Source organism: Clarias gariepinus, chromosome 24 (genome assembly GCF_024256425.1).
Source record: "Clarias gariepinus isolate MV-2021 ecotype Netherlands chromosome 24, CGAR_prim_01v2, whole genome shotgun sequence".
Classification (NCBI taxonomy): Eukaryota; Metazoa; Chordata; class Actinopteri; order Siluriformes; family Clariidae; genus Clarias; species Clarias gariepinus.
The window spans coordinates 17942094-18059672 of NC_071123.1; the positions used below are offsets into that span (position 1 = coordinate 17942094).

A 117579-nucleotide genomic window follows, 5' to 3' on the forward strand; every position below is an offset into this window, starting at 1 on the left:
ATCCCACGGCGTCTCCAAACGAAAAGGTCTTCCCGTGCATATTATAAGCACTCTCCCAACTCCTGTTCATTGACCCCCCCCCCCCAAAGCCCTGCGTTAGGGATCTTATTAATATTATAACATCTCATGGCGCGACTCTCCAGACCATGCAACGTAATATAACTGTAATCTGATGACAGTCTTGCTAACATGTTAGGAAATCTCAATGAGGTACAAAACACCATTAATTCCTAGCTGCAATTACTAGCTGTACACCTCCATTGTGGTGGACACTGCACCAACATCATAACCCAAAAGACTTTCACTCCCTTTGCTGTGATAGAGGTGTCATGGATAAAGTTAATCAGTTTTGACTTCTGTGCAGCTATTCAGCAGATTTTTTTAAAAGACATTCCTCACTTATGCTGTGTGTAAAAGCAATTACATCAGTTATTGGTTAATGTAAAAAAAGTGTTGCAAAATGTTTAAACATAGTAACAAATATACATCCGGGTAATATTTTATCTATATACTGTAATAAAATAGCCAGTGTTTCAAACAAACTTGTAAGTCCTTATGTGCAGCCTGGTGAATTAATTGGCATTACACCCACACACACACACACACACACGTGTATTAGTACATTCTCATGTACTTATATACATTATCTAGTTTCACTTGGAAAATATGTTTATTTATTATTGTATATATTTTAGACTTCTGTTTTCAGGATGTGATAATGGCCTGATTTGGTTTGGTGATTGTGAACTCCTTAGTTAATTATATTCTGCATACACTGGTTGTTTAAATTTTATTTTCCATATTTATTTGTTTATTTATTTATTTGTTGATTTTTTTGTTTGTTTGTTTCTTTTTTATTTTACTATAGGGACAGTGTAATAAAAATAGTAAAGACTGTTACAATGTAAAGACTATTAGAGTTCACAGCACTCCCATGCTTCATACAGCATATTAACTAATAATACTTACAGAAAAATCCCATCCTTGTCAGATTATTATTTGTTTACATGTGATTATAAAGAACACATGTAAAAGTTTAAAATGGTAATTGCTCATTTAAAATTAAAATTGTTATTTGGTTCGTTTGTCCTTGTTCTATATGTGAGGTATCTTTTGACTCTATATAATGTTGAAACTTGCACCTAACGTGACATGGGCATGACAATATTCACTTGTATCTAGTCCAATCCAGTCCTTTGACATTCATAGTCCATGTTTCTGTTTGTCCTTTGTCCTTTGTCTTGTGTCTGGTTTGTTTGCTGTTAGCTTCTCTGTTTAGTTTACTGCTGTTAATGTTATCTGTTGTTAATGCCACCGTGTTCATAGTAAGGTTTGTATCTCAAATATAATAACTATCTTTTTTGCCGCTAATGACTAAAAGTAAATCATGTTTTCATCATTACTCTTACCTGGGCATCTGTAGCTGGGTTTCATTTTATTTGTTCTTTCTAGCATGGGTTCAATGTTGATTGAGTGATTGTTTTAAATGTTCTAAAATCCCATTTCTTCTTCTTTTTTTATTATTATTATTTAGCACTACAACATTGCACTACCGATGCAGCACGTCCTTTGCTTTGCTTATTGATCTGTTTTTGGTTTGTCTGGTCTCAAATAATTCTGTGTTGCTTTACAGTACAGTATGTCGCACCATGGTCCTGGGGAATAATGTTTCATTTCACTGTTTTACTCTACCAGAAGTATATGATATAAAATTACAATAATAACCACTTTAACGGAACTTTGGTTGCAACAAGAATAAAATACAAGGTGGCATGGAATTGTTTTTTTCTCATACAACTATGATAAACTTTAATAGAATTCAAATCTTATATGATTAATATGAGTGTTTAAAATCCACATTATACAGTATATGAATCATAAGCAGTCACAAGCTTATTGAAGTTAACAATAAAGAAATGCCAAATATGTAATTTTCCGAAACCTATCCTTTGCATGATTTCCCAAAAAAACTTGACCATTACACAGTGCCGATACTTAACTACCATACATGTTATAGACAGAATATCACAAAAATCAGAACTGATAATCAGTGCTACTTATAGACCTATTAGGTCTATAGTACTTTAGCACTGATTTAGGAACATTAAAGAAGGATAATTATGCTTTCAAAGCCTGGTATTAATAACACAGTACATGTCATAGCTGCAAATTTTCCAGGATCAACGTAAAACATTTACAAACAGTTATGTTAATGTCAGCTTCTCCAGTCAATATCTAATCAAGAAAATTATATACTGTATGTTATTTTATAGTGCGTGAGTATATATGTGTTTGTGGGCATGTGCGTGTGTGTACAGTCAGAAAAGTTGTAAAGAGATCAATCACACCGGACCTAGCTTGTAGCATCCTGTAATTTAAATTGTTCACTTAATCATAAGTTTATACTAATTTAGGCATGGCAAAAATAGGATATGTGTAGTAAAGCATGCATTATTATAGATAAGACTTCATTGTAAATGCAGGTATTTAGCATTGCAAAAAAAAAAAAAAAAAAAAAAAATCTTGCTGTTCCTTAATCAGATTGAATGTTTTTTTTCTTTATACTGTATTTTATCTTTTTATCTTCCTCTTCATGTGGTCTTTTACATGTCGTCTGCCCCTCCTCCTGTCTGCTGAACTTTTCATGCATCTTCACATTTGATTCCAAGATATTTTTCCATATTTCAGGCAAAATGATTTTCATTATGTTTCTTTCTTCCTCCGTCCTAGCAATGTGTACATTTTCTTTCATTTCCATTTTTTGCTGTAACTCTTCTGGTAGGTCAAGTTTCCTCATTTTTTCCTTGCTGTCTCTTTTTATTTGGTCTTTACATTTCTCTAATTTCTCTCTTATACTTTTCAAAAGCGTTCTTACCTGAACCAATGTATGTTTATAAATATCACTGCTATAGATTTTCTCTCCTCTTCTGTTCACCATCTTCTCTATCTTCTCCAGCAAATCTGCGACCTGAGAACATTCTCCACTCTCTTTAATGTTGAGACAGAAAACCTCCTTTCCACTTTTCTGAATCTCCTGGTCTCCTGATTGGTTATTTCTTTGATGTTTATCAGAAACAATGAAAATAATCATTGTATTTTGCCAACAGCTTGCTCCCAAAGTCTCCACCATTTCCTCAATGAATGATTTCTTCTCTCCTGTAGGCTGATTTGCATGTAAGACCAGGAGAAAGGCATGAGGCCCTGGAGAATGCAGCAATGAATCCACATTCTCTAGTTTCTCTAGTCTTTCCTCCAGACAGATTCCAGGAGAGAACCAGTCAGGAGTGTCCATCACAATCACCTTCCTCCCGGCCACCTCTCCCTGTGTGTTCTCACTCTGCTGGGTGGATGTAGGTGTAACAGCCTGATTCCTATCCTCTCTGCCCAGAATGATGTTTTTTACTGCAGTCTGAACAGATCTACTCCCCAGCAGCATCAACCTTAGTTCTGGTATAAAAACAGATAAACATAAAAAAAAAAGATTTCCATGGTTCTATTTAAATAGGGGAGTGTGGGGGGGCTTACATGGAGGTATTCAAATTAAGACACATTATATTTGACACATTGTATTGAGGTCTTTCATTCAATATTATCCCAACTTCAACACTGGTCCTACATAACATTATCACAGTAATTAAAATGTTCAAAAACTAATACCAACGGTGCTGTGTGATTTTGTACTGTAGTAGAGGTACTGTATACCTCAGCGGTTTTATGTAGTGTACAAGCAAAGCCTAGTATTTTTTGGTTACTTAATTTAAAGAAAGTTCACTAGTCTAATTAACAGAAGTTATTGTATATTGTATTGTTTACAATAATATAAATAATACTTGTATAGTTTAAAAGTCAAACATAATTTTTCTTAGCTACAATTCAGAAAGTTTTTAACATGGTGAAGTTTTTGTCATTGAGGTATTATAAACATAAGACAACCTAAATGTGCTGAGGCCTCAAATTAGGACAATTATATTTGAGTAAGAACATTAATATACAGTAGATTTATAAAAGAGATAATACTAGGATTTAAGAAAATGCAGTGAAATATTATGAAATATAATTTAGTTTGAAAATCAGCCATAAAATATTCTAAATATCTAAAAGCAATATAACACTCAAAAGAAACTTTTCTATTCTATCTCCAACCAGAACACATACCTCCAGATTTCCTGTATGTTAGACCTTTGTGCTTCCATTTTTCATGACCACATAGTTTTTTCTATTAAAAGTGAAAAAAAAAACTACTTTTAATCTAAATCTGAACAAAAGAAACAAATCTCTTAAATACCATTTCAAATCTTTTACTTGTTAGTAAGTGGAGGTCAAAAGTTACAATTATACAAAAGTTAGCATTATCACCATTTCCATTACTGTAGATTTAAATAATAAAATTAAATAATTGCAAATGATTAGAAATATCATTATTTTTAATAACTGCTTACATAATTGTGAGGCAGTGCTTTTGTTTAATGCCTACAAAACACTTTTAAAATGTCTTCCTTAATTACTGTCTGGTCAAGCCAAACTGGGTCTTGTCATCTTAGAAGCAGAAGAGATCCAGACGCATGCTGTTAGTCATGCTGGTAAGTAATGTGTCGCCTATTACCGCATAGACCTGCTAATGTATTAGGTGGCATGAATTGCGTGGTAAGAAAAAGTTTAAAACTGTTATTATAAGCATGGAACAGTGTGATATGATGAAATTTCTCTTTAATGAGGGCATAAAACCGATTGACATTTACACAAAACATCAAGCACAGTACAGTGATGAGACTCTTAGCAACAGTAAAAATATGAGTGCTGCAAGCATATTAAAGAAGCCTGTATGTCAGGAGTTCCTGGGAGGCCAGCATTTCAGCATTGATAAAGCAGGAAGTCGGATCAGATCTCCAGTTTGCTGAGAAAACTTTCTATCTTGATGGTATCCAAGCACTAGTGAAATGCTGGGATGTGTGCATTAGTGTACCAGGAGATTATTATATAGAGAAATAAAGGGAGTTTTTACTCCCATAACTGTGTTCTGTTATTCTGCAGAATCAAAAGTCCCAGTTTGACTTGTACATGTGAAGGCGGTAAATTTAACTAGGACAATTTATGTAATCCTTAAAGAACAGTAAGATATACTGTTACGTTTGATACGTCTTATGTCTGATTTCTATAAATAACAGTGACTTTACCTTCAAACATCAAAATGTTTATAGATTATTAGATAAATAATTTTGTTTCTTAAATATTTCCTAATACATTTTATTATTGCAATATTGAATTTAAATTTGTATTACCTCAGCAGCTGAAGCTGGCTGACCCGAACATATCATAACGTAGTCTGGAAAGATTACATTAAACAATAATATAAATAAATTAAACAGAATAAAATAAATGAAAACATTAACAGTACATTTGTAATTGTATCCACTAATTGATGAAATTCATAAAACTTTATCAATTAATTAGAAAAACATTATTTATGTTTCCAACTTACTGCCATAACTGTGTTTTACCATCTTTAACCTTATTATTATTGTTAATAATATTATTAATTTGGAGCCACTCTCGTGCACAGCTTTTCAATCCATTTGAATATTTTTTGTTTTTAAATTAATGTACCATTATTTAGTTTGCCCTAAAATAAATGGGGAGATTGGTACAATTGTACAGTGCAACACTTTACTCAGGTTTTTCAATCACACCTCACATTTTCTTGCTAAAATGCACCTCCTGTATCATACCAACTTGCTTTCTACTGTAACAAGCATGACACCTGATGTTAATCAACTTTTAATTAAGCCTGTATGAGATCTGTATGAAATCTGTAGGAGTGTTTTTTTTTTTTTACAATTCATGTAATAAATTATTTGTGAAATTTATACATTTAAACCATATAAAGAAAGAGAGAGATTATACAGAAGAATCCATCACTATTGTTGTAAATAAATATTGTATTGTTACTGTGTACCACAGCACAGTTTATTTGTTAGTGTAATAGCATGGTCTAGTATTTGTAATACTAAGTGTTAGTAACATGTTTGGTTACTTAAATTGAAAATTTTTTGTCATTCGTGTTCTATACAACTGTAGATGTTTGGCGTAACACTCAAACATAATATAAGTTATGATTCAAAGATTTTTAACTTGGTGAGGTTTTTGTCATTGAGGTATTATAAGACTATTGTAGGCTGTATTATAAGACAGCCTAAATGTGCTGAGCCCTCAAATTAATAAAATTATATTTGAGTAGTAACATTAATATTGATTTATATATATATATATTTTTAACTAGATTTTAAGAAAAAATTATGTAGTTTGAAAAAAGCGCTCTTAAAATATTAAACCAAAAATCAATGTAACACAGTTTACAACCAGAATACATACCTTCAGATCGACTTTTTGTTTGACCTTGTTCATTCCCCTCTTCATTGTCACAGAGGTTTTTTTCCTATTAAAAGTGTGAAAAACTAGTTTTAATATAAACTTATACATCATTATTTTTCTCACTTTTTAGTGTCAACCATTGCTTAAAGAATTTTGAGCCAGTGCTTTTGTTTAATGCCTACCAAACACTTTTAAAATGTTCTCCTTAAATATTGTCTCGTTTAATTAAAATGATAATGTTCCAATTCAAACCGGGTCTTGTTGTTTTGTGTGTAGTAGAGAAGATTCGAGCGAATACTGTCAGTCATGCTGGTAAGTGACTTATTACCACATGGAGGAGCTAAGGTGTCAGGTGGCATGTGTGGTAAGCAAGTGGTGTGAAATTGTATTACTGCAAGCATGGAACAGCCTGGTGAAATGAAATTTCTCATAAATTATGGCATATAACCGATTGACATTTACAAAAGACAATCAAGTACAGTATGGTGACTCAAAAATTATCTTAGTTCTTTAGTGATTTCCTTAGCAACATTGAATTAAAATAGCATTACCTCGATGGCTGAAGATAAAAAAGGGCACCACATTGAAACTGATGCTGGAAAAGTAAAATTAAAAGTAAAAAAGTAAAAGTGATTAAATTAATCAAAATGAATCAATAAACTTAAAAGTATTTATATTTTCAATGTGACTGACAGATCTGAAGTCTACCATCTTTAAACTTATTATTATTGATAAAAATATTAATTTGGTGCTGTACAAAGCTTTACAATCTATTCTTTTTTTTAATTCATGTTCCATTATTTACATTTCCTTAAAATGATTAAGGGAAATGATAATAAAGGGAAAAATTGTAGAAAATGACTCTTTAATCATGTTTTGTATTCACACATTACATTTTCTTTTTGATTTGTTATTTTGGTCCATCATAACAAATTGTTTTCTAACATGCATGATACCTGACGTTAATAAACTTTTGAGCTTAAATAAGATTTCAAATTTTAAATATCCTCGCCATGAACCTGACATGTGTCAATAATTATATAGTTATATTTTATTAATAACATAAATACATATTTACACTAGATTTCAGAAAATTGCATTCAGCAGATTAAGTTTAAAAAATAATTGCATTAAAATAAACCATTTAGTTTAAAAAGCACACACAAAATATTATATCTGAAGGCAATGTAACACTCACAAGAAAAACTTTTACATTTCCAACAAGAATACATACCTTCAGATCCACTTTCTGTTTGATCTTTGTCCGTCCCTTCTTCATTTTCACATTTAGTTTTTTCCTATTCAAAGTGTAAAAATCTAGTTTTAATCTAACCTGTCCAAGAGGAGGAAATCTCTCAAACACTATACAATATGTTTAATATGATACTGTAATTGTTATTGAGAGAAGGTCAAATATTAAAACTATATGAAAGGTAACATTATAACTACCAAAGTAGTTACATCATGCTTATTAATCAACCCCAGATGTAATAAATATAAAAATACAAACAGTAACAAACCAAGCTGTTAGCCCACCCACTCTCACTTTTAAGCTGCTGCTAATGCACCAAACATATACATCAAGAACTGTATTATTATTATATATTCCATTGTGTATATTGTTATAAATATATTTTAGTGCAATTATTTAGAGCCCAAGCACTACATCAGCCCTACTGTATGTTGTCATAGTGTGTGAGGGCCCTCTTGTTATTTTAAGAGCTAAGAGCTACCAAACAATTTTCATTGTATCACTAAAATGACGATACAGTCTCTTTATATTTTCTCCCTTTTAGTGTTCACCATTGCTTAAATAATTGACAGGCAGTGCGTTTGTTTAGTGCTTACTAAACTGCCCACCATTTTTAATGCCTACCAAAATCTTTTTCCTTCAATATTGACTGCTTTAATTAAAATGAGAATGTTCCTGAACTACAGTATGAGGGGAGTTCAAGTCAAAGTGGCCTTGTCATCTAAAAAAGACAGCTGAGCAAATCTGAGAGCATATTGTTAGTCTTGCTGGAAAGCTCTATTTCTCCTATTACTGCATGGTGGCACTTACTGTTTGTGTCTGTACTACCAGAATTCCTAGGAGGCCTGCATTTCAGCACTGGCAAGAAGCAGGCATTCAATTTAGCAGGTGGAATTAATATAATCCTTAATGCACAGGCTGATGTCTGTAAAATGTAGTGAATTTACCCTCACATGACAATGTCTACAGTATAGATTCTTAGCTTAATGATTCTAGTTATTTAGTAGTTTGATTAATTTCCCAATAAATTTTATAATTTCAAAATGTAAAATAAAATGTATTACCTTAGGGGCTGGACCTGGCCAAAACCACCATGTTGAAGCCTGTCCTGAACAGGTTAGATTAAAACATAATATTAACAAATAAAATAATAAAAACAAATAAAAACATTTTAACAGTATATTCTTCATTGTATTTACCGACTGCAATCAAATTGATCAAGCTGAATTAGACTTTGAGATTGATACATATACAATATTTTCCCAAACAAACTGATTCTATCTCATGTCACGCATCCTTTAGTGTTGTAATGTTACCTCTGTTTCGTATTCTTTCAGAGATATTACAGTCCAGTGCATCTTAGCTCCCAGATTACCGTACTTTAATATGGTGTTTGCACAATGTCTAAACTGCTTTATGGCCTCTTGCACAAAACAAATCTCAGACTTAAAGCAAATTTGGCTGCTTTCTATTTAAATCATTTGAGAAACTGCAGTTGTTCAGTATTTTTGATGTGGAGGAGATGCAGTATTTTGTTACACTCCTTGTTTGACAAATATAGCGTATGTGCATATACTCTTAGCAGCATGTTCCTCAGGAACATTTACAGTACCACAGGGTCTTACAGAGTCCTGCTCAGGCTTAGACCTCCTATCAGCGGGTCAGCTTTACATGGATGTATGTCAGTTAAAAGATGAAAATAAATCTTAGAAGTAATAAATCTTAGAATATTGTTTCAAGTCATTTTGCCCATATGTGTTGAGGTTATTCATTGCATATTATTCCAACTTCAGCACTGATACAGTGGCATTTTATAAAAGTAATTATTTAAAAAAAACAGCCTATTATTAACAATCCTGTGTTGTTTTGTAATGAAGTTATACTGTATACATACCTTTTTTTTATATATATATTAGCAAACCCTAGTATTTACAGTATTGAGTTTCAATAACTTTTTTGTTTACCTAATTTAAAAAAGTTTAGTCATTCACTTTTCTTTTTGGACAGAAGTTGACTTTTAACAGTCAAAAATATCATTCTTAGTTATGATGCAGAAAGTTTTTAACTTAAAAGTTTTTGCCATTGTGTGATTATAACTAACAACTTAAATGTGCTAAGGCCTCACTTAAGAAAATACAAGATTTCAAGAACCTGGTTTGAGAATATTATGAAATATTTTTTAGTTTGAAAAGCACACATACCATAATTGATCTAAAGGCAATGTAACACCCACCAGAAAACCCATTACATTTCCAACCAGAATACATACCTTCAGATCCACTTTCTGTTTGACTTTTATCCATCCCTTCTTCATGTTCACATTGAGTTTTTTCCTATTCAAAGTGTGAAAATCTAGTTTTAATCTAAACCTGTTCAAGAGGACCAAATCTCTCAAACACTATACAGTATGTTTAATATAATATTGTAATTATTAAGGGGTCAAATATTAAAACTATACTTTGGCAATAATGTTAACTTTCGTAGTTATATCATGCTTATTAATTACCCCAGATGTAATAAATATAAAAATACAAACAGTAACAAACCAAGCTGTTAGCCCACCCACTCTCACTTTTAAGTTGCTGCTAATGCACCAAACATATACATCAAGAACTGTATTATTATTATATATTCCATTGTGTATATTGTTATAAATATATTTTAGTGCAATTATTTGGGCCCAAGCACTACGACATCAGCCCTATGTCGTCATAGTGTGTGAGGACCCTCTTGTTATTGTAAGGATTAATATATTATTTTTTTTCCCACTATCCGGGGCTTTTTGGAGGGTCTTAACATGCTCAAAAAGTCAAGAAAATTGGCAGACAGGTTGGAATCCACTGCCATTAGGATGCCAGAAAGTCTCACACAAGATTTTGCTGCATTGCTCAAACATACTTGCACATATGTTCATGAAATCCGGTACACAATTAGAGCTCATTGAGCTGAACTATTTTCACGTTGCATGTCATCGGCTGTACTCAACAGGAAGTCAGTTATTTTGGGTTGTTTGCAATCACACCCAAAGGATTTTGATACACTCTACCTAGGGAATTTATATAATCACCACTAAACTGGGCCTTTGTGATCTCAAGACACTAAGGATGCAAAATTAGCGCAGGGTGCTTGGGCTTGCTCATCTTTGCTTGCAACTATATTCTTTTGATTATTCTTTCATTTTCTTTATTGCTGCTTGTCTCTGAGAGCTACCAAACAAATTTCATTGTATCACTACAATGACGATAAAGTTAAACATTTGCATGGTGCAAACGCTTTAAAGAAGTCTGTACTACCAGAGTTCCTAGGGGACCTGCGTTTCAGCACTGACAATGACAAGAAGCAGGCAGTCCCATGAGGGCTCCAGCTTACTTTCTACCTTGATGGCATCCAAGCACTAGCGAAATGCTGATAAGTACATTAGTGTAGCAGGAGATTATATAGAGAAATAAAGGATATTTTACTCGCATAACTGTTCTTTAATTCTGCACAATCAAAAGTCCCAGTTTGTCTTGAATGTCCCTCAAACAGGTGGAGGCTGTAAATTTAGCAGGTGGAATTAATATAATCCTTAATGCACAGTAAAATATACTATTTTACTAAATTTGGTGTGTCTGATGTCTGTAAAATGTAGTGAATTTACCCTCACATCACTATGTCTATAGATTCTTAGCTTAATGATTCTAGTTATTTAGTAGTTTACTTAATTTCCCAATAAATTTTATAATTTCAAAATGTAAAATAAAATGTATTACCTTAGGGGCTGGACCTGGCCAAAACCACCATGTTGAAGCCTGTCCTGAACAGGTTAGATTAAAACATAATATTAACAAATAAAATAATAAAAACAAATGAAAACATTTTAACAGTATATTCTTAATTGTATTTACCGACTGCGATCAAATTGATCAAACTGAATTAGACTTTAAGATTGTTACATATACAATATTTTCCCAAACAAACTGATTCTATCTCATGTCACGCATCCTTTAGTGTTGTAATGTTACCTCTGTTTCGTTTTCTTTCAGAGATATTACAGTCAAGTGCATCTTAGCTCCCAGATTACCGTACTTTAATATGGTGTTTGCACAATGTCCAAACTGCTTTATGGCCTCTTGCACAAAACAAATCTCAGACTTAAAGCAGATTTGGCTGCTTTCTATTTAAATCATTAGGGAAACTGCAGTTGTCCAGTATTTTTGATGTGGAGGAGATGCTGTATTTTGTTACACTCCTTGTTTGACAAATATAGCGTATGTGCATATACTCTTAGCAGCATGTTCCTCAGGAACATTTACAGTACCACAGGGTCTTACAGAGTCCTGCTCAGGCTTAGACCTCCTATCAGCGGTTTTGTTTCAAGTCATTTTGCCCATATGTGTTGAGGTCATTTATTGAATATTATCCCAACTTCAGCACTGGTACAGTGGCATTTTATGAAAGTAATTCTTAAAAAAAAAAAAAAAAAGCCTATTATCAACAATCCTGTGTTGTTTTGTTATGAAGTTACTATATACATACCTCAGCTTTTTTAAGACAGGGGTAGCTGCAGATCGAAATAATGGGCGTGTCGAAAGGTAGGGGCATGTCGAAAGGTTGGGGCGTGCCGAAAGGTTTTTATAATTGGTCGCGCAAGTTGCCTGTTTCACATAATGGCTAATATTGAACGCTATTGTTCTTTCTAACGCGTTTATGTAATGCAGCCAACATAATCATCTATATTAAAATTCCATTATTTTCCTGTAAAATATCGATATTACAAATATTACTTTCTGAACATTCTACTGCATTGCCATGGGTTACTGACGTCATCCTCGCACGTTTAAGTCATGATCGTGGCTAGAAGGGATATATAGCTCCGACCGGAAACTAACAATAAAATGAATTTGTCAGAAGGGGCGTGGTGTCCGTTCGTTCGCAGAGGTGAATCCAGGCGCAGGTGCAGGAACGAGGCGTTGACTGTTCTTAGATGAATGAGTGCCGGGGAGTCGGGAAGCCGGGAAGTACGCTGGCGCTGGGAACGTGCCGCGAGCGTGGAGCTGGGTCGTAGTCGAGGAGAGAGTGCGTTGGGTCGTGAGCCGGGAAATCCGTCAGCGTGGTGTCTGTGCGGAGACATGAAGATAAGCCATGGTCGAGAGAGCGCGCGTTGGGTCGAGAGCTGGGAAATCCGTCAGCGTGGTGTCTGTGCCGAGACGTGAAGATAAGCCGTGGCCGAGAGAGCGCACTTTGGGTCGAGAGCCAGAAAATCCGTCAGCGTGGTGTCTGTGCCGAGACGTGAAGATAAGCCGTGGTCGGGAGAGCGCGCGTTGGGTCGAGAGCTGGGAAATCCGTCAGCGTGGTGTCTGTGCCGAAACGTGAAGATAAGCCGTGGTCGAGAGAGCACACATCTGGCAAAGACATGACAAAGACTTAATGGACAACTTACGTGGGGTGGATCTGTCACATGGACGAGGGAAGTAGAAGTCGGACTGCGCACGGGTTGATCATCCTGGTTATCGTAAAAGGTCTGACGAAACGGGGGGAGAGCTTGCGTGAAAGCGTTTTCAAGGGGATGTCCTTCGTGGTGAGCATGACTCAATCTCCTACACAGTATTTGGGAGCTTTGGAGTGGTGGCGGTCCACCTGTTTCTTATAAGAGGAGATGGCTCGTAGCAGAGTTCGCCTAGCGCGTAGCCACGTTTGCCTGCAACGACGGACAAAGTGTTGGGCTGACGGGGTCTCCACCTCTAGTTCTTGGACTGGGAAGAGTGGAGGTTGGTAGCCCAATCAGCACTGGAATGGGGACAACCCTGTCGACGCGGAAGGCAGAGAATTGTGGGCATATTCGACCCAAGGGAGAAACTTGCTCCAGGTGGTAGAGGGCCCCTGTCCTCATGCAGAGGAGGGAGACCTCTAGTGCTTGGTTTATACGCTCAGTCTGTCCATTGGACTGGGAATGGAAACCTGATGATAGGTTGGGAGTGGCCCCGACAAGCCTGCAGAACGCGCCCCAAAAATGAGAGGTGAACTGAGGGCCCTGGTCTGACACAATGTCCGTGGGGAGGCCATGGAGCCGAAATACATGGAGAACTATGCATCAACAAACTGATGAGATGGGTCAGGGATAGTGAGGATGAGAGCAAAGGTTAATCTTTGCTTAAGGTTAGCGAAGGCTTGGTCGACTTCCTTATCCTAGCAGAAACGGGTCTTGGCGGAGGTTAGCGAGGTCAGGGGGGCGGTGATGGAGCTGTACCCTCGTATGAAGCAGCAGTAAAAGTCAAAACCCAGGAACCATTGGAGGTCTCGCCGCGAGGCTGGTATGGGCAAGCTAGTGACGGCCTGGACCTTGGCAGGTTCCATCTTCAGCATGAACGGGGAGACGACAAAACCCAGGAAGGTGGTGGAGGGTGTGTGAAACTCACATTTCTCCGCTTTGACATAGAGGTTTTTCTCCAAGAGTCTCTGAAGAACCTGACAAACATGGTGACGGTGTTCCCCCAATCCTTGAGGGAAAATTAGAATGTCGTCCAGGTAAACGAATACAAATGGATTGAGAAAGTCGCGGAGAACATTATTAATGAGGGCTTGGAAGACGGCAGGAGCGTTGGTGAGGCCAAAGGGAACCACCAAATATTCATAATGTCCCGTAGGGGTGTTAAAGGCCGTCTTCCACTCGTCTTCCTCACGGATACGGACAAGCTGATAGGCATTCCATAGGTCGAGTTTCGTAAACGTGTCGTTGAGGCCCCTGAAATCAATACATGGCCAAAGGGACCTGTCCTTTTTTTCTCGAAGAAAAAGCCTGTCCCGGCAGGGGAGGAGGATGGGCGGATGATTCGGGCGGGCAAGGGCCTCTGTAATGTACGTGTTCATGGATTCTCTCTCTACTGGCGAGACAAGGAGTACAGTTGGCCTTTGGGCGGGAAGGTGCCCGGGAGCAGGTCGATGGGGCAGTCGTAAGGGCGATGAAGAGAAAGCGACATGGCTCGGGTTTTGCTGAAAACCTGCTGGAGATCGTGATAATGAGCAGAAACGTTGGAGATATCTGGGGTGTATCTTGGCTGTAGTAGGGAGTGTAGGGAGTGCAGAGCGAAGGCATGACGTGGCGCAAGAGGGGCTCCAACCCGCTGGATGTTTGATCCAGTCAATCTGGGGACCATGAAGAGCTAACCATGGAAGACTGAGGCGTTGACTGTTCTTAGATGAATGAGTGTGTGCGTATCGAGCCGGGAAGTCCGCTGGCACTGGAAACGTGCCGCGAGCGTGGAGCTGGGTCGTAGTCGAGGAGAGAGTGCGTTGGGCTGTGAGCCGTGAAATCCGTCAGCGTGGTGTCTGTGCCGAGACGTGAAGATAAGCCGTGGCCAAGAGAGCGCGCGTTGGGTCGAGAGCCATGAAATCCGTCAGTGTGGTGTCTGTGCCGAGACGTGAAGATAAGCCGTAGTCGAGAAAGCGCGCGTTGGGTAGTTAGCCGTGAAATCCATCAGCGTGGCAATCAAAAAGGTGAGGAGAAGAGAAACGAGAATCGGGAAAAAAACTTAGCAACGTGGAGGCTATCAAAATAAATGCGAAAGTATTGGTTCGAGATACACAAAAATCTGGCAAAGACATGGTGCACTGCGCTTCCTTATAAGCTCAGGAAAATCAGCGCTGAATGAGAAACCAGTGTGCAGGCGGGGCAGACCGGGGGCGTGGGAAGTGACATGACAGCGTGGGAAAACAAGGGTGCGTGATGAAGAGCATGACAGCGTGGGAACGGAAATGTCAAATGACAAGTGCGGTCTTGGATCAGCGCAAAACGTTGAGAGCGTGACAGAATTGTTATACCTATTGGGTCGTTTTTCACATCTAAACCTAATCCTTTCTGTAATACAAAAAGTTTTATTGTTGTACAGTGAGAGAAAAATATTGTTAGATTGATGTGCGCATATCCAATAGCTAGAGCTGGATTCCTCTTTGCCTTAACTGTGTTAAACCCATAATCAAAATCTAATTACAATTATTTAAAAGAATATAGTACCACAAGCTGTTCATAAATTTTTTTATGTAATTTTAATATTTTTGCAATACTATTTACTTTGTATTGGTTAAACAAGACCAAAACAAAGTTACAGAATTAGTCATTTAGAATGTTTTGAACTGACAGTTGTTTTTCTGTAGTTTTACTAAAAGTGCATGAAAACTAAAAACACATCGCCTGATAAGGACAAATATGGTTCATAAAACACCACAATAAGGAGGAGGAAAAGTACAGTTTAGTAACCTTTGAAGTGGCACTAATTTAGTAAACAGACACAATTTTAGCCAATAAAACATTTATTTAGTTCCAAATGTGGAGGCAGAGCTGCACTGTTTAAGAGCTAAAGAAAAAAATAATAACCCCTCCACCCAATCTGGTCATTCATTCATGCTGTTGTAACAGTCCATAGAACAGAATCCGCCAAACTCTCTGTCAAAATAAAATGCTGTGAACACTCTTTTCTGTCCGATGCCACAGTAATATGTGTCTGTCAACAACAATTAAACGAACAATTAAATGACAAAAATAAAGAAAAAAATTATTTATATTGACTAACCACACCGGGCCTTACCGCCGCCATGTTCTTCCACGCTAAACTAAAGGTACCTACATATAAATAGGATTACCGCTAATTGGCCAACGCAAAAGCTCCTTTCACCAGTGAGAACCCTTTCGACACGCCCCCTACCGTTCGGCACGCCCCCGACCTTTCGGCACGCCTTTTGCTCTAGCCCCTAATTTTAAAAAGTTTAGTCATTCACTTGTCTTTTGACCAGAAGTTGACTTTTAATAGTTAAACATACCATTTCTTAGTTATGATGCAGGAAGTTTTTTACTTGAAAGTTTTTGCCATTGTGTGATTATAGCCAACAATTTAAATGTGCTAAGGTCTCACTTTAGCACAATTATATTTAATTGATGATGTTAATACACATTAATAAAAAAAATACAAGATTTCAAGAACCTGGTTTGAAAATAATATGAAATATTATTTAGTTTGAAAAGCACACATACCATAATAGATCTAAAGGCAATGTGTCACCAGAAAACCCATTGCATTTCCAACCAGAATACATACCTTCAGATCCACTTTCTGTTTGACTTTTATCCGTCCCTTCTTCATTTCCACATTGAGGTTTTTCCTATTCAAAGTGTGAAAATCTAGTTTTAATCTAAACCTGTCCAAGAGGAGCAAATCTCTCAAACACTATACAGTATGTTTAATATATAATTGTAATTATTAAGAGAAGGTCAAATATTAAAACTATACTTTGGCAATAATGTTAACTTTCGTAGTTATATCATTCTTATTAATCACCCCAGATGTAATAAATATAAAAATACAAACAGTAACAAACCAAGCTGTTAGCCCACCCACTCTCACTTTTAAGTTGCTGCTAATGCACCAAACATATACATCAAGAACTGTATTATTATTATATATTCCATTGTGTATATTGGTATAAATATATTTTAGTGCATTTATTTAGAGCCCAAGCACTACATCAGCCCTATGTCGTCATAGTGTGTGAGGACCCTCTTGTTATTGTAAGGATTAATTTTTTTTTTTTTAACACTATCCGGGGCTTTTTTGGGGGTCTTAACATGCTCAAAAAGTAAAAAAAAAAAAAAAAAAATGGCAGACAGGATGAAATCTATACAATCGCCACTAAACTGGGCCTATTTCAGCACTGACAATGAAAAGAAGCAGGAAGTCCCATAAGGGCTCCAGCTTACTTCCTACCTTGATGGCATCCAAGCACTAGCGAAATGCTGATAGGTACATTAGTGTAGCAGGAGATTATATAGAGAAATAAAGGATATTTTACTCGCATAACTGTTCTTTTATTCTGCACAATCAAAAGTACCAGTTTGTCTTTAATGTCCCTCAAACAGGTGGAGGCTGTAAATTTAGCAGGTGAAATTAATATAATCCTTATTCTTATATATCCTAAATATACTATTTTACTAAATTTGGTGTGTCTGATGTCTGTAAAATGTAATGAATTTACCCTCACATCACAATGTCTATAGATTCCTAGCTTAATAATTCTAGTTATTTAGTACTTTCCTTAATTTTTCAATATATTTTTTTATTTTAAAATGTAAATTAAAATGTATTACCTTAGGGGCTGAACCTGAAAACCACCATCCTGAACAGGTTAGATTAAAACATAATATAAACAAATAAACCATAATGAAAAATAAATCCAAGCATATTAACAATATAATTATAATTAGATTCATCAATTTTTAAAATAATTTACTGTAAATAAATAAATTACAAAAACACTATCTTTTTTCACAAAAATACAGTGAATATATTGTTTTACATAATCAACAATAATAAAGAGTAAACAAGATAAGGTACCTAGCCATGAGCTTGATGCCTAAAGAGTAAAGTAATAATATTCATTAGTGCACAATCACTTTTACAGTTTTTACAGACTTTACAGTTCTTTAATGTTTTAACCAAAAATATCTGCAATGTTTGCATTCACTTTTAAAATGGATTGAAACTAAAAAGCTATACTAATTATAAGCAGTGGTTGAATTGTAAAAAACATTTCAAGGGGGATGGTGTGGTCAAGTATTTATTATTATTATTATTATTATTATTATTATTTTCTTTGGGGGTTAAAATATTATTGCTAAATATGTCACATTTTAGGAATAGTTTTTTAAACAAATTATATTATAATCCAGCTTGGAGCCATCAAAACAAAACACATGCATTTAAACATGCAATTGTCAAAACTATCATTTGATTCTTTCAGTGGCTTTCATCTGGGGAGAATTCTAGGAGTAGAAAAAAAATCTACATAAACATTAGTAATAAGATTAATTTTATAGTCTGTAGTTTTGTATGACTACACACTAGTCTCTCTCTCTCTCTCTCTCTCTCTCTCTCTCACACACACACACACACACACACACACACACACACAGACAAATAATCAAATTACTATTATGGCATTTAAAAATAAATTATTGTCCCGTCTTCCCTGAGAGAATTTGTGCTGGTATATGTATCATACCTTCAGTTCTCTGAAGATGAGAGAGGCCTGTGATTTTTTAATTTGTGATTTCTCGTTATCAGTATAAAAGACACCTGTCCACAACCTCAAACATTCACACTCCAAACTCCACTATGGCCAAGACTAAATAACTGTCAAAGGACACCAGAAACAAAGTTGTAGACCTGCACCAGGCTGGGAAGACTGAATCTGCAATAGGTACAGTAAGCAGCTTGTTGTGAAGAAATCAACTGGAGGAGCAATTATTAGAAAATGGAAGACATACAAGACCACTGATAATCTCCCTCGATCTGGGACTCCACGCAAAATCTCACCCGTAGGGTCAAAATCATCACAAGAACTGTGAGCAAAAATCCCAGAACCACATGGGGAGACCTAGTGAATGACCTGTAGAGAGCTGGGACCAAAGTAACAAAGTCTACCATCAGTAACACACTGCGCCGCCAGGGACTCAAATCCTGCAGTGCCAGGCGTGTCCCCCTGCTTAAGCCAGTACATGTCCAGGCCCGTCTGAAGTTTTGGATGATCCAAAAGAGAATTGGGAGGAAGTCATATGGTCAGATAAAACCAAAATAGAACTTTTTGGAAAAAACTCAACTTGCCGTGTTTGGAGAAGGAATGTTGAGTTGCATCCAAAGAACACCATACCTACTGTGAAGCATGGGGGTGAAAACATCATGCTTTGGGGCTGTTTTTTTGCAAAGGGACCAGGACGACTGATCCGTGTAAAGAAAAGAATGAATGGGGCCGTGTATCGTGAGATTTCAAGTGAAAACCTCCTTTCATCAGCAAGGCATAAAAGATAAAACATGGCTGGGTCTTTTATCATGACAATGATCCCCAAAACATCACTGCTCTAGAGGAGATCCGCATGGAGGAATGGGCCAAAATACTAGCAACAGTGTGTGAAAACCGTGTGAAGACTTACAGAAAACGTTTGACCTCTGTCATTGACAACAAAGGGTATATAACAAAGTATTGAGGTAAAAAATTTTTATTGACCAAATACTTATTTTTCACCATAATTTGCTAATTTATTCTTTAAAAATCCTACAATGTGATTTTCTTTTTTTTTTTTTTTTTTCATGCTTTTCAAGTGGGAGAACTTGCACAATTAGTGTCTGACTAAATACTTTTTTGCCCCCCTGCAAGTCAAAAGTTGTGCTTGAACTGTTCTTCTGGCCGTTGTGAAAATGCGAACAGCATAAAAAATGATGCAAACTTGTGTGGGCTTGTAAACAGCGCATTACAATATTGAATTCTGATTGGCTAATCGCCGTTATTAGTTCAAAAATGATCATACATATAAATTTTTAATATTTCATTTTTATGACAAATTTTACATAATACACAACATTATTAATCTAAAAGGGATGGTAAGGGGGATTGTGGTTTTAGAGAGGGGATGGTTTTTGTTATTTGTTTTGCCCCACATCCCCCCTCAAATCGAGCACTGACTATAGGCTACTAAAAAAATAAAAAGCTAACCACTGTAAAGACACGGGTCTCACAAAAGGGCATAAATACACTGCTACCCCGCAGAGTTCTGAACAAGCAGAGGCGTGGCAGTTGCCAGGTCCTGATACCTTAGGTGGCAATCATTAGGTAGCACCAGTAAGGTATCAGGGCCAAAGACAAAGACCCAGCCTCTGTTTTCTTAAGATGCTGGCGAGAGAGAGAGAAAGAGAGAGAGAGAGACGCACACTGTCCTTTAAGCATGGTTAAGTATAAAAGCACAATTTTTATTTTTAGTTTCCAGAGCCTCATCTGGTCTCATGTGTGTATTGTAAGCACTCTCTCAACCTCCTGTTTCATTGACACCCTCTGAAGCCCTGCATAAGGGCTCTTATATACATTATCTCATGGTGCAGCTCTCCATACCGCACTACATAACAACTACAGATTCCAATTAAATAACCAAATTGTTAAGTGGAGGAAACGTGCTAACCAATACACGTCAATGGGAGAAGAAGACACCTCCCTATCTTAACATTTACTTCATAGGGTGTAAGTCATGTTTTCCGTGTCAATTTCCATACTGAAATTTTATACTTTACATGCTGCGAAGCTATGAGTTTTTACTGCTGTGTTGTTAAAATGTGTATAATTCTTTTCAAAACTAAAATATGGTAGAAATAAAAGGTACCTGGGATTGTATCATTTCTGTAATTCTGGTCAGTGATTCATAATTCTTATGACACTGCAGTAATCCCTTATCTTCATGAAACAGACAGTCGACTGTGACTGTATTCTCTCTGTGTACAGCTCTGCTGCTGTTTGGTACAACACACTCTGGATCAAAGGTGTGATGGAGCACCACCAGAACTGCAGGTTTGGTTCCTAGGAAAAAATAATGGGATTATTTCAGAAAATGCAATGCATTAAAAAAAAAAAAAAAAAAAAAATCCTGACAGTGGCCTCCGAGTGGCGCAGTGGCCTATCATTCAGAGATCGCTGGTTCGGTTCCCGGGTGATGCGGTAACCTCTTGCAGCCAGAGGCCTAGAGAGAGCTGATTGGCCGAACTCTTTCAGAGGGGAGGGATGAGAGGTACTTAGTGCTCCCACATTAACCATGGCTCTACAGCCAATCGATAGCGCTGTCCTCTGAGTGTGTTACGCCGCCCCCAACAGTGCGTGAGCGAGCAGTTCGAAAAGATGCGGTTGGCTGGCGTCACATGGTTCAGATGAAACACGTGATAGTCTTCGGCCCTCCAGACTAAGTGGTAGTAGTAGCCTTAATGTGGGAGCCCCCTAGTGACGGGGAGATATTAGATACGACTAAATTAGGGAGAAAATCGGGAAAAAAATCCAAACAAATGAAAAATAAATAAATAAATCCTGACAGATAAGTGTTTCCGTTTATGCACGCAGGCGCTGTGTGTATGTGTGTAAAGCTAAAGTAAGTAAGTGTGTGTGTGTGTGTGTGTGTGTGTGTGTGTGTGTGTGTTTGTTTTACACACACTAAAGGTGGGAGAGAGAGAGTGTGTGTGAACTGGCACGGTGTCAAATTACGCACGTGCACATACATAACGACAGGAAGGGGAAATTACCCACAATTTCGCAGCGCAAGAGAGAGATAAACTGTAGGCTCAGTTGTGATTACGTGACGCTCTGCGTCAAAACAAAAAGCGCATGCGTGATACATAATAGACTCGCAAACCGTGTTACTCGCAATCCGAGGTTTCACTGTACTTTATAACATACTATTACAATGATTAGTCTCTGTGCTGTCTTGGCAGCATTACACAATTACTCAATTATTCTTTTCCTAAAACAATATGCCCTTTTCAGTTTTATTCATCACCATATTTTAATACCTGAGGAACTGTGAAGTTTTTGCACTGCTGCTTCAATGTCAGTTCCTGCTCGTGACACAACAGGGCAGAAGACCAGAATGAAATCACAATCATCCACTGTAGACACGTTCTGAAGGTCAGATGTTTGTCTTGTAAGATGATCTATGATGGCCTTGTGCACGTTCAGTGTATTTCCAGACAGAAGAACAAAAAACCTTTTTCCTGACAATACATTTGTTATATTTTCTGCAAGTAAAAGTAATAATTTTTAATTAGTCATTATTACTAAAAACAAACTACTACCCATAAACCCAGTGTAATATGCTATTAATTAGTTCATGTAGTTGATCAAGTGTGCACATTTGATTACAATATAGATTTCTGTACCCTGACATTATAACAATTCATTTTAAATACTTACCTTAAAATAATTAGGAAGAGATTTATTGAAACGAGTTTGTAAAGAAATTGTGTAAACAGAACGTTAAGTCTGTGCTGACAAATGCTAGTAATTGTACAGTGTTCATGCCTTTGTACTGTAACATTTTGGCCCAGTGTTTTCTCCTGCATGTCAAAATATGAAAGGTAACTATAAAGTAATTATTTTACACACGTACCATGATTTTTCTGTTTTGTTGTTTGATTTTCCTCTTTGCTTCCTGGTCCTTCTGCTTTCTTGCAGACATTATCACATTGTTCTAGTTTTTCAACCATTCTGTTTATCTTTTGTCCTTCTTAAATAAATATTGCAAAAAAGGACATAATTCGAACACCCATGCAAACACTGTATAAGGTATAAGGTTTAAGTTTTTTAAATAACAATAATAATAAACATTTTTGAACACCTACCTGAAGATTTTAGTTCTTTTTCACCATCGCCATTTCTGTTCATCTCCATCTGAGTGTCAACAGTTTCACTTTCAGCAGTAATGTGTGTCTCTGACTGGTCGACCATTTCAAAGTCATCTTTTGTGCCTGATGGCTAGCAAAAATATGTTTGTTTACAATATAAAATAAAAAACAAAAAAGGCAAATGGACTTTGGCAACATAGTTTACAGCTTACAGTTTACTGACATCGTTTCCAGAATGTCTTACCTCTTCCATAACTTCTTTAGTCTGTTTTGGTAAGAGATTAGAACAAATCAGACTGTTCGGCGTCAAACTGGTCTTTGCTCGGGTTAATAGCTTCACTCTGTTTGCTGTAGAAGTAGAGCGGAAAGGCGAAGGGAAGAAAAACAAACAAAGACACGGTTAAGGTGATAAAGTGACACACACGCATGCGCAAATAAAAACACATTAACATCGTATACACACATTTTAGTATATATAAAAAAACAGGTATAACCTCATTACTATGTAAACAGCACTTCAGGAGCATTTACTCGCCGACTGCTATCTACAGAGTGACTGCACAAAAACCCCGTCACCTTTCACTTTCGTTATCAAGCGACTCTGATTTTCTTCGTTTTTAACCCTTTAACACCACCGGGACTCGGAAACTCTATATTTTCTTTATTATTATTATTATTATTATTATTTCACTGCAACCCTTTATAATACCGACAGTCTCAGTTTTTCAGGATTTTACCGCTAAATGTCTCTAAGATCGCCTGCCTTACGCATAGTTGATAAGCAAACTTCTACAGCATATATAAATAAATAATCAGTTGCGTTTGAAGTTGAACAACATCCTATGCTATGTGTTTTCTGCCACCTACTGGTTGAAGTGTACTATAAAAAAATAAAATAATAAGAATAATAAAAAAAAAACTATTTGCTTTGTTGTTGTTGGTGTTGTTTTGGTTGTAAAACTCAGGTTCTTATTAAAGTCATAATAAGAAAAACAAAAAAGGACTTTATTATGCAGTCTATAAAAATTTTAGCAACAAGCTATTGCACTATTAAATGGGCAAATACCATAAAAATACCAAGAGTTCAGACAGTACTCATTTAATGATTTTCTGTATGAATTTAATTATTTGTTAAAAATATGCAGTCACGTTAAGTCTGGCTGCTGCAACTTCCTCCCAAAATGTTTGGACATTTAACTGTTTACTGGTTTAGCCACTTCCTGAGAGTTTTATTCCACTGACGACAGCAATTGGTCATGTTTAGCTAACAGGAGTTTTCTCCATTCTTAAATTATGCAATTTGATGGGGTCTTTGTTGCCATATTTTAACCTTCATAATGCACCACACATTTTTACTTGGACCAAGCAGGTAAGTCTAGCATCCGTACTTTTAGCAGCCATGTATCTGTAATTCCAGCAAAATGCAGTCTGCTATTATAAAATACAAGGACATCCCTGAAAAAGACGGTATGCGGATGGCGGCATATGTCGCTCCGATTTTTTTTTTTTCTGTATTAATAGTGTCCTCACACATGTGCTACTTACCCATGTCACAGGCACTGGCACACTCTCATACCATGACTAGTGATAGTTGTTGAACTTGATTCTAATAACTTGTATGGTCCATTTTCCTCTTTGACTTGTTTTCAACAACTACAGGAACTTACAAAAAATTTACAAACCATTTGAGTTACGAATTTCTGCAAATACAATAGGAACAGACCGCAGTTCTACTAATTTTCGTAAATGTAAACAAATCAAAGATCCGCATCACGAGATGTATTAATATTAATAAGAGCTTATACACAAGGCTTCTGGGGAGGTAAATGAGATAGGTGGCTTTGAGAGTACTTATGAGACATGCATGAAAAGACCTCTCCATTTGGAGATAGTGTGGGATAATTATTTTAGAAACTAAAGAAAACTAAAAACAAAACACTAAGAGAGCTCCGCCATCTTCTCAAAATCACTATGCAGATTTAGCCAAGTAGATTGGTACAGTATGGTGTACATTGTATATTCTTGACTTACTCTGTCAGACTTTAGAACAAATTAGACTTCTGGAACCGGACTATTGTTCATAATGTTGAAAAAAGTCAAAATGTTGACTTATCTGACCACAAAACATGTTTTCAGTGTGCCACTTTCCAACTTAGATGAAACAGAGGCAAGAGAAGTCTGACATCTGTGCTATTTTCTATTGCCAATGTCTATAAGGTCTAAACCTTTTTGAAATTGAGGTTGTAGCTTATTCATGTACAGAATGGCAATGTTCAGTTTCTGCAAAAGTCAATCTTAGTGTGATAGGCCTACTTAAAAAAAAAAAAAAAAAAATATATATATATATATATATATATATATATATATATATATATATATATATATATATACAGTGGTTTAGTTAGCTTGGCTACAAACGGCAGCATTACTTATACTTACCCATCTCCTTCTTGCTTTTCACACTGTTCTTTCTCCTGTATAAACAATGAAACACAAATTTTTCTATATAAAATAAAGGCTGCCCGAATTTCTAATATAATAGTAGTAGAAGTTTAGAGTGGTTTTGTTTTTTGTTTTGTTTTTTAACCCTACCTCTCCCATTGTTTTCTTAAGCTGTTAAATTAAATATAGAAACTTTTATTAAATGACAGTTAGCTCTGACAGAGCAATCTCATTGGACGAGAGGCATTTCAGGAATTGTGAGAATGGGTGGTAACACTACTGGGACATTTAAATACATATATAAATACATCACTAGACACCCAAGCTGTTAAAATGCCTGTCAAAATGCACTTTAAAACTGTTACATTTTAGCAAAAAAAATCATAACATCTTAACATCTTGTTAATGTTATGTAATTTTAAGCAACACTTTCTCTACATTATAGTTGCTTCTAAGTTGTTCTGAATTGTCTCTGTATTGTTTTATTTACTCCTAGGCCAACCTAACAATTAATTAGCTTTTAACAGACTGAATGCCAATATACACTCACCCAAAGGATTATTAGGAACACCTGTTCAATTTCTCATTAATGCAATTATCTAATCAACCAATCACATGGCAGTTCCTTTAATGCAATACGGGATGTGGTCCTGGTCTAGACAATCTCCTGAACTCCAAACTGAATGTCAGAATGGGAAAGAAAGGTAATTTAAGCAATTTTGAGCGTGGCATGGTTGTTGGTGCCAGACGGGCTGAGGGCTGAGTATTTCACAATCTGCTCAGTTACTGGGATTTTCACACACAACCATTTCTAGGGTTTACAAAGAATGGTGTGAAAAGGGAAAAACATCCAGTATGCGGCAGTCCTGTGGGAGAAAATGCCTTGTTGATGCTAGAGGTCAGAGGAGAATGGGCCGACTGATTTAGGCTGATAGAAGAGCAACTTTGACTTAAATAACCACTCGTTACAACCAAGGTATGCAGCAAAGCATTTGTGAAGCCACAACACGCACAACCTTGAGGCGGATGGGCTACAACAGCAGAAGACCCCACCGGGTACCACTCATCTCCACTACAAATAGGAAAAAGAGGCTACAATTTGCACGAGCTCACCAAAATTTGACAGTTGAAGACAACACAATATGGAAAAATATTGCCTGGTCTGATAGGTCTCGATTTCTGTTGAGACATTCAAATGGTAGAGTCAGAATTTGGGGTAAACAGAATGAGAACATAGATCCATCATGCCTTGTTACCACTGTGCAGGCTGGTGGTGGTGTAATGGTGTGAAGGATGTTTTCTTGGCACACTTTAGGCCCCTTAATGCCAATTGGGCATCGTTTAAATGCCACGGGCTACCTGAGCATTGTTTCTGACCATGTCCATCCCTTTATGACCACCATGTACCCATCCTCTGATGGATACTTCCAGCAGGATAATGCACCATGTCACAAAGCTCGAATCATTTCAAATTGGTTTCTTGAACATGACAATGAGTTCACTGTACTAAAATGGCCCCCACAGTCATCAGATCTCAACCCAACAGAGCATCTTTGGGATGTGGTGGTACGAGAGCTTCGTGCCTTGGATGTGCATCCCACAAATCTTCATCAACTGCAAAATGCTATCCTATCAATATGGGCCAACATTTCTAAAGAATGCTTTCAGCACCTTGTTGAATCAATGCCACGTAGAATTAAGGCAGTTCTGAAGGCGAAAGGGGGTCAAACACTGTATAAGTATGGTGTTCCTAATAATCCTTTAGGTGAGTGTATCTGTAACGCTGAAAACCTTTGCAATATTTTTATAAATAAAAAAAAAAACTAATTATTATCAGTTATTGTAATTGAAAAACATTTAGCAAAAAGCTAAAACTCTTGATCAAAAACAATGCTAAATTAGGTAACAGATATACTGTTTTATATATTTTTATAATTCTTTAATGTAAGTGCCTAAAATAATTCTAAACCTAAGTGAACAGTAACCAACTTTTTTTTTACATTTTGTGTCAAAGTCACATTTAAAGAAATGTCTATCTATTCTAATGTGAAGTAATGAGAACATATTGTTTTGATGTCATACCAGAAAGGTTTTACTCATGTGGCTCACTCTCAGTTTTTCCCCCACTGAATTGGTTTCCAGTCGCATTTCCTGAAAGCTCTGATTTGAATACATACTGTATACAAAGCCTTTCTTTTCTGTTTCTATAATAAATGAAAAAAAAAACTGAAGTTAGGCAAAACGTGAGGAAGACACATTTATGGAAGCCAAAGGAAAGATAAAACAAAGCTGTTTTAAGGGAAAGACAAAACAAGAATAATATATATATATTTTTTTTATAATATTTCATGTTAAAACTTCTTCACTGTAAAAAGCTTTAAGCTGTGAATTTACATTAACTAGCTGGAACCGTAGAGCGGAATCCAGCAAAGGCGGAACTAGGTGAGCAAGAAGTGCAGCAGAGCTGGGAAGGTCACTGGCTCGCGATACAACGAGTACCATTTAGACACGAAGGAACTTGGGTGAGGTGAGTCTCTGCACCGACCATAAAGTACGGCCCAGGAGGTTTAAATATGGCGGTGACCAGGGTAAAAAAGAACCCCAAACTGAGTGTCAGTTTTTTTTAGTATTTTTTAGGGTGTATGAATCTCCTATGTAAGTCTGTCTTACATGTGTTATACACATTAATACTAAGTGTCTCTGTTTAGAATTATTTCATCACTAAGGCCTCTAACATCATCTGACTTAGACAACTCAAAATTTAGAAAACAAAAATAATGATCGATGTAAAAAAATTTAAATCATTTTGTGTCTCTCCTTATACAACCCACTTATTCAACACAACAAATATTGATTTAAATAGTGACTGCTGACATAATACCCAATCTTCCTGTTCCTTTTATTCTATGGAGAGACTGACCAGGGTTGCTCACACCGAGGAGAAGGAGAAAGAAGAAGAAGCAAGCATCCTCCAGGCAGCACTGGCAAAGTGTGGCTTCTTTCAACCCTGCATGGCTGACCGAGACCCCAAATGATAACACAGATTCCGGGATTTTTCTCAAATTTTTCCATTTCTTTCCCTGTCTCAGCAGGTAAAGCAAGATGGCATTTTTGTGTAGCTCCAGCAGGAAGATGCCCACTTCAACCACTGCTGAAGCCAGGTGTACAAGATAGAGGGAAAAGCAGGAGGTGGCAAAATATATACAGACCGGCCTCTTTCAGTGGAATGGGCTCATATCACACCAGGAGAAGGGGGAGAACAACACAATCTGCTGGTGGTGTCACAAGGAAAAGTGGACACAGTCATGCACTTGGCACATTCGCACTCACCCAGCAGACAGTTTGGGGTAAAAAAACATGGCAGATGAGATTTAAGATCACATTTGTTGTCAGGGGCTCAACGCTGGTGTGGAACTTCTGCCAGCGTTGCCCCAAGCAGTGCCGGGCTGTGGGGTTTTGAGGCCCTAGGCAAGATCATAAAAACTGGGCCCACTGGTGTAATTGTGTGTCATTTAAGCATCTGCAATTAAAAATGTATATAAAGGTCAGTTTTTAAATAAAATTAAATGTTAAAAGGAATCTCAGACATAAACACATTTAAATTCAATTCAATTCCATTTTATTTTGTATAGCACTTTTAACAATTGTCATTGTTGCAAAATGTCTCGGGTTACTTTGCTGTAACCCTGTTCCCTGAAAAGGCGGGAACGAGATGCTGCGTGAAAACGCTATGGGAACATCTTGTCATGTTGCCAGTTGTGAAGCATGTGTGTACCAAACACGCCAAATTTTTGGCTTTTATAACCTCGGTCAGGTGACGTCATCTGATAGGACGCACCTGCAGGTTATAAATAGGAGTGAACCAGAAACATTCCTCAGATTGATTTGTCTGAACGGACGTCCGGTCACATAGGCAGTGCGGCATTGGGACGCAGCATCTCGTTCCCGGCTTTTCAGGGAACAGGGTTACAGCAAAGTAACCCGAGACGTTCCCTTTCAAAGGCTACACTCGATGCTGCGTGAAAACGCTATGGGAACGAGAGTGCCAACGCCGCCGCACTGCAAGTGTCTGGACTCCAAGGTTGTGTAGCGTGTGCGCACAAGGCCGAGAAGGTCTCAGAACTATGTCTGGGTAGCTGACTAGAGGACCCGTGGGCCCAGAGTAGCATGAACATCCAAACTATAAATGTAATAAATGTGTGCGGAGAGGACCAACCCTCCGCGTCCCAGACTTGCTGCAAGGGAATACCTCTTGCTAGTGCAATTGATGAGGCGATTCCCCTGGTTGAATGAACCCTGATTCCTAGAGGCGAAGTGAACCCACGCGCCTCATAGGAGAGGGCAATAGCATCTCTCACGCAGCTTGCGGCTTTAAAACATGTAAAAACTGCTCTGACTTACGCCACTGGCTAATGCGGTGGACGTAAATCTGAAGAGCACGTACTGGACACAGTAAGTGAAGTCTCTCCTGCTCCGAAGCTGTAAAGGCGGAGGACAGAAGGCTTCAAAACAATAGGATGCATATTGGCAAATGTGTGCGGAGAGGACCAACCCTCCGCATCACAGACTTGCTGCAAGGGAATACCTCTTGCTAGTGCAATTGATGAGGCGATTCCCCTGGTTGAATGAGCCCTGATTCCTAGAGGCGAAGTGAACCCACGCACCTCATAGGAGAGGGCAATAGCATCTCTCACGCAGCTTGTGGCTTCAAAACATGTAAAAGCTGCTCTGACTTACGCCACTGGCTAATGCGGTGGACGTAAATCTGAAAAGCATGTACTGGACACAGTAAGTGATGTCTCTCCTGCTCCGAAGCTGTAAAGGCGGAGGACAGAAGGCTTCAAAACAATAGGATGCATGTTGGCAAATGTGTGCGGAGAGGACCAACCCTCCGCGTCACATACTTGCTGCAAGGGAATACCTCTTGCTAATGCAATTGATGAGGCGATTCCCCTGGTTGAATGAGCCCTGATTCCTAGAGGCGAAGTGAGCCCACGCGCCTCATAGGAGAGGGCAATCTGCCAAATGCCTAAATGTAAATGTAAATGTAAATGCAATAGCTGTCCGATCCTCTTAGAGAGGTAACACCATTTAGAAAAAACATCTTAAGGGTCAGAAACCTGAGGCGCTGACTCTAGTGGTTCAACAAGGGGCACAAGCCAGAGGACAAATATTTTCTGCAGAAACTCCAGCACTGAAACAATTCGGCAGTGGACTGGGTCTACCTGCTTCGTCATGCACCAACTTTCAAATACATTCTATTTGAGGGGAAACAGTCCTAGTACTTAGAATAGTCTTAATTACGCTGGCTGGAAGACCAGCTTGACTAAGAGTCAGACAGTAGTAAAGGGGACATTTGCTGATCTTGCGAGGCAAAGAGGTCCACCTACGCTACATGAAATTTTCCCAGAATGTAAATCGCCCTGAGGGACAGGAATCTGGTGCGCTAGCTATTTAGCGGCGCGAGCACAGTCCGCCCTGGCGATTAATATATGAGACTGCCATAGTGTTGTCCACCCGCACTAGTACATGGTAGTCTCAACTGCTGGAGGAAGTGCTTTAGGGCCTGAAATAGAGCCATGATTTTGAGGCATCTGATGTGCCGCGCAAAAAGATGGCCTCTCCAGCTCCCTTGGGCTGGACGGTCATTTAAGCCCATGAGGGAAGCGTCTGTCGTTAGCATCTGCGACGACAAGACGAACTTAGAGTGGGACCCAGAGTCAGAAACCGGGGTCTGAACCACATAGGAAGGGTACAAAGCACCTGGCGCGTAGCCCTTATTGGGGATTGGCCCTGGAGTTAAATTCCCTTGGTTCTTAGCCACAACTGAAATGCTCTCATGTGCAGAAGGTCCAAAGGTGTCACCGTGGATACAGCTGCCATGAGAGCTAAGAAAAAGTGATGGTCACTTTCTGGTCTAGCTTGATTTCCTTGACGGTGTTGAGAATGGATTCGACACGAGCGGGAGACAGCTGTGCCCGCTTACGCTCAAATTCCATGTGACACCCAAAAATGTTGTCCTCTAAACAGGAAAGAGCATGCTTTCATGGCATTGGATTAGCTAGAACGACATGCTGATGTCAAAGCGCTAGCTACTGAGACTGGGCCAGCCAGTCATGTAATTCAATATGGATGCTCTGGAGTCGTAAGAGCCAGAACTACATCCATGTATTATGTGTATGTGCGGGTGAAAAAGCTAGACCAAATGGAAGGACCCGATACTGGTAAGCCTCGCCCCCGAAAGCGAACCTCAGGAACCTCCTGTGTTGTGGCAATATTTCCATTGATTTATTTTTAGATAGCAGTAAAGCCCGCAAAATCAAAAAAATTGGACGCAGCCCCCTGTTCCTCTTGCACTTTCCGGTTTCATGGAAGTGGAGACCATGCCATTGAAACGCGAAGGGTGATGTAAGAACTGAATCCTGTAGTTTCTCTGTACAGTGCTTAGTGCCCAAGGAGATATACTTGGCAGGAGCTTTCACGCTGCCAGTTTCTGAGAAAGGGGCAAAGCTCAGCGGCTTGGTTAAACGGGGGGGGATGTTAGATGTTCGGCATCCTGAAACACGGCAGGAAAAACCCGAAGAACTAACATTTTATTGGAGACTGGAGTTGCCCGAAACACCAGTGGTGGCGGAGCAAGAACACCAACCTCCTGGGGGTGCCAGGGAGAACACTTCATTCTTTAAAAGGAATTCTGCGTGCCTCTCCCCATTGGCGGGGCCACCCCCCACGGTCCTGGGCACATGAACCTCAGGGCTTCTTTGTGAAGACAATATGCCAGTCTGACCTCTTTTGAGGCGGATTGCGTGACGCACCCCAATCTTGCGAGGGGGTGCCCAGCTCAAAAACACTCTCCTTGTGTGTTTCATGCCTCGCAACAGTCAGACCCGGTCGAGACTGGGTGGCCGACAGTCCCGACTCTTGAGCAAGGCGAGGAAGGAATTTCCCGAAGGCTTGTTATATAACTTCGCCTCATGAACCTAGTGGCGACTGAGTTAACGACATCGCCAAGTAGGCCGGGAGGCGAGATGGGGCATCGAGGAGGAATACACGATCCTTCTCCTTAATGCCCCTGAGATTCAACCACAAGTGCCTCTCCGCGGAGACCATAGCAGCCATAAAACGGCCGATAGCACAAGCCGTCTGCTTTGTTGCACGAAGAGACGAGTCTGTGGCCCGGCGTAAATCCAATACGCCCTACCTTGAAGAGCCCCGCCAGTACTCAAGTCTCTCAGCAGGTCAGCCTGGTAGGCATGCAAAACCGCCATGGTGTGCAATGCCCCAACCTGACCTGCTGCCTGAAAAGCTTTTCCCTTCAGGGAAGATAAAAAGTCTACACAGCTTGAAAGGAAATAATAGCTTTTCAGGAAGGATGATGTCCCAGAAGAGAGATAGCCCGGAAGCGTCTCTTCTATCTGGGTGTCATCATATAACTCCGCGTTTCTACCTCAATTATATTTAAATAAATAAATAAGTTGATGGCAGGAAAACACGGGATGAATACAGCTTACTCCATGAAAGGGTTAACTCATATGGAGATTGCTAAGAAAAGGGGAGAGAGCGTCGTTGAGGCTCCGCCCCCGGCCACCTGACAGAACCTGCCGTCTATGTTTTTATTTATTTATTTTGAAGTGCTTAGAAGCTATTACCATCTCCGCGGAAGCAAGAGAGGATGTTTATCCTTGCCCATTCACAAGAAGCGCAGCGCGCGCTTGCGAGCGGACAGAGGGATTTCCCGATCCGATGAAAACGCGAAAGAAAGGAGTTTTAAATCCGTCTCTCACTGCTCTGCCGGATGCACGAGTTTAAGCCCCAGGAATGCGCGGCGGCTCGGAATGCGAGGCGCGCGCGTAGCACTTAATCGAAGCAGTAAAGTGTAGAGATCGCCCTCCGATATGGATTATACACACGGAGGGACATCTCGTTTAAACTCATTATTGGTGAGTTAAACACTTATTTTTGCTGGTTAGACACACACGCTCACAACTAGACAAGGTGAAGACAAGAATCTGAGGAATGTTTCCAGGTCACTCCTATTTATAACCTGCAGGTGCGTCCTATCAGATGACGTCACCTGACCGAGGTTATAAAAGCCAAAAATTTGGCGTGTTTGTTACACACATGCTTCACAACCGGCAACATGACAAGATGTTCCCATAGCGTTTTCACGCAGCATCGAGTGTAGCCTTTGAAAGGGAACAGCTTTACGCAGTTACAGGAATTATGGAAGTTTGTTTTTCTTAACCTATTTATGTTTAATATTTGATTCTAAAAAGAATTGTGATATTAAAATATCACACACCTACACACACAAACCATCTGTGTAAGCAAACTGTACCGCAGTAAAATTGTGACTGCAACACAATCCATGGGCTTACCACCATTAATCCATGGGCTTACCATCTCTGAATCTGATTCATATTTTTGTAGAAGTTTTTTTTTTTGTTTGTTTTTTTACATGATGGATGGAATTCCCTGCCTGTGTTAGCTAGCATTCAGGTAACGTACTGTAGCAACACCTATTGACCTGGGGTATCATATCAGACACGGGCTGCTCAAGGTGCAAGTAAAAAATTATTAGTCCCACCTCAACAGCTACCCGCCCTCTGGAACTCTTGCTTCAATAGTCCCTTCATAGTTCACACAGACACTTCAGAAATCGGGCTGGAAGCTGTTCTGTCTCAAGATTTCTATGGTAAAAACATCCTGTCCTATATAAGTAGGACACTAAAACCAGCTAAACAAAAGTATGCTTATTATACAGCCAGAGGCCCTTGCCATTAAATGGGTGATTGAGGTGCTAAATTATTATTTAACAGGGTAGCATTTTATGTTAACTGACTCTTCTACAGTACAATGGGTTTCAAGGGCTAAAGTTAGCAACCCTCTCATCACGCTTCTTCTCACTGCAGGACTGTTTTTTTATTATTATTATTCTGCACAGAGCCAGAGAACAGCATGGCACAGCCTATCCAGACGCCATGCCCTTTTCTCCTTATTTGGAACAAGTTTGAAGCTGGGGGCAGAGGTGCTGTGTTGAGCACAGTACAGTGGTTAATCAATCGGAATGTAGGTCCTACCGTCGCGGCGCTCGGCGGTACCGTTTGGCTTTGTGCGTTTGCTGGCTTTTACCATTGAGTGGCGCTATATAACTACAGGCTGACGCCTCATGCCTTAGTTCATTCTCTGCTGGATTAATGAGACACAGAGTTTTAGAACTGCACGTAGTAGCGGATAAAATCAAGTAAAACATTGTAGTTAAACAAATTTATAATCACAGAACTAAAAATGACGATACAAATGTAGAATTTAAATTAAATTAAATCTTATTAGGATCAAATTTAAACAAAATAAATGTTAACACAGTGAGCCTTTAAATTTTATCACGTGTAATTAGAAAAGACGCGTGTAGGGTTTTGTGTCGTCTTATATCTTGTGTTCTTTAAATTTATAGTAGATTTATTAACTAAAATAAATTACCATAAAAATTATAACATTGTTAGGACGTTCTACTGCGTCAGCTGATGTTGGTCATTCAGCCCCGCTTGTGTTTGTGCGTTATTATAAGAATGAAATGCAGTAGACTGTTATGACCTGTAAACGGGTTCGACCCATGTTGCACGGGCGGCACCATAAAGCACGGACACGAGGCGAGGTCTTACAGGAAAAGGGTAATTTATTTAGGTAAAATGGGGAAGGAAAGTGTTGAAGGAGGGAGAATGGAAAGAAAGGGATAAAGGTTGTGCATGTGCAGTTCCGGGGGCTGTGCCACACTGGCATGCGGGCACACAGCTGATGCTAAGTGTTGGTGCGAGTGGCAGAACTGAGCACGCGGAGGCAGCGCTCCTGCACGCTCCCTCGTGACGGCGCTTCTCCCGCTGTCGATGGCCGGCGCGAGTTCTCGCTGACGCAAAAACCTAACCACACTTTTCCTCTTCGGCAGCGGGGCTGCGAGGGCGGGCACGGTGCGGGAGTGAAGGTGCCGCGGGAGCTCGCGCAGCTCTTTCTCGCGCTGTCCTCAGCGCGGAGATCAAAGGGCGGAATTCTAGTGTCCTTGTTTAAAGTCCCTCGGGCGCGTCACATCTCCCCACTGACATGCTTTTTTTATATTCTCCATTACATCACGTACTTCCCAGACCTCAGACAAACCTCCGCGCCTTGCTTTTATAATGCGGAGCAAGCCCGAGATCATATTAACGTTAATTATCGCCAGCCGGCACAAATAGGCGGCTCCCGTCCCTTTGCTGCCTATTCAGGGAGCCTACGGAGTGAGGGAGTAGTTATAGTAGATTTGGGCGTACACCCATCACACGCGCACGCCGTGGCAGTTCATCATAATTGTCCTAAACTTGTATTTCATAAGGTTTTCCGAGCGGTGGTACAGCGCAACGGGGGTCATTATTTACTATTAAACATTAAACGAATTTACAAAACTTAATGCGTGCGATTAAGCGCTGATTCCACGTAGGAAAGTAAAGAAGAGGATCCTGATGCTCAACATTCCGGAGACCAAACCCCATTTAAATTAAATTAACAAATATTGCATGTAAATAACAATAGCCCACGTTTAAAAAAGCATTTTTATTTAGATTATAAAAAAATAATCCTGCATCTGTTTTAGGTGTTCCAGCTGCCACTGTTCTAAAATTCAAATTAAATCAAATCTTATTAGGATCAAATTTAAGCACAATAAATGTTAACACAGTGAGCCTTTTGATTTTATCACTTGTAATTAGAAAAAAAGCGTGTATGGATTTGTGTCATCTTATTTCTTGTGTTCTTTAAATTTATAGTAGATTTATTAACTGAAATAAATGACCATAACATTAAAACAGTGTTAGGACGTTCTACTGCGTCAGCAGATGTCGGTCTTTCAGCCCCGCTTGTGTTTTTGCGTTATTATAAGAATGAAATGCAGTAGACTGTTATGATTTGTAACGGGTTCGACCCATGTTACTCAAACAACTCAGTTCAGGTGTAAGTAAATGGATAGAAAGTAAATGTCTGTGCTGTTTGGGGGAGGGACGTGCTAATGATTTGGTCGGCTCTGTGTGTGTGTGTGTGTGTGTGTGTGTGAGAGAGAGGGGTGTCGCGGTCGTTTTCAGTGAAACAAAGGCTCAGCTGAAAAATGTTAGGCACATCAGTCACTTAACCACCAATAAAAGGTATTTGAGTGTTATGATAGTTGTAATATAACAGATGCGCACTGAATACTAAACCTAAACCAGGCACGGAGATTAATGAACCAAGATAGCCCCCATACCCGTTTAAAAAAAATAAATAAATAAAAATACCAAATAATATTATTGTGTATAGACTGATTAAAAACAATGCAATTTACGCTATAATAAGGAAAATAACAAGTTCTTCCATTCCAATGATTAAAAAAGGTAACAATGTCAACTTTAGAATCTAGAATCCAGGAGATTAAAATTACACAAATTGAAATCAATGAAAGTCTCCAGAAGAGCCTCAGATTCAAGAGGTTTTTAAAGTGGGGAGAAGTGCATTTCAGTTCCTCTGAATGTATAGGTGAGAACAGCCGATTCACACCTGGGGAGGGTGAATAATTTGTATTTGAATGTTGTCTGGCATTGTAAAGCACTATAGTGACACTAAAAGAACAACCCAGGATTAATAGGAATTCTTATACTGCATAAACATTATTTAGCACAAAAAAATTCCTCGCGCTCGGGAAAACTATGCGTGCGGTTGAGCGCTGGTTAGACTATAGGAAATTAAATCGGAGGGGTTTTATTTAGACTATTAAAAAAATAACCTGCGTCTATTTTTAGGCGTGCCAGCTGCCACTTTTTAGTTAGAAGTTTTCAATACAAAGCTTATAATGCCCACATGACATGACGGAATAAGGCACGGCTGGTGATGATTGGGATGATTGGGAGGAGTGGATTTTACTACGCGGTGTGAGTGCAATGGCCATCCGTCTGCTCGCGAAGTTCCTGGGGCGCGTTCCATTTGCCCTGCTTGCATGCCGCACTTCCGCGTTGTTGCACGCGCGCTGCATACACAGCGCGTATTAAAATCCACTGTAGCCCAACAAACCCCGAGTATTTTATAGCGCAGGGTGCAAGCCCGGGCAACGATAGCAACGATAGCTCACCAGTCATGTGTAATTCTGCGGTCCCGCTGCTTCGCATGTCTGAAGGGGAGGCCGCCTAACTAGTGCGCGAGGAGCGATATTGATTTGGGCGCACGCCGTGACAGGCTGAAAAAACTGTGTCAGATTAATGTGCAAAAACTATATAATAAAACTATATAAGACTACATGCCTTTATAAGACTTTTATTATTAAACTTTTATTTAAGCGCACTCACAATAACGAAAAAACGTTGTGATTTTGTAAGTGTTGTGATTTTGTAAGTGTTGTAAGCTGCGCTGTTCTGTATTGTTTTTGGTGAACTTGAGCGTGTCAGAAAATGAACGCAAACGTTTTTTTAAATGGTCAGAGTCAGTCTGCTTGCTGTTTTCCCGACGCGTTCATAATCATTAGTCTACTTCTGCCGGTGCGCTCTGGAAAACTTCATGCATGCGGCTGAGCGCTGATTAAAACTATGGAGTAAATTAAAGAGGAGAATCACGATGCCGAGTCGAAGTCCTGAGCCCAAACCTCATTTAAATTAAATTAACAAATATTATAAGTAAAAAAAACAATAGCCAACGTTTAGAAACCGTTTATAAATTCTTTCCGACATGAGTTGGTCCGGTGTTATGCGCAGAGCGCCGGGAGATTTCCTGAAGCTCAGAAATCACTGGGCATGTTTTCTAAATAGCCGCTATCTTTAATAACTGATGGAGGTTTTGAGCTGTATACACACGCATTCCTGCCTAAACAACTCTAAAAACTACACCTGTAACACAATAAACAGTAATATTTCAAACATTCTGCAGGCTAATATTTGGAGAAAGGAAAGAATAATGAATAAACCAGTTGTTGGGTCAAAATAACCCAACCAGGTGTTCATTTGTAAACTACATCTCATATGAGCCAACATGAGCAACCCAACAATGTGTTTAAAGTACCTGAAATAATCCAGAACTTAAATAACAATAAACCGATACAGAGATACGCTGTATAACGGTCAATGTTGTATTTACGGCAACGAGCGAAAATGTCACTTTGCGCCACCTGGCGGCCATTTTACGAATTACTTTGAAATGCAACTGATTTATTTTGGCCGCTGACGTTTTTACGCGGCGGTGAGCGCGACGGTAATAACCATTCCAATTGATCAACTACTGTAGGTACAGTACCATGGCCAGATCTGACTGCAAGGAAGGGGCAGAGGGCCCTAAATCACAGAGGCTGGCAACAGATTATTGGTCACCATAATGCTGTCAGCCTAAAATAGCATATAAAAGGGCAGCAAAAGCCCAGTTTGGATGTTCAGGGCATGTTGCTCATACCCCTTTCTTCTTGCAGATTCAGAGACCTCTGGACCTTCAGTAAGAAGTGGCCAAGACTGGCAGGACGTGTTTGTGATCTCAGATTCTAAGGCTAAAACTTGTACAAACCTGTGTGTGGCTTGCTGCATGTGTACAAGCCCTACCATAGTATACATAGTATAATCATGTGAAATTTTATATTTGATGTTTTTACGTATTTTGCCCTTAATAATGGTAATACTGTCATTCGACCCCTAAGTAAATTAATCACCAAACATGTAAACCTTGGACATTCCCAACCAGCCTGCCACCGGATTAAGGACTTTCCAATAAATCACCACAAGACTGTTAGACTAGACCACCACCATGCTTACAGTCAGCACTGGCACCCTACAAGGGTGTGTGTTGAGCCCTATTCTATACGCCCTCTATGATCATGGTTGTGCATCAACTCGTCCGACCAACAACAAGATTGTAGATGACACGACTTTGTTTTTATCTCAGAAGATAATGAAGCAGGCTAGAGGGATGAAGTTTAAAGACTGGCAGCATGGTGTTGAGGAAACAATGTTATCCTGAAAAAAACATAAGTTTAACACAGATCCTGATCCAATATACACTACCGTTTAAAAGTTTTAGAACACTTTCTAACTCCATGATGGTTCCTGATTTTTATTTCTTTCTACATTGTAAAGGAATGCTGAAGGCGTCCAAAAATGCATTAATCCTCTTTTGAACAGTTGATATTGAGATGTTTCTGCTACTTCTGCTCTGTAAAGACTTCACAACGCTCTAATCTGAGGTGCTCTTAATTGGTCATTTTTCAGGCTGATAACTCTAAATGAACTTCTCGTCTGCGGCAGAGGTAGGTTTTGGTCTCGCCCTCCTGGGATGGTCTTCATGAGAGCCAGTTTCATTATGGTGCTTGACGGATTTTGCAAATGCACTTGACAATACTGTTCTTGCAAGAACTATTACAGAAAGGCTGACCTCTGTGTCTTAAAATAACAACTAACTGTTGTTTTTCTTGTTGTTACGTAATGACCTAATTCCATATGTGTTATTTTATAGTTTTGAAATCCCCAGTATTGTTGTAGAATGTAGAAAATAAATCACTGAACAAAAACAAAGAAATTTGCTTATAAAACTTATTAACATTTTCTAACCATTTTCACTAAGAAACATTGTCAATGAATTTAAGGAACTATTTGCACTACACACACTCTACAAATTACAGATACTTACAGTACTTTAAATTTATTTATTCCCAACCACAAAAAACTGTACATAAGACAAAACAGCTATTCAGCAAAGAAATGTCCAATACTGTAATTTGCAATACCTCATTTACATTTTTATTGTTAAATTTAAAGCCTACGTTTGAATGAAAGCCTCAGCTGCTTGAATGTCATAATATCTGATCCCTTATTTTGCTCTTTTATATTTATGTTTATCTTTTACTCATTTTATTCTATTTTTATGCACCATTAGAAGGGACATTTAATTGTGTTGTACCCTGTGCAGTTATAGTAAGGAATCTACTCTATTCACAATGGCTTCCTTGTAATCCTTGCATATATACTGTATGCTACAGTATAAGCTGAATATCTGTCCTCGTTTTTAACACAGATTGTCTGTCACTTAAAAATCTACAAATTACCCACAAGTTGCAAAAGAGCTTTTCTTGGTCTTGCCAATAATTTGTGAAAATAACTTGGAATGAGGTGAAGACTGTAGGGTATATGGGGAAGTCATTTTCAGCCGAGTTTGAAATGTAAAAGTGGTGTTTGTGAATGATCGTGTGTACAGTTCGCACAGATAGACCACTGTTTTGTGGCAAGTTGGTGACAAATTATGCATCAGTATACAAACATCAGGCATTTTACTTACTGAATGTTCATAGAAACGACTGCAATGGGCTCCAAGTCACCTCAGGACGGAAAGGATCGTCATTCACGGATGTACAAGCTTCTTTAGAACGTTTACACCATTTAAATGTTTTACTGTGGCTAAGAGTCTCATCACCATCCCGTGCTTGAAGTCTTCTGTAAAAGTCAATAGGTTTTACAATATCATTCACAAGAAATTTTATCACACATCACTGAGTATATAATACATACAGCAGTTTTTTTCTTTTTCAGTAAATGCATGCTTGTGATTTAAACTATTTTTTTTATTTTTTTTTATTAGGGAACTGAAACTATAACTAATCGGAAGTATGGTTTGTATTTGTGATGTGTTAGTGTCTGGGAAGTTATAAAATGCTGTATATAGGGTTACACTTCACCACAAAATTAAAAACTCTCTAGGCTTGCCTGAAGTTCTGGGTTCCTTCGTCTCTTTATCTGGTCATTAACATTTATATTTTTGGATGATGGAAATGCAGCAGAAACATTCCAGATCACTAAATGTGTATGATAATTCAGAGGAACTGCCAAAAACTGAAGACATATATCAGTCTCTGCAACAATTACCAACAGTAGCTGCAAGAAAGGCTTCAGGTAAGAAAAGGGTAGATGGTAGAGTACAGATAATGGAACAAATAAACAAATTCGTGAATGTCAGATCTACTGTTGTGGTTTTCTGTATGTTACATCAATTACCTTTCGAATTTAGGAAAGAAGATTATTGTTCTACTATTGTTCATCATAAATATCCTCTTACTGGTCACCATCCTTTTGGTCACTGGGATACATTGTAAGTTTTATTTAATTTTTCTGCCATGTGTTTATCATGTGTTTGTACAATGTGTTTGACTATAGTGGTATACACTCCACAACATCCAGAATCTGTGCTGCTCAAGCTGCTTGGCTGTAGTAGGGTGACTAATTATCAATATATTACTTAGAATTAACCCATAATATATAGCATATTATATAAAATTTAAGGAATGAATATAGTAACACAAAAATAAATAGATATGAGGTGCAGATTTAAATAGTAGGTGCATACTGTATATAATGCATAGTCACCTCTAAACTTGGTTAAATTATCCCTATGTTCCATTGGAATGAATTCATGTCCAAGTATCTCCTGTCCTTCAATAATGCCATTCTTTTGCCTTGTTTGGTGCCCTCATTCTGAGCGGTCTCTAAACTGCTCATGTCATGATGCTCCTGTGGTTGCTTCTGTGAAACTTTCAAATATAAAATAATTGGCTTGTCACTTCCTACCAGAGCCACTGCTTTATACAGCACACATTTTGTAGACCACAGGCTAAAAACCATATCTGATGGAACATTCATTTCACATGGCTTCCATTATATTCACTCTTAATAAATGAAAATATTACCTACTTCAGTTTTATGTCCAAATACAGCTGCAAAGTTTGGGAGAATTTAACTCTGTCATTTGTCATTAAACTGTCATTTGTTCTTTTGTAGACTATCACTTTAGACAAAGTCATACAGAAGTACTGACCAACCAGAAGTCTACCCTAGGTACCATTCTAATTATCTTAACATAATGGTAATGTATTGTCATTAATACATGAACATGTTAAATGTGTTTAACTAGTTTTACCATTATATGGACAAAAGTATATGAACACCAGACCATCACACCCTCACATCATTACGAGCCTTAATTTATTGTTCTAACTTTCTATTTCAAAAACAACCTAATCCCAATTATCTGTAATGATGAATGACACCTGAAAATTCCTTCTGTGTGTGGCCTTGACCACAGTCTTAATGAGAACATGTATGGGCACACCAACCTTCTAGCATCAGTTCCTGACCTCACTAATGCTTTTGTGACAGAATGATCACATATCCCGACGGTCAGGCTTCAAAATCTTGTGTAAAGCCTTCCCAGAAGAGTGGAGCTTCTTATAACAGCAAAAGGGACTAAATCTGGAATGGAATTTTGAAAAAGGTCTTATAGGTGTGACTGATCAGGTGTCCACATATTTGTGGCCATAAAATGCATATTAGAAAACATCATGTGGACTCTTATGTGATCTTTCAGACATGTGGCATCTCCATGCTGAAAAGTTCTATTTGTTCTGGAGTAACCCAGGTGACTGTCACACAGCTAAAAGGTTTTGTGCTCAGAGGACGGCCGACCTCGCAACTGTAACAAAATCCAACATGGTATGCATACACATGTGACCCTCTCTTTCACACACAAACATATAGTTCAATATGTGAAATGCTGGCATTAACAGACTTTATTGCAACATCCATGCTTCTTTCAGATACTGTTTTTAAAATGAAGAAGTGTCGTTTGTGGTAGTTATGATGACTAGTGCAGTTTCTACATTAAGCCACATCTGCTTTTTTATTTGATTACACACATATATTTGGTTGAGTAAAATTTGCATACAATTTGCATATCTGCAAGAACATGTCTTTTGGTCAGAGGTATTGTAAACAAAGGTTTTTGGGTGCAACTAAAAAAATATATTACAGGTAATCCCTGACCCTGAGTTATGAATTTCCGCAGATACGAACAAATCGTAGTTCTACAAAAATCTGTAGATGCAAAAGAAATTGCGAAAGTAGCTCAGGTGTATTTTACAAAATATAGATGCTGCAGTGCACCAATATTTACAATTATATACAATATTTTCAGTGTGAATGCACATTGATAGAAAATAGCTGTCCTGTAAAATTGTTCTGATGGTGAATAATAATAATTTTGAAAAATTCACAGTCCAATACAGTGGAAAACAGCTCTGAGACAAAATCACGTCCGGGATTCTCTTGCCATTTAAAGGCGCAGAGACAACACTGTTACGTTACGTTTCACTGAGATGAATTTCCTTAGTCGTCCAGTAGTTACAGGTTTTGGCCGCATGATGGCAGTGTGGTGGAAGGGCACAGAGATTTGATCAAGTGAATGGGTATGCTTTACATTGCAGATTCATGTTAAAGGCATACAAGACTCAACATGTCAGCTTTAAGAACAAATCCAACTTAAAAACGTGCTCCCGGAACAAAACCCGTTTGTAATTCAGAATTACTTAAGAATTCTTAAGAAATTAAGAAAAAAAAATCCAGAAAAATCACATTAAAGGATTTTTTTATGAATTAACTGGTAAATTCCTCTGTAAAATAATTATTTGGTCATGTACAAACAAGCAGGATTTCTGGCTCTTACAGACCTTCAAACTCCACTATGGCCAAGACCAAAGAACTGTCAAAAGACACGCGAAACTAAATTGTAGACCTGCACCAGACTGGGAAGACTGAATCTGCAGTAGGTAAGGAGCTTGGTGTGAAGAAATCAACTGTGGGAGCAATTATTAGAAAATAGAAGACATACAAGACCACTGATAATCTCCCTCGATCTGGGGCTCCATGCAAGATCTCACACCGTGGGGTCAAAATGATCACAAGAACTGTGAGCAAAAATCCCAGAACCACACGGGGGAACCTAGTGAATGACCTGCAGAGAGCTGGGACCAAAGTAACAAAGGCTATCATCAGTAACACACTGCACCGCCAGGGACTCAAATACTGCAGTGCCAGACGTGTTCCTCAGCTTTAGCCAGTACATGTCCAGGGCTGTCCGAACTTTGCTAGAGTGCATTTGGATGATCCAGAAGAGAATTTAGAGAATGTCATATGGTCAGATGAAACCAAAATAGAACTTTTTGGTAAAAACTCAACTTGTTGCCGAGTTGCATCTAAAGAACACCATACCTACTGGGAAGCATAGGAGACTTATCATGTTTAGGGGCTGATTTTTTTTTTTGCAATTGGTCAAGGACAACTGATCCGTGTAAAGGAAAGAATGAATGGGGCCATGTATCGTGAGATTTTGAGCGAAAACCTCCTTCCATGAGCAAGGGCATTGAACATGAAATGTGGCTGGGTCGTTCAGAATGACAATGATCCCAAACACACTGCCCGAGCAATGAAGGAGCGGCTTCGTAGGCAGCATTTCAAGGTCCTGGAGTGGCCTAGCCAGTCTCCAGATTTAGAAAATCTGGAGGGAGTTGAAAATCCATGTTGCCCAGCGACAGCCCCAAAGCATCACTGCTCTAGAGGAGATACTGTATGCATGGAGAAATAGGTGAAAATACCAGCAACAGTGTGTGAAAAACTTGTGAAGACTTACAGAAAACATTTGACCTCTGTCATTGTCAACAAAGGGTATGAAACAAAGTATTGAAATTAAATTTTGTTATTGACCAAATACTTAATTCCCACCATAATTTGCAAATAAATTCTTTAAAAATCCTACAAAGTGATTTTCTGGATATTTTTTTTTATTTTATTTTCTCTCTCATAGTTGAGGTATACCTACAGTATGATGAAAATTACAGGCCTCTCTCATCTTTTTAATTAGGAGAACTTGCACAATTCGTGGCTGCCTAAATACTTTTTTGCCCCACTGTACATATATATATATATATATATATATATATATATATATATATATATATATATCTATATATATATATATACACACATATACTGTGTATATATCTGCATCTGTTAAGTATGAAGCCCCTAAAGGGACATTGTAAGGGCCATATTTCATTCTTGTGATTTGTTGTTATGTTTATCTTATTTCAGTTTATTAGTTAAGCATTAAGCATTAAGTATCATACATATAATTTGTATTGTGACATCATTTCATGTGTTGTTCTGTGACATCACCCCACAGTTATGCAGTTCCATGTCTATCACGCATGTTAGTTGTAGTTGTTGTTAAGACACGGAAGGATATAGAAAGGTGTGGAGCACACAAGCTTTTGACCGTGATAACGTGAGACAGTAAGCTAAAAGGAATACAGTAAAATAAGTTGTTGTAACTGTAATCTATCGAAGCTACAGAACACAGCAAGCGACTTGTCGTGACTACAGTGGATTTATGCAAGAAACTGTAACAACCGTTGTTTTTGATGTTGAAAATAAACAAGAGACAAAGAAATCAACGAAACGTCTGATGTCGTCAGTGACACTGTGTAACTAAAGACACGCGTCAGAACTTGTGAATAACATGCACCTACATTAAAGTCAAAAGCTTGGCTCCGCCGCAGAAATGAAGATAAGTGATTTAAGATTGTGAAGAGCGCGCGTGCGACTTCAAAAACGCGCATCAACCGAAACCGAAAGCGAGAAGAGGACTTGCCTGCCTTAAACTTCACCATGTCACACGGCGAGGACAACGCCGCTATCGCCGAATCTGAGCAGGTGATGGTGCTCGACGAACTGAAGAGCGCCAGAGAAGGCAAGTGGAGTCAGTTGACTGTATTATACAATGAACTAGAGGCGCTTATGGACAATGCTTGTAATTTGCATGACGTTAAAGCCAAGCGCCGCCAATACAAAGCGCTGCTAAATGACTTTATTGAAAGTAATGTAACAGTGCGATCGTGCGCAAAGGATGAAGAGCGTGAAACCGATCAGCACCACTGGTATCACCCTAGATTAACGCGCTGCACAGAATTCATGATAAGAGTGGAGTCGTGGATCGCGGACACTAGTAATCGCTTTAAGCTGTCTCAAACAGTTGACGATGGAGTTTCGCCAAACGACAGTGTGTCAATGGCGGAGCGTAAGACGCCCGCCCCCCAAAGGCAAGGAAGCGTAACGTCAGCGGCATCCAAGAGGTCCTTAACGTCAGCAGCATCCGAAACTCGACTAAAAAAGGCAGAAGCCAACAGAGCAGCTTTGCTGGCTAAAGCAGCAACTTTGAGAGATCGGCAGGCGCTGGAGCTTGAGGAAGCACAATTAAAGGCTGAGGAAGAGCAATTGAAAGCAAGACTAAAGGTTAAGGAAGCACAACTAAAGGCTAAACAAGCACAATTAAAGGCACAAAAGGAAAGGCTGGAAATGGAAACGGCGCTTGCAATGGCCGATGCTGAACTAAATTCTTACCAGAACCGCAAAAAACAACATCCTGCCAGACGGAGCGTGGTCGTCGAAACGAGTGGTGCACGCCCCTCGGAACCAGAGCAAAACGACCACTGCAACCACAGTTCGGCAACGGAATACCTCGAGCTGCCATCACGCCTCCGAGCAACCCACTTAAGCATCCCAGTGAGTGCCAAACCCATAATGTCAAGCACCCTAATGGAACGGCCCACCCAAGGTAACGAACACTCACTTTACAACACTGACATAGTGGAGCCTCAGGGTAGGATGCCACTTCAGGCAGATCTTACAGAAATGTTTGCAAAGAGTCAGAGGCAACATTCCTTACCCTCGCGCAACGTTCCTCCATTCTATGGTGACCCTCTTGAGTTCACGTCCTTCGTAAGAGCCTTTAAACACGCCATCGAAACCAACACTGATAGCAATCATGATAGGCTGTTCTTTCTCGAGCAGTATACTGAAGGACAGCCTAAGAACCTAGTGAGAAGCTGCCTGCTCATGCCAGAACATCGTGGCTACGCAGAGGCTATGAAACTGTTACATGACAATTTCGGAAATAGACAAATAATCGCTACAACGCTGATGCAAAAGGCACTCAACTGGCCGGAAATAAAGTCAGAGGACGGAAAGTCGCTAAAAACTTTCTCCCTGTTCCTAGTAGAATGTTACAATACCATGTCAAGCATTAACTACATGGATGAGCTAGACAATGCTACCAACTTGAGAGGTGTTGCCTCAAAACTGCCCTACAAATTGCGTGAAAAATGGAGAAGCCACGTATACGAGTACGAAGAGCGCAATGAAGAAACAGCTAAGTTCGTGCAGCTGATGAAATTCGTAGAACGGGAAGCAAAGGCAATGTCTAACCCACTTTTTGGAGACCTGAACGTTTCGACTAGTGGTACAACGACTAGTGGTAAAAAACACAGCAGCAAATCCTCTCCAGGATTCAAGCAAAAAACTGAAGAAAAGAGGGGCAGCAGCTTTGCGACCGGCGTAAAACAGGTTGGTAAAAATCATAGAGACTCAATCACAGTAAAGAGTAGTGGTGCATTAGTTATTAGTGCCTTCACTAAACCTTGTGCATCCTGTGAGCAAGATCATACCCTAGACGAATGCCACAAGTTTAACAATGAGACATATAAGGTCAAATTGGACTTTCTAAAAAAGAATGGATTCTGCTTTGGCTGTTTAGTAAAAGGACATTTAAGCAAAGACTGCACGAAGAAAATTACATGTCAGTTGTGCTCAAAGAAACATCCTCGCATGCTACACATTGCAGCAAAAGACACAGCTCAAGCGATCGTAAAGGCTGACGAAACCGAACCAGTTCAAACATTGCCTGTTACAGCGAGTCACGAAACGAGTGCGTGTATCGGGGCTGGAGATGACTGTATTCTCTCCATAGTACCTGTTAAAATAAAGTCCAAGAAAGGCAACAAGACAGTAAAAGTATACGCCTTTATGGACCCAGGTAGCTCTGCTACCTTTTGTACAGAGTCACTAGCAAGGCGATTAAACGTACAAGGTAAAAAAATTGACATCATGTTAAGCACCATGAACGCGAAGAAACAAGTAGAAAGTTACGTGCTTACTGATCTAGAGGTTAGCAGTCTGAAAGAAAACACCTTTGTTGAACTCCCCAAAGTGTTCACACAAAAGAGTATCCCAGTCTCAGTGGAAAATATTCCACAACAGCACGACATTGATAAGTGGCCATACCTCAGCGAAGTAAAACTGCCTTACATTAATGCTGGAGTTGAAATTCTCATAGGTAACAAAGAGCACAGGCTCCTAGAACCATGGCGAGTAATTAACAGCAGGCACAATGGGCCATATGCAGTAAAGACTGCTCTTGGATGGACCATAAATGGACCTCTTCGAGAGTCGGTCGAGGAAGGCACATGTGACAATGAGCAAGTGAGCGTTGCAGTCAACAGAGTCTCCATCGAAAGTGTGGAACAAATGCTGATACAACAGTACAACCATGATTTTCCTGAACGGAACTGTGATGACAAAGCTGAGCTGTCACAAGAGGACTATCAGTTTTTAGACTCTGTAACTAACTCCCTGCAATTTACCGATAATCACTTCTACATCGGTCTCCCATTTAAGAAAGCAGCTATTCAAATGCCCAATAACCGAAGCGCAGCCATGCAGCGCGCACTGAACCTCAAACGGAAGTTTAAGCATAACCTCTCCTTTCACAAAGAGTATTTAAACTTCATGAATGACATGTTTGAGAAGGGTCATGCAGTCAAGGTCCCCACACCCCACCTAAGTCGACAAGACGGGCAGGTGTGGTACATACCTCACCATGGTGTGTACCATCCTCAAAAGAAAAAGCTAAGGGTAGTCTTTGACTGTGCTGCTAGCTATCAGGGAATATCATTAAATAGCGAGCTTCTGCAGGGACCCGACCTGACAAACTCACTCATTGGGGTGCTCGCACGCTTTAGACAAGAAGAAGTTGCCATGATGGCAGACGTGGAAGCCATGTACTATCAGGTCAGAGTTCCGGAAAAGGACACAGACTTGTTGCGTTTCCTGTGGTGGCCGAACGGAGACGTGAGTCAGGACTTGGTTGAGTATAAAATGGTTGTTCATTTGTTTGGTGCAAAATCATCTCCAAGTGTAGCTAACTTCGCCCTTAGGAAAACAGCAGAAGAAAACCGCAGCAATGCATCTGCCGAGGCAGTCAACACAGTACTTAAAAACTTTTATGTAGACGACTGCTTGAAGTCTGTCTCTAGTCATAGTCAAGCAGTTGCGCTATATAGTAATCTCACCAAACTGTGCGCAAGTGGAGGGTTTCACCTCACCAAGTGGGCAAGTAATAGTCGTACATTGCTAGCTTCCATCCCTGAGGGTGAGAGAATTAAAGACATGAGGGACTTAGATCTGAGTAAAGACGTACTCCCTGTTGAGAGGGCTCTAGGGGTGCTGTGGTGTATCAATTCAGACACGCTCAAGTTCAAGGTTAGTTTAAAAGAGCGGCCTGTGACTAGAAGAGGAATCTTGTCAGTCACTAGTTCAATTTATGACCCCTTAGGCTTCCTTGCACCAGTCATACTGCCAGCTAAGATCTTAATGCAGCAGTTATGTAAAGAGAGACTCGCTTGGGACGATGACATTCCCGAACAATTTATAAAAAGATGGAGGGCCTGGCTACACGAGTTGCATCAATTGTCTGAGTTTAGTGTAGCAAGATGCGTAAAACCAGTTGACTTTGGAGTCACAAATACAGCACAACTTCACCACTTCTCAGATGCAAGTGAAATGGGATATGGAGTTGTCTCATATATTAGGTTAGTAAATGCTGATGGACTTACACACTGTGCATTCATGATGGGGAATTCTCGCGTAGCGCCCTTGAAACAAACTACTATTCCCCGAATGGAATTGACAGCGGCAGTGGTCGCCGTAAACAACGACAAAATGCTGAAAGGTCAACTGGAAATAGAACTGCTGGACTCTGTGTTTTGGACCGACAGCACAACTGTTTTGAGATACATTGTTAATGAAAAACTTCGCTTTAAAACCTTTGTTGCTAACAGAATCTCCATCATACGAGAGTCAACCAAGCCACAGCAGTGGAGGTACGTCAACACTTTAAAAAACCCAGCCGACGCTGCTTCCAGAGGAGTTTCCTGTGAAAAATTCATGAAAAACAACAATTGGATCCATGGTCCGCCCTTTCTTAAAACACCAGAGAGTAAATGGCCTGAAAACATTCACGATCTGTCGACGAAAGAGGATGACATTGAGATTAAACACTCAGCCTCAGCGAATCTCGTAAAAACTACAGAGAGCACAGATGCCGTGAGTAAACTGATTAACTATCACTCCGACTGGTATAAGTTAAAAAGATCCGTTGCCTGGATTCTTTGCGTTAAAGACATGCTTAAACAGAGAACGAAAAGGATTAAGGGACAGGCAAACAACTCAATAATAGAAAACCATAAGTCTCTAACAATTAAGGACTTAACAAGGGCAGAAAACGAAGTCATTAAGTTCGTTCAAAACCAAAAATTCAAAGACGAAATTTCCATGTTACAAAAGGGTAATGCTTCCGTAAAAGGAAACAGTTGTCTCTCCAAACTAGATCCAGTACTGCAGGATGGAGTGCTAAGAGTAGGAGGACGTCTTGGTAGGTCTGCAATGCCTGAGCATGCAAAACACCCTGTCATTATACCCAAAGACTCACACATTACAACTTTAATCTTAAGAAACACTCACGAACAGGTCGGACATTGTGGAAGGAATTATATGCTTTCAAAATTGCGGCAGAAATACTGGATTCCGACAGCAAATTCCCTTGTGAGAAAGTTTCTGTCCTGTTGTGTGACATGCAGAAAGATCAGAGCGAAGAATAGTGAACAAAAAATGTCAGAACTGCCACGCGATAGAATAACACCAGATCACCCACCGTTCACTAACGTAGGGGTAGACTATTTTGGACCCTTCGAGGTCAAACGGGGTAGAAGTAATGTTAAAAGATATGGCGTATTGTTTACTTGTCTGACAACAAGAGCCGTGCACATTGAAGTCGCGCAGTCATTAGATACAGACTCCTGCTTAAATGCTATTCGACGCTTCATGTGCAGAAGAGGCCAGGTGTCAGTTATGAGAAGTGATAATGGAACAAACTTCATAGGCGCTGAGACTGAATTGCGTAAAGCTATCCAACAGTGGAATCAGTCAAAAATTGAAGGCGTCCTCATGCAAAAGGGGATACAATGGATATTTAATCCTCCTGCTGGGTCTCACTTCGGTGGAATATGGGAAAGGCAGATAAGGTCAGTTAAAAAAATCTTGAGGTCTGTATTAAAAGAACAAACACTAAACGATGAGAGCTTGCACACATTCTTGTGTGAGGTGGAAGCTATAATAAATGACCGTCCCCTTACCACCGCTACAGACGATCCCACAGACCTGGAGCCCCTGACACCTAACCACCTGCTGCTGATGAAAAAACAGCCAAACTTGCCTCCTGGTCTTTTCAAAAAAGAGGACACTTACGCACGTCGCAAGTGGAAGCAAATTCAGTATCTCGCCGACCTATTCTGGAAGCGATGGGTGCGTGAATACTTGCCCTTGCTTCAGGAGCGCCAAAAATGGTCTCAGGTGAGAAAAAACCTCTCGATTGGAGACGTAGTTCTAATAATTGATGAGTCTTCTCCAAGAAATTCATGGGTCGTCGGACGGATCACGAAAGTGTTCCCTGATAAAAAAGGACTTGTGAGGCGTGTACTGGTCAAAACTAAAACCAGTACCCTGGAAAGACCCATCGATAAGCTGTGCCTGATATGTGAAATGGACTGTTAATTACCTTATAAAGTAGTCATGTTCCTTTCATTTGGTACGCAGCAATATGAATACCTTAAGTTAAACCGTTAAAAAAAAAAAAAAATGTTTAAAGTGTTAAGAAAGTTAATTCTAAAGTGTTAAGAAAGTTAATTCAAATTTTAATCCAATAGTAAATGTTGTGGCCCAATTGTAAAAAAAAGAAAAAAACAACAAAACAAAAAATGTGTGTAATTGTCAGTCTTCCTGCCTGTCAACTAGGGGCTGGAAATGTAAGGGCCATATTTCATTCTTGTGATTTGTTGTTATGTTTATCTTATTTCAGTTTATTAGTTAAGCATTAAGCATCAAGTATCATACATATAATTTGTATTGTGACATCATTTCATGTGTTGTTCTGTGACATCACCCCACAGTTATGCAGTTCCATGTCTATCACGCATGTTAGTTGTAGTTGTTGTTAAGACACGGAAGGATATAGAAAGGTGTGGAGCACACAAGCTTTTGACCGTGATAACGTGAGACAGTAAGCTAAAAGGAATACAGTAAAATAAGTTGTTGTAACTGTAATCTATCGAAGCTACAGAACACAGCAAGCGACTTGTCGTGACTACAGTGGATTTATGCAAGAAACTGTAACAACCGTTGTTTTTGATGTTGAAAATAAACAAGAGACAAAGAAATCAACGAAACGTCTGATGTCGTCAGTGACACTGTGTAACTAAAGACACGCGTCAGAACTTGTGAATAACATGCACCTACAGACATGGTTCAGGGAAAAAATCTGTTGAAGGAAAAAAAATGTGAAAAAGAAAAAAAATAACCTGACATGGGCGAGCTCCAAGTACTGTACAAACTGAATGTCTTTATGTTTCATGCCAAGTACAACTCAGTAATTCTCCTCATCCCTCATCCTCATTATATGTAAGTACAGGCTGAAAATTGAACCATTCAGTTGTTCTGAATAGTTGCTACCTATTAATTTTAGGAACAAGTAGATGAGTTGTTTAAGAAAACCTCCTGCACAGTCGGAAACATAAGAGACTCAAAATCACAGCTACTGATTCCTCTGAGTCACGTGAACTGTGGGATTCAGAAGATCCGCCAGGCTCATAGCGCTGCAAAACAGCCGGATCCAAGTGACTCAGTGTGTGTTCATGTGTCTAAGGATTCTGTGAATTCTGAGGATTTGGTTGGATTCTTCTTCCGTTATTTTTTATCGATTGTTAGCCAGCTTTTAGGTTTTAAGTGCATTACTGACACTCACTATATATATATATATATATATAGTGCATGCTGGCAAGCTTTCTGTCTATTGTAAAAATGTTACAGTACATGCTTAAAATATATACACTACCAGGCAAAAGTTTGGACAGACATTCTAATTCGGAAAGTCTTACCTGATTTTTTTTTTTTTTACACTGTAAAACAATGTTGAAGGTGTCCAGAATACACAATAATCTCTTTTTAACAGTTGATATTGAGATGTTTCTGCTACTTCTGCTCTGTAAATCCTTCATAACGGCTCTAATCCGAGATGCTGTTTGTTAATTGGTGATTTCTGAGGCTGGTAACTCTAAATGAACTTCTCCTCTGCAGCAGAGGTAAGTTTTGGGTTTTACAAATGCACTTGATAATAGTGTTCCGGCAAGGACTATTCTAGAACTGCTGACCTTTGTGTCCTAAAATAACAAATAACTGTTGTTTTATTTTATAGTTATGAAATCAAGATTCAAAGAACTTTATTAATCCTAGAGGGAAACTGCTTAATAAAAATGCACAACTAAGAACAATAACACTTTCAAAACGCATGATTTGAAAGGGCAACCTTATTTTAAATTTGTGATTTAAAATAAATCACAAAACAAAAAATATAAAACTAGAGGGTGTGTCCAAACCGTTGACTGGTGCTGTACATAAATATACAATAAAGTTTCATGACAATGACGATTGTAAAAGTTCTATAGAAATGAACTGAATTATCAGTGTACGTGTGTGTGTGTGTGTGTGTGTGTGTGTGTGTGTGTGTGTGTGTGTGTGTGTGTGAGTGTGTAGGACTGGCTGCAATCACGGATCAATGGAAAGCTCATGCTGGTGAAAATGAGCCAGTTCCATAGTTCTGGAGATGGTTTCAAAAACTTAAAGGTAATGTTATTTATGGGAATTATTACTATACTATATCATAAGCTATATACTCTTATTTACACCATGATATCCATTCTGACATCTTACAACAACATGTAATGTTGGCAATATTTAGAAATAAACACTTTATAATGTACTAGATTGCTGCATTGTAAACCATGACTGGTTGTACTGTTATATTAAATGTTGTGGAATTTTTGCTAAATAAATTACCTTATGTCATCACTTAAACCATACAGTTGTTTACTGACAAGTGCTTCTTTTTTTCTTTACCTAAAGGTAATAAGACATTGAAATAGATATTTTAATGTTACTAAACTCTGCAAAGTAGAAAGCCTTTCCTTTGTCTAAAAAATTACAGGTAAAACTTTACAACGTTCTTTACCCAAAATTCCCTTAAAACTCAAGGCTGTTTAAATGCCTATATTTTTGTTCACCATTATACAGTTTATCATATAAAATAAGAAAACATTCCAGCAGTCCCATGTTTTTTTTCTTTTTTAAAGGTATGAATAATGCAGCATCTTTATAAGTGTAAACACAATTTTATTATTTTCAGGATTATGATATGGAGGATGATCAGGATGAGGAGGAAGAAACGTCTGAATGTGAGCCCTTGGGTGCAACAGCTGACCTCAGTGGAAAGGTTGAAGGATGGATTTGTGAGAAAGCAGCCCAGAGGTTGAATTAAACACCACACAACCAAAACCACATTGAAGTTTTGGATTTTGGTGCTTCTTAGAAATTGGAGTCCCATTGCTTAAGATCTCTCCAGTGTGCACAGACAAGAGAGCAAAATAGTAAATTATTGAAAAACATTCATAAAACGTTTTTTTTAATTAATCTACTGAAACTTTAAAATTAAATGTGACATATTAAAATAATAATAATAATAACAATAATAATAATAATAATAATCATTTTTAGCAAATAAATAAATCAGTCATGTCTGATAAATGTTTATTGATATGTGTGTTTGATACAGTATGTTTGGTGCATGAATTTTTAATAAAATCTTCAACCTAAAATTACAAAACAAAATAGCTATACATGTTTTTGGTTGATAATGGAATTGTAATGTGTGATCACAAAATGACCTGATCACATTTTTAATTTGTATAATTACAAGATGTCATATATGTATAATTATGAACTACAGGAAAAGTTGATGTAAAAGTGATGGTGAAAGATAAAATTAAGTTTAGCAACTGTATAAACTGTATTTCCACACAAGTCTTTTGCACCACTTTTGTATGAATCTGGTTGCCAAAACTTCAGGTGAAGATATTTTCTTCATTTTTAAATTCATCGACTTTAACAAACAAAGGGAAGCTCTCAGTAATCATATACTCCCACAACGTTTTCTAAACTTGTTTAGGGAGACAATTTCTCCTGAGCTTTCTTGAGCTTCTTTTCCCATCATGGATTGTTTTGTCTCTTCTCTAAGTGCTGTCAGGGTTTGTTTTAGTATCTCCAGCTCTCTATCCTTTTCTTCCATCTTCTCTCTGAAATCTTCCTCCATCATTGATTTGGAATATATTGAAATATATCTCTGGATTTCAGGACGCATGATCTTTATCAGGTTTCTCTCTGCCTCCATTCCAGTCTCTTCTTCAGAGGCCTTCCTGATCTCCTCCACCTCTCGTTTGAGTTTCTCCTCCATCTCTTTTCTCTCCCACTCTATCTTTTCATTTAGTATCACTATTATATTCTCAATCTTTGTCCTCTTCTGCATTTCTCCTTCTAGTTCCTTTTCCAATTTGTCTCTTTTTGATTCATCCATTTCTTCTTTAGTTTTTCTTTCCAGTTCAGCTATTTGACTGTTCAGCTGTGTAATATCTTTTTCATGCTCCTGGATCATTCCTTTAATCTTTTTCAGAGAACCGGTGACCTCCTGCTCTAGTTTGACTTCCATTTCTTTTACTTCGTTTGCTATCTTTTTTTCTTTAAGCAACATAATAATTTTTTCAATCTCAGATTGTGTTTTCAGATAAATCTCAATGCTATAGAACTTCTTTCTGCTTCCTTCCACCATCTTCTCTATCTTCTCCAGCAGTTCTGAGACCTGAGAACTATCTCCACTCTTCTTAATGTTGAGACAGTGAAACTTGTTCCCACATTTCTCTACAAGTCTCCGGACCTCCTGGTCTCCTGATTGGATGAATTCCTCAACATTGCTTTTCTGAAGTTCATCAGTAACAGTGAAAAGAATGAAAGTGGTCTCCCAACATTCATCTCCAAAAATCTCCTCCATTTTCTCCAGCATCCCTCTCTCCTCTCCTGTAGGCTGCTTTACAGGTATGACCAGGAGAAAGGCGTGGGGTCCTGGAGCAGAAAAACGAACACAACATTCCATATCTTGTTTTAGCTTCTCCAGAGGGAGTCCAGGAGAGAACCAGTCAGGAGTGTCCACCACAGTCACCATCCTCCCAGCCACCTCCACCTGTATGCTCTCACTCTTCTGGGTGGATGTAGCATTAAGTGTGAGATCCTGGTTCTCCTCCTCTCCTCCCAGGATGGTGCTTACTGCTGCACTCTTTCCAGACCCAGTCTTTCCCAGCAGCACCAGCCTCAAGTGGGAAGAATCCGAACTTGATGATGCTCCACCCACTGATAACGGACAATATTGAGAGATTTACTACACGGTCAATCAAATTAATTACAGGATTTGGCAGATGTCTGAATTATTAGTGGCATCCTATTGATTCAGTAATTACAAAAAAAGCATAAATTACCATTTACACAGTGTTACAAGATAATCTAACAATGTCCATGTAGGTACAGTATATTAAATGTATAACTGTTTTGCATTTCAAATATTCTTGAGACAAAATATCTCATTGTTCATACCACTAATATTGCCTTAATTATCCTACATTTTATATTATTATTAGTATTACTGAAGAACTTTAATATAAGTATGATTAAAGGCCACTTACTGATGGGAGGATACAATTTTGGCACAGAGCCTGATAAGTAAAGGTCTGTACCATCCTCCAGTTCTCTCGTTGCTCTTTCTAGATCCAGCTTGGTGTTTTTCAGTTGCTGCTCAGTTTTCTCTAGTGCGGCATGCGTCTTTAGAAGTTCCTTTATGATGGTTTTAACATCCATATTGTGTTCTGAAATTAGCAACATTAAAAGTGAAGTATAGTTAATGTACTGGATATAAAATACACTATATTCTGATCTTGATAGAGGACGGGCACTTACCAGTCAGCAAAGAAGACTCTTCCATTTTCATCTTCTCCTCTTCTGTCCATTTTCTTCCCCACTGCAAATGTGAATACAGCATAATACTGTACATATGCATTTGGTTACTAATATTATTACCATACTAACTATTTTAATTTGAGTTTATTAATAAGTATTATTACCAGAAAGGTCAAATACAAATACATAAATAAATAAATATATTTGTCATACAGTATGCACAACCATACACAGTATGTGTTGCAGAACAAACTGCACTAGAAAATACATTTAAACTAAAGATGGAGTAAAATAGATGCAATAAAATAATTTTAAAATTTGAAATTTAAATCAGAGATTAAGATACAAAATTAAATAGAATTTAAAGAGAAATTTAAATTACAAAATAATTTACAAAATGAAAGTGTAAACTGTAATATATAAATGAATAAAAATGTAACATATGAAAGTGTAAAAATATATTGTGTGTATGATAGCAGCGGTATAATTTAAAGCAGGAAGTATGAAATGATATAAGATGTGTGTGTCAACAGCAATGTGATCGTTCATGGCCTGAAGTGAAAAATAGCCTTCATTTTAAAATAGACTTCACAAACCAGCTTCACTTTAAAGGGTTTCTTCATTTTGCCATAATGCACATTTAAATGCTTTTTACAGAAACTTTCATTTTAAATGATTAATGTGTGTCTACCTGCTGCATGATTACATTAGGAATGACCCCACACTAAAAGAAAAAAGAAATAAGATACTAATAAGATATCTAATAAGATATATTTAGACTAGAAATATTATATACCTTAAGAAGTGAAAATCACAAACATATATGAGAAATTATTACTAAATGATCAATATGAAAAATGCAAACTTACATGAAAGAGTCTTCTTAAGCTACGAAGAGGGTCTGCATGAGATAATGAACAAAAATGTAAGTTACAGACCAACATTTAAATACAAATAAAAGTTGGTATTTTATAACTGTCTGTAAACTTGATTTTGTCTTTCCCTGTATTTCAGTGATTTTTTTTCTGTCCTCTAATCCACTATCCACAACTAATTTTTAATAATGCTGCTACAACACATCACGATTCTACTATTAGTTTAATAGTATATGAATAAACAAACAAACAAATAAATGTTTGGTGAAGCATTACATTGGGTAAGCTAATAGTGGATCTTCTACATTAGCTGTGGTGGCTAATTTTTTATGTCACAGAAACAGCTTGTTTCTTTCAATCAAATCATGTATTTTCTACAGTATTTGTTTTTAACAAGAACTCAGTCTGTATCTGCACCAAGGTTTGAAAGTTAATGTCCATGAAGTGCATTTAGCAATTCAGCAGTCTTTCCTGATTTTTATTCAAAACTGAAGGTGGCCAAAATATACAATATACAATATACTCTCCTTTGATATTGAAATATGTCTGCTCTGTAAAGCTTTTAAATTGTCTCTAATCTGAGGTGCTGTTTGTTAATTGGTGATTTCCGAGGCTGGTAACTTGATCTGCTCTTGATCTGCTCTTTTGCAGCAGATGTAAGTTGTGGTCATGCTTTCTTGGGATGGTCTTCATGAGTCAGTTTCATCATGGTGCTCGATGGGTTTTGCAAATGCACTTGACAATATTGGTCATGCAAGAACCGTGCCAGAACAGCTGACCTTCATGTCCTAAAATAACAACTAACTGTTGTTGTTGTTGTTGTTACAGTACTGAAAGTGCCCCAATTATACCATTTTAAATGTTTCTAATATTGCTTAATGAGTCTCTTATAACAGGTTTACATGTATGCAAGGTCGAAAAACACTTTAGTTTTCTCCAAAAATAGATTTAATTTTACCCCATTTCTAAATGATGTGTAAACTACTCGTGTGAAGCAGTTCGAAGATTCAGTCTGTCTAAACCACTTCTTTCCGTGAGCCCTCACTGCTGTGATTGATAAGATGGCGCGGTCCTTTATGATTGGTCTACCGCTATGGCGTGTGTCAGAAAAATTAAACGCCCATGACCATAACTGAATGACGGCTCTGGAAACCTGTCAATACATAGAAAAGATGGTGTCGGTTTTACCGTGTAACGACCAGCTAATTGTATATTAACAGTGGCTACAAAAATCGAGAGGTCTTTTATCTGTCATGTCGCCGGCGTGTGTGTGGTCGTGGCATAATAGCAGGAGGCGAGCTGGCGGTTCACTATAGGTTTTTATTGAAGCTTTATGAACAAAACACAAAATAAAGCTCTTCTTGTGAAAGCACGTTTTGACGCTCTAATTTAAACCTTTTGCAGAAACACACCCGACATAAATTATAATTACTCCAACAACGATAACTAAAGCTAGACGCCTGACTGAAGTTCAGTCAGGCTATTTATAATAAACTTAATTACTTCCCTCGGTTCAGGTGAATGCCTATGTCACCTGACCGAGGTGCAGTCTGGGACTTGAAGTCCAACTAAAACAAACTACAAACAAAACATAACAAAAACCAGTCTTTGGGCGCTTTGGCGCCCTCTAGGGGTTAACCCTTACATTATCTTTGTGTCTGTGTTGTGTTAAAAGGCCAGTGAGCAAAAAAGACAAACACAAACAAGTAGATAAAGCAAACGTGTATTATACAAAACTAAATAAAGTAAATGAAAAAGGTGCACCACAACCAAAGATATAAACGATATTTACAAACTACATGTATGTGTATGTGTGCGTGAACGCGAGTGAGTGGAAAATGTCCGAAGTCTGTGTTTATTGTATGTGTGTTATCCGAGTATACCCAGTATGGTTCGGACTCACCGGAGTTTAATGAAGTCCGGGAGGCCAATGACGGGGGGTGAGAAGTCCGGGGGATATGTCCAGTCAAAGATAAGCCGGTTAAAAAATCTTCGAAAGAAAATGATCTACAGGAATCTCTCCTTTTCTCGTCCAAACAAATAACGCACTTTGCATAGTGTGTGTGTGTGTGTGATGCGCGAAGTGCACATGCTCCGTGCCCTTACTCTTCTGCATTTTTCCCCTCAAGGCTTGCCGTAGATAGGCATGCGCACTTTGAGAGTGTTAAAGTTCAGTTTTGGTGAATGGTGGAGAATAATGTCAGCGTCACAGATAGTGCAGATAGCTTATGTTCACATACAGCTACATGACACACTGCATAAAAGAAAATATTTAAAAAAGCATAATAGTGGCACTTTAATTACAATGTCATATGTGTTATTTTATAGGGTTTTTTTTAATACAGTATTGTTCTGGAATGTAGAAAATAGGTAAAAAGGTGTCCAATCCCTTGGCTGGTACTGTTGTGGTATGTTTCATGGAGCCATAATAAATAAAATTATTCACCCTCCCCAGGTGTGAATTGGCTGTTCTCACCTATACATGGTGTTATAATGCTCCGCATTATAAAAGCAAGGCGCGGAGGTTTGTCTGAGGTCTGGGAAGTACTGATGGAGAATATAAAAAAAAAAAAAGCATGTCAGTGGGGAGATGTGACGCGCCCCGGGGACTTTAAACAAGGGCACTAGAATTCCGCCCTTTGATCTCCGCGCTGAGGACAGCACGAGAAAGAGCTGCGCGAGCTCCCGCGGCATCTTCACTCCCGCACCGTGCCCGCCCTCGCAGCCCCGCTGCCGAAGAGGAAAAGTGTGGTTAGGTTTTTGCGTCAGCGAAAACTCGCGCCGGCCATCGACAAAAGCGCCGTCACGAGGGAGCGTGCAGGAGCGCTGCCTCCGCGTGCTCAGTTCTGCCACTCGCACCAACACTTAGCATCAGCTGTGTGCCCGCATGCCAGTGTGGCACAGCCCCCGGAACTGCACATGCACAACCTTTATCCCATTCTTTCCTTTCTCCCTCCTTCAACACTTTCCTTCCCCATTTTACCTAAATAAATTACCCTTTTCCCGTAAGACCTCGCCTCGTGTCCGTGCTTTATGGTACCGCCCGTGCAACATGGGTCGAATCCGTTACAGATCATAACAGTCTACTGCATTTCATTCTTATAATAACGCACAAACACAAGCTGAACGACCAACATCAGCTGACGCAGTAGAACGTCCTGACAATGTTATAATTTTTATGGTCATTTATTTTAGTTAATAAATCTACTATAAATTTAAAGAACACAAGATATAAGACGACACAAAATCCTACACGCGTCTTTTCTAATTACACGTGATAAAATTTAAAGGCTCACTGTGTTAACATTTATTTTGTTTAAATTTGATCCTAATAAGATTTAATTTAAATTCTACATTTGTATCGTCATTTTAGTTCTGTGATTATAAATTTGTTTAACTACAATGTTTTACTTGATTTTATCCGCTACTACGTGCAGTTCTGAAACTCTGTGTCTCATTAATCCAGCAGAGAATAAACTAAGGCATGAGGCGTCAGTCTGTAGTTATATAGCGCCACTCAACGGTAAAAGCCAGCAAACGCACAAAGCCAAACGGTACCGCCGAGCGCGGCGACGGTAGGACCTACATTCTGATTGATTAACCACTGTATCACCACACACCAAGAGTTCTGTTCCTACATGTACTATATGCCAAAAAGAGACGAGACCATCACATGCTGTTACATGCCTGTGTGTGTGGCATGTAGGTGTGTAGAGGCGCTGATGCTTGTGGCGGCTTGCATTCGCGCTCTTTTTCTCTCTCTCTCTCGCTTTCCCTTTCTTGCAGGTGGCCCCGCCCTGATTGGACGTGCGCTGACGTGCCCGGTGATTGGTCGTCCTGGGACCTTCGCGTCGCCTTAAGGCCGCAGACGAAAGCCAGAAGCGCGCGGTGGTGATGGTTGGAATGTTGGCTTGTGTTTGTGTAGTTGTTACGAAAATAGAACTGTTGGGTCGCGCCAGTGTTTGTGATTGTGTGTGGTGTGAGTTTTTGTTCTCTTTTGTTTATGTTAATTGTTAAATGTTAAATATTGTAAATAGTCTTTTGTTTGTATATACATTTCTTTTTATGGAAGCAGTAGGGATTGGGTGCCATTTTTAGTTAGACCCGTTTTCTCCTGTTTTTGTATGTTTAGTTAGGGAGATAGTTTAGCCCTGTGTTTTTGGTTTAGTTTTCTTTGTAGTTTAGTTAGTTTCTGGGAGGAGATAGGGCAGGGTTTTTGTTTATTGTTTTGGCCTTGGCCCAACCCTGAAGCCAAGAGCTTTCGGGGTGTGTGTGTGAAAAATAAAAGAGAAAAAAAAGACGAAGTTTGTTGTTTAAGATTGTATTATTTATTACGCCCTGGGACCCTAGACCTGGGGACGTAATACATGCATATAACATTCTTCCCACATTTCTTTTTCAATTCTGCATAAATGCGTATGATTTTTGAAAAGGGATTTTAAGAAAGAAGATTTCTGAGTTTGCAAGTACTGGAGCGTTGCACAGCAGTGCTTTCATGCTGTTAAATGCCTGTTGGCATTCCAAAGACCTCTTAAACTGTTGCGAGGGGCTCAACAAACTTGTAAGAGGACTTACAACACTTGAGAAGTTTTTACAAAACCCACGATAATATCCGGCCATCCTTAAGAATCGCCTTAACAGGAAACTTTGAGATGGCTGAAACTTTAGCAGCAACTGGACGGACTTGCCCCTGCCCAACCTGTTTTCCAAGATCACAATCTCACATTTCGCAAGGTTTAACATTAAATGGCTTTTCATAACCGTTCAAACACAGAATTCCACTAGAGACATATGCTCCGGCCAATTAGTTGGGTAGATCATCAAGTCGTCCAGATATGCATTACACCCTGGCACACCCGCCAGTACAGTAGCGACCAAACGTTGAAACGTTGCAGGCGCATTGCGGAGCCCAAAAGCCATAACCTGGTACTGCATAAAGTGATCTGGGGTAACGAATGCAGATATGTCAGAGGCACGAGGTGTCAAAAGCACTTGCCAATAACCTTTTAACAAGTCCAATTTAGTTACAAACCGAACAGCACCTAAATTGTCAATACAATCTTCCATAACGGGTAACTAACTATCAGGCACTGTCACAGCATTGACCTTACGGTAAACCGTGCAAAAACGAAAAAAAACATCAGATTTGGGAACAAGTAAGTAGGGCGAGCTCCATGGGCTGCAGCTTTGTACCTCAAGACCATTTTCACAGAGATATTTTACCTCTTTTCTCATCAGCTCCCTTTTCACAGCCTTTGCACGATAGGGATGCTGTTTAATTATTTACATCAATATCATGTTGTATTACTATGGTTTGACTCGGGGTATCTTCAAAAAGATTCGGAAACATTCTAACCAATCGCTCAATATCTTCTTTTTGGGAAGTAGACAGATGACTCAATAATGTAGGCAACTCTAGTCATTTCTCTGAATTGGTTAATAAAGCACACTGTTGCGAAGCATTACGCAAGACTAAACCATCCTCATCAGTCTCCAACCCTCTAGTCGCAAGCGCAATGGGGGCAACGGCAGGTTTCACTGTCGTTTTCTCATGTTCAGGGTGAGACTGTTGTGGGTGGTAGGCTTTTAACATGTTAATATGGCAAATCCTCGTTTTTCGACGTCTCTTTAAGGTGTAAAAATAACATAATCGGTGTCGCTCAATTTTCTCTCAATGGTATATGGACCAGCAAATCTTGCAGACAAAGCGGACCCAACAATAGGTAACAAAACTAATACCTGGTCTCCGGTTTTAAACTCACGAACTATTGCCTTCTTGTCATATCTCTGTTTCATAGTCTTTTGAGCAGAGGTCAACGTTTGACGTGCCATGGAACAAGCTTTACGCAACCACTCCCAAAACCTGCTGACGTACTGCAGCACATTCGCTCTGCTCTCTGACTCCAAAGCCAGAATGTTCTCCTTTAACACCTTTAGCGGGCCAGGTACAGTATGTCCAAACACAAGCTCAGCTGGACTAAAACCAAGTCCTGTACTGCTTCCGTAGAGAAAACAGCATAAGAGGAACCCCGTCATCCCAATCCCTGCCCGTATCTAGGCAATATTTGCGTTGAATTGCAAGAATCTTTAACACCTGACTGAACACCCTCGCCATAAAATTCGTTCCTCGATCACTCTGGATGACCTTAGGAAGACCGAATATTGCAAAATACTTCATAAGGGCTTTAATGATTGTAGATGCAGTTATCTTACGAAGCGGAACAGCTTCAGGAAAACGAGTAGTAGCACACATGATACAGATGGAGCCATGCCAAATAGCTGCGACTGTGTAAATGGCGTGCGAATGGCGTACGGCTGCCCTATGCATGCCATAGTCCCCCCTCCTTTTCCTTCGAGAAAGGCGTGTCAAGATTTCACAGTAAACACGCCCATTCAAGCCCTATTTATGCATTTACCTGGTTCCACCACTAGATGGCGCTTAGTTCTCAAGAACATGTTAACACAAGCCAGCAATTTAGCTGCGCTGAGTTGCAATCACATGATTTGAACAACCCACCCCCACCCCTGCCGAACTGATGCTACCAAACTGCCCTACAGAGATGAAGATGGCGGCTTAATGGACTATTCGCGGTAAGTGGTGTTTTATTTTATGAAAATTTGTTTGGGATTAGTTTACAGTTTATTTCCCAGTTCAGTTTTTTATTGGCTGTTTTGAAAATCACTGGCAGCACCAGCAGCGGTCCGATGTGACTTTAGATAACTTAATGATTTGTTTACCAAGTCTGGAGTAAGTAAGCTTACTGTCAGTGTCACAAACTCACAATGTCACTCCTCTTTAACTCAAAAAAATGCTAAAGATCTTTGATGGGGAAACGTTATGCTGGTTAAATTTTACATTTACATTTAGGCATTTGGCAGACGCTCTTATTCAGAGCGACTGACATTTTTATCTCATTACACATCTGAGCAGGTGAGGGTTAAGGGCCTTGCTCAAGGGCCCAACAGTGGTAACTTGGTGGTTGTAGGGTTTGAACCTGGGATCTTCTGAACCGTAGTCCAATGCCTTAACCACTGAGCTACCCCTGGCCCGACTTACTGGAAGTCCACAGATATTTGTTCCAGATATTATGCGTTATTAATTGATTTGTTATGCCAATTTTTGACTATCAGCGAAAAAAAAACATCAGCGAAAACATCAAAAATATAACGAAAACAAACCCAAGCAGAAGTTAAATTTTAAGCTTTGCTTTGCAGCAAAATATTATCTACCAGTGTATTTAACGGAAATAGATAAAATACACCGTAATGTTAAATACTGTACATACTGTAGCCCGCATTTGTATTCCGTACCTACGACAACTGGTATAGATAAATTACAGATGTTACTGTGTCTTTAAGGATTATTAAGGATGTCGTGAAAAATATTGCAATAAGTAGTTTTATTATTTAATTAATTAAAAATAGCATAAGCATCATGGGTTCCGTGTTGTGTGATTTAAATCTGTTTTATTAATCGTTTTTTCCCTCTTTTTAACCTCATCATCTATTTATGAAACTATGTTAACGTAAGTTATGTTATATATATTAAATATAGTAACCGGCTGCTTGGACACTGCAGTTAACTGAAGCAGTCAATGCTCCATCTGGCAGAATTATACAGCATTGCAACCATCTTTTTAGAAAGCGCATGGGGGCGTTTATGGGGCGGGGCATCGTTAACTGCGTCATTGCGGGGGATCACATTCTGTGCACGGATCGAACATGGTCCTGTCATGGTCCCGTCATGCTCCAGACGGCTGGTTGACGTGGCTCCCACTGTAGTTAAAAGGAACTGATCACCGGCTTTTGACCTTTGCAATGAGCCAACACAGTCAATAATTACACGTTCAAATGGTTCATGTACAATAGGTATTGGAGTAAGAGGAGCATTTGGGATTACCTGATTTGGTTTACCACTGCACTGGCACGTCTGACAGGTCCGGCAGTATCAGGCAACATTTCGTTTTAAACCAAGCCAAAAGAAATGTCTCAGAATTCTGTGATAAGTCTTGGTAATTTCTAGGTGACCGGACAGTACATGGTCATGCGCAAGTGACAATACATGATACAAAAGGAATGACCACCTGGTACACGGTATTCCAGTCAGCTCTCTGTTCACATGTAGAACTCCACTTACGCATCAACAACAAATCATCAACGAAATAACCTGTGGGTTGCCATTTTAACTGTTCCTTTGAAAGTACCGCATCAAAATCTCATCCTTTCCCTGTGCGTTAATTACCTGCTCACGAGTCAATTATCATAACTTCATCTCTAAATCCTTTATTGGAAAAAGGCAAACTGTGTTTTTTTTTTATTTAAATCTCATTAAGAATGAGTTTAGATTGACAGAACTTACTTACGCCACCACGTTCGTACCGTAAGCCACTCCATGTCCATTCTCCATCAGTCACCCGACACAGGTAGTGTCCTATATCTGATTCACGACTCTCTCTCAGCTGTAAGGAGACGTTTCCTCTCTCCAGCTCCTCGGACAGGCACACTCTACCCTTGTAAGCTCTCCGCTCTGCCATCTGTCTGTTCTTATAGAGCCAAACACAGCCTGTTCCCTTAAACCACCGGATCTCCATGTCAACAACACTGATTTCAGGTGACAGACAACAGGTAAATGTGTCAGGATGAACTAACCTAGGCGACCAGATGACTTAGCTTTAGCGATTAGCCCAATGTAGCGTGGATGGTGAACCCAAACGCGGAAGAAAGCGAGTAGGTAGGATAACTACGCGTTTTAGTCTAATGACTCGCACAAAAGGGGAGCAAGGGAAAAACACAAATTTAACCCGCGTCCTATAAAGACACACTTAAGATCAGAAAGCGAAACCCAAATAAAGTGAGTACTCACGAATCGATGATGGACAACCAGAACCGACATGGGCTGAACTCAATGACTGAGCGCTGAATCGTGGTTTGTTTACTCCTCTTATACTTCCTGATTCGCGACCGCTTTACTTCTGGGTCCTAGTGCCGGTCGCCGATTGAGTGTGCATGACAGTACCCCCCTGTCCAGGACCGGCTCCTGACGGTCCTGGGGTGGAGGATACCCGACGACGGTAGTCCCGGATTAATTTGGGGTCGAGAATGAACCGGGCCGGGACCCAAGACCGTTCCTCGGGGCCGTAGCCCTCCCAATCGACCAGGTACTGGGTGCCCCTGCCCCGAGGGCGTGAGTCGAGGATCTGGCGCACAGTGTAAGCGGGGCCACCGTCGATGATTCGGGGAGGAGGAGCAGGGGGGGTGGGTGGATTCATTGGAGAGGTGGTGAAGTGTTTTAGTTGGGAGGTGTGGAAAACTGGGTGGATCCGGAGCGCCGCAGGCAGCTGGAGCCGGTAGGTGACGGTTTATCCGGTGGGTGATGCGGTATGGACCGATGAACCTGGGAGATAGTTTGCGTGATTCTGTATGCAGGTGCAGATTCCTGGTGGAGAGCCATACCTTGTCACCTACGTGGTACAATCGTCCCGGAGGGTGTCGGCGGCGATGCTGGGCGACGTAGGTGGTATTGGCACGTTGGATGGCGAGGTTGGCTTGGTTCCATAACCGCCGACACCTACGGACCAACTGTTGGGCCGATGGTACGTCAACCTCCGGTTCTTGATGGTCGAACATCGGAGGTTGGAAACCATAACACACCTCAAATGGACTTAGGTTGGTGGCTGAAGAGACGTGAAGGTTGTGGGATAGCTCGGCCCATTTGAGGTAGCGGGCCCAGGAGCGCTGGCGATCCGAAACAAAACACTTCAGGTAGCGCTCCAGTTGTTGGTTGGCCCGTTCCGTCTGACCATTAGTCTGGGGATAACCGGAGGACAGACTGCAGGTGGAATTGATCAGATGGCAGAAGGCCTTCCAGAACCGGGCGGTGAACTGGGGCCCCCTGTCCGAGACGATGTCCTTGGGGAACCCATGCAGGCGGACTACGTGTTCCAAAATCAGCTCGGCGGTGTCTTTGGCTGATGGGAGTCCGGTGAGGGCCACCAGGTGTACGGCTTTGGAGAACCGGTCGATGATGGTCAGGATGGTGTTCTTTCCTTCGGAAACCGGCAGGCCCGTGATGAAATCTAAGGCGATGTGCGTCCAGGGCCGTCGGGGAACGGGCAGAGGCTGGAGCTCTCCGGAGGTAGGCTGGTTGGAGTCCTTGGCCCTGGCGCACACCGGGCACGCCTGAACGAACTCTTCAACGTCCCTCCTCATGGTGGGCCACCAGAACGCCCGTCTTACAAACTGTAGTGTGCGCCGAGTCCCTGGGTGTCCTGCGACGGGCGAGGAGTGGCCCCACTGTAGAACTTCGGGAACCAGACGCTGAGGAACAAAGAGTCGTCCAGGCGGCACACCTGCCGGGCCAGTCTCCTCAGCCTGAGCCTGGCGAACCCTCGTCTCGATGTCCCAGTGGATGGGTGCGATGATCCGTGAGGTGGGGATGACAGGCACGGGGTCCGCCCAGGGCATCTCCTCTTCTTGTTGGCGGGAGAGGGCGTCGGCTTTGGTGTTCTTGGAGCCCGGGCGGTATGACAGATGGAAATTGAAGTGTTCAAAAAACAATGCCCACCGTGCCTGTCGTGGGTTGAGTTGTTTTAAATTCTGGATGGTGATGAGGTTCTGATGATCCGTCCAGACCATGAACGGCTCACTGGCGCCCTGGAGCCAGTGACGCCATTCCTCCAAGGCCCACTTTATGGCCAACAGCTCGCGGTCCCCTACCCCGTATCGCTGCTAAGTGGGGTCAAATTTCTTGGAGAAGAAGCCACAGGGGTGTAGCTTCTGGTCTAGACCTCGCTAAGAGAGAACAGCGCCAGCGCCCACATCTGACGCGTCCACCTCTACAACGAACGGTTGGTTGGCATCTGGGTGAAGAAAAATGGGTGCAGTGGTAAAGCGGTGACAGAGTTCTTGGAAGGCGGAGGTGGCTTCAGGAGTGAGATGGAAGGGACGAGAGGAGGGCCTGGTCAGACTGGTTAGTGGTGCTGCAACTGTACTGTAGCCCCGGATAAAGCGACGATAGAAGTTCGCAAACCCAAGAAAGCGTTGAAGCTGTTTGAGCGTCCTGGGTAGGGGCCAATGACGGACAGCTTCCAGTTTCTGCGGATCCATGGCCACACCCTGGGACGAGATGACAAAACCCAGGAACGTGGTGGAGTGCTGGTGAAAAGCACACTTTTCCAACTTACAGTACAGTTGGTGAGCGAGCAATCTCTTAAGAACTGCCCGTACGTGTTGGATATGTTCTTCGGTGGTGCGAGAGTAGATGAGGATGTCGTCTAAATATACAAACACCCATCGGCCTAACATGTCTCTCAGGACATCGTTTATGAATTTCTGGAAGGCCGAGGGTGCATTGCATAGTCCAAAGGGGATGACCAGGCTCTCGTAATGTCCTGTGGGAGTGATGAAGGCCGTTTTCCACTCATCACCCTCTCTGATGCGCACCAAGTTGTAGGCGCTCCGGAGGTCCAACTTTGTGAACACGGTGGCACCAGAGAGGCGTCCAGGGCTGAGTTGGTGAGCGGCAACGGATGTCGGTTTTTGATGGTGATTTTATTCAACCCCCGATAGTCGACACATGGACGAAGTTCTCCCCCTTTCTTCTTCACGAAGAAGAAGCCGGCGGCCGCTGGAGACGAGGAGGGCCGGATGGTTCCATGGCGAAGGGCACTGGCGACGTATTCCTCCATCGCCTGTGTCTCAGCCGCCGACAGTGAGTACAGATGACCACGGGGGGGAACAGAACCTGGCTGCAGCTCTATCGCCAGGTCGTAAGGGCGATGTGGTGGAAGGTGAGTAGCTCTCCGTTTACAAAAGACTGCAGCCAGGTCACGGTAGGCAGAAGGAATGGCGTTGGTGTCGACATCGGGGGCCTCGGACTCCGTGGAACACGTCCCAGCTGGGTCCCGTAGGCACAGCTCAGTGCAGGTCGGCCCCCACTGGAGGATTCTATTTTTAGTCCAGGAGATGAGAGGGTCGTGTTGTAGCAGCCAGGGGTATCCGAGAATGATGGGAGGTGAGGAAATGGAGGTGAGGTGAAATTGGATGGGTTCGTGGTGTTGATTGATGATGAGGGTGATGGTCTGAGTCTGGTGGGTGATGGGGCTGGATGCCAGGGGCCGACCGTCGACGGAGGTGATCTGCACTGGCTGGGATAATGCCTCAATCTTTACCCCCAGTTCTTTGGCATAAGTGGAGTCAATGAAGTTGCCGGCGGCACCGGAGTCGATGAACGCTGCACTTCTGACTCGTTTGTGGCCAAATTGGAGGATTACCTGAATAGTAAGACGAGAGGTGGTTGTGTCGGTTGTGCTGGAGATTTGGAGGGGGCTGCGCGTTTCCCGGACGAAGAGGGCAAATCGCCCGGTGGTGTGCCGCGGACCCACAGTAAGCGCACAACCCCTCTCGATACCGGCGTGTGCGTTCTGCTGTAGTCAGGGAGGCGCGTCCTAATTGCATGGGTTCCCCGGCTCCGGTGTCAACCACGGCAGGAGGTGGAGATCCGACAGGGCCAGTGGTGGCAGCGGTGAAATTGGTCGGTGGTGGAGGTGTAGGATGGTGAGAGGTGAAAGCAGGCGGCAGGGTCCTCGGGGCTGGCTTCGGACGAGAGAGAAGGCGCTGGTCAATGCGGAGGGCTAGCTGGATTAATCCCTCCAGCGTAGCTGGAAGCTCTCGTCCGGCAAGCTCGTCCTTTATGCGTGACGCCAGCCCCTCGTAGTAGGACGTCCGGAGCGCGGCGTCTCCCCAAGATGTCTGCACGGCGAGGGTTCTGAATTCCGCGGTGTAGCGGCTCACGGACAATCCACCCTGCCGCAGGTGATAGAGTTTAGTGTCGGTCTCCACCTCGCCCGCAGGGTGTTCGAAAGTGAGTCGAAGCTGGCGTGTAAATTCGTTGTATGAATGGGCGGTGTCCGAGTCTGATTTAATCACTGCCGTGGCCCACTCAGCTGCCTGCCCAGTTAGCAACAAAACGAGAAGAGCAATGCGTAGCCGATCAGTGGAGTATTTGGTGGAATTAAACTTAAACACCAGATTGAGCGCTGTTAAGAACACACTACACTTCCCGTCCGTGCCATTCCATTTTTCTGGTAATGCAAGAAAGACATCAGAAGAAGGGGGGGGGCGGGGTGATGCGCGGCCGCGACCGCCGCGACGGGAGGCCGGCTCGTCGCGCCATCAACAGCCGCCCGGAGCTCCGCGTTCTCCCGCCTGAGCTCCGCGACGTCTTGGACGCCCTGGCGCAGAGTAGCGACCTCCCCGGTTAGCTTATTGATTAGCTCGGCATGCTGGTCAACCACGTCACAGAGATGCGCGTAATCCGCTGGGTTCACCGCTTTGGGCTCAGTCATTCTGTCAGGATGAACTAATCTAGGCGACCAGATGACTTAGCTTTAGCGATTAGCCCAATGTAGCGTGGATGGTGAACCCAAACGCGGAAGAAAGCGAGTAGGTAGGATAACCACGCGTTTTAGTCTAAGGACTCTCACAAAAGGGGAGCAAGGGAAAAACACAAATTTAACCCGCGTCCTATAAACACACACTCAAGATCAGAAAGCGAAACCCAAATAAAGTGAGTACTCACGAATCGATGATGGACAACCAGAACCGACATGGGCTGAACTCAATGACTGAGCGCCGAATCATGGTTTGTTTACTCCTCTTATACTTCCTGATTCGCGACCGCTTTACTTCCGGGTCCTAGTGCCGGTCGCCGATTGAGTGTGCATGACAAAATGTGACAGCAGAACCAAGTTATCTTGGTGGGAAACGAGTTTAAACTCATCTGCAAGAAAAAGACAAAAGTATGTACACATAATTAGTTTGAACACATCTGTTTTATGTAGAACTGTTTTTGTAAATACAGTATAAGCATTATTTATGTGATACTATGAACATGTTTTTTTTATTCCTGATGGTTTCCATGGGGAAAATTGAAGAAAGGTTTTTAATGTTCTTTTAAACAACTTGAGTTTTCTTTTAATTTTGTATCATTTACATTTGGCAGACACTCTTATGCAGAGTTGCATTTTATCTTATAACACATGAACAGTTAAGGGCCTTGCTCAAGGGCCCAACAGTGGAAGCTGGGTGGTGCTTGGGTTACTTCTGTCTAAAAGTGTGCAACACCATACAGTAGGTGCTTAGGCCTGGATTGTTTAATTGGAAGTTAATATAAAGCTCTATAAATGTTTATAGTTTCTATAAATTGCAGCAAATTAAATACAGGGCTAATAAGCAACACACAATATTGTAGTAACTGTTGAAGATTTTTTTGTAATTTTATTTTATTTATTTATTTATTTATTTTTCTATTGAATATTTCTGTAATTTTCAGAAAATACTGGTGAATGGCGTGGTTTGTCCAGAGCCTATATTGGGAAAACTGGGTGAACCAATCCCTTACAGGCAATCACTTATACACATGTACTGTATACATACTCATTCACAACTTTCAGCTTAGCCAATCCATGTATTTTAAATGTTTTTAGACAGTTTAATAAACCCCTTAAACAAACATTAGGCAGAAAATATAAAACTTAACACAGATGTTATTACCATAATGTCACTTTTCATGTTATTTTATTACAGATAATACTGTAATTTGCTATAAATCAAAACGTATATGAGGTCCATTTGAAATCTTAAATATACAGTGCAAATTTGTCTTAAAATCCAAAATTATAATACAGGTCAATGAGACTGCATTTCTTTGCAACGAGACTGCATTTCTTAGCAATGACAAGAACATTTAATGAGTTAGTTCGTTAATATAACATTATATTTTCCTAAAAATTACAGTAAGTATATTGTTTTGCATAATTAATAATAATAAAAAAGTAAACAAGATAACCTACCTGCCCAGGTCATGTTTTTTTTTATACCTAAAAGTGGATAATAATAAAATTAATTAGCACACAATGTCTTTTACAGTGTTTATGTTAGGGACCACCCCTAGAGGGCACTGTGTGCCCAATAGTTTGTGTTTGTAGTTTTTGTTTGTAGACTCAGTTTCCCAGAAGGCACCTCAGTCAGGTGATGAGGGAGCTCACCTGAACCGAGGCAGCTCATTAGAACGTCTATAAATAGCAGTTTACTTTGGGTAACTGAGCATTATTAACATTCTTGAGCATTAAAGGTTGGCACTTCCGGTTTTGGGACGAGAACGCTGTGTGCGTCTGTGCTGCCGCTTCGTACCTGGATTGTTTGTTTGTTTGTTTGTTTGTTCCTGCTGCATGTCTCTTTGCCATTCTGCTTGGCTGGTTGGATTATTCCATTTCATATTGCTGATGCTTGAAATAAACTGGACTATAACTATCAACTTTTTGCTGTCTGTGAGTTTGCCACCGGGCCGCTGTCAGCCCTCTGCGCTGTTAACGTCTCCATCACGCTCAGCTCTTCTGATGGGTGAGTTATCGCTCCCTCAGTCAGTTGCGCTGTTTGTTTACTGCTTACTATTTGGGGGTGCTGCCTCCTATTTAGTCTGCTGTTTTTGGTGAAGTGGCATCTCAGGGTTGGGCTAGCGTTGTTTTTTCCCGTGTCAGGCAGTTTCTGCCTGTGTCTGGCTCTCACTTGCTCAATACTATAATGTCTTGGGCAATGTTTTTTTTTTCTTTACTGCTCTCTTTTTTGCCTTATTTTGCACCTCGCCTTCGTAATGGATATTGGATATTCACCAATATCGGACAAAGCCCCTTATCTCAGTTAAATCGTCTTGCACCTGATGGATATAAGTATCCCACCCGACTTCGACTGCATGGCAAAGGGGGTGGTCTTGCTGTCATTTACCGGGACAATCTTCATCTGAAACAACTTGATTTTCACAATACAAATTTATTTGAATACATGGTTTTGAAAGCTGACTGTCTCACAATCATCTTACTCTACCGTCCTCCCAAAGCCCTGTCCAGCTTTTTTTTCTGAACTCAGTGAACTGTTAACCCTTGCTTGCTCATTGTCATCTCCTATTCTTCTGCTAGGTGACTTTAATATTCATGTTGATACAGTTTGCCCCAACACCACCCAATTGCTGTCTGTTTTCGAATGTTTTAATTTGACCCAGCATGTTTGCGTTCCTACTCATACACGTGGTCATACCCTTAATTTAATATGTACTTCAAGGTGGGATATCACATCCATTTCTGCTTCTTACACCGGTATTTCTGACCATAAACTCCTTGACTTTAGCCTCAATCTGCCTATGCACTCTAAATGCCTTAAAACTGTTATTTCATATCGTAATTTTAAAGCAATTGACACTATCATTTTGTACTTCTATTGACTCCTTAAATCTTTTTGATGTCATTGATATTCTTCTCCATCCATGATACTATCTAATTACAACTCTACAATTTCTGAAATCCTACAGCAGCATGCTTCTATTAAGACCAGAAATGTCCCTGCCACGCACTCTTCCCCTTGGTATACACCTGAGCTCCGTATTCTTAAGGCTACTGGCAGACGGCTTGAACGTCTTTACAGGAAAACCGGTCTTACTGTTCAATATTTGGCTTTTCATCTTAAATGTTATAAATCTGCTCTCTTTTCAGCCTGCTCTAACTTTATCTCTGCCACAATCAATAAATCGAGCAACAGGCCAAAAGCATTATTTCATATGATAAATGAACTTACTAACTGCCCATCTCAGGATGCTTTAGTATCTAATGAGTTTTGCTGCTCTTTCTTGGATTATTTGCTTGAGAAGACTAATGCTGTCCACCAATGTTTCCCTACTAATGCACAGCTCAGCCATCCAACAAATTTATCAGTCAGTCTCTGTCTTGTTTCTCTCTGACGACCCCAGATTCTGTCTCTAAGCTAATCCTTAAATCCAACTCTTCATCCGGTCACCTTGATCCTGCTCCTACTTCTCTTCTGAAACTTTGTCACTCTGCCATTTCTGCATCTATTTCTCATTTTATTAACGCATCTCTTACCTCCACTACATTTCCTCTGCCACTAAAAACTGCTGCAGTTACACCTGCGCTAAAGGAACCCAACATTGACTCCTCAGTCTTATCTAACTATCGTCCCATTTCAAATTTACCTTTCATATCCAAATTACTGGAACGTACTGTTGCTGCCCAACTCCAGTCTTATCTAGTTGATAATAATCTCTTTGACCATTTTCAGTCTGGTTTTTGCCCCCTCCATAGTACCAAAACTGCACTTGTAAAGGTAGTGAATGATCTACTTCTTTCTTGTGATTCTGGTTCCTTGTCTATACTGCTGCTACTTGATCTCAGCTCTGCCTTCGATACTGTCTCCCATGATTTGCTCATTTCTTGTCTGTCTGGTCTGGGTATCTCTGGTACTGCTTTTTCTTGGTTTTCTTCCTATCTCTCAGATAGACAATTTAATATTTCTGTTAAGGATTTTCAATCGCCCACCATCCCACTGAAGCAAGGTGTTTCCCAGGGATCTGTTCTTGGCCCACTATTATTTACAATTTACATAATTCCACTCTGTCTGATCCTTTAACGTCATGGTCTTAACTATCACTTTTATGCCGACGACATTCAACTTTACTCTATCTGCACACCTACTCCATTTGCCCAAATTGACAAAATCTCTGCTTGCATGAAGGACATTAGAGATTGGCTTAACTTAAACTTTCTAAAACTTAACATGGACAAAACTGAAATAATTTTCATCGGAACCCCAGCACTCACCAGCAACATCTCCACCAATTTCACCTGTAAGATTGCTGGCTCTCACATCAAAACATCTACTTCTGTCAAAAATTTTGGAGTAATCTTTGACTTCACATTCTCCTTTCAGCCTCACATTAAATCTGTCACTAAACCTGCATTCTTTCATTTACGCCGCATTGCCCAACTGCGTCCATTCATCAGTTCCAAAGATGCCGAAACTCTCATCCATGCATTTCTCTCATCACGCATTGATTTCTGTAATGCTCTTTTAATTGGTCTACCTGCTAGCTCCATCTCCAGATTACAATATATTTAAAATGTCTCGGGTTACTTTGCTGTAACCCTGTTCCCTAAAAAGGCGGGAACGAGATGCTGCGTGAAAACGCTATGGGAACATCTTGTCATGTTGCCGGTTGTGAAGCATGTGTGTACCAAACACGCCAAATTTTTGCTGCACTTCACTTGCTGCAGGGGAATTCCTCTTGCTAGTGCAATAGATGAGGCGATCCCCCTGGTTGAATGAGCCCTGATTCCTAGAGGCGAAGTGAGCCCACGCGCCTCATAGGAGAGGGCAATAGCATCTCTCACGCAGCTTGCGGCTTCAAAACATGTAAAAGCTGCTCTGACTTACGCCACTGGCTAATGCGGTGGACGTAAATCTGAAGAGCACGTACTGGACACAGTTAGTGAAGTCTCTCCTGCTCCGAAGCTGTAAAGGCGGAGGACAGAAGGCTTCAAAACAATGGGATGCATATTGGCGAATGTGTGCGGAGAGGACCAACCCTCCGCATCACAGACTTGCTGCAAAGGAATACCTCTTGCTAGTGCAATTGATGAGGCGATTCCCCTGGTTGAATGAACCCTGATTCCTAGAGGGGAAGTGAACCCACGCGCCTCATAGGAGAGGGCAATAGCATCTCTCACGCAGCTTGCGGCTTCAAAACATGTAAAAGCTGCTCTGACTTACGCCACTGGCTAATGCGGTGGACCTAAATCTGAAGAGCATGTACTGGACACAGTAAGTGAAGTCTCTCCTGCTCCGAAGCTATAAAGGCGGAGGACAGAAGGCTTCAAAACAATAGGATGCATGTTGGCAAATGTGTGCGGAGAGGACCAACCCTCCGCGTCACATACTTGCTGCAAGGGAATACCTCTTGCTAGTGCAATAGATGAGGCAATTCTCCTGGTTGAATGAGCCCTGATTCCTAGAGGCGAAGTGAGCCCACGCGCCTCATAGGAGAGGGCAATAGCATCTCTCACGCAGCTTGTGGCCCCGAAACGTGTAAAAGCTGCTCTGACTTATGGCACTGGCTGATGCGGCGGACGTAAATCTGAAAAGCAGTGAGTGAAGTCTCTCCTGCTCCGAAGCTGTAAAGGCGGAGGACAGAAGGCTTCAAAAACAACAGGGATGTCCGATCCTCTTAGAGAGGTAACACCATTTAGAAAAACCATCTTAAGGGTCAAAAACCTGAGGCGCTGACTCTAGTGGTTCAACAAGGGGGCACAAGCCAGAGGACAATTTTTTTCTGCAGAAACTCCAGCACTGAAACAATTCGGCAGTGGACTGGGTCTACCTTCTTCGTCATGCACCAACTTTCAAATACATTCTATTTGAGGGGAGGCAGCCCTAGTACTTAGAATAGTCTTAATTACGCTGGCTGGAAGACCAGCTTGACTTAGAGTCAGAGAGTAGTAAAGGGGACATTTGCTGATCTTGCGAGGCAAAGAGGTCCACCTCCGCTACATGAATCGCCCTGAGGGACAGGAATCTGGTGCGCTAGCTATTTAGCGGCGCGAGCACAGTCCGCCCTGGCGATTAATATATGAGACTGTGTTGTCCACCCGCACTAGGACATGGTAGTCTCAACTGCTGGAGGAAGTGCTTTAGGGCCTGAAATAGAGCCATGATTTTGAGGCAATTGATGTGCCGCGCAAAAAGATGGCCTCTCCAGCTCCCTTGGGCTGGACGGTCATTTAAGACCGCACCCCAGCCCATGAGGGAAGCGTCTGTCGTTAGCATCTGCGACGACAAGACGAACTTAGAGTGGCACCCAGAGTCAGAAACCGGGGTCTGAACCACATAGGAAGGGTACGAAGCACCTGGCGCATAGCCCTTATTGGGGATTGGCCCTAGAGTAAAATCCCCTGGTTCTTAGCCACAACTGAAATGCTCTCATGTGCAGAAGGTCCAAAGGTGTCACCGTGGATACAGCTGCCATGAGAGCTGTGAAAGTGATGGTCACTTTCTGGTCTAGCTTGATTTCCTTGACGGTGTTGAGAATGGATTCGATACGAGCGGGAGACAGCTGTGCCCGCTTACGCTCAAATTCCATGTGACACCCAAAAATGTTGTCCTCTAAACAGGAAAGAGCATGCTTTCATGGCATTGGATCTCAATCCTAGGAAACAAAGATTAGCTAGAATGACATGCTGATGTCGAAGCGCTAGCTACTGAGACTGGGCCAGCCAGTCATGTAATTCAATACGGATGCTCTGGAGTCGTAAGAGCCAGAACTACATCCATGTATTTTGTGTATGTGCGGGTGAAAAAGCTAGACCAAATGGAAGGACCCGATACTGGTAAGCTTCGCCCCCGAAAGCGAACCTCAGGAACCTCCTGTGTTGTGGCAATATTTCCATTGATTTATTTTTAGATAGCGGTAAAGCCCGCAAAATCTAAAAAATTGGACGCAGCCCCCCGTTCCTCTTGCACTTTCCGGTTTCATGGAAGTGGAGACCACGCCATTGAAACGCGGAGGGTGATGTGAGAATTGAATCCTGTAGTTTCTCTGTACAGTGCTTAGTACCCAAGGAGATATACTTGGCAGTAGCTTCCACGCTGCCAGTTTCTCAGAAAGGGGCAAAGCTCAGCGGCTTGGTTAAACGGGGGGGATGTTAGATGTTTGGCATCCTGAAACACGGCAGGAAAAACCCGAAGAACTAACATTTTATTGGAGACTGGAGTTGCCCGAAACACCAGTGGTGGCGGAGCAAGAACATCAACCTCCTGGGGGTGCCAGGGAGAACACTTCATTCTTTAAAAGGGGGTGCGCAGCTCAAAAACACTCTCCTTGTGTTTCACGCCTCGCAACAGTCAGACCCGGTCGAGACTGGGTGGCCGACAGTCCCGACTCTTGAGCAAGGCGGGGAAGGAATTTCCCGAAGGCTTGTTATATAACTTCGCCTCATGAACCTAGTGACGACAGAGTTAACGACATCGGCAAGTAGGCCGGGAGGCGAGATGGGGCATCCAGCACGATCCTTCTCCTTAATGCCCCTGAGATTCAACCACAAGTGCCTCTCCGCGGAGACCATAGCAGCCATAAAACGGCCGATAGCACGAGCCATCTGCTTTGTTGCACGAAGAGACAAGTCTGTGGCCCGGCATAAGTCCAATACGCCTACCTTGCAGAGCCCTGCCATTACTCAAGTCTCTCAGCAGGTCAGTCTGGTAGGCGTGCAAAACCGGCATGGTGTGCAATGCCCCAACCTGACCTGCTGTCTGAAAAGCTTTTTCCTCCAGGGAAGAGAAAAAGTCTACACAGCTTGAAAGGAAGTAATAGCTTTTCAGGAAGGATGATGTCCCAGAAGAGATAGCCTGGAAGCGTCTCTTCTATCTGGGTGTCATCATATAACTCTGCGTTTCTACCTCAACTATATTTAAATAAATAAATAAGTTGATGGCAGGAAAACACGGGATGAATACAGCTTACTCCATGAAAGGGTTAACTCATATGGAGATTGCTAAGAAAAGGGGAGAGAGCGTCGTTGAGGCTCCAAACCCCCCCCCCCCCCCCCCCCCCCGGCCACCCGACAGAACCTGCCGTCTATGTTTTTATTTATTTATTTTTAAGTGCTTAGAGGCTATTACCATCTCCGCGGAAGCAAGAAAGGATGTTTATCCTTGCTCATTCACAAGAAGCGCAGCGCGCGCTTGCGAGCGGACAGAGGGATTTCCCAATCCGATGAGAATGCGAAAGAAAGGAGTTTTAAATCTGTCTCTCACTGCTCTGCCGGATGCACGAGTTTAAGCCCCAGGAATGCGCGGCGGCTCGAGGATTCTTAAAGAATTCGAGGCGCGCGCGTAGCACTTAATCGAAGCAGTAAAGTGTAGAGATCGCCCTCCGATATGGATTATACACACGGAGGGACATCTCGTTTAAACTCTGCCATTATCGGTGAGTTAAACACTTATTTTTGCTGGTTAGACACGACACGCTCACAACTAGGTGAAGACAAGAATCTGAGGAATGTTTCCGGTTCACTCCTATTTATAACCTGCAAGTGCGTCCTATCAGATGACGTCACCTGACCGAGGTTATAAAAGCCAAAAATTTGGCGTGTTTGGTACACACATGCTTTACAACCGGCAACATGACAAGATGTTCCCATAGCGTTTTCACGCAGCATCGAGTGTAGCCTTTGAAAGGGAACTCTGCTGCTAGAATACTCACTCACGCCAAACGCTCTGCTCATATAACCCCAATCCTGTCAAAATTTTAATCCTAAACTCATTCAAAACTTTTCTCTTTGTTTTAAAATCTATACATGGCTTAAGCTCCCACTTACCTTCTTAATCTGCTTGCCCCCTACATTCCGACCCGTTCATTACGCTCTTCCGATTCTGGTTTCTTTGCTGTCCCTCGGTAACGCCTCTCTTCAATGGGCGGCAGATCATTCAGTGTAATCGCTCCCAAACTTTGAAACTCTCTACCTCACTCTTTCCGTTCTGTTAACAACATCTCCATATTTAAATTTCTATTTAAAACTCATTTGTTTTCAGAATATTACACTTGAATCCACCTGTCCTCTGCATGTTTTTTTTTTCTCCTTCCTCATTGTAAAGTGTCCTTGAGCTCTGAAAAGGCGCTATATAAATAAAAATTATTATTATTTTTAGCATTCTTTGAGAACTTGACTTGGCTGTGATTACTCGATAGTTCAAGATTGCAATTGTCTCCAATAACTACCTGGACTCCATATTTACATCAATTAACATCAAATGTTATAGCTGAACTGCCTGCCAACTAACAGACAGTATGAATGCAGATCAATTCCAGCTTTCTGTTTCACCCAAATGAGGATGGGTTCCCTGTTGAGTCTGGTTCCTCTCAAGGTTTCTTCCTATTACCATCTTAGGGAGTTTTTCCTTGCCACTGTCGCCAACGGCTTGCTCACCAGGGACCATCTGCTCATCTTGATTCATGCACACTTACATTCCATACAGACTTAAATAATTCTTTTGATTATGTAAAGCTGCTTTGCGATAATGACAATTGTTAAAAGCGCTACAAATAAAATTGAATTGAATTGCATTAACAGGTGTGTCATGTGCGCTTTGTTTTGTTTTATATTATATTTGGTTTGAGTTATGTAAGCTCTGTTTAGGAAGGCTCTAGTTCTGTTATGTTTATGTTCATTAAGCTTTTGTGTTGTGGGGCTGTTTCTGTCCTGTGAAGTGTTGTGTGTTTGTCTTGGTTTATGTAAGTACTGTTTAGCGAGTCTCCAGTGTCTGTTTACCCCTTGTATGTCTAGTTACTTGTGTCTAGTTTTTAGTATGGTTAGCCGCTAGCAGGTTTAGCCTCCAGTCGGATTGGCTGCTAGTTGGTTTAGCCCTTAGTATGAATTAGCCTCTTTTAAGTTCCCATGTAGGTTCAGGTACGTTAAGGTCATCATCCATTTCTATAATAACCAGATTAGCTACTAACCTCACTAACGACAAACCCGTTCAGTCATTAGTCTCGTCCCCAGCCTCGCCTCGTCTTGTCTAGTCTCTGTTTAGGATCAGCTCCAAGTTTTTGTTAGTTAAGCTCTAAGCCCATGTAAAGCTCTAGCCTGTGTTTCGCTAAAGAGCCTGTGTTTCGTTTTAAGCTTGTGTTTCGTTAAAGAAGTTATGTGTAGCTCAAATCCTGTGTTAATCAAGGTGGTAAACAAGCAAATCCTAAACCCTTTGATGAGTTTTTGTTTTTATCTCTTCCATTAATAGCTGGGTTACTGGTATGACCAAAATAAATGTTGTGGTCTTTAGCAGCTTCATTGATACAGCATCCCACATACTGTGTTAAGCATAGTCATCTTTTCAATAAGCTCTTATTCTGCTGGGCAGCTACACTGGGTATGCATCTTTACTAGCACCAGAGCCAGCAGCTGGATATTCTCTGATCTCTAAAAAACAAAAACATCTATTTGCTTTGTTGTTGGTGGTGTTGTTTTTATTGTAAAACTCATGTTCTTATAAGAAAAACAAAAAAGGACTTTATTATGCGGTCTATACAAATGTTAGCAAACAAGCCTTTGCACTATTAAATGGGCAAATACCACTAAAATACCAAGAGTTCAGACAGTACTCATTTGATGATTTTCTGTGTGAATTTAATTATTTGTTAAAAATATGAAGTCACGTTACGTCTGGCTGCTGCAACTTCCCCCAAAAAAGTTCTGACATTTGACTGTTTACTGGTGTAGCCACTTCTTTTGAGTTTGGCCACTGAAGACAGCAATTGATCATGTTCAACTAACAGGAGTTTCCCCCTATTCTTAAATTATGCAATTTGATGGGGTCTTTGTTGCCATATTTTGACCTTCACAATGCACCACACATTTTTACTTGGACCAAGCAGGTAAGTCTAGCATCCGTACTTTTAGCAGTCATGTGTCTGTAATTCCAGCAGAATGCAGTTTGCCATTATAAAATACAGGGACATCTCTGAAAAAAATGGTATGCGGATGGCGGCATATGTCGCTCCAAAAAAAAAAATTCTGTCCCATGTCACAGGCACTAGCATACTCTTATACCATGACTAGTGATAGTTGTTGGACTTGATTCTAATAAGATGTATGGTCCATTTTCCTCTTTGACTTGTTTTCAACAACTACAGTAACTTACAAAAGATTTACAAAACATTTGAGTTATGAATTTTTGCAAATACAATAGGAACTGACCGCAGTTCTACTAACTTTCGTAAATGTAAACAAATCAAAGATCTGCACCACGAGATGTATTACAGTAATATTAATAAGAGCTTATACACAAGGCTTTTGAGGGGGTAAATGAGATAGAAGGCTTTGAGAGTACTTATGAGACGTGCATGAAAAGACCTCTCCATTTGGAGATAGTGTCGGATGATTATTTTAGGAACTAAAGAAAACTGAAAACAAAACACTAAGAGAGCTCCGCCATCTTCTCGAGATCTGGCTGGGCTCTGGAAACTGAAAGTAAAACTTTTTATCCTCTTGGGGCATTTACCCTTATAAAGGATTTATGTGTTTTACTAATTTGCTTTCCACATTTTAAACTTAGAGCAAGTGCGCACAGCAATCGCACTGCATGCCGCTTTCTCTCTGTCAAGTTTACTGGCTTGTTGTGAAGATTGAGGCTGGAAATGCAAATAGCATCCGAGATTCCCCTTTGGATTCAAAGGCACAGAAAGAACACTGTTACATTTAATTTGTGGGAGATTAAGTACTCCTTAGGCATGTGTAAAATGGATACATGCTGTTATATACTTCAGTAAGATTTGTAGTATATAATTAAGAATTACAGAGGAGTCGTGAGTAGTGAACAATCCGACATTTAGCCGCTTTTTTTTTTTTGTCCTTAACAGTATAACAACACACCCAGGTTTTTGTTTTAACCCACAATGCACCAAAGATCATTTAAAGGAACACAGAGAAGAATTGATTCTCGTTTCACGAATACATAACATATTCTTCCCCTTATATATATTTTTTTATTTTCTGGACAAAATAAATATTTTTCAACAACAACCTGTATTACTTTAACAGTAACATTTGCCTACCAATTTTTCCAAACACATAACTTAACTAGGGATAGAGGGTGAACTACCTCTGTTCCCGAACATAACCCTGGGAATTGTTCTGTCTCCGTGTTGAGGGTTAGTCACTAGACCAAAATGTCAGTCTGTTCGGAGGTTGACGCTCTCTCTTAGGATATGACCGCTCTGCAGGCACTTTTATGGGTGTCTGATGTTGCAAAAGCACAGGTTGATCAGTGCTAGAGATCACCTCTTTCTCCTGACTTGACACAGTTTCAGTTAATTGACTTTCAAGCAAAGAAGGTGTCAATGAAGACTCAGGCACAGGATCAATGTCTGGCACATGGTAGTTCGGTGCAACCTCTGGGTGCAGATCTCTCATAGGTTGTTTCTCTAAGTTGTCACAGCAATCTGCAGCTAGCAACTGATCTACATGTCTTCTTCAACAGATAATGTTTATTAGCAAGCTTAACTGTGTAAAACACTGGACCAGTCTGGGCAATCACTGTGGCAGGTAACCACTTGTAGCCCTTGTAGTTACGAGCCAGAACTCTCTCTCTGGGCCTGAAACTACGGTGTTTTGCTTTTACCTGCTGTTCCACTTGCCCATGTTGTTATGCTTAGTCTGTTTAGTTTACAAGTGTTTTAACAAATTCAGACGGGTGCGCAGCTGTCTCTTAAACATAGCCGTGGCTGGGGACACTTTAGTGGTGGCATGAAGAGTGTTTCGGTAGGTGAGCAAAAAAGTGTTGAGACGTTGGTTTAGAGATCCTCTACTCTGCATTGACTTTAAAGCTTGCTTCATTGTCTGTACAAATCGTTCAGCAAGACCATTGGTGGATGAGTGGTATGGTGCTGATCGAATGTGTTGTATTCCGTTAGCTTTCATAAAAACCTCAAACTCCTCAGAGACCAGTTGAGGTCCATTGTCACTGACAAGTTGATGGGGCAGACCAAAACGACCGAAAATTGACCGAAGAGCTTCTATTGTTTTCTCTCACGTGATGCTTTTCATTATGTCAACTTCAGGCCATTTGCTGTGAGCATCGAGAAGAACTAAAAACATGTGGTCTTCCAACAGTCCAGCAAAATCGATGTGCACTCTTACCCAGAAGAAGAGCTTCTATTGTTTTCCCTCACGTGATGCTTTTCATTATTTCAACTTCAGGCCATTTGCTGTGAGCATCGAGAAGAACTAAAAACATGTGGTCTTCCAACAGTCCAGCAAAATCGATGTGCACTCTTACCCAGAAGAAGAGCTTCTATTGTTTTCCCTCACGTGATGCTTTTCATTATTTCAACTTCAGGCCATTTGCTGTGAGCATCGAGAAGAACTAAAAACATGTGGTCTTCCAACAGTCCAGCAAAATCGATGTTCACTCTTACCCAAGGTTCCTCAGGCCATTGCCATGGGTGTAGGGAAGCTGGTTAAGGAGTGTTTCTTAATTTTTGACATGAGCAACATGATTTGGCTTTTTCCTCAATTTCCGAATCTACACCTGGCCACATTTGATATCACACGATCTGTGCATGTGTGCAATTTCACTTGAGCTGCCGTGATAGGAGGATTATCTACCTCCTTGAAGTAAAAAATTTCCACTGTGGCTAGCTCTGAATGGGTGATGGCCAACGGAAGTCGAGAGACCCCATCAGGATTACCATGGTGCTCTGACCTTCTGTACTTCATGTCAGACAGAAGTAGGGCCCAACTCTGCATTCTCACAGCTGCCAGCGAAGGAATACTTGAATGCGGGCCAAGAATAATGGTGAGAGGTCTGTGGTCAGTTAACAGAGTGAACCGCCTTCCAAACAAGAATTGGTGAAATTTCTTTACCCCAAACACAATAGCCAGTGCCTCCTGCTCTATTTGAGCATAATTACATTCTGCCATGCTTAAGGTTTGCAATGCGAAACTTCACCCTATGGCATTTGTGCCATAGTGATGTGTGACACCACTGCCCCCATCCCATAAGGTGATGCATCACAGGCCAGCTGTATTGGAAGAGCTGGGTTGAAATGAGTGAGAGCTTCCAATTAAGCCAGAGCTATCTTTACCCCACTGAACGCCTCCTCACATTGCCTAGTCCACTTCCACGGGGTGGATTTATTCAGTAGTTCGTGCAATGGTTTTAACCTGTTTGCAAGGTTCAGCACAAATTTTGCATAATAAGTCAATAATCCCAGGAATTACCAAAGCTGACTCACATTCTGTGGAGACGGTGCTTCCACTATCGCCCTTACTTTAGAAGGAGCTTTGTGACGTCCCGCACTATCAATCACATGACCCAAGTACTCTACTGAGGGCCAGAAAAACTCACACTTGTCCCACACTTGCTTCCAGGTTTCTCAAATGACTTTGTTTATCTTCTCCAGTAATTAATAAATCATCAAAATAACACTGTACCCCACTTAGTCCACTGAGAATTTGATCCATTGCTCTTTAGAACAATGCTGGGGCTTATGTGATGCCAAAGGGTAGTCTCTGATACTGGTACATTTCCTTATGGGTCACGATGTTCAAGAGTTTCTGAGAGCTCGGGTCCACGTAAATCTGTAAATATAGCTGACAAAGGTCTATTTTATTGAACCTTTTTCCTCCAGCTAGACCTTAAAAAAGATCCTCAATGAGAGGTAACCGGTATTAGGACTGGATTTATGGTGACCTTAAAATCTCCACAAATTCTGAGGGACCCCTCCTTTTTTAAAACAGGCACTATTGGTGTGGCCCACTCACTCACACGTACTGGTCGCAGTACTCCGGACTTTACCAATCGCTCTAACTCAGCTTCGACCTTGGGTTTTATGGCGTATGCTACCGGTCTTGCTTTCAAACACTTGGGTGTACTTCTTGGTTTAACCGTCAGTTTAACCGTAATGTCCTTCATGCTTCCCAGTTCATCCCCAAACAGATCTGAGTACTTGTTTAAAATGCCTCAGAGTTCCAAGTTTTCACTGACCTGACGGATCTTTTGATCTGACAGAGCAATCTGATTGGATGAGAGGCATTCCAGTAATTGTAAGAATGGGTGGTAACACTACTGTCAAAATGCATGTCAAAATGCATTTTTAAAACTGTTACATTTTAGCAAAAAAAAATCACAACATCTTAACATCTTGTTAATGTTATGTAATGTTAAGCAACACTTTCTCTACATAATAGTTTTCTAAGTTGTTCTGAATTGTCTCTGTATTGTTTTATTTACTCCTAAGCCAAACTAACAATTAATTAGCTTTTAACACAAGACTAAATGCCAATATATCTGTAATTCTGAAAACCATTGCAATATTTTTATAAATGAAAAGAAAATCTAACTATTATAAGTCATTGTAATTGAAAAACATTTAGCAAAAAGCTAAAATTATTGATCAAAAACAACAATGCTAAATTAGGTAACAGATATACTGTTTTATATATTTTTATAAGTCTATAATGTAAGTGCCTAAAATAATTGTAAACCTAAGTGAACAGTAACCAGCCTTTATTACATTGTATGTCAAAGTCACATTTAAAGAAATGTCTATCTATACTAATGGGAAGTAATAAGAACATATTGTTTTGATGTCATACCAGAAAGGTTTTGCTCATGTGGCTCACTCTCAGTTTTTCCCCCATTGAATTGGTTTCCAGTGGCATTTCCTGAAAGCTCTAATTTGGATACACACTGTATACAAAGCCTTCCTTTTCTGTTTCTATAATAAGTAAAGTTAAAAAACTAAAGTTAGGCAAAACGTGAGGAAGACATAGTAATGGAAGCAAAAGGAAAGAGAAAGCAAAGCTGTTTTAAGGGATAGACAAAGCAAGAATAATAATAATAAAAAAACTTTTAATAATATTTCATGTTAAAACTTCTTCACTGTAAAAAGCTGGAAATTTACAGTAACTAGCTGGCACCAGGTGTCAGGGTTAACCCCTAGAGGGCGCCTAGCGCCCAAAGACTCTTTTTGTGTTTTCATTAAGTTTGGAACTACGTCCCAGAAGGCAACTTGGTCAGGTGATGGGAGCACTCACCTGAACCAAGCCGATTGATTATTATAAATAGCCTTTTTAAGTTCCGTTGGATTGTCTGGCATTTGTTATATTAAAGTATTTTGTTGTGCTCAAGTTAAAGTAGCTGTTTTCACTTACCCGTCATCTGTGCCTCTGCGTTTATGCCTCGCCAGCACAAACGAGCCCTTCGTGACAGAATGCCAGACCTTTACAGTGGCATAGCAGAGGTGCCTCCCCTGGATGTTTTTTGGGGGGAATCTTTGATTGTAACTCTGGGGCTAGCAGACTTTGGGAGCGGTTGGAGGACTAAGTATAGCGGAATCCAGCAGAACGTGCAGGAGAAAGATGGAACTAGGTGAGTGAGAAGTGCAGCAGAGCTGGAAAGGTCACTGGCTTCGCACCGACCACGAAGTATGGGCCAGGAGGTTCAAATATGGTGGTGACCAGGGTAAAGAAGAACCCCAAACTGAGGTTCCATGGGAGGGGAAGAACGAAAAGTATCAGCAAGCAGGTGAACAGACACTGTGCTGTGCATACAATACAAACCCTGCGGGAGCAGGTGAAACAGCTCCAAAGACTGTTCGCGGGCCCAGATATTCCAGAGAGCTTGCGTGACCTCCTCCGTGACCATCTGTCTTCTCCGCTTGACTTCGAGGACGTCGCACTTCCTCCTCCTCCACTCGACTTTGAAGACGTGGCGCTTCCTCCTCCTCCGCTCGACTGCGAGGATGTCGCGCTTCTTCCATCCGGCTCCAAGGATGTCATGCCAGTTCCTCCACCCGGTTTCGAGGACATCGTGCCAGTTTTTCCGCCCGGCCCTGACGCCCTAATGCCAGCGCCGATGCCCCAGTGCTTCTGTGTAAGAGTGCCAGACACGGAACCTTGGGGAGAAAGCCCTGGACCTCCAGGACTGCCTTTTTGAGGGAAAGGTTATGTCAGGGGTTAACCCCTAGAGGGTGCCTAGCGCCGAAAGACTCTTTTTACGGTTAGTTTTTTGTTGCATTTTCATTAAGTTTGGAACTACATGTCCCAGAAGGCACCTCAGTCAGGTGATGGGAGTGCTTACCTGAACCGAGGCAGCTCATTAGTTTAATTATTATAAATAGCCTGTTTCAGTTCTGTTGGATGGTCTGGCATTTGTTATATTAAAGTAATCTGTTGTGCTTAAGTTAAAGTTGTTTGTTTAAGTTTTGCTTTAATTTCTATTAAAAAGAACATCTTACCCGTCATCTTTGCCTCTACGTTTATGCCGGCCCACCCCTATTAACATACCTGTATATGATAACAAACTGTATAGTATCAAAATACTTTCCTGTATTTGAACTTCACTAGGTTGCTTCTTGCAATGCAAGAGGCAAAAATTATTTACAATATATTGATATAAACTCACTGTCATGCACACTCAAGCCGCGACCGGCACTAGGACCCGGAAGTAAGGCGGTCGCAAACCAGGAAGTATAAAAGGAGTAAACAAACCTCAGTACAACGCTCAGTCATTGAGTTGCCCGATGTTGCCTCGTTTGCGGTCATCTAACTGTGAGTACTCACCTTTTTGGTTTCGCTTTCTTGCTGAGTGTGTATTTATAGGACGCGGGTTAGATTGTGTCTTTCCCTTGCTCCCCAATCGTGAGAGTCCTTAGACTAACTGCGTGATTATCCTGCCTATTCGTGTCACTCCGCGTTTGGGTTTACCAGTCACGCTACACAGGGCTAACCGCTAAAGCTACGTCTTCTGGTCATCTCAGGTTAGTTCTTGACAGAATGACTGAGCCTACCGAGGTGAACCCAGCGGAGCATGCGCGTCTCTGCGGTGTGGTGGATCAGCATGCCGCGCTCATCAATCAGCTAACCGGAGAGCTCGCTACTCTGCGTCAGAGCGTCCAAGACGTCGCGGCCTTGCGCCGCGAGGTGGCGGAGCTCCGGCGGGAGAACGCGGATCTCCGCGCGGCTGTTGCTGACGCGACGAGCCGGCCGCAGCGCCGCCTCCCCCCCCTTCAGATGTCTTTCTAGCTCTACCAGATAAATGGGACGGCACGGACGGAAGATGTAATGTGTTCTTGACAGCATTAGATCTGGTGTTTGAGTTCAACGCCACCAAGTACTCCACCGATCGGCTTCGCATTGCTCTTGTCGTATCGTTGTTGTCCGGGCAGGCAGCTGAGTGGGCCACGGCAGTGCTTCGAGCAGACACCGATACCGCTCATTCTTACAACGAATTCACCAGCCAGCTCAGACTCACCTTTGAACATCCTGCGGGCGAGGTGGAGACCGACACAAAGCTCTACCACCTGCGGCAGGGAGGATTGTCCGTGAGTCGCTATACTGCCGAATTCCGCACCCTCGCAGTACAGACAGCCTGGGGAGACGCCGCGCTCCGGACATCCTACTACGAGGGACTGGCTTCACGCATCAAGGATGAACTGGCCGGACGAGAACTCCCCGCCACACTGGAGGGGCTAATCCAACTCGCCCTCCGCATCGACCAGCGCCTCCTCTCTCGTCCGAAGCCAGCCCCGAGGACCCTGCCGCCTGCTCCAATCCACGCCTACACGTCACCTCGACCATCCACCACCTTCACTCCCGCCATCACTGAACCTGTCGGATCTCCACCTCCTGCCGTGGTTAACACCGGAGCCGGGGAACCCATGCAATTAGGACGCGCCTCCCTAACCGTGACAGAACGAGAACGCCGGTTCCGAGAAGGTCTGTGCGCCTATTGTGGGTCAGCGGCCCATCACCGGGCGATCTGTCCGCTACGCCCGGGAAACGCGCAGCCCCGGTGAACAAGGGGAGAGACTCACCGGGCGCCATCCACCTCTCCACCACCACCCACACCACCACTTCGCGTCTCACGGTTCAGGTAACCCTCCAATTTGGCCACAAACGGGTCCGAAGTACCGCGTTCATCGATTCCGGTGCCGCGGGGAACTTCATTGACTCCACGTATGCCAAAGAAATGGGGGTAAAGATCGAGGCGTTATCCCAGCCGCTACACATCACCTCAGTCGACGGTCGGCCCCTGTCATCTAGCCCCATCACTCACCAGACCCAACTTCTCTCTTTCATCATCGATCAGCATCACGAACAGCTACAGTTTTTCCTCACACCGACGCCATTCCACCTGAGTATCGAGACCTGGCTGAAGTATTCTGCAAAAAAAGAGCCACTCACCTACCACCTCATCGCCCATACGACCTGGCGATTGAACTTCAGCCAGGCTCCGCCCCCCCCCGCGGCCATCTCTACTCTCTATCGACCACCGAGACACAGGCTATGGAGGAGTACGTCGCCAACGCCCTGCGCCACGGTACCATCCGACCCTCCTCCTCACCAGCCGCCGCGGGGTTTTTCTTCGTGAAGAACAAAGGGGGCGAACTTCGCCCATGTGTCGACTATCGGGGGCTAAACAAGATCACAATAAAGAACCGACATCCGCTGCCACTCACCAACTCTGCCCTGGACGCCCTCTCTGGTGCCACCATTTTCACGAAGTTGGACCTCCGGAGCGCCTACAACTTGGTGCGTATCAGAGAGGGCGATGAGTGGAAGACGGCGTTCATCACACCCACTGGACACTACGAGAGCCTGGTCATACCCTTTGGACTCTGCAACGCACCCTCGGCCTTCCAACAATTTATTAATGACGTCCTCAGAGACATGCTGGGCCGATGGGTGTTCGTCTACCTGGACGATATCCTCATTTATTCCCATAACCTCCAGGAGCACATCCAACATGTTCGGGCGGTTCTTAAGAGATTGCTCGCTCACCAACTGTACTGCAAGCTGGAAAAATGTGCTTTCCACGAGCACTCCACCACGTTCCTGGGTTTTGTCATCTCGCCCCAGGGTGTGGCCATGGATCCTCAGAAGCTCGAAGCTGTGCGTCACTGGCCCCTACCCAGGACCCTCAAACAGCTTCAACGTTTTCTGGGGTTTGCGAACTTCTATCGTCGCTTCATCCGGGGCTACAGTACAGTTGCAGCACCATTAACTGCTTTGACCAGGCCCTCGCTTCACCCGTTTCGCCTTACACCTGCTGCCATCTCCGCCTTCCAAGATCTGTGTCATCGTTTCACCACCGCTCCCATCCTTCTCCACCCAGACGCCAACCAACCTTTCGTTGTGGAGGTGGACGCGTCGGATGTGGGCGCCGGCGCCGTTCTCTCTCAACGAGGTCCAGACCAGAAACTGCACCCGTGTGGTTTCTTCTCCAAAAAATTCAACCCCACTCAGCAGCGATACGGGGTAGGGGACCGCGAACTGCTGGGCATAAAGTGGGCCTTGGAGGAATGGCGTCACTGGCTCCAGGGCGCCAGTGAGCCGTTCATCGTCTGGACCGACCATCAGAACCTCATCACCATCAGGAACTTAAGACAACTGAATCCACGACAGGCACGGTGGGCTCTATTTTTCGAACAGTACGATTTCCACCTATCGTACCGCCCAGGGTCCAAAAACACCAAGGCCGACGCACTTTCGAGACAACATGACGAAGACCTTCCCCGGGCGGATCCCGTGCCTGTCATCCCCGCTTCCCGGATCATCGCACCTCTTCAGTGGAACTTGGAGACAAGGGGCCGCCAGGCACAGGCCGCAGAGGCCGGGCCGGCAGGCGTGCCGCCTGGACGACTCTACGTACCCCAGAACATGAGATCAGACGTCCTCCAATGGGGCCACTCCTCCGCGATCGCCGGACACCAAGCGACGAGAAGGACCCTCTCATTCATCCAACGGGCGTTCTGGTGGCCGTCCATGAGAAGGGACATCATCGAGTTCGTCCAGGCGTGCCCGGTGTGCGCCAGGGCCAAGGACACCAATCAGTCACCCCCGGGAGAGCTTCAACCACTTCCTGTTCCTCGGCGGCCCTGGACGCACATCGCCCTGGACTTCATCACGGGCCTGCCGGTTTCCGAAGGGAAGAACACCATCCTCACCATTGTTGACCGGTTCTCCAAGGCTGTGCACCTGGTGGCCCTCACCGGACTCCCATCAGCCAAAACCACCGCTGAGCTAATACTGGAACACGTAGTCCGCCTGCATGGGTTCCCCAAAGACATCGTCTCGGACAGGGGGCCCCAGTTCACCGCCCGGTTCTGGAAGGCCTTCTGCCGTCTGATCAATTCCACCAGTAGTCTGTCATCCGGATACCATCCTCAGACTAATGGTCAGACGGAACGGACCAACCAACAACTGGAGCGCTACCTAAGATGTTTTGTGGCCGACCGCCAGCGCTCCTGGGCCCGCTACCTCACATGGGCAGAACTTTCCCACAACCTACACGTCTCCTCAGCCACCAATCTAAGCCCATTTGAGGTATGCTATGGTTTCCAACCTCCGATGTTTGCCCATCAAGAACCGGAGGTCGACGTACCATCGGCCCAACAGTTGGTCCGTAGGTGTCGACGGCTCTGGAACCAAGCCAACCTCGCTATCCAGAAGGCCAATCAACAGTATACCACTCAACACCGCCGTCGACACCCTCCGGGACGTTTGTACAGAGTAGGTGACAAGGTATGGTTATCCACAAAGAACCTCCACCTTCATACCGAATCCAGGAAACTCTCACCTCGCTTCATAGGACCATACCGCATCACCCTAAGGATAAACCCTGTCACCTACCGGCTCCAGCTGCCTGCGGCGCTCCGGATCCACCCGGTTTTCCACACATCTCAACTCAAACCCTTCATCACCTCTCCAATGATTCCACCCACCCCCCCTGCTCCTCCTCCCCGCATCATTGACGGTGGTCCCGCCTACACCGTGCGTCGGATCCTCGATTCACGCCCTCGGGGCAGAGGCACCCAGTACCTGGTCGATTGGGAAGGCTACGGCCCCGAGGAACGATCGTGGATTCCGGCCCGGTTCATCCTCGACCCCGAACTCATTCGAGACTACCGTCGTCGGGTATCCTCCACCCCAGGACCGTCAGGAGCCAGTCCTGGACAGGGGGGTACTGTCATGCACACTCAAGCCGCGACCGGCACTAGGACCCGGAAGTAAGGCGGTCGCAAACCAGGAAGTATAAAAGGAGTAAACAAACCTCAGTACAACGCTCAGTCATTGAGTTGCCCGATGTTGCCTCGTTTGCGGTCATCTAACTGTGAATACTCACCTTTTTGGTTTTGCTTTCTTGCTGAGTGTGTATTTATAGGACGCGGGTTAGATTGTGTCTTTCCCTTGCTCCCCAATCGTGAGAGTCCTTAGACTAACTGCGTGATTATCCTGCCTATTCGTGTCACTCCGCGTTTGGGTTTACCAGTCACGCTACACAGGGCTAACCGCTAAAGCTACGTCTTCTGGTCATCTCAGGTTAGTTCTTGACACTCACCTTAAAATTATTTTAAAAATAAAGAAATAAAGAACCTAAAGAAGTGCCAGGAGGAAAACTGGAGTAGTCGGAGGTAACACACCAAGCATGAGGAGAATACAGCATGCAAACTCCACATACACAGAAACGAGGCGGGATTTAACTTATGCACACACAAAAACACATGCACAGTACCTTTATGTCTCAAACACATATTTTTATCCTTACCATTATTTAACCCTTAGCTACAGTATACTTTTTAACATGAATTATTATGTAAAAAGCTCTTAAGGAGCATTCACTTACCACAACTGTTTTCTTAAGAGTCTGCAAAGTGACTAAACAAAAAATACTTTTCACATTTTTTATGAATCTCCTATGTAAGTCTATCTTACATGTGTTATACAGATTAATACTAAGTGTCTCTGTTTAGAATTATTTTATCACTAAGGCCTCTAACATCACCTGACTTAGACAAAAATTTAGAAATTAAATTTCTCAAAATTTAGAAAACAAAAATAATGATTGATGTTAAAGATAAAAGATAGAGGGAAAAGCAGGAGGTGGCAAAATACACTCTTATTTTAGTGGGCTCTTATTCTATCACACCAAGAGAAGGGGGAGAACAACACGATCTGCTGGTGGTGCCACAAGGAAAAGTGGACACAGTCATGCACTTGGCACATTCGCACTCACCCAGTAGACAGCTTGGGGTAAAAAACATGAAAGAGAAGATTAGAGGTCACATTTGTTGTCAGGGGCTCAACACTAAAGTGTGGAACTTCTGCCAGCGTTGCCCCAAGCAGTGCCGGGCTGTGGGGTTTTGAGGCCCTAGAGAAGGCCAGAGAATAGCATGCCGCAGCCCATCCAGACGCCATGCCCTTTTCTCCTTATCTGGAACAAGTTTTTAGCATCTGCAAGTAAGAATGTGTATAAAAAGTCAGTTTTTAAATTAAATTAAATGTAACAATAAAAGGAATCTCAGACATAAACGTGCTTTTAACAAGCGCTTTTAACAAGTGTCATTGTTGCAAAACATCTTTACACAGTCAAAGGAATTATGGAAGTTTGTTTTTCTTAACCTATTTATGTTTAATATTTGATTCTAAAAAGATTTGTCATATTAGAATATCACACACAAACCATCTGTATAAGCAAACTGTACCCCAGTAAAATTGTGACTGCAACACTGGCCCTTGCCATTAAATGGGTGACTGAGGAGCTAAATTATTATTTAACAGGGTAACATTTTATGTTAACTGACTATACTCTTCTACAATGGGTTTTTAAGGGATAAAGTTACCAACCCTCTCATCACCGCTTCTACTCACTGCAGGACTGTTTTTTTTTTATTATTATTATTCTGCACAGAGCCAGAGAACAGCATGGCACAGCCTATCCAGACGCTACGCCCTTTTCTCCTTATCTGGAACAAGTTTGAAGCTGGGGGCAGGGGTGCTGTGTTGGCAGGCATATAGCCATTGCCTCCTACCATCTGACAGCTCCACGCTTGACTTGAAAAAGGAGCATGCAACGCACACTAGGTACAGTACCATGGCCAGATCTGACTGCAAGGAAGGGGCAAAGGGCCCTAACTCACAGAGGCTGGCAACAGACTATTTGTCACCATAATGCTGTCAGCCTAAAAAAAGGATATAAAAGGGCAGCAAAAGCCCATGTTGCTTATACCCCATCTTCTTGCAGATTCAGAGACCTCTGAACCTTCAGTAAGAAGTGGCCAAGACTGGCAGGAAGTGTTTGTGATCTCAGATTATAAGGCTAAAAATTGTACAAACCTGTGTGTGGTTTGCTGCATGTGTAAAAGCCCTGGCCATGGTATAATCATGTGAAATTTTATATTTGATGTGTGTTTTCGTATTTTGCCTGTAATAATGTTACTACTGTCATTTGACCCCCAAGTAAATTAATCACCAAACATGTAAACCTTGGACTTTCACAACCAGCCTGCCACTGGATTAAGGACTTTCCAATAAATTACCACAAGTCTGTTAGACTAGACCACCACCATGCTTACAGTCAGCACTGGCACCCTACAAGGGTGTGTGTTGAGCCCTATTCTATACGCCCTCTATGCTCATGTTTGTGCATCAACTCGTCCGACCAACAACAAGATTGTAGATGACACGACTGTGTTTTTATCACAGAAGATAATGAAGGAAGCTACAGGGGTGAAGTTCAAAGACTGGCAGCATGGTGTTGAGGAAACAATGTCATCCTGAAAAAAACATAAGTTTAACACAGATCCTGATCCAATATACTGTAGCGCAGCCACATAAAGGGGCATTTTTAATAGCAGGGAAAGGGTTACGGAGCTAATGCGGCTCACCTGCACTATGAAATGGGCCCTATATGGTTTTACTTGTCCCCAAGTACATCACAGGGTAAGCTCTCGCGAGCATGCGCGATCGCAACGCGAGGGAACCCGGAAGCGGCGTCGGGTCACGTGTGCCGGTATAAAGCCGAAACCGGCAAGCGGCTCGAGAGGGAGAGATGAAGACAGCGCGCTGCAGGTGGAATAGAGACAGAGAGATTGTTGTTTGCCGTGGATTACTTTTCCTTGGACTCACATCAATTCCCATCTCTCCCGTACACCATTTCACACCCAACAATATCATTGACTCTGGACTATCATACACACACACACACACACACACGCTTACACTCCACCCCTTTGTTTATATTTGTATATATTTTGTATATATTGGTTTTTGGTGCACCTTGTTTGTTTGGTTGTTGGTTTGTTTTGTTTAATACACTTTGGTTTGGTTTACATCTAGTTTTGTGTCGCGTCTTATATTGTCCCGCCTCGGTTGGGCAATACCGGAAGTGCAGTTTAAAAGCCCATATTTTGATTCTCGACCCCGTAGCATAGTAACTAGAGGTTTAGTTAAATCCAAGCGTTACAATACATTCCCATAGACTGGGTGGAAAAGTTCCCTACTTTCAGATTCTTGCGTATCTCTCCTGCATCAAGAACACCACAGCACTAGTAAAGGAGACACAACAGTGACTTTTCCTGTGGGTTCTCAGAAAATACAGTACAACACCCCTTTAAAACGTGGGAAGCTCAACACCCTCCCTGGAAGAGCTGCAGTATACAGAATTTGCTGCCACAGCAGACCAAACAACTGTTTGACCTTCTGCCCTCTGGCAGAATCTACAGGTCCATCACATCATGCACAAATTGGTTTATTAACAGTTTCCACCCCAGAGGCATTTGAGAACTGAGCACTACACTCTAACCCCGAATAAGTTGGCAAAACTCAAAATGTTTGGGGTAATCAGTTACATATATATTTTTTTTAAGTAATGATGTTTCTAATTTTAAGTAAACAAAACTACAGTTTTTGAGTTTATCATGTTATCATAATTTTTTTAGTTAACCTTTAATACATTATATTTTTTAATTTGTTGCAAATCAAAAAAGTTATTGTTGGTCTTTTGGCTGCTCTCAGCAAAGGGGTCGCCACTAATTCTAACCCATCTGGTCCAGACACAGAAGCTTGGCACAGGCTTTTTGCCAGATGACCTTCCTGACACAACCCTTCCATTTCATCCAGGCTTGGGACCAGCACTGCATCCAGCAGGTTTAGACACAGGCTGGGAATCGAACCCAGGCCTCTTGCATGGCAGACGAAACACCTACCACTGAGCCACTAGTGCCCGGTTGCAAATCAAATAAGTAATTTTATATTTATATAATATGCAATATCATTTTTATTGGAAATTTATTTTAAAATAAGGAATGCCAAACAGCCAACTTTTATATGAAATCTAACATGACTTGCAGCATGAGATTGATTCTCACATAATTAAGTCACATTAATTGCAGTAACATCCTATAAATAGAATAACACTAAACTGTCAATGAGATGACAAACATAAAAAAACATCAACTTTAGGGTCCTAAGAGATTTGTAAAGACTACTGTATACTTAGAGCATCATGCAAAGATGGACTAATCTGCCATACTGATCAAAACAATTCACCTGGGCAGTTTACATGTGCATTGATGACCGACACATAATGGCTAGGCTGAAAGAGTTTAAACTGGGGGAACTTTAAGGAGACAGTTACCATGGCTTAAAATATCAAACTTGTTCAGCTTACTTGAAAAGTATAATTTCTACAAACTCATAAATACCCAAAAGTTCTAAATATTTATCAAGTTCTATTAATTTTAACTAATTGTAATTATTTAAGTTAACAGGACTCAATATGTTTAATTATTTTAAGCATTAGGATTAAATAGCGATAAGAAACACTGTCAATGAATGTTAGGAACTGTTTGCACTACACAGACTTGTGTCTACAATTTGAGACAATTACCTTATATTTTATTTACCTCCAACTGCAAAAAACTGTACATAAGACAAAATAGCTGTTCAGCACACACATGTGCAATACCTTTTATTTTTTATTTTCTCTTATGTCTTATTTTTATTAACATTTTTATTGGTAATTTTAAAGTCTATAATCTTTTTGAATCACTGTGCACATGTGCAGTATGCTTAGTGCAACATCTCAGCTGCTTGAATGTCAAAATATCTAATAACTTATCTTAATATTTTGCAAACAAATATATATATGTTTGTTTTAACTCTTTTATTCTATTTTTATGCACCATAGGAGGGACATTTAATTTTGTTGTACCCTGTGCAGTCACAATAAGTTGCAAAAGAGAATTTCTTGGTCTTGCCAATAATTTGTAAAAATCACTTGGAACGAGGTGAAGACTGTCCCGGAGATGTGGAAGTAATTTCTAGCCTAGTTCCTGTAATGTTAAAGGGGTATTTGTAAATGATTGTGTGTACAGTTTGCACAGATAGACTGCTTTCTTTCTCAAGTTGGTGACAAGGCATCAATATACAAACATCAGACATTTTACTTACTGAATGTTTATGGGAACGACTGCAGTGGGCTCCAAGTCATTTCAGCAGGGATCGCCATTCACGGATGTATGGGCTTCTTTAAAACGTTTACACCATTAAAATGCTTTACTGCAGCTAAGACTCTCATCAACATCCTGAGCTTGAAATCATCTGGAAATGTCAATAGGCTTTACCCCTTCATTCACAAGAAATTTAATCAAAAACCCTGGTTTGACTTGAACACCTCTTGTAACCAATAGACTGAGTATATGTACTGTATGTAATACATACATCAGTTTTATTCTTATTTAGTAAATGCATGCTTGTGCTTTAGGCTGTACGATGGTAAACTAATGGAAAAAACTTTTGGTTTTTCTAGAACAGAAACATGGCGGAAGTATGGTCTGTATTTTGCTGTGCCAGTGTCTGTGGGAGGTATAAGGTGCTGTACATACGGTTACACTTTACCACAGATTTATATGTGTAATCATGTAGTTATATCTCTGAGCTTGCCTGGAATATCTGGGTGCCTTCTACTCTTTTCCTGGTGATTAAAGTTAATATTTTTGAATGATGGAAATGCAGCAGGAACATTCCAGGTCACTAAATGTGTATAATAATCCAGAGGAACTACCAAAAACTGAAGACGTGTATCAATGTCTGCAACCCGCACCAAGAGTTGCTGCAAGACAGGCTTTAGGTAAGAAAGGGGTGGATGGTTAAATGTACAGGTAGGTGAATAAACTACGAAAATCTTGAATGGCAGATTGTATTTAAAAAAATCTACTGTTGTGGTTTTCATTTGTACAATTACATCAATTGCCTTTTAAATATAGGGAAGAAGATAATGGTTCTACTTTTCATCATAAACTTCCTCTTACTGGCCACCATCCTTTTGGTCACTGGGATACATTGTGAGTTTTATTACATTTATCTGGCATGTGTTTATCATGTGTTTCTAAAGTGTGTTTGGGTATATTGGTATACTCTCCACAACTTACAGAAACTGTGCTGCCTACGCTCTGGCTGTAGTAGGGTGACTGATCATAAATATATTACATAGAATTAATGCATAATGTATATTATATAAAATTTTAGGAACGAATATACATTACACTCTAAAAACTGCTGGGTTAAAAAACAACCCAACCATAAGAACACGCGCTGGGTTGTTTTGACCCAAGTGCTGGGTTTGACCATTTAACCCAGAATTCTAGGTTGTTCATTTGACCCAAGCAGTGGGTTAAATTCATACACTAGCTGGGTTAAATGTTAAAATGCTGGGATATTTTATTTGACCCAAGCAATCAGTAAAACTGACAATCTTGCTGGGTTAAATGTTAAAGTGCTGAGTTATTTTATTTAAGTCAACCAGCAGGTAAAATTAACATTCTAGCTGGGTTGACACATTTTTTTTTTTTTAAAAAGACCCAAAATGTACATAACTTCACATATTGTAAATAGATTGTTACAGAATAAGAAAATGTGAATAACTCAATTTTGACAAAAATGACAGACAAAACCATATAATCCCAAGGTGACCATTTGTTAAATATAAAATAAATGTAACATAAACACTCTGTAAAACAATAAAAACAAGAGGCCCCTGTAGATCTGAATTGCGTTTTTTTTTTTTTTTTGCATTTAATACAATGCAAAAAACTTTTATATAGAAGTTTTTAATACAAATCTTGTAATGCCCACATGACATCAAACATTACCCATTTTGATATTTTAACTATTAGTTATTTAACTATTACTATTTCATTTCCTTCAAAATGACATTAAAGACAAAAAAAAGATAAAACTTTTTAAAATATTATTAATTAAATGTGGGGTTAAAAAATAGCTGTCCTCAAAAATTCAATGGATGAGCACTCGTGTTCATCAATTTGATCTACAGTATGCTGGAGAAACCTGCAGGTAAGAAGACACTGCTTTGTGTATTTAACATCAAAGACAAAAAACTTTAAAACGAACATCAACGGCCTCCACCAATGAGTCTGTATCAATAGCATTGCCTCCAACAATGGGAAACATCTTATTCCCAAGGCACAAAACATGGAACAATGCTCCAGACATCTCCATACTTTGCAGATATCATTCCCATCATGTTGATACTCACCTACGGATTACACACCATCACTTAGTGTTGCAATATAACTTTTTAATTTTCTGTCAAGCACATTTGTTAAGGACATACTGTACATCTACATTTGTATTTAATGCAAAAAGTTTTTTTTCTTGTCAATACACAAAATACATAATGTGAACATGAATTCATTGTATATTTCTGACTAATTTACCTCACTATTTAAAGTGTGAGGGATAACAGGATATGGCGCTCCATCTGGATTTAATACGAAACACTTACCCCTTTTTCAAATTCTCAACAAACCCTAGATGAATATGTTATTTAAGTGATAAATTTACAAATATTATAAACATAAGGATGAAGAAAAAGTTAGTTTTAAACTACGACTTACTGATAATGCATTCTTATTTTCCCATAGCAAAGAAACTCCAAGATGAGATCTCATGTTAATCTCTTCTTTGTCTCCTAGAAAGAAATATGCCGTCTTTGAGACTTGAATGAAATTTAGGCGTTTTCTGCATCTTCTTAAAGGTGTCACAAATGTGGCTCATTACCTTTAAATCTCAAAGATAATTTACATTTGTCTCACATATTTTTTGTTTTCCCAAAGCAGTGTTTCCCACATATAAAATATACAGTAATTGTAAACTGTGCATTTGAGTTTTCTGATATGTTCTGATATGCCGTTTCTTAATTCCAAGAACGCAAAGAACAGCCTTGACTCGGAAGTGCACACTTTATGGTTTGAGGACACCGAGTATATTGCAAATGGAGCACAGCGTACAGGATGCCTCACACAGCCATGAAATAATATACCATTACTGTATTATACCGTAAGATTACCTGTTAGAAATACACAAAATAAATTAAATAAATCCGTTGTTTTAACCACTGCAGAGACATCACAGCCAGCAAGAGTTTTCAAGTTCTTTCCAAGGTGAAGCAGTGTTGGGTGGCTACATGAGTGCAGGGCACCTGTATTGCCTGTCTAGAGCTCAAATCTCTGAAATTGTTCAGGCATTTTTTTTAAATAGATGCTATCTTCAATAAGACAATTGATGTTTTGAGCTGTAGACACATACATTCTCGTTTAAACAACTCTTAAAAACTACACTTTGGACACAATAACAGTAATATTTTAAACATTTTGCAGGCTGCTGTTTGGAGAAACCAAAGATTAAAGAATAAATAATAAATAACCTAACCAGATTACCCACTACATCTTATTTGACCCAACACAGAGCAACTCAACAATGTGTTTAAGTTTCCCAAAATAACCCAGAATTTTGACCCGGCATAAAAAACCCAACAAAGTGTTAACAGACACAACCCAGATTTTATTAAGTGAAATAACACATAAAGAACACATGTGAGGTGCATATCTAATGTATTTTCAGCCCTAAAATCTTTTCATCATTATTATTATATGTGTAATGCATGTCCTTGTGTCTTTTGGCCTTTAATCAAGTGCATGCCATGCCATTCTTTTGCCCTGTTTATTAGTGCCCCAGTTCAGAGCAGTCTCTGGGCATGTCATCATGTTTCTGTGGTTGCTTGTTTTCCACCTGTGCAAATATAACTGCTTTATACAGCACACATAGACCACAGGCTAGTATATCTGATCTGACATCTTAAAAGATAATACTAACTTTCATCACACATGGTTTCCATCATGAGTCACTCTTAAATGAAAAACTTAACCACTTCAGTTTCAAGCTCAAATACAGATAGAGATACAGATTTTGGAAGTATTTAACAGATAGAAATACAAATAATGGCTTTGCATTGTGGCCCAGGTTGTAATTAGAAAACTGTAATTTGTTCTTTTGTAGATTACAACTTTAGACAAAGTTGTGCAGAAATACTGACCAGCCAGAAGTCTAACCAAGGTACAATTCTTATTATCTTAATTAGCACAATAGTAATCTATTGTGACTATACATGAAAATATTGAATGTCTTTATGGGCTAAAATGCCCTCTGCCACAGATTGCCCCCCTACATATTTTCTATATGAAAATATAATTTTTATACTATCAAATATAACATTAGAACATAAATTCATAGGTTTATGATTTATAAATTACAAATTACACAAAACAATTTTTATTATAAAATAAGCAATATAAAAATTTACATTTTATATTTGAAAAAATATTTTTGTATAAATTATATATTTTTATATACATGTATATTTTTATATTGCTTATTATGTAATACAACTCGTTTTGTGTAATTTATCATAAACAATATTTATTTAGTGTAAAAAATTTTGTATTACATGACAAACCCCTGCAAAATGTGCCACAAAATAAACACTATATGAGAGTTTGTATCAATGGTCTCGGCAGCTGCCATGTGCCTAGGGTTAATTATAATAGTAATATCATATTTGATAATAATAAACCTATGAGTTTATGTTCTAATATAATATTTAATAGAGTTTATGTTATACATCAGATGCAGTATTTGCTTTGAGGATGCTGGCGGAGAAGTACAGAGAAGGTAACAGGGAGTTGCATTGTGTCTTTTTAGATTTAGAGAAAGCATATGACAGGGTGCCAAGAGAGGAGCTGTGGTATTGTATGAGAAGGTCTGGAGTGGCAGAGAAGTATGTTAGAGTAGTGCAGGACATGTATGAGAGCTGTAGGACAGTGGTAAGATGTGCTGTAGGTGTGACAGAAGAGTTCAAGGTGGAGGTGGGTCTGCATCAAGGATCGGCTCTAACCCCCTTTTTGTTTGCTCTGGTCATGGACAGGATGACAGATGAGGTAAGACAGGAGTCCCCATGGACTATGATGTTTGCAGATGACATTGTGCTCTGTAGCGAGAGCAGGGAACAGGTGGAGGAAAATTTGGAGAGATGGAGGTATGTTCTGGAAAGCAGAGGAATGAAGGTTAGCCGCAGCAAGACAGAATACATGTGTGTAAATGAGAGGGACCCAGGAGGATCGGTGAGGCTACAGGGAGCAGAGGTAAAGAAGGTGCAGGATTTTAAGTACTTAGGGTCAACGGTCCAGAGCAACGGAGAGTGTTCAAAGGAGGTGAAGAGGCGGGTACAGGCAGGTTGGAATGGGTGGAGAAAAGTGTCAGGTGTGTTGTGCAATAAAAGAGTATCAGCGAGAATGAAAGGAAAGGTGTACAGGACAGTGGTGAGACCAGCAATGCTCTACGGCTTAGAGACAGTGGCACTGAAGAAAAGACAGGAGGCAGAGTTGGAGGTAGCAGAGCTGAAGATGTTGAGGTTCTCTTTGGGAGTGACAAGGATGGATAGGATCAAGAATGAGTTTATCAGAGGGACAACCTACGTTAGATGTTTTGGAGATAAAGTCAGAGAGGCCAGATTGAGGTGGTTTGGACATGTTCAGAGGAGAGATTGTGAATATATCGGTAGAAGGATGTTGAGGTTGGAACTGCCAGGCAGGAGGTCTAGAGGAAGACCAAAGAGGAGATTTATGGATGCAGTGAGAGAGGACATGAAGCTAGTTGGTGTGAGAGAAGAGGATGCAAAGGATAGGGTTAGATGGAGAAAAATGATTCGCTGTGGCGACCCCTGAAAGGGAAAAGCCGAAAGACAAAGAAGAATAGAGTTTATGTGGGGTGGGCAATCCGTGGCAGAGGGGCATTTTAGCGCATAAAACATCTGCGCCAGGAATTACCACGTTCTGTCCCGCCACGTGACAATAGCTGTATATAAGAAAACGTCATGTGGCCTCTTTTGTGATCTTTCAGACATGTGGCATCTCCACGCTGAAATGTTCTATTTATTCTGGAGTAACCCAGGCGACTGTCACACAGCTAAAAGGTTTTGTGCTGAGAGGACGGCCGACCTCGCAACTGTAACAAAATCCAACATGGTATGCATACACACACATGCACTCTCTCACACATACACAAACGTACAGTCCAATATGTGAAATGTTGGCAATAACAGACATTGCAACATGTATTTTTTCATATACTGTTTTAAAATAAAGATGTTTCATTTGTTGTAGTTATAATGACCAGTGCAGTTTCGAAAACATTAAGCCATCATATCTGCTTTTTTATTTCATTACACACGTATATTTGGTTATGTAAAACTTGCATACAATTTCCATCTCTGTAAGAACATGTCTTTTGGTCAGAGGTATTATAAGCACGGGTCTTTGGGGTGCAACTAAAAAAATTCTTTACAGGTAGTGCCTGACTTACGAACATTCGAGTTACGAATTTCCGCAGGTACGAATGAACCGTAGTTCTAAAAAAAATCAGTAGATGCAAAACAAATCGTGAAAGTAGCGATCAGTGTGTTTTAGTGTGTATGTAAATGCACAATGATAGAAAATGGCTGCCTGTAAAGCTGTTCTGATGGTGAATAATCCTCATTTTGGAAAATCCTCAACAAAACAGAGTTCACAGTCCAATACAGTAGAGAACAGCTCTGAGACAAAATGGTGTCCAGGATTCCCTTGCCATTTAAAGGCGCAAAGACAACAATTATGTTTCACTAAGATTAATTTTCTTAGACACAATTACAGTTTTTGGCCGCATGATGGCAGTGTGTGGAAAGGGAGAAGATATTTAGTCGAGTGAATTCTAATGCTTTAGGTTGTATATTTATGTCAAAGGCATATAAAACTCAATTTGTCAGCTTCAAGAACAAATCCAACTTACAAACGAATTCTGTTCCGGGAGCACCTTCTTAAGTCAGGGACTACCTGTATATGTATCTGCATTTGTTAGGTATGAAGCCCCTATAGGGACATGGGTCAGGAAAAAATCTTAAAAAGAAAAACATAACTTGGGAAATAAAAAAAACAAACAAACACGTAACTCATAGTTCCGGATCAATCTGTCAGCGCAAATATACAGAAAGTGCAAGCTCCAAGTACTGTACAAACTAGATGTCTTCATATTTTTTGCCGAACTGAAAGTAAAAGTCAGTTTCTATCCCTGTCTACCTACACACATGTAGAGTTTATCCAGGTTAAATAACCAGGGCCCGGTTTCTCGAAAGCTTCTTATCGCTAAGTAGTTCTTAAGTTGTACCTTAACCTCTCTCTTAACATTATGGCGCATTTTCCATAACGTTCTTATGCTAAGTATCTCTTAGGTAAGTCACACGTTCGTAAGGCGTTGTTTCAGCTCAAGACGCTAGTCGTCGCCACTTATATTATGGCACGTTATCAAAGTCTAAATGATGAAGTATACTGTAGGCCTGTTTAAGAATTAAATTTTATTTGATATCAGAACTAATAGAATGACTTTTAATTAGCCTATTTCATAATGTGACTAATGCATTAAAATTGGCAACCACTTTTAATATTAAACAGGTGGCAACTAATTTGGGAGCGATACAGTGTGCTAAACCGAAGATGGCGCCGTCCGCGTGCCGTGAGGTTCATGTAAATTTTGCCTTTAGACCCTTTTCATATTTTCCCTGAGGTCGCTATTTTTTTTTTTTTTAAAAAGGTTTCGCCTTCCAACAGATGATGGAGCTTCTTGACCTGCTCAGACCTGCACTTACCAGGCCAACGCGTCGTACTTACACTCTACGTCCCGATGTCCAGCTGCTTGCTGCTTTTTGTTTAAAATATGTTTCAATGATCATTAGCCATTATCCATAACCGGATGGGCTTTTCTTTTGACACGTTTTATTTTATCTCCCCCTTCTTGTCTTACACAATTACCCTTCCTCCACTTTTTTCACACACACGTGCACACAACGGAAACACTGTTTTATCAGAAAAATTTGTGTCTGTAAGCACTGTACACACACGCATACAGACACAAAATAAACTGTTTCACACACACACACTCACACACACACGTGGTCACAGCGTTATAGTAAACAGTACATGCGTGCACGAATGCTGATTATACCAGTAAGAGACGCGCACTAAGACCCAGCAGGGGAGACGATTACCCACAATTCCGCAGCGCAAAAGGGAGGAAAACTTGACAAGACTTGTTCGTTTTCCATGTAAAATTTTATTAAAAATCTTTGCTCATCTTGCTTAACACTCGCATGTCTTTTGTCAGGTATATTACATTGTAAAAATGTTACATCCTCAAAATATATACAAAAACAATTAAAATATTCAGCAGGTCTTACCTGATTTTTTTTCTATAGCCTACTGTAAAACAATGTTGAAGGTGTCCAAAATATACAATAATCTCCTTTAAACAGTTGATATTGAGCTGTATCTGCTACTTATTTTCTGTAAAGCTTCATAATGTCTCTAATCTGTGGTGTTTTTGGTCTTGCTTTCCTGGGAAGATCTTCATGAGAGCCAGTTTCATCATGGAGCTTGATGGGTTTTGCAAATGCAGTTGACAATACTGTTCCTGCAAGAACAATTCTAGAACAGCTGACTTTCCAGTCTTAAAATAACAACTAACTGTTGTTGTTGTTGTTGTTGTTACTAAATTACATGTCAAATGTTTAGGTACATAGTTTTAAAATCTTCAGTATTGTTCTAAAATGTAGAAATAAATCACAAAACAAAAAATGTTAAACTAGAGGGTGTGTCCAAATCATTGACTGATACTGTACATGAATAAACAATTCAGCTTTGTGACAATGACGATTGTTATAGTGTTATACAGTTGAACTAAATTATCAGTGTGTGTGTGTGTGTGTGTGTGTGTGTCTGTAGGTCTGGCTGCAATCACGGATCAATAGAAAGCTCATGCTGGTGAAAATGAGCCAGTTCCATAGTTCTGGAGATGGTTTTTCAAACCTCAAGGTGATGATATTTTTTGCAATTATTACCATACTGTATCATCTTTGGGGTCTTTGGGGGGGGGGGGGGTAGGATCAGGGTTCAAGTTGTTTTACCATAGTAGGGATAGGAAAAGAAATGGAGTAGAAGTTATTCTGAAAGGAGAGTTTGAAAGGAATGTTCTAGAGGTGAAAAAAGTATCAGATAGGGTGATGAGTGTGAAGCTGGAAATTGATGGTGTGATGTGAAATGTTGTTAGTGGTTAATGACTCAGGGGTTGGATATGAGTAAGAAGGGAAGGAGAAGTTCTGTAGTGAGTTTTAAAGTATTATGAAGTAATCCAGAGCATTCCCAGAGGTGAGCGAGTGAGTAGTGAATACCTTCATCCAGAAGAGACTGGAAAGTAGTGTGACATGTCACATGTAGGGGAGAGTGTAGCCAGACAACACAGGATGGTGTGTACAATGAATCTGGTAGTGAGGAAGGTGAAGAGGACAAAAGCAGAACAGAGGACAAAGTAGTGGAAGAAAAATAAAAAGGAAAAATGTTGTGTAGTTTTTAGGAAGAAGTTGAGACAGATTCTGGATGGTCAAGAGGGGCTTCCAGTTGACTGGCCAACTACAGCTGAGGTGATCAGAGAGACAGGTAGGAGGGTATTTGTTGTATCATCAGGAAAGAGAAAAGTGGACAAGGAGACTTGGTGGTGAAATGAGGAAGCCCAGGAGTATATACAGAGAAAGAGGCTAGCTAAATAGAAGTGGGACACTGAGAGGACTGAAGAGAGTAGACAGGAGTACAGGGAGATGCAGAGTAAGCTAAAGGTAGAGGTGGCAAAGGCCAAACAACAGCATATGTAGACTTATATGCTAGGTTGGACAGTAAGGAGGAAGAGGTGAATCTGAACAGGTTTGTAAGGCAAAGAGATAGAGATGAAAGGGTTAGAGTGATTAAAGATAGGGATAGAAATGTATTGGTGCCAGGAGTGTGATGGGAAGATGGAAGGAGTACTTTGAAGAGTTGATGAGTAAGAAAAATTAAAGAGAACGAAGAGTAGAAGAGGTGATTGTTGTGGAGCAGGAAGTAGCAAAAATCAGTACGAAGGAGGTGAGGAGAGTGTTGGTCCTGATGACATACCTTTGGAAATAAGGAATTGCTTAGGAGAGATAGCAGTAGAGTTTCTGACTAGTTTAACAAGATTTTGGAGAGTGAGAGGATCCCAGAGGAATGGAGGTGAAGAGTATTAATGCTGAAGTACTAAAGCTGATAATCCATTCAATGAAGCTTTAGGAAAGAGTAGTGAAGGCTAGGTTTAGGGCAGATGTGAGCATTTGTGAGCAAGTTTCATGCCTAGAAACGGTACAACAGATGCAGTATTTGCTTTGCGGATGCTTATGGAGAAGTACAGAGAAGGTAATAGGGAGTTGCATTGTGTCTTTGTAAATTTAGAGAAAGCGTATGAAAGGGTGCCGAAAGAGGAGGTTTGGTATTGTCTGAGGAAGTAGACTGGAGTGGCAGAGAAATATGTTAGAGAGGTGCAGGACATGTACAGTATGAGAGCTGTAAGACAGTGTTGAGATGTGCTGTGTGACAGAAGAGTTTAAGGTGGAGGTGGGTCTGAAGCCCCTCTGAGTACCTTCTTGTTTGCTATGGTGATGGACAGGATGACAGATGAGGTTAGACAGAAGACTATGATTTTTGCAGATTTGTAGTGGAAGTAGGGAAAAGGAATAGGAAAATTTAGAGAGGTGGAGGTATGTTCTGTAAAGCAGAAGGATGAGGGTTAGTCGTACAGGAGCAAGACAGATTACATGTGTGTAAATGAAAAGGACCCAAGTGGAATTGTGAGGTTCCAGGAAGCAGACGTAAAGAAAGTGCAGAACTTTAAATGCTTAGGGTTAACGATCCAGAGCAACGAAGAGTGTGGAAAGGGGGTGAAGAGGCGGGTACAGGCTTTCCTTCTTTCTTTCCTTCTTTCTTTTTCTGAAGTTAATAAGACATTAAAATAGAGATTTTAATGTTACTGAACACTCCAAAGTAGAAATGCTTTCTTTTGTCCAAAAAATTACAGGTAAAACTTTACAAAGTTCTTTACACAAAAATTCCCTTAAACCCCAGGCCGTTTAAATGCCTCCATTTTTCTTCTCCCTTATACAATTTGTTATCCAAAATATGAAAAGATTCCAGCAGTCCCATGGTTGTTGTTTTTTTAAGTTATGAATGATGCAGCATCTTGTAACTGTAAACACAATTTTATTATTTTCAGGATTATGATATGGAGGATGATCAGGACGAGGAGGAAGAAAAGTCTGAATGTGAGCCCTTGGGTGCAACATCTGATCTCAGTGGGAAGGCTGAAGGATGGATTTGTGAAAAAGCAGCCCAGAGGTTAAAATAAAAAAATAAATTAATTAAAAAAAAGGTAGGGCAGAATGTATGTGCTTCATAGATATGGGAGTCCCGTTGCATGAGATTTCTTCAGTGTGCACAGACAAAAGAGCAAAATAGAAATTAAAGTGAATGAAAAAAAGAAGCTTTGTTTTATAATATTACTATGTAGCAAGACAACATGTGTATCAGTGACTACTGAAACTGCATATTGTAAGGGTCAACCACCAGAGGTCACTGTTTTTTATTTTGTAGTTTTTGTTGGCTGACTCAGTTTCCCAGCAGGCACCTCGGTCAGGTGATGCGAGTGCACACCTGAACCGAGGTAGCCATCAATCCATCTATAAATAGCTGTTTAGACTGGGAAACTGGGTCGAGGCCCTCTTTTCTTCGGCCAACCGCATTTTGGCAACAGTGACAACATTTAAGTCTCTTATTTAACTTCCGTTATACAAACGACTGCGGGGTTCTGCACAAGCTGAACTGTGGGCTGAGGGGCGGATAAGCTCAGCGGCGGACGGCGTGGACGGGAAGAGGAGGATGGCAAGACAATTGGATTGCAAGGCGGTTGGCAAAAACTGGACTGTGAATGGACAGGAGTATGCTGAGGGAAGTGACGAATCAGGAAACGAACTAGGAGGCATGGAAGTAAGTGGCGAGAGTTATGAAAAATGGGATATGGTTAGGAGTAATAAACGGAAAAAAAGCGACAGAATAAATCAGATGAAAGTAACTCTGACAGGGGATCAACTGTAGAAGAAACGAGAGAGGAATACAAAGTGTTTGCAAAATTTATGCATGATGGTATGAATCCAATACTGTTGACAAAAGCGTTAAATAAAGAAATTGGAGAAATAAAGAGTGCTAAAATACTTAGAAACGGATTGTTGTTGATTATTTGTAGAGACTCAAAACAGCAAGAGAAAGCAATCAAAATGAGCAGGATAAATGGAAAGAAAGTGGAATGTTCTAAGGCCAACAGGAGGAAATTTATAAAAGGAGTGGTTACAGGAATCCCGATTAATATATCGGTAGAAGATGTGAAACAAAACATAAATGCAAATGTAAAAGAAATCAAACGTCTGAAAACAAACAGGAACGGAAGTTTAAATGATAGTACCTCGATTATGATCACCTTTGAGGGGGAAGTTCTCCCAGTAAAGATATATATTGGATACATGTGTTACAATGTAAGGCTATACATACCTCCACCACTTAGATGTTTTAAATGTCAGAGGTTCGGACACGTAGCGGCGGTGTGCAAGGGGAAACAAAGATGTGGTAAATGTAGTGGAGAACACGAGTATGGTAAATGTGAAGAGGGTGCCAAACTAAAATGCTGTAATTGTGGAGGACAGCATAGCACAGCATATCGTGGCTGTGAAGTCAGCAAGAGGCAGGCTGTTGTACAAAGAATTGAGGTGATTCAGGGAATCAGCTATGCAGAGGCAGCAAAGAAGGTTTCAGGGGATATAAAAATGGCAAAACAAAATGAAAGTGTTCAAAAAGAATTGGGAAAATGTCAAGGATGTGATAAGTTGAAAGAAGAGACTCTGATAGTGAAGAAGAATGATTTTGTATTGTTTATGGCGGAAATAATTAACTGTTCTGCACAGACGAAGAGCCAAAATGAAAGGATTAAAATAATTGTCAAAATTAGCAGAGAAGTATCTAAATGTAAAAGAGTTGCCCTGGGAAACCGTAAGCGATACCCTTAATGAAGAAACCCAATCCTCACAGACATGGGCTGGATCAACATAATGGTGTTGTCCATTATACAGTGGAATGCAAGAAGCCTAATAGCAAATGGTCAAGAGTTTAAGAAATATATAGATGATTTAGCAGACAAACCTAATGTAATACAGTGGTGTGAAAAACTATTTGCCCCCTTCCTGATTTCTTATTCTTTTGCATGTTTGTCACACAAAATGTTTCTGATCATTAAACACATTTAACTATTAGTCAAAGATAACACAAGTAAACACAAAATGTAGTTTTGAAATGATGGTTTTTATTATTTAGGGAGAAAAAAAATCCAAACCTACATGGCCCTGTGTGAAAAAGTAATTGCCCCCTGAACCTAATAACTGGTTGGGCCACCCTTAGCAGCAATAACTGCAATCAAGCGTTTGCGATAACTTGCAACGAGTCTTTTGGCCCACTCATCTTTGCAGAATTGTTGTAATTTAGCTTTATTTGAGGGTTTTCTAGCATGGACCGCCTTTTAAGGGCATGCCACAACATCTCAATAGGATTCAGGCCAGGACTTTGACTAGGCCACTCCAAAGTCTTCATTTTGTTTTTCTTCAGCCATTCAGAGGTGGATTTGCTGGTGTGTTTTGGGTCATTGTCCTGCTGCAGCACCCAAGATCGCTTCAGCTTGAGTTGACAAACAGATGGCCGGACATTCTCCTTCAGGATTTTTTGGTAGACAGTAGAATTCATGGTTCCATCTATCACAGCAAGCCTTCCAGGTCCTGAAGCAGCAAAACAACCCCAGACCATCACACTACCACCACCATATTTTACTGTTGGTATGATGTTCTTTTTCTGAAATGCTGTGTTACTTTTACGCCAGATGTTAAGGGACACGCACCTTCCAAAAAGTTCAACTTTTGTCTCGTCGGTCAACAAGGTATTTTCCCAAAAGTCTTGGCAATCATTGAGATGTTTTTTAGCAAAATTGAGACGAGCCTTAATGTTTTTTTTGCTTAAAGTGGTTTGCGCCTTGGAAATCTGCCATGCAGGCCGTTTTTGCCCAGTCTCTTTCTTATGGTGGAGTCGTGAACACTGACCTTAATTGAGGCAAGTGAGGCCTGCGGTTTTTTAGATGTTGTCCTGGGGTCTTTTGTGGCCTCTCGGATGAGTTGTCTCTGCGCTCTTGGGGTAATTTTGGTCGGCCGGCCACTCCTGGGAAGGTTCACCACTGTTGCCATTTGTGGATAATGGCTCTCACTGTGGTTCGCTGGAGTCCCAAAGCTTTAGAAATGGCTTTATAACCTTTACCAGACTGATAGATCTCAATTACTTTTGTTCTCATTTGTTCCTGAATTTCTTTGGATCTTGGCATGATGTCTAGCTTTTGAGGTGCTTTTGGTCTACTTCTCTGTGTCAGGTAGCTCCTATTTAAGTGATTTCTTGATTGAAACAGGTGTGGCAGTAATCAGGCCTGGGGGTGACTACATAAATTTAACTCCCGGTGTGATAAACCACAGTTAAGTTATTTTTTAACAAGGGGGGCATTCACTTTTTCACACAGGGCCATGTAGATTTGGAGTTTTTTTCTCCCTTAATAACGTAAACCTTCATTTAAAAACTGCATTTTGTGTTTACTTGTGTTATCTTTGACTAATAGTTAAATGTGTTTGATGATCAGAAACATTTTGTGTGACAAACATGCAAAAGAATAAGAAATCAGGAAGGGGGCAAATAGTTTTTCACACCACTGTATGTATACAGGAGACATGGATGAAACCACAGTTAGATTTTAGTATGAACGGTTATAATGTAGTTAGAAGGGACAGAGAATCTGGCAGAGGAGGAGGAATAGCAACATTTATACAGAATGGTATGAAATATAAGGTAGAACAAATAAATTTAAATTTCGAGTCAATTAGAAGTAAGATATGGACTGAAAGAGGTTGTATAGATATAATAAATTATTATAATCCATGTGAAAAACTGAGTCAAAGTATTTTAGAAGAGGTTGTGGGATCACAACAAAATAGCGTAATATGGTGTGGGGATTTTAACTCGCATAATTCACTATGGGGGAGCAAGAGTACTGATGCAAATGGCCTACTTATTGAAGAATTTATTGATGATAAATATCTAGTATGTATTAATAATGGAGAAGGAACGCGATATAATAATATACATAATACAGAAGCCGTTCTTGACCTAACATTTGTACCTAGTTCAATAGCAGGGATTAGCACTTGGGGTGTATTAAAAGATAACACTGTAGGGAGTGATTATTACCCGATAATGATTAAAGTTGGTACAGAAATATGTTTTGAAAAAGAGAATGGAATTCCTAGATGGAAACTAGAGAATGTAAATTGGGAAGCTTTTAAAGTAATTTGTGAAAAAAGATTTGTGACTCTTCGGTTGGAGAATCAAACGGATATAGATGTATTTAAAAATAAAATAGTTAATGAAATTATTCAGTCAGCAGAGGAAATAATACCTAAAAGCAGAGGGGTTAGACGTTCTAAGAGTGTACCCTGGTGGAATAATGAATGCAAAGAAGTTATAAAAGCAAGAAATAAAACATTCTCTGGAGGCTTTGATTCTATATAAAAGGGCTTAAGCAAAAGTTAGAAAAACAATTAAAATACAAAAACTTACATTTTGGAGACAATATTGTTGTAGTATTGAGAGAGAAGTACAATTATCAGATGTTTGGGGCATGATCAGAAGAATGGGGGGGATCAGAAAAAATTATGAAACACCAGTGATAAGTAATAGAGATAAAACGGCTGTTAGCAATCAGGAAAAAGCAGAACTTTCAGTTCAAACATTTTTAAGAGTCCATAGCTCTGATAATCTTACAGTAGAGGCCAGACAGAGTAGAACCAGAACCTTAATGGAATTCCCTACAACTTTACAAAAAGACGAGGTGTCAGAAAACCCCTTAGATTTGCCACTTAACATGTTTAAATTAAAAAGAGCCATAATTAGTGCTCGACAAACTACTCCAGGGAAGGATGGAGTATGTTATAAAATGTTGGCACACATGACGGAGAACACATTAGAAATAATCTTAATTTTGTTTAACCAAATTTGGGACACTGGACAACTGCCTTCAATCTGGAAACAAGCAATAATAATACCTATCCTTAAACCAGGGAAAGACCCATCAGATCCATCTAGTTACAGACCAATTGCCCTGACTTCACATTTATGCAAAATCATGGAATGGATAATTACAGAAAGAATTACGTACTTCCTGGAAAGCAGATATCTTATATCTCCATATCAGAGTGGGTTTCGTAAAGGTCGAAATACTATGGATTCTGTTTTATGTCTTGAGTCAGATATAAGGAAAGCACAGACCAACAAAGAAGTAGTAATTGCAGTCTTCTTTGATGTGGAGAAGGCATATGATATGCTCTGGAAGGAAGGAATATTGATAAAATTAAAATCTTTGGGAATTAATGGTAGAACATATAATTGGGTTCTGGATTTTTTATTTAATAGGACAATACAAGTAAGGGTAGGTGAAGAATACTCCAGAGTATATACTGCAGAGAATGGTACCCCACAAGGTAGTGTGTGTAGTCCATTATTATTCAATATATTGATTAATGATATATTCACTTAAGTCGAAAAAAACATAGGAAAATCTTTATACGCTGATGATGGGGCTTTGTGGATTAGAGGCCGCAATATACCATATGTCAATAAGAAAATGCAACCCGCAATTGATGAAGTGGAAAAGTGGACTAATAAATGGGGATTTAAATTATCTATTGCAAAAACACAAGTTATATGTTTCTCTAGGCGACACAAAATTTCACCTCTTTCCTTATATCTATATAGACAACAACTGGAGCAAGTAAAAGTTGTTAGGTTCCTTAGGGTTTGGTTTGATGAAAAATTGAAATGGAAAGTGCATCTGAACAAAATTAAGGACAAGTGTAAAAAGGTCATCAATATGCTTCGGTGCCTATTAAGGCAAGAATGGGGTGCAAGTAGGACATCTCTACAAAGCATATTTTCGCCACTTATGAGATCTGTTCTTGACTATGGGTGTATAGCTTACATGTCGGCAGCAGAATCAAACCTCAGGGAATTAGATGTATTGCAAGCTCAGGCCCTGAGAATATGCAGTGGGGCATTTAAATCATCCCCGGTATCATCAATGCAAGTGGAAATGGGAGAAATGCCATTAAGAATCAGAAGGATAAAATTAATGATGGCATATTAGGTCAGTCTCCAAGGACAAAATGAAAAACATCCTGTCAAAAGTATATTAAAAGAGTGCTGGGAACACAATGAAACAAAATACACAAGTTTTGGGTGGATAGGTGATGCGAAAGCAAGAAACGTAGGACTACATCAATTGCAGTATAGTGATACAGTCCCACTCTCTCCCATTCCTCCCTGGTTATTTCCTTTGCCAGCAGTAGATCTTCAAATACAGCAGAAGCTAAATGACAATAACATTCCAAAATGGTATATAGTGCATAAGTATCATTTCCCACAGTCTCTGGTTGTATTTACAGATGGATCCAAGGATCCTGAAACAGGATGTGCAGGCGCAGCAGTGTATGTACCAATGTGTGAGGGCTATGTTAAGAAAAGAGTAACCAACCATCTCTCAGTATACAGTGTACACTACAGAGTTACTGGCAATACTACTGGCCCTAAATTGGATAGAAGAAATGGAAATACATAATAGTGCCATTGCATCCGACAGTTTATTTAGCACTTGAAAGTATAAAATCTGGTAGATCATCAGCCAGAATGGGTATTTTCTATAATATATTTTGCAAAATGTACGATCTGAAAGTTAAGGGCATATCTACACAATTCATTTGGTTTCCTGCTCATACTGGAGTGGAGGGAAATGAGAAGGTGAATATTCTGGCTAAACAATCCCTAAGAATAAAGGAAATAGATCTATGTATTCCGTTAAGTAAAGCCGAAGCGAAAGTATACATCAGGAAATATACACAATCCGTTTGGCAGACATATTGGGATGACCATGAAACAGGCAGACACTTACACAATATACAAAAATCAGTAGATGCCGGGAGAATAGGGAGTAGGGGAGAGTGAGGTAAGATGAGCCAGTGGGTAAGTTGACCCACCCCTTGTATCTAGGTAACTGTGTACATGTTTTGTCATGTGACCATAAATCCAGGAAGCACCCATCATTTCCATCCTGCTATATTAAAGAGGAGCACATTGGAGAAGGGGTAAGTCTGTATTACACAAAAAAAATGTTTTTTGCTTGTCAAAGTAAAAGTTCTGCATATCAGGTAAAATTGACTGTAATATCAAAAAAAATGTATCTGTGTCTAAAATGATATATTATACATGTTGGTGGCTTTCTAATATATTGTAGCGTTTTTACGCCGGAAAGGATGGTGGAGAGACAAGTGAGCTTCCTGGCTGCCCAATGCAAATGGCTGGGAGTATTTTATTGAGCAACAGCACATTCCACAGTCACTAAACAAACATCTAACACACACACACACACACACAACCTGGCCGAAGCCACTACCCCAAACACCTTTCCCCAACACGGTGAACACATCATAACGCCTCCCGCAAAGCATGATGGTCGTCTGTCAAACCCCACCCACGCCCCTCCCCCCACCCGAGCTGTGACCGTCCCCGGTCACCATGGTGAACTCAGTCTTGGAGGCGTGATGGTGGCCGGCGCTGGCGTTGTGAACGCCGGAGTCCTTCCGCGGAGGAAGGAGGGGTGCAGCCCCCCTCCCGAGGCGGACCGGCCTCCACAGAGTTCAATGTTTCTCTGGCGTTGGGCCGATAGGGAGCGAGACGGTCTCGGTGGAGCATGACCACTCGCGACCGCCCCATCAACCGCACCCGGTAGACTACATCGGAGAGCTGGGCAATGACCATGCAAGGGCCCACCCAGTGAGACATGAGCTTCGGTGAGAGCCCCCTTTTCCTTCCGGGGGAATACACCCACACCTGCTCCCCAGCAGCAAAGTCTCGCCCCTGGCTGTGAGTGTCATACACGCGGTGCTGCTTAACACCGGCGTCCGCCAAGTGTCTACGTGCTAACTCG

At 40.9% G+C, this 117579-nt stretch overlaps 3 protein-coding genes across 7 annotated transcripts; 1 reads left to right on the top strand and 2 right to left on the bottom strand.

Moving 5' to 3' along the window:
- Nucleotides 1-1778: 1778 nt before the first annotated feature.
- On the bottom strand, nt 1779-23450 carry LOC128512211 (uncharacterized). Of its 5 annotated transcripts, none has more exons than XM_053485380.1 (16): nt 23295-23442; nt 23045-23148; nt 22798-22930; nt 22566-22679; nt 21970-22194; nt 20799-20992; nt 17986-18004; nt 17739-17767; nt 9891-9954; nt 8686-8729; nt 7604-7667; nt 6921-6964; nt 6370-6433; nt 5280-5323; nt 4156-4216; nt 1779-3447 (listed from the first exon to the last, which is right to left on the bottom strand). In XM_053485380.1, exons 2-16 carry the CDS (start codon nt 23051-23053, stop codon nt 2534-2536), a joined length of 2022 nt encoding a protein of 673 aa, XP_053341355.1. In that variant the 5' UTR covers nt 23054-23148; nt 23295-23442; the 3' UTR covers nt 1779-2533. The 5 variants fall into 5 exon arrangements, with proteins under 5 accessions (XP_053341355.1, XP_053341354.1, XP_053341357.1 ...); XM_053485379.1 differs by having other exon boundaries at nt 22566-22682; nt 23295-23441; XM_053485382.1 differs by lacking the exon at nt 21970-22194 and having other exon boundaries at nt 22566-22682; nt 23295-23444.
- Nucleotides 23451-40955: 17505 nt separating this feature from the next.
- On the top strand, nt 40956-55101 carry LOC128512218 (uncharacterized). Its single transcript, XM_053485390.1, has 6 exons — nt 40956-41147; nt 41263-41343; nt 42030-42086; nt 42616-42740; nt 53841-53930; nt 54490-55101. The coding sequence occupies exons 1-6, from the start codon at nt 41018-41020 to the stop codon at nt 54619-54621; spliced, it is 615 nt and encodes a 204-aa protein (XP_053341365.1). The 5' UTR covers nt 40956-41017; the 3' UTR covers nt 54622-55101.
- Nucleotides 55102-55133: 32 nt separating this feature from the next.
- Nucleotides 55134-57359, bottom strand: LOC128512215 (GTPase IMAP family member 7-like). The gene is made up of 3 exons (XM_053485386.1): nt 57141-57359; nt 56870-57049; nt 55134-56540 (listed from the first exon to the last, which is right to left on the bottom strand). Exons 1-3 carry the CDS (start codon nt 57238-57240, stop codon nt 55273-55275), a joined length of 1548 nt encoding a protein of 515 aa, XP_053341361.1. The 5' UTR covers nt 57241-57359; the 3' UTR covers nt 55134-55272.
- Nucleotides 57360-117579: the final 60220 nt, after the last annotated feature.

Bases quoted from the DNA above. Each gene is read 5' to 3' on its own strand.
- LOC128512218 (XM_053485390.1), top strand. From the start codon at position 41,018: ATGATGGAAATGCAGCAGAAACATTCCAGATCACTAAATGTGTATGAT. The intron at 41,148-41,262 runs GTAAGAAAAGGG...TTTCGAATTTAG, and splicing joins AGCTGCAAGAAAGGCTTCAG to GAAAGAAGATTATTGTTCTA. The intron at 53,931-54,489 runs GTAATGTTATTT...TATTATTTTCAG, and splicing joins ATGGTTTCAAAAACTTAAAG to GATTATGATATGGAGGATGA.
- LOC128512215 (XM_053485386.1), bottom strand. From the start codon at position 57,240: ATGCATATGTACAGTATTATGCTGTATTCACATTTGCAGTGGGGAAGA. The intron at 57,050-57,140 runs GTAAGTGCCCGT...TGCTAATTTCAG, and splicing joins AGAGTCTTCTTTGCTGACTG to AACACAATATGGATGTTAAA. The intron at 56,541-56,869 runs GTAAGTGGCCTT...GTCCGTTATCAG, and splicing joins AAAATTGTATCCTCCCATCA to TGGGTGGAGCATCATCAAGT.
- LOC128512211 (XM_053485379.1), bottom strand. The intron at 22,683-22,797 runs GTAGGTGTTCAA...TATTTATTTAAG, and splicing joins AAAAGAACTAAAATCTTCAG to AAGGACAAAAGATAAACAGA. The intron at 4,217-5,279 runs GTAATACAAATT...CACTTTTAATAG, and splicing joins AGCCAGCTTCAGCTGCTGAG to AAAAAACTATGTGGTCATGA.